At 32.6% G+C, this 144,179-nt stretch overlaps 5 protein-coding genes, 1 long non-coding RNA gene and 1 pseudogene across 25 annotated transcripts; 4 read left to right on the top strand and 3 right to left on the bottom strand.

The window, feature by feature from the left end:
- The first annotated feature begins 3,430 nt into the window (after positions 1-3,430).
- Positions 3,431-5,521, top strand: LOC127714189 (NADH-quinone oxidoreductase subunit N-like). 18 transcript variants are annotated; one of them, XR_007987615.1, is made up of 5 exons: positions 3,431-4,483; positions 4,556-4,627; positions 4,664-4,699; positions 4,880-4,987; positions 5,060-5,174. XR_007987615.1 is itself a non-coding variant. In XM_052220203.1 (4 exons), exons 1-4 carry the CDS (start codon positions 4,307-4,309, stop codon positions 5,519-5,521), a joined length of 927 nt encoding a protein of 308 aa, XP_052076163.1. In that variant the 5' UTR covers positions 3,431-4,306. The 18 variants fall into 18 exon arrangements, 5 of the variants coding, with proteins under 5 accessions (XP_052076163.1, XP_052076165.1, XP_052076164.1 ...); XR_007987612.1 differs by adding an exon at positions 5,204-5,311 and having other exon boundaries at positions 3,431-4,699; positions 5,060-5,131; XR_007987610.1 differs by lacking the exon at positions 4,556-4,627.
- Positions 5,522-5,779: 258 nt separating this feature from the next.
- LOC127714188 (uncharacterized) lies at positions 5,780-36,123 on the bottom strand. The gene is made up of 21 exons (XM_052220200.1): positions 35,863-36,123; positions 34,951-35,201; positions 33,232-33,340; positions 25,054-25,170; positions 24,137-24,198; positions 23,539-23,661; positions 21,941-22,054; positions 20,883-20,963; positions 20,291-20,393; positions 19,475-19,539; positions 18,648-18,712; positions 17,544-17,698; positions 17,129-17,160; positions 15,926-16,025; positions 15,633-15,769; positions 13,962-14,145; positions 12,628-12,767; positions 11,569-11,663; positions 10,918-10,996; positions 6,898-7,006; positions 5,780-6,025 (listed from the first exon to the last, which is right to left on the bottom strand). The coding sequence occupies exons 2-21, from the start codon at positions 35,170-35,172 to the stop codon at positions 5,943-5,945; spliced, it is 2,175 nt and encodes a 724-aa protein (XP_052076160.1). The 5' UTR covers positions 35,173-35,201; positions 35,863-36,123; the 3' UTR covers positions 5,780-5,942.
- A 12,897-nt stretch (positions 36,124-49,020) lies between these two features.
- On the top strand, positions 49,021-56,653 carry LOC127714102 (uncharacterized). The gene is made up of 2 exons (XM_052220063.1): positions 49,021-50,013; positions 52,965-56,653. Exons 1-2 carry the CDS (start codon positions 49,296-49,298, stop codon positions 54,392-54,394), a joined length of 2,148 nt encoding a protein of 715 aa, XP_052076023.1. The 5' UTR covers positions 49,021-49,295; the 3' UTR covers positions 54,395-56,653.
- Positions 56,654-75,302: 18,649 nt separating this feature from the next.
- LOC127713933 (uncharacterized) lies at positions 75,303-81,253 on the top strand. Its single transcript, XR_007987543.1, has 2 exons — positions 75,303-75,445; positions 76,205-81,253. It is a non-coding gene; the product is annotated as an uncharacterized LOC127713933 (long non-coding RNA).
- Positions 81,254-82,625: 1,372 nt separating this feature from the next.
- Positions 82,626-110,150, bottom strand: LOC127713932 (pirin-like). 3 transcript variants are annotated; one of them, XR_007987542.1, is made up of 10 exons: positions 110,012-110,150; positions 107,663-107,831; positions 100,565-100,657; positions 98,454-98,537; positions 97,401-97,607; positions 88,348-88,529; positions 87,261-87,390; positions 86,191-86,276; positions 85,278-85,344; positions 82,626-82,911 (listed from the first exon to the last, which is right to left on the bottom strand). XR_007987542.1 is itself a non-coding variant. In XM_052219888.1 (9 exons), the coding sequence occupies exons 2-9, from the start codon at positions 107,753-107,755 to the stop codon at positions 82,853-82,855; spliced, it is 819 nt and encodes a 272-aa protein (XP_052075848.1). In that variant the 5' UTR covers positions 107,756-107,831; positions 110,012-110,150; the 3' UTR covers positions 82,626-82,852. The 3 variants fall into 3 exon arrangements, 2 of the variants coding, with proteins under 2 accessions (XP_052075848.1, XP_052075849.1); XM_052219888.1 differs by lacking the exon at positions 88,348-88,529; XM_052219889.1 differs by lacking the exons at positions 88,348-88,529; positions 110,012-110,150 and having other exon boundaries at positions 107,663-107,863.
- Positions 110,151-123,893: 13,743 nt separating this feature from the next.
- LOC127715213 (uncharacterized) lies at positions 123,894-127,441 on the top strand (annotated as a pseudogene).
- A 9,347-nt stretch (positions 127,442-136,788) lies between these two features.
- On the bottom strand, positions 136,789-141,892 carry LOC127715355 (putative nuclease HARBI1). Its single transcript, XM_052221386.1, has 3 exons — positions 141,522-141,892; positions 137,760-138,049; positions 136,789-137,008 (listed from the first exon to the last, which is right to left on the bottom strand). Exons 1-3 carry the CDS (start codon positions 141,847-141,849, stop codon positions 136,814-136,816), a joined length of 813 nt encoding a protein of 270 aa, XP_052077346.1. The 5' UTR covers positions 141,850-141,892; the 3' UTR covers positions 136,789-136,813.
- Positions 141,893-144,179: the final 2,287 nt, after the last annotated feature.

Here is a 144,179-nt window from a genome sequence, read left to right as displayed (position 1 = left end):
GCCAAAAATACCGGTTGAGAGGTACACAAATTTCCAGCAGCCGTTAGGCGAGGGAAATTTGTTTACCTCAAAACCGGTATTTTTGGCAAATACCCCTTGTAAGCATGATGTAATTGTTTAATTCCACCGAATGTTCTTTGTATCCATCTCAACGAAAAGTCTAGAGGACTTCGGACGTCACGTTATTTTAGACATGGTATTTCCCATCTGCCATGGTATTTGCTAGCAAAAAAATACCCCGGCACATGGAATTCCCTAATGACAAATACACCGACAGAGAAAAGAAAATCTCAATATATAGAAAATTTGTGAAAAATACCATTTCTCTCATCCAATCAAAATACAGCATTCTTGAAAAGGATAATTATAGACCCGTTAGTATTTTACCTGCTATATCTAAAATTTTTGAAACAGCCATAGAAAATCAACTTACTAAATACTTTGATGATATTTTTGACCATTTCCTTGCGGCTTTTCGATCAGGCTATGGCTGTCAGTCAACATTACTTAAAATTTTGGAAGATTGGAAAAAGGCACTGGATAATAATAAATACTTAGCAGCAATTTTGATGGATCTCAGTAAAGCTATGACTGTCTTCCACATGATCTACTTCTTTGTAAATTGGAAAAATTTGGCCTTAGTCCATCTGCTCTTGAGTTGCTAAAAAGTTATCTTACAACAAGAACACAGTGTGTAAAAATAGGTCAGAGTATCAGTCAAATGCAAGATATCTATAAAGGTGTTCCTCAGAGATCAATACTTGGCCCTGTATTATTTAATGTATTTATAAATGACATCTTTCTTTTTGTCAAACACTGTGAATTATATAACTATGCTGATGATAACACCCTCTCTAAATCAGGTACTACTTTGGAATCAGTAATTAAACCCTTAGAGGAAGATAGTAACTCCCTAATATCATGGTTCCCCTTCAACAAAATGCAGGCAAACACAGAAAAAATCCAGGCAATTGCCATAGGAAAAAAAACACACACACAAAATATGGTCTTCAACCTAAATGGATTCAACATAAAATGTGACGAGGAGGTGAAACTTCTTGGTGTAACAATAGACTTTAAACTGGATTTCAACACTCACATCTCAAACATCTGTAAAAAAGCTGCACGACAACTAAACGTACTAAAAAGAATCGGCACTCATCTCACCAGACTTTCTAAACTTACAGTATACCACTCATTTATCTTGTCAAACCTCAGCTTTTGTCCTCTTACATGGCATTTCTGCAGTGAACAAAACACAAAGAAAATAGAAAAAATAAAAGAAAGAGCACTCAGACTTATTTATGACGACTACAAAAATTCTTACGATACTCCTTGAACAGTCTAAGCTACCAGCACTAAAAATCAGAAGAATGAGAACCATGGCATTAGAGACTTACAAAATAATTAATAAATTCCTACACAATTTAATAAACATTAAAGAAAATTCATATAATTTTAGGTACAAAGGCATAGCGGATATACCACGGGCAAAAACAACAAGGTATGGTAAGAAAAGCTTTACTTATGAGGCAGCAAGACTCTGGAACTCCTTGCCAAATGAGGCAATGACCTTATCAACTTTTGGCCAGTTCAAAATTTTTATCTCAACCTGGTGTTTTTTTCAGAAAATAGTACCTGCAGTTCTTGTAAATAATTTAACTCCTAGCTGCTCCATGACTTAACTTTGAAGCCTGCTGTTTGTTTTTTATTTTCATTTTTTGCAATTTTTTATTTTTATTTATTATTTCTTTGTTTTGCTTATGCATTACCTGTGCTGTAGCTGCTTGCAGTCTTTTGCTTGTGCTTTATAGTGTTTAATTTTGCATGTGCTACTTGGATCTAGATACTGTGTGCTCTTATGTGCGCCACATTTTTGCGCCTGTCCCAAGTCAGGAGCCTCTGGCCTTTGTTAGTCTTGTTTTTTTTAAATTTTAGTTCCTTTATATGTTTTGGAGTTTAGTGTGACGTCCATTTTCACTGAACCAGTACACAATTTTATTTAGGGGCCAGCTGAGGACCACCTCCGGGTGTGGGATTTTCTCGCTGCATTGAAGACCCATTGGTGGCCTTCGGCTGTTATCTGCTCTTTGGTCGGGTTGTTGTCTCTTTGACATATTCCCCATTTCCATTCTCAATTTTATTTGTTATTTAATATCAGTTGGTTAAAGAGCTCTTAAGAGCTCATGTTCCTAGTTATTATGTATATATGCAACCCAACTTTAAATAAAGATTACTTTACTTTACGTCAAAAACTTGTTAAACTATCATGTTCATGTGCCTGTCATATGTCCGGAACCATGCTTGTCAGTGGTTGTCGCTTGTATTTTCTCAATGTGTGTTGCCAGCTTGGGAATTTGATTTTGAAGGCAGATCTTTGATGATCTTTGATAGTCACTGTTGAATTTATTCACAATTTTTATTTAGATTCAGATGCTTTACATCTTAAAATAGTGTAAAATTTACTGTACAAGACTATTTGTTGACCTCAAGATGTCTTTTCACCATGCTGTATTCGAGGTAAAAAATAAGGAATATGAATGGTAAATGGTAAAGAGTTAAAGAGTGCACCTGCCCCTTGCGGGATTCGAACTCACAATCTCAGTGTTGACAGGCTAGTGATACAGTAGTTTGACAACTAAGACCTCTCGGCCACCGAGCACACAGTTGATCAGAAGATATGTGGCTAACTACGGTCACTCTGCTTCTGTCCATCCACAATCTGACCACATCTCATCCGTGGTTGTTTTTTTATTAAGCTCATTATTTTTGTCATTTTTGTCATTTGGTTTTGATGGTAGATCTTTGATAGTGTTTTTGTTAAATTAATTCATTGATTGTTGGTTGCTTAATGTCCAGTGGCAAATATTTCATGCATATTCAGGGCAATAAATTCATTCACAACTTTTTCCATTTGGGAGCAATTTAGAGCTTGTCATGTTGTATAGAAACCTGACTGGTGTTTCCGACTGTATGTTGACCGGTAGATGTCTGGTTTTGTGTTGTTGGACTGTTGTCTCATTGATGTACAGCCCATATCTCCATTCATTCCCATGAAATTTGATGTACAGGAAGCTGAATGTAACCCAAACAAACAAACATATAAACATAACATTTTAATAAAAAAAAATATCTTAAGTATAGAAATGATAACGAGATAAACAATATCACTGATTATTATAAAACATAACAAGGATAAGAACTATTACTGATATTATTACAGTTTGTTACAGTACAAATGTATCTCTAACACAATTTTATTATATAATTGCCTTACATGAAGATAATAGAAAAAGGGAATTACAAATGTACTAGACTCCATGGTTATTTCAAAAATTCAGCCAAAATCAGGTAAAAACTCATAAAATATGTATGGTAGGTCATAGTCCTGACCTTGTTGGTCAAGGTTTACAGCATATTGAAGTATTTAAAAATAAAATGTAATCTTAAAAGTTACTGTTGAATAAATTCAATCATAGGTTAATAATTGGTTGATAATAAATGGTTTCAAATTTAAATTCCACAAGTTAGTTATAAAAAAAGAAGAAAAATTAGGATCACCACCATTATAAAGGGCCACAACTCATACAACATATTATGCAGTATATAATTATCATATATATATTATACAGATTTATAATGCCTCTTATATTCATTATTAAACATTTGGAAAATTATAAAATTAAATTCTCAAAACAAATTTTGTCTGTATGGAAAACATTTCAAATGTCAACAAGTTAAATCCATTGAAAACATCATCATAGAAATGTATAAAGTCAAACAATAAAAAAAAATCGGTGAAAACTTTATAAATATAATTACTGTCATGACTAAATTCATAAATTTTGCCCTGTTTTTATTACTGCAAATAATGGGGACAGGATATGTTCACAAAAATAAAAAAACTCACATTTTTTCTTGTAACATTTCCTGAAACTGCAATAATTAATCTTGTATTTTATCCATTTCATAACATTGACATATTAATAATAATTACAACGAAGATCTGCCATCAATTGTTAAAGAAGAAACAGAGGATCAGCCAACATAGACCAGAAAGTGCAGTAAAAGTTACTCCCCAGAGAGTAAGAGATTCATCTACTAGTAACAATCACTCAGACATAGAATCAGAAAGAAACATTTGAATGGTAATGGCACATCAATTTGATATCCTATTTTGAAACATGCTAAAATCTTGGTTTAATATCAACATTATCATGAACAACTGAAAATTATGGTGGCCAATGTTGTTTGAAGCAAAAACAATTAAAATTTAGCCATGATAATCCTAGAATAATCCACTATTATGCTAGAATATTCCATCATTTTTGTATTCGTGGTTATCCTAAAATATTCCATCATTTTTGTATTCGTGGTTATCCTAGAATATTCCGCCATTTTTGTATTCGTGGTTATCCTAAAATATTCCTTTATTTTTGTATTCGTGGTTATCCTAAAATATTCCTTTATTTTTGTATTCGTGGTTATCCTAAAATTTTCCTTTATTTTTATATTCGTTGTTATCCTAAATTATTCCTTTATTTTTGTATTCGAGGTTATCCTAAAATATTCCTTTATTTTTGTATTCATGGTTATCCTAAAATATTCCTTTATTTTTGTATTCGTGGTTATCCTAAAATATTCCTTTATTTTTGTATTTGAGGTTATCCTAAAATATTCCTTTATTTTTGTATTCGTGGTTATCCTAGGATATTCCTTTATTTTTGTATTCATGGTTATCCTAAAATATTCCTTTATTTTTGTATTCGTGGTTATCCTAGGATATTCCTTTATTTTTGTATTCATGGTTATCCTAAAATATTCCTTTATTTTTGTATTCGTGGTTATCCTAAAATATTCCTTTATTTTTGTATTCGAGGTTATCCTAAAATATTCCATCATTTTTGTATTCGTGATTATCCTAAAATATTCTATCATTTTTGTATTCGTGGTTATCCTAAAATATTCCTTTATTTTTGTATTCGTGGTTATCCTAAAATTTTCCTTTATTTTTATGTTCGTTGTTATCCTAAATTATTCCTTTATTTTTGTATTCGAGGTTATCCTAAAATATTCCTTTATTTTTGTATTCATGGTTATCCTAAAATATTCCTTTATTTTTGTATTCGTGGTTATCCTAAAATATTCCTTTATTTTTGTATTTGAGGTTATCCTAAAATATTCCTTTATTTTTGTATTCGAGGTTATCCTAGGATATTCCTTTATTTTTGTATTCGTGGTTATCCTAGGATATTCCTTTATTTTTGTATTCATGGTTATCCTAAAATATTCCTTTATTTTTGTATTCGTGGTTATCCTAAAATATTCCTTTATTTTTGTATTCATGGTTAATATCCTAAAATATTCCTTTATTTTTGTATTCGTGGTTATCCTAGGATATTCCTTTATTTTTGTATTCGTGGTTATCCTAAAATATTCCTTTATTTTTGTATTAGTGGTTATCCTAAAATATTCCTTTATTTTTGTATTAGTGGTTATCCTAAGATATTCCACCATTTAATATTCATGGACAGTTTATTTTCATATTCATATAAAATATTCCAGAATATTCTATTAGATACATAATCATGTTTATTCTAGGATATTCAGTTCATACATAATTCATGGATACTCAAGGTGCAATTTAACATTAATGGATATTTGCCAATATTCATGAATATTTACCTTAAATATTCATGAATATTCTTCAACTATGTTAGAATATTCATGACTAATTCATGTTCATGAAAGCATCATAATGATTCTTCCCAGAAATCTAAGCACATACATGTGCCAATACCAGAACAACACAAGAAACAATATGATGGAGTAGGAATTCTCTTCGTTGATCTGATGGGTGTGTTTCACGACCTTGACTGGCTATACAGCCCTCGCACAGTCGGTTACTCTTCGTTGATATTGGAATAATGAGGTCTTTGACACTATCTTTGAATACAAGTACCAGGACTTGGCATGAAAAAGTACATACACAATAATATCAGGTAAATGAAGAGCAGCATAGTGCCTGAAAAACACAAAAAGCATTATTTATAAACTTATTTATCATTTACTAGCACTGGGTCAATGGTAACCACTGCTGGTGGACTGTTAGTTTGAGAGAGTATCATCAGGTCAGTAGTCAGTGTCTCAGTACTGACATGATTAATAACTTATTATTCTAAAATTCACCGTTGACAAATTAAGAAGCTATTAAGAAACTGAATACCAACTCCCTAAGACAAAATTGGTGTTAGATGAATTTGGCTATTCTTTTTAGGTCCATTTTCGTTATATTGCTCCCAAAATTTTCAACATAATTATATATCTCTGGCTTTTAAATGTTTGGATTTGAGCATTCCTGATGAAGGTAAATCGAGGAAAGCAATGTGGACGCAAAAAATTAATAAATCGTTATTTTCATTATACTAGCTGAATGTGCAGATAATTTTTCAACCATAACAATCTGTGGAATGAATAACAGAACAATTTATTTTTTGGAAATATGGTAAGTTTAAAATTGGGTCTCCAACCTCCCTGCCTTGTACATCGTTTTTGAAGGATAGGGTATTGATGATTGGTATTGTTTGTAGATTTTGTAGTATAGATGGACCATGAATTTAAATATACAAGTTTCCAATAGGCTTGTATGCAGAATTATGCAATCAATGCAAGTATCCACAAAAATACATTTTTTCTCAACCTATTGATTCTTGAAAAAATATAAAGCTAAAAATAAAATGAGACATTTCTTATTTTCCTACACTTTTATGTCATGGTGTTGTTATACTGTTGCTGACCTGGATGAGTAAAATTCAATCAAAGTGATACAGAAATTATTCCATGGAGAAGTCATGATAGGCTTCTGCATACTATGTTATAACATATATAAACACATACCTTGAAAGTAATCACTTTTACCATCTTGAAATGTATAGTTGATCACAATAACAGCAAAAAATACTGCCCATAAGTGGACTTGGTTAAATACCATGTACAATTCAAATGGCTAAAAAATAATTACAACATGTTTCACTTACTAGATCCTTGTGACACATCTGACATTTTTGTTCTCACAAAATCTCTTTAAAACATTTAGACATAAAACGATTTTCAAACTAAAAATCTTTCTTCAGTTTATATTACCATAGTGGACAAAATTTATATAAGTATATACTAAAGAAAAAAAATATTTTTTGATATAGTCATGAAGGCAAATTTTTATCAGGATAGTATGATGGTAAATTTCTATGGAATGAAAAAAAATGTTGATTCCTTTCTGTTTAATATATTTGTTTTTTTCCCCTATATTCATTTTTTTTTAATATCAATAAGAGTTTAATCTGCATGAATAGATACAAATGTTGCATCAAACCCTCTGTTGTACTAAATATTAAAAGAAAAGTGTACTTCCCTCAATAGCAGATAATCTTAATTCAGATAAGTTGATTTTCTTTTCTGTAATAATTACAGATATATTTAACTTCCATGGTCTTCCAATATGAAAAATTTATTATTGCGAAGGAAATAAAACATTTCCCCAGTTTGACTTACTTAACCTGTGTCGATTAAAATTTTTCGACAATGAACTGTCCAATTGAAAGAATACAATAGGTATTGTTCTCAGTGGAGTATATTCACTGGGACCTTTAGATTTCTTTTGAGAGAAATCCATCATTAATTGATTCATTTACCTGAACAAAAAAATTATCTCCTAAGTACTTCTATACTACACACTTGTTTTTTGTCTGTGATAATGTCCTCAATACAAAAATTACATACTTACATATATAATATCTACAAGAACCAGCGATAGAACTTCTATAGTACATACTTGTATTTATACTTACATATATAATATCTACAAGAACCAGTAAATGAACTTCTATAGTACACACTTGTATTTAAACTTGCATATATAATATCTACAAGAACCAGCAATAGAACTTCTATAGTACACACATGTATTTATACTTACATATATAATATCTACAAGAACCAGCAATAGAACTTCTATAGTATACACTTGTATTTATACTTACATATATATTATCTACAAGACCTAGTAAAGGAACTTCTACAGTACACACTGGTATTTATACTTACATATATAATATCTACAAGAACCAGTAAATGAACTTCTATAGTACACACTTGTATTTATACTTACATATATATTATCTACAAGACCTAGTAAAGGAACTTCTACAGTACACACTGGTATTTATACTTACATATATAATATCTACAAGAACCAGTAAAGGAACTTCTATAGTACACACTTGTATTTATACTTACATATATAATATCTACAAGACCCAGTAAAGGAACTTCTATAGTACACACGTGTATTTATACTTACATATATAATATCTACAAGAACCAGCAATAGAACTTCTATAGTATACACTTGTATTTATACTTACATATATAATATCTACAAGAACCAGCAAAGGAACTTCTATAGTACATACTTGTATTTATACTTACATATATAATATCTACAAGAACCAGTAAAGGAACTTCTATAGTATACACTTGTATTTATACTTACATATATAATATCTACAAGACCCAGTAAAGGAACTTCTATAGTACATACTTGTATTTATACTTACATATATAATATCTGCAAGAACCAGTAAAGGAACTTCTATAGTACACACTTGTATCTATACTTACATATATAATATCTGCAAGAACCAGTAAAGGAACTTCTATAGTACACACTTGTATTTATACTTACATATATAATATCTACAAGAACCAGTAAATGAACTTCTATAGTACACACTTGTATTTATACTAACATATATAATATCTACAAGAACCAGTAAAGGAACTTCTATAGTATACACTTGTTTTATACTTACATATATAATATCTACAAGACCCAGTAAAGGAACTTCTATAGTACATACTTGTATTTATACTTACATATATAATATCTGCAAGAACCAGTAAAGGAACTTCTATAGTACACACTTGTATTTATACTTACATATATATTATCTACAAGACCTAGTAAAGGAACTTCTACAGTACACACTGGTATTTATACTTACATATATAATATCTACAAGAACCAGTAAATGAACTTCTATAGTACACACTTGTATTTATACTTACATATATATTATCTACAAGACCTAGTAAAGGAACTTCTACAGTACACACTGGTATTTATACTTACATATATAATATCTACAAGAACCAGTAAAGGAACTTCTATAGTACACACTTGTATTTATACTTACATATATAATATCTACAAGACCCAGTAAAGGAACTTCTATAGTACACACGTGTATTTATACTTACATATATAATATCTACAAGAACCAGCAATAGAACTTCTATAGTATACACTTGTATTTATACTTACATATATAATATCTACAAGAACCAGCAAAGGAACTTCTATAGTACATACTTGTATTTATACTTACATATATAATATCTACAAGAACCAGTAAAGGAACTTCTATAGTATACACTTGTATTTATACTTACATATATAATATCTACAAGACACAGTAAAGGAACTTCTATAGTACATACTTGTATTTATACTTACATATATAATATCTGCAAGAACCAGTAAAGGAACTTCTATAGTACACACTTGTATCTATACTTACATATATAATATCTGCAAGAACCAGTAAAGGAACTTCTATAGTACACACTTGTATTTATACTTACATATATAATATCTACAAGAACCAGTAAATGAACTTCTATAGTACACACTTGTATTTATACTAACATATATAATATCTACAAGAACCAGTAAAGGAACTTCTATAGTATACACTTGTTTTATACTTACATATATAATATCTACAAGACCCAGTAAAGGAACTTCTATAGTACATACTTGTATTTATACTTACATATATAATATCTGCAAGAACCAGTAAAGGAACTTCTATAGTACACACTTGTATTTATACTTACATATATAATATCTGCAAGAACCAGTAAAGGAACTTCTATAGTACACACTTGTATTTATACTTACATATATAATATCTACAAGAACCAGTAAATGAACTTCTATAGTACACACTTGTATTTATACTTACATATATAATATCTACAAGAACCAGTAAATGAACTTCTATAGTACACACTTGTATTTATACTTACATATATAATATCTACAAGAACCAGCAATAGAACTTCTATAGTACACACTTGTATTTATACTTACATATATAATATCTACAAGAACCAGTAAATGAACTTCTATAGTACACACTTGTATTTATACTTACATATATAATATCTACAAGAACCAGTAAATGAACTTCTATAGTACACACTTGTATTTATACTTACATATATAATATCTACAAGAACCAGTAAATGAACTTCTATAGTACACACTTGTATTTATACTTACATATATAATATCTACAAGAACCAGCAATAGAACTTCTATAGTACACACTTGTATTTATACTTACATATATAATATCTACAAGAACCAGTAAATGAACTTCTATAGTACACACTTGTATTTATACTTACATATATAATATCTACAAGAACCAGTAAATGAACTTCTATAGTACACACTTGTATTTATACTTACATATATAATATCTACAAGAACCAGTAAATGAACTTCTATAGTACACATTTGTATTTATACTTACATATATAATATCTACAAGAACCAGCAATAGAACTTCTATAGTACACACGTGTATTTATACTTACATATATAATATCTACAAGAACCAGCAATAGAACTTCTATAGTATACACTTGTATTTATACTTACATATATATTATCTACAAGAACCAGTAAATGAACTTCTATAGTACACACTTGTATTTATACTTACATATATAATATCTACAAGAACCAGTAAAGGAACTTCTACAGTACACACTTGTATTTATACTTACATATATAATATCTACAAGAACCAGTAAAGGAACTTCTATAGTACACACTTGTATAGCTACACTTGTTCCAATTTCTATCCTGGAAAAAATATTTGATGGAATTTTGAAAAAAAAACACATTATTGAATTTCAATAACAGCTTCCCTCTTTGTCAGATTTTGGAAAGATAAGACTTAGTGCTAGTAATTGATTGCTATTATATTCATTTGTAACTAATAATAATTATGCAATCTGTAATCTGGCAAAACATTGTCAGTAAAATGTAAATGTATGAATTTTAAGAAATTGTAAATGTATGAATTTTAAGAAAATTATATGTGGGGCGGAAGGACCTTTTTCAGGAGGTCAGGGTGGGCCTTTATTTTTTGTGGGATTTAGTGATTACCATTTATTGGGACTTGTGAATCCATGATTCTGTTTTTTAAGGATCTGGAAAAGAATGCTTTATTTGGGGGGGATTAGAGATTCAGCGTTTATTTTACCCAGGAATTCTGGATGACATCCCCTCTCATAAATATTCATAATAACAAATGTTTCATTACAATTACTGAATTTTGAGACCTTTGAATCCATAGTCTAATAAACAGTGAAAAGATTGGCCAAATCAATGAAACCCCAGAAAATATGTTTATAAACTGATTGAAAACATACCCTAAGTTAATATTATTCTGTAAAGCAAACTGTATACCATTGACTATCTCAGGCAAGGCAGGAATCAGTGATAAAAATGTCACACTCACAAAATACTGAAATATAACGAATTATATTATATGAGGAAACAGTGTAACAATTAAAATCATATACAATGTATGGTTTTGTTGTTTTAGTAATCAGCCCTCCATTTTTCCTGGAAAGAAAAAAATGTGTGTCTTAACACAAGAATTGGGTGTTTATGGCAGATCTTTCATAGTTGGTTAAAATTCTTTCCTTTTTTGTGTTATTGGCTGTCTCTTTGAGTATACCCAAGATTGAAAGATTGTTGGTTGCTTGACATCCAGTGGCATATATTTCATGCTTTACACCTAACATCTCCTTCTATTCCTATATATATTTTACTTAAATAAACAAATGCAGGTACATGAAGTACAAACCGTGTATAAATTGATGAACTATAGTGCTCATAAAAAATAATTTTCAATGAATTATGTTCCAGAATATTAATTTACAGATTTTTTTTTTTTTGCTGGAATGAGGTCTTTGCAATTGTCCTTTATTACGTGCACTTTCACAGAAATGTATGACCTCAGCATAATAGAGAATGTCACGCTAAATAGGCAAGAAACAGGCTGATTACATCCACTTCATTTGAAATTTAGTGAATAGTTGTCTCATTAGCAATCATACCACATCTCCTTATTTGTATATTGATAGAAGTTCCTCTCTTATTATTTTCAGATCTGTATACCATTTTGGTATACTATATATATAAAAATGATTTTCTTTAATTTTTGCAGAAGTTGAGAAAAACCCTGTATTTGCAGTTTTTTATTTCACGTTTTAAAACTTCAATATAAGAGAGATATTTTTTAATGAAAGTTTCTTAATAAATTGTTGTTGATGAAAAACTACCATGGAAAGAGCTACAAAGACACAGTCACAAAAAATGTCCATGCTTACATCATTTAATAATGATGGTCACCTTGTATTTTCTTTCTGTGGAAGTTTATTTTTATAGACAATGACATTTTATCAGTTTTTTGTGTTTGTTACCGTAGACATTCCTGTAGAGTTAAGAAAATCCTGTATGTTTTCTGTGACAATATCTGCACACACTCCAATTAAAGTGGCTGCTGACAACAATATAACCATACTTTTAACTATACCCCATTGTGGAGAACCATGGCTGTGACCTGAAATATAAAACTACATCTCAGAAACAAACTTATCCTCACCACCTTTAATTCTTTTCCTTATTATTTTTATTACATTACAATAAGTAAAGAAGTTGTTCAGTGCCATAGCTTTACTTTCCATCAATCTACTCATAATAAAATTGAGTATGGAAATGGGGAATGTGTCAAAGAGACAACAACCCGACCAAAGAGCAGAAAACACATCCACACTTATGATAAACTGAAACGAAACAAGAATGTGTCCATGGGCATATATGTCCCGCTTGTAACTTTGCAAGTTATTTTATTAATTCAAACCTAATGAGGTTTTGTTTTCTTTGAAACTTGATAAAGGGGAACACAGGAACAGTACAAGTGACACCACCAAAATTCGAACTTGGTCTGTGTTTGGTGGTAATAAGCATTGAGTATAAGTTTCAGAACATTTAGTTATGGAAAAGTAAAGCAAGGGTGCAAAAACCAATTTCAGGATGTACGGACAGATGGATAGATGGACGGATGTACATAGGTACAGATGGACAAGGGTAAACCTTAATGCCCCCTTAGCCTAACGACATATACATATCATCTACCACTGAATTTCAAGAAACAGTTGAACAGCTTTTGAGTTTTAAATTTGCCTATCCTAAAAGGATCTGAATAAATTAAATACTTTTCAGTTTAAGTTTTTCATTGCAAGAACACACTATAATCTAAATTGATTTTTCACATGTTTTATTCTTACAATACTGTAAGTTAACTACTTTTATATATTTTATGAGGTTTTCAAATGGAAGTCTTTCTAAATACCTGCCACTATGAAATAAATAAAAAGAATGAAAGAAAGAAAGAAAGAAAGAAAGAAAGAAAGAAAGAAAGAAAGAAAGAAAGAAAGAAAGACAATCTAAAAGGAACTACTATGTACTCTTTGAAGTTATTATTAATCCTGTTTAATATATCACTATCAAACTCTATAATAAATATTCACACTTTCCTACTAGTCGGTTATTGATATTCCAAAAATATATGACACCTATTTCTGTTTTGTTGTTGTTGTTGAGTTGTTGTCTATTTTACATATTCTATATGCTACTTTACTTAAAATACATAAGGCTGCATTGACACAGATTTCAAGGCATATATTAAATTAATATTTATAGATTGTATTTCATCAGAACAAAAATCATGGTATATATTATTCAAATACCATACCCTGATGATTAACATTATCTCGTTTAAGCTGTTCTGCTGTGAAATCTATGGTCAGGTGTGATGTATGGGTCTTCAGTGTAAATATCAGTCCTATGATATAAGCTACTGGTAACATCAGACAGATGGCATATACCAAAGGTTTGATGTGCTTGTTATATAATGTCATTTCTCTATCTACTCCAAACTGAAATGTATTAAAACTAATATCAGCAATATGATAGTAACAAAAAAATAAAAGAAGAATGTGTATGAAATTTTCCAAGTTATAAAGAAGCATAATTCTAGAAAGGAAGTGACTCAATGCCCAAATTCGAACTCTGTCTGCTAGTTTTGGTTCTTAGCATTGTGTATGAGTTTCATAAAATTTGGATGAGAAAACTTAAGTTAGAGTGCGGAAACGAAAAATTTGTAATTTTCCAAGTTATAAAGGGGCACAACTCTAGAACGGTAAGTAACTTACTGCCCAAATTTCGAACTCTGTCTGCCACTTTTGGTTCTTAACATTGTATACGAGTTTCAAAATATTTGCATGAGGCATACTTAAGTTAGAGGGCGCAAAGAAAATGAGATGAACAGAAGGACGGACTGAAAGATGGAAAGACAGATGGAAGGACGGACGTAAAGACGAATGGAAAGACGGACGGAAAGACAGATGAACGGTCAAGGGTTACACTTAATGCCCCCATTGCCTATGGCGAGGGCATAAAAATATTCATGTTATTGTTATTGTTGAATAAGTTTGCATCTATCATGTCTATGGCATTGAAATACAAATCTGATTTTTTTATTTCCTCAATATTTTGAAAATTTGATCCATTTCCTCTATTTTTTCTGATTGATCATTATACATTGTGAAAAGAAAACATCAGATGACCTCAAGGTGTCTATTTTATTTTTTGTCTTTGAATTATTGTCTCATTGTGTATACCAACACCTCCTTTTTGAAATTAGATCTGTAAAACCAACATGTAAAATAATTCTGTCAATAAAGTAGAACTTATTTAATGATTCTGAACCATTACCAAGTAAAGTTCAAATGTGCACAATGTGGAAGATGGAAACATCTTTACAGTTTCATTTCAGATATTTAAAATTAAGGGCTTGATGTAGAAGTCAAGATTAGTTCAAAGTAATTCAGGGATAGAAAAGATGGATATATGGATGGTTGTTTACCATTCAGTGGCAAATTAAATGCATATTCAAGACAAGAACATGATAATGTAGTATGAGTATTAACCCTGCTTTGTACTAGACCAACAATCTAAGCTTTTTTATGAGCTAGTTCACAAGGTAACAGTTCGCTGGAAGACATGTCATCCTACCTGGACACAATATTCTGACCCCGAGCCAACAGTCTTTGCCATTAATCCTAAATGCTGTGTACTTAGGGAAGAAGCAGCAAATACACATCTTCAGTCTTCAGTTTAACCCAACCGGGGTTCAAATACATGACCTCCCACACTCAAAGTGAACAAGCTTTCCCAAGACCACTGAGGTGGTTGGATAGAAAAGAGAAATCATAGACACTTTTGAGAAATTTGAAATATCTAAAAACAGTGATTTTGATTTGACTGAAACACTTTCAATCAACATGGAGTAAAACAGGAAACAATAAAGATGGTCATAGTTTGAAACAAGAAGGTCAATACTTAATTTAATCAGTTTACTTACAATGGAGTTGGTACACTGTTCACAATTTAAACCATAAGTTGTATTCATCAATGTGTCATTAGTACTATACATATTCTCACATTTCTGACAATTCATGTCACCCAACACTTGAGAAAATATTGTTGGCGCAAATATTCCTGGAAAGAAAAAAATTAATGTACATTTATATGGTTTTTAACCTTATCATTTAAAATATCAAAAGTGTGACTTAAAGTGTGGAAATAAACAAATAATTCATATGATAAAAAATGTACCTATATAACAGATTTTATATATTTATCATAATTACCTACCTCCAACACAAACAAACATTAACAAACATGAAACACTAGCTGACTTTGGATTAAAACTCTGTGCTGTATACTTCAGACCACCAACTATCATACAAATGCCCTGAAAAATAATCACTAAATAGTCATGTTACTTTCAAAATCTGACATCTAAAAAAATATCTTCTGTTAAAGTTTCATAGCATTCTGTTTAAATCTGGTAATACTGTTATCTGTGTTGTTCAGTCACAAGTTGAATATTTTTCAGTATTTGATTTCTCCGATAAGTTATTCTTTTATTACACTGACGAGTTGAAATTAATTAGTAATGCAAGGAAGCATACCTTTTTCTACGGATTTACATATTATTTTGAGACATCATTGTCAATGTCTTGTCAATATACAATTATGGCCCGCTAAGGAGGTGAATATCCAAAATTGTCAACCCAAATAAGGGTTATTCCATGAGGGCTTTAGCCCAGAGGGGAATAACCCTTACTCAGGTTGACAATTTTGGATATTAGACGACTCAATGGGCCATAACTGTTTTATTATACCGAACAAACAATTAAGTGTAAAATATTGCCTTACGGGAGAGAAAAAAAGATTGTCTAAAAACTTAAGTTAGAAAATTAATTTGATTATAAGAATTTCTAGTATGTACAACAAAGGTAGACTCTTTCTGTAAAATATTGATGGCCCTGAAAAGGACCGTTTACGAGAGATATCCTCGGAACTAGATGATTTTCCTAGCCTTGTTTTATCTTGTTTCCTCATTACTTGATGGACTTCTTACCTGGCTGTTGCCATTTTGTTTACAGGCATCAATGATGTCATTTTTAATGGGAGATAACTCGTGCAAAAACCAAGGGGCTGAAAAGGTTATTCACTGGGAAATAATAAGGTTGTTCAATGGAGGCTTCAATTTGTCTGGGTTATTCACCCGTCCTGCCAATTTTTGGAAAAAGATTGATATTAAACTATGACACCTGATTCCTTCCGTATTAGCCAATCAAATAATTACTATATAATGTAAGGTATAATAACATCAATTGTTGTATGATGTCAGAGAGCGAAATTAATGGATTTATTCTACATTTGAAATTACAGGTTTTTATTTCACTGCAAAATCACAGTATTTCATTGCAACCAATGTAATAACTACTAAAGAAAGACTTGGCTAATTGTAATATTTTTGATTGTTTTGATGATAAACTGTATACTTACAGGAATGAGAAGAGTACAACCAATTATTGTACCTAAAATAGACAAAAATAACTGAAATGGGAAGATAAAATGGGCAGAAAAAACATACCGGTAATAAAACATAGGAAATAACATTATTGTACTTGATAGAGTTCCTGCAGTTTCCTGGGGATTTTGTCATAATTCTTTTTCTCCTTTAAATGGCCATTTTAGGTCTAGAACATTCATTTTGTCATGTTGACATCACATGTGAACTTTCTGCACTTAAGTTTGTAGATTAAAGCAACTGGTTCGTTTATCAATGACAATAACATTATTATGAATAAGTTGCGATTTTAGGGGCCAAATAATAGCTCCTCCTTTCCCACAAACTTTGCAATACACTAATATTTAAGTTTGAATTGATCCTCACTTGTTAAAGAGAATTAATCCTTACCAGTTAAAGAGGCTTTGACAATTTCATTAAAACATAACTGAGTCCCTGCTTGCTTTCCTTTATTAAGAGCTACCACAAAGATGATGATTTCAACAATAGAACCAAAGGTAGCATTTATAACAGCACCCACTGCTACTGAAGTCTGGGCTGATATACTGAAAATATATATTAAATACATACTCAATTATTCATGCAGTTTTTTTAAGATACAATTTTGCAATCTTTGTAGATTGCATAAAATTAAAAAAAATGTATCAGTACATTTGAAAAATTAACTACTTTACACCTACATTGTCATTTTTTTAAATGATTGACGAATTGCAGATCAACTGCTTATGGTCAAGTTATTCATTCATGTAAACAAACTTTATAGGAATTTTGCATACAACTTCAACATGTTAAATAAATAATGCATTTATCTCTTTTATTTTCTGCAATAAAATTATATGAAAACTTAATTGTTAATTTCTGTGTCATTTGGTCTCTTGTGGAGAGTTGTCTCATTGGCAATCATACCACATCTTCTTTTTTATATTTCAAAAGTGATGAACATCATACATAATGCATGTAAAATTGGTTTTAAAGTCAAGTTACAGTAAATGGGCTATGCAACAAATGCATTATTTTTTTTATCAATTTTCAGTTTTAGTTCAACGAGCCAAAGTTGTATGCAAAATTTTACTAAAATCTGTGACATAGCCAATTTACTGTTGCTTGACCTTAATCTAATCTACACAATGTTCCATTTGATTGATATACAATAATAATAGGGTAATGACATTATGCTTATTTTGACATTGTGTGGTATTTTTTTCAAAAAGAACACCACTTTAACTGATGACCTTAAAATAAAAGTTTGATTTTAGAAGACAACAGTTGCTTTTAGAGAGGATAATAAAGCAATACTATATCATTCTTTTTCTTTAACTCAAAATTAAATCATAAATGCAGTTTTATTCAAATTAAAAGAATTTCTAAAGATAGACGCATGCAATAAACATACATGTTATAAAGACTTTTCGAACTGCATAATATACTTTATATTGTACCTTATAATGGACATTCCAATGTAATAAGTGAGTGGTATTATAGCCAATATTGTACCTTATAATGGACATTCCAATGTAATAAGTGAGTGGTATTATAGCCAATGCTCCAAGAACACACTTCTACAAAATAAAATAATTCTAGAATATTGTGATCCAGATTGTTCAAGTTTACAAACCAAACAGAAATGAACATTTTGTAAAAATAATTGAAGCTGACTGCAAAATCTCAAATACTTTTTCATGCAAAAAATGGTAACGTTTTAATGGAAATTAACATTTAATATTCTCTGTTGATAAATTTAAGAAACTAAGGTTCTATCTCCCTCAGACTTAGCTGACCTTAGATGGATATGGCTATTTTTTATGTCCCTTTTCATATTCATCCTTGGATTTTAAATTTTTATGCCCCACCTAGGGGCATTATGTTTTTTCGGTCTGTGCATCTGTTCGTTCATCCGTTCGTCCATCTGTCTGTCCCGCTTCAGGTTAAAGTTTTTGGTCAAGATAGTTTTTGATGAAGTTGAAGTCTAATCAACTTGAAACTTAGTACACATGTTCCCTATGATATGATCTTTCTAATTTTAATGCCAACTTAGAATTTTGACCCCAATTTCAAGGTCCACTGAACATAGAAAATGATAGTGTGAGTGGGGCATCTGTGTACTATGGACAAATTCTTGTTTTGTTTGAGTTTCCTGGTGAAGGTAAATTCAGAAAAACACTTTGGCTGCACCCATTCCAATTTATGAGGTCATTAAAATTTGTAGCTAGTATAGAAATACATTTTCGTATAGCTTGTATGTTTTGAAATAAGAAAATGGAAACAGTTCTAAGTTTTCTACATGAAATCTATAATTCATCCTTACACAACTGATAACTTACAATTGGTGGAGTAACTATATCTGTATATCCAAACACTATAGACAGTATCACAAACACAAGAAGGTCTGGCATGTGTTGAGGAAAATGCAATAAATGTACAAAGTTTAAAATACATATGCAGAAAAAAAGCTAGTACTAAATTTGTAAATTCTTGATAAAAAACTTCATAAAGCATTCTGCTGAACCCTGTGTCTCACCTAGGATTGCTGCTGTCAGAGTAAAAATTGACTGTAAAAGTAAATTTATGTATCAGCAAATTTTTCTTCAGATGCTATTTCTTGACCTTGAAGATTAGCTTCTCATAAACGTTTAAACAATCCATGAAAGTTAACAAATTACTCCTGTCAGAAAAATTTGATCTGGATACTGTCTTTTAATCATAAAAAAGCTTCTGTTCTGTTCATTCATAGAATTCCATGTAGTTATTGATGATGGAAAAAATTTAACCTTAGACATGCAGTATGTAAAAGTTAACTGTAAAAAAAAAACTAAGTCTGTTTATCAGTAAAATACTGAAATATGAAAAAAAATATTTTCAAATATTGCTCTTTTGACTGTCTAAGTACTGTCATAAGAAAGCTCCTGTCCAAATTTCATAAAATTTCACATACTGAACCTAAATTTTGACACCACCAAATATGGAATGTTGGATTGCTATGTCTCGCTTCAGCGACATATATGTTGCAGGCTCGACAAAAAAACCCTGTCATCATTTATCTTCATAAATATTTTTGCAGCTGCAATGAAAAGCCGACTACATTCATTTGCGGTTGAGTATATACTGTATTTGTAATAGTATTGATTGATTAAGGATACTGACTAAGATTATGTTCATTCCATCTACACTGTATTTGTAATAGTATACATTGACACTCTTAGGAATAAACAATATAATCTCACTCTGTTTTATTTTACTCTCCTGCAAAGAGACAAGAAGAACCATCAATGCCATCATATAAAGTATTAACATGTATAAAAAAAATCCTGTTACATATCATTCATTTTTGGCAGGTGCTTTACACTCTTATCTTAATTGACTATATATATATATATATAGCTAGGATTGCTAGTTTTCTCCAGGAACTACAGCTTCCTCCAACAATAAAATCTGGTCACCACAATATAGCCAGGAGTGTTGAAAGTGGCGTTAAACAACAATCACCAATCAATCAATCTATATATTTTTTTTTCACTGGGAAATTCAGGACAGGGGTCAGTAATGCATGAGTCATTTTATTTGTTCCATCAATTAAAATGATTATTCATTTTGCCACTTTTCATTGGCAATTTGAGATTTTGTCTACTTCCTTGGAGTTTTCCCTGTTCTCATAAAGCTGGATATAGGGTACCTGGTACTTAAAAAGTATTTTATTCAGTGTAAGATGCATGAACCTAAAGGTAGCATTACCTGGCTATATTCATTAACATCATCAATGTGTATTTGTTCTGGAGGAAGAAATATGAGGCTTGTTATACTCTTCAAATTTATCTGGAAAATAAAATGTATAATGGTTTCAAAGTAATTAATTTAAGTTACAGCATAAACCATTTCTGTGTTTATTAATTTCAAGGTCCTAATGATTTTACAAATGTGTTTACATCATGAAATTAACTGACTACAAACTTGTGCAATTAGAAAATTGTAAAACCTTTCAGCACTTAATATGTAACAGGTAAATGAGTTTTTTGTTTCAGCAAATAAATCTTTGATAGGTTTTGAGTTTCATTATTTTCATCACTTTTCAAAAGAATGGATCAGAATATAAGTACCATCTAGCCTAGTGGTCATAAAAATTTAGAGAACGATAATAGTACTCAGACTAAGAATTCAAACAATTAAAATACATGATTTGGTGTTTCGAGCACACATTTTGTCCTCTGAGTATTGAGTAAAGTTTTATGACCAAGATCCCAGGACCTCAGTCCCACCTATTCTATCTTCAATATTTGATTACCATAAGTTGGCATAACATGTGAACTTCTGTATCATTTAACAACCATTCAATGGCCTTTAGATATTCATCTTCTTGACCTGATGTTTCATTATAAGAAACTAAAACTTTCTTTTCATTTCAATAACATGTTATCACTGTTGTCTCTATAGGTAATCACAGTTCTGAGTTCTGAAATTTATTATAATGGAAATTTATAAATTTCAATAAGCTATAAATATTAGTTTTTTAAAATAAAATAATACAATTATATACTGTTAATTCAGAAATTATTGCGTGCATTTATTATTGCAATATTTCAAAAATGGACAAGAATGCAAGTTTAATTATTGCGATTTTAGAAAAATCTACATACAGATCTATGGTTTAGTTATCAAAATGTGAGTTCTTATTATTACGATACTCACCGGGTCGTATTATTGGCATTTATAAAAACCTCACAATAAGTTCTGAACTTACAGTATCTGATGAGTTCTGAACTTACAGTATCTGATGAGCTTGTGAAACTATTTACCTTAGCAATTGGAATAGATATGACAAAGAGCCATGATATCACCATGACAACTGTATGCAATAGGACTAATATAGGAACACCTAAAATCAACCATACATAGCTCTGAACTTTGCTCTGAAATACAATATTTATCATATCAATTAAAATCGCTTTTTCTAATTGGACCATTGAAGAAAATTTTTAGTTAACTTTTATACATGCAGGTATCTATTAAAATTTACAAGTCTACAAGACATGTAAGAAAAGATATTGTTGATAATGTTATAACAAAACAAAGTGAGAGGTGTAGAAATAGATATAGTTCCCTACATTTTCTACTAAATTTCCATTAAAAAGTCCATGGTCAATATGTATTAAAAAGAATAACTAATACAAGAATTCAAATATTGAAAAAAAAATATCCAACTTGTGAATGAACAACACTGATAATTAACTGATGAGATACACAATTAAGAATTAATGTGTTATTTGGTCACTTATTGAATAATTTTCTATATTTGAATTTTCTGATTAGTTGTTCTATAATTAATTTCTCTGTTTTACAAATAGTTCCTCTTCATGGCTAACAAACATATTTATTTCTATGAGCTACTTTCCTTGCCCATTAAAATTGTATCCTCATATAGTAAAACAGATGGAAACTGAAAAGATGTATTTCATTAATTAATTCTTAGTCACAATTCCAACTTAATAAATGAAACGATAATTACCTCACTGATAACCAATACAATATATATTTAAACAAGTAAAACTGTGAGCTACTGCTCACCGATGATACCCCCGCCGAAATAATTCATTTAACAGGAAGTTGTTGAGTGATGAATCTGAAAACGCATCGCACGATATAGCTGACTTATATAAACCCTGAAACCAAATTTCAGAAATCCCTGTCAAGTAGTTCCTGAGAAAAATGTGACGAAAATTTTCAACTTGGCTATCATGTGTAAAATAATACAAGTGTTCAGTAAACAGGAAATTGTTGAGTGATGAATCTGAAAATGCATCACACGGTGTAACTTACTTATATAAACCCTGAAACCAAATTTCAGAAATCCTTGTCAATTAGTTCCTGAGAAAAATGCGACGAAAATATTCATGGGACGGACGGACGGACTGACGGATGGATGGATGGACTGACGGAAGGACAGACAGACAGAGGTAAAACAGTATACCCCCACTTTTTTAAAGCGGGGGTATAAAAACAGCAACAACAAAAATGTTCACATGTTTATATCATACTGAATTTAAGTTATTCAATACTGTTTTTTATGTTGCCAAAATGAGCAAATCTTACTGAAGTTATAACATTAGCCTTACTTTTGTACTTGCAATTTCAAATTGAATTTTTACAATCTTGTGGAATACAATGAGAAATAGGGCTATACCTTTTTTTGTCAATGGGAAACCATATTACAATGAATCATGTGAATGAATAAAAAAAGCAAGAGAAGCAAGATTCAGCATTTTTTGTGGCAAAATGAATTTGAAAACACTTACATTCATCTTTCTTTTTCCTTAAAACACATTCAAAATTGAGGCAAAACATTGCATATAGCTGACAACAGTATTCTAAAAACAATTCTAAGATCAATACTTACCCAAAATGAGACACATGTTTCTGTGACCTTACGTTTCTCTAGTAAAGGTTTATGTTCTTCACTTCCACTGACGTTTGAGGAAGAACTTGTGTGATATGAATATGTCAATCCATTAGGTGAGGTCTGTAAAATATAGTCATTCTGCTCAAGAGGAATTTCATTCTAATACAAAACATGTTTTCTTGTTTTTTGTCACATTAAAATCGGGGTGTATTTATTTCCATGGTGCACATTCATTCCTATTAATATTCTTTTTAATTTGGTAGGAGTGGTCAACCCTATTTTAATTTTTTATTTTTTTTAACTGATTCAGTGTATTTGTGCATAATAATGGAACACAATCATGAATGGAAATTAAAAAAAAATGGAAATAAGACCTTCTATAATAGTAATTGTATTGTTGGATGATTATCTTTGTATCTTTTTTTTTATATGATATTTATATTATATCAAAATTAAAGTATAATGGGGGAAAGGGCAGGACACAATGCTATATATATATATATAATATTATCAAAATCTCATTGCATAACAGAAGTTTGACATCTTATAATAGGGCTGTAACTATCAAGAAAGAATCCTATGCTATAATACTTACAATGTATACAAATTTCCTAAATGGCCAGAGATAATAACTTGACATCTTTAAACAAAACAATCCTGTATAAAAGAAACAGTATTTGACATTGCCTTACACGTGTATGTATTTCAATATTGCAATCATTTTAAGAATTTTAAAAAGTCCAGCAATAAGCAATTTGTTACGAAGTAAAATATAAAAATTTGCTCTAATTCTGTATGCATTTAAATAAGCTCTGATAAATTTTGATAAACAACATGTTAATTATGACACACATAGGTGAATCATGAGAAAGATGGTATCTTGATCTACAACATATTTAAACCCTGTGTCTAGCCATAGATTGCTGATGTCAGTGTAAAAGTGTAGTATTAATCGCCAAAAAATAAGTCCATTTATCGGTAAAATACAAAATGATTACTCATAAGATCTACATCATACAACAATAGGTGTTGTGAACCAGTATCAACTTAGTTGCACTAATTTTAAAAATGAAATAAATACATATAGTTCCTTGAATTTTCTACTTTATTTATATGAAATGTCAATGTAAAAAAAAAAATAATCCAAGAATTCAAATATAAAAAATATACAACTTGTGACTTAACAACATTGATAATTCACCAATGTGCTTAAAACAGGTAAACTGTATGAAGGCATAATTCTAAAAATAACATGATTATACAAGCATTATCAAAAATCCAAAGAGTAGTTTTTGAATAAAACAAAAACAAATTTCTCATTCTTAATAAATACACATCAGCTGTTTTGGAGATACAGTAATGATGAAATAAAACTTTAAGTATGTGTCTGTTAAAAATGCTTATTTTGAGTCCAACTCTAGACGGTGATCTGTGCACAATTGAAAAATTATAAAACAAGTATAAATTATTACTTAAACACTGTACATATTTACAGGTCTCAATGGTTCTTACCGTAATGTCTGCCAACAATGGAAAGATACATGACCAGCCCCAGAACTAGATATATTACAGCCTGCCACCATCCAAATAACACCACATACAGTATATTAAATACCACAGATCTAGGTGCTACAAATATATATATATATATATATAAACATATATCATATCAATCAAAATTCATATTTTTATTCACTGTTACAAGTACAAGAGATATACCACAACTTGCTGGGGAACCTTGGGTCTTATGCTAGGAGTCCATAGCCAACATATATTAAACAAGAATGTGTCCATAGTACATGGATGCCCCACTCGCACTATCATTTTCTATGTTCAGTGGACCATGAAATTGGGGTCAAAACTCTAATTTGGCATTAAAATTAGAAAGATCATATCATAGGGAACATGTGTACTAAGTTTCAAGTTGATTGGACTTCAACTTCATCAAAAACTACCTTGACCAAAAACTATAACCTGAAAGGGACATACAGACAGACGGACAGACACACAGACCGAAAAACATAATGCCCCTCTACTATCGTAGGTGGGGCATAAAAATTCTGTTATATCAATGTGGACTAGTTAAAGAGCACTTTTTTTCTATGCAGTATGTGTACAATGAAAGGTCACATATTTCGGCATTCTAGATTGAAATGCTCTAGTCTCATATGAGCATTTCAATCTAGAATTTAGAAAGACAAAGCAGTATTTTAACACAGGTATGATTTGCAGATATTTAAATTCAGCAGAATTACATAACACTTACTATAAATTCAGAAATTAAAGCATGCATTTATTATTGCAAATCTTTGACCTCTGGCAAAAATGTGAAATCTATTTAATGCGATTGCAAAAATATTATGAAGAAAAGTCACTACTGGAATGTGAGTTTTTATTACAGATAACCTGATACCGTCTCATTTTTTGCATTATTTCAAAACATTGCAATAATTTCTGAATTTACAGTATATAGATGTGGGGTATACACCAATGAGACAGCAACCCAAAGACACAAAAAAATGACAACTAGAGTCAACATATCCTTTATAACAAAAAAACAGGTGTCTAGACAATCTCTCTAGCTCTAAATGGTCATAAGTCTAAAATTGTTGTGAACAATTATAACAGAAACTTTCAAAAGATCTGTCAATGTCTGTCATCAAATTAAAACTAAATTCTCCAAATAAAAAAAAATTAAAATATGCATTTCAACTATAAGGCTGTCATATGATATTCTAAAGTAGATTTTGTTGATGGAAAAATTGGGTTATTACAAACCGATGTGAAAATGACAGAATTTTTTTAATTCTTAGTTGTATGAATAATCCAGGAACAAGTTTTCAGCTAGGCATACACAGTCTGTATTTTGATATTTGTGTTTGACTAGTTTTCTCACTGATGTATATACCCAAGTCTCCTTTTATTAAATTTGTGCTTCTTTTTGGGCAATATTTTAGCAGTATAGTTGATATGTATCAAAAGTTCAAAACTTAAAGGGAAAGTCCGCGATTTTTTACTTATCATCTAAATACCTTCATCTTAACATAAAAAACACATTCACAAAGTTTTAAATTTATATTCTTTCTAATAACGGAGAAAATCAAGTATTTGTAACTTTTTTGGTTGACATACGTCACTGGGTTGTGACGTTTTAACCCGATTTGTTGAATCATGGGAAAAAATAAAATCTGTTAAAGTCTTAATTGCTTATCAGAATTTTACGTAATTAAAAGCGCACAGATGACCGTTGGTCGTAGTTAATAACCACAATATAAGAATGAAAGAAAATGAATATGTGTGTACCGTTTTGTATTGATTGAATAAAACTTCCTATATAATGTTATCTAAATATAAATATTTTCGAATAAATTTCATAAATTATTGAGATTTTTTCATAAAATATCTATAGAACATTTTTACTGATATTGAACTGAAAATATTTTAAGTTTTATTTACCGTTATAACTTTGATTACCATTTCAATGCAAAATATTTGTGAACAGAGTGTGTATATTATTTTGTAAAGTCATTGTTTATTTCTCGATTTGATGAGAATTCGTTTGAACTTTACCTTGCAGCAATTTAGCCTCAGGCGTACACAGGTGTGAATTCAAGCGTACACAGGTGTGAATATTGTCATTTTGAATGGATTAACAGAAAGAGTACAGCGTGTTTAATATACCCAGATGAAATACCCGATGACAATAGAGAAACAATAAATAAATTGTATAAATAAATTGAAAATTAACATTCAACTTTTTAATTCCGGAAGTGTTACAATATTAAAATGGAACAATTTTCGGTTACGTTCTATGCAATTATCATAAAGTTAAGATATGAAGTTAAAAGAATAGTACTTTTAATCTTAAAAATTAAATGTTTCATTTCCCAATTAATAATCATTGCACATCTGTTTAATTTACTTTACCGGAATTCTTTAACTTGTATTTAAATCTGTAGATGTTTAAATGCTAACAATCGTAAAACTATCGCAATTTTAAAGTTTTTAATTGAAAAAATACAACAGTACAACATGCATGATTTTTTTTTAATTTTCTTATTAACATTTCATTCTTACATAATTAAATTCATTTGACAATCACTTAGATAAATTATTTGTGAAAAGAATACCAATTATCGTTTATTTCATTAATGAATATACATACATTATAAATCTAAGCTAATACATTAATTTGTTTGAGGATTTTTTTTAGGATAGCCGTCATTAATCCAAATTAGTAATACAGTTGTTGTAATTAAAGGCATATCTTAGTAATGTATTACTGATATTGACGATTTTAGAACAGTTCGTCCCAACCTCGTTGTTCTTGAAACAATCTTTACTAGTATACTTGTAAGTTTCCTGACGTATATGCGCCATTGAGGATGAGCTCCAGAGATAGCAGACTAGTAGCGTATTTGTTTGTTGGGGCAGGAGAGGCCATGCAACCACTTGTACAGATAAACAAGCTTATGTTGTCAACACTATCAGAAAGAGTTCCCATCGTCGGGTGGGGTATATGAAGGTTCCAAGAATCAACTATTGACATGTCTGACTCTGAACAGTTAGTAAACGGACTTAACAATGATCTATAGACATCGATCGCTTGTTCTTGATATTTGAAACTGCATGCATATATACGTTTATGAGAGTGATTATTTATCTTGTGTCTGACGACAACTAAATGCCTGCATGGTTATATCTTGCCATACGTTTGTATTGGTTTGGTGAGTGTTCACTCAAAATCGTAATTCAAAAATTGTGTTTGTGAGATGTAGATTCACTTCAATACCGAATTTCGTCTATATATTTCACAAGTGTATACCACGGAAAAGATCTGAAGGTATATTACTCCCATTTCGTTTGGGTGTGAACCATCGATGTTTACAGCAATACTTAATGAATAAGATGATGATGGTAGAAAGAACTATGAGCGTCATGTGGCAAATATTACATGCATGTCGGACCATGAGTTGTCAATCTGTATGAAAAGATTTCCAATACAACCATATTGAGTAGGAATTTTTACATGCTATACTCTCGTACTAGTATTACAGGGTTCTTGTGTCGTTTAACTCGGACACACATCTTTTACTTTAAGATGTATGAAAGGTTCTAAATATATATATATATATATATATATCTTAAATGTAACAATAATCAAACGCCTATAGGCAATCACTAAAATGGTATGAAGTTTTTATACAGATTTATTCTTATTTACACAATCATTAACAAAATAAATAAATTTAACAAAGTAACACCGTGACACTACGATATAACAAATGGGATACTAATTATTTTTAACCATGCTATGCAGAAACTTTACACATCAAGCAGGAACATATATATTAATATACTGTTCCCAGCATCAAGTTAGTGCACGTGAATACCAATTAGGTACACGATGTGTGATTTTATATAACTAAAAATATCAAAGCGAGCAATAACTTTGTCAAGCAAACATTTTTTTTCACTATGCCTCTCTTTATCTTCGCTCCTTTACAATAACTATTTCGCTTTTCGTCGATCATTCTCTATATTGTTCTCTATTCGGTTATTTTTTTTCACTATGCCACTCTATATCCGCTCCTTTTTCCCCTGTCGTCCTAATCCTTATAAAGATAGAGATATTAGACATAGAAGGGGCTCTCTTATCTTCAATGAATTAATATTGATAGTGACTATAAGTGCTGCATTACTTTATATATCTGCATGTTTGCCAATAGACAAAAGCTTGTATTTGCGTGAAGAATTTTTTTTCTTCAAAAATATGGTCTTGAATCATGACAAAACAATATTCATTTCACAAAAATGTTCAAAGGTCATGTTTATAATTTTTTTTAAACTTATTATCAGCAAAACTAGTGGATAATATTATTATCAGAACATCATTCATTAAAAGGTGGAATTATAATTTCAAACACACACAAGATAAACAACGTTAGACACAAATATATGGTTCAATAAATGTTACCTGTGCACACATGACAGGATGTCACTGGAATACCCAGGGACGTGTATCTAATATACGTCCTTGGAATACCTAACGGAATGTGTCGCTCTGACACGACATCTATCAATAATTCTGACATACCTATTATCAATTCGGGAGGAAGCCAAAACATATATATAATAAGATAACGTAAATATAATTTAAAAAGAAAAAAAAACTATAAATTTTTCACCGAACATACCAGATAGAGTCACACATTTAACTGTAAAGCTAAGTGTCTTTATAAGTGACCGTTCCGAATTGATCCCGTATCAATTTGATATAATTTAAAGATTAGCTAAAAAAAAAAACACTTTTAATAAAAAAAATTTAGATGTCCGATATTTCGATTTTTACATATCTATAACCTGGGAATATTATACTATATCAACATATTATGTCCCAGCTAAAACCTCTTCCTAACATTGCTCCTTGTCAATAGCCGTTAAATATCATAATTAAAAAAAAGTTATTTTATATCGTATAACTTTATTAATTGAAAAATTATCTTGTCTAAATACGGAACTATTCTTTATACAAATCAATGCACTTTATATAAAAGAGGCATACTAATGAATCTTCTGTAAATCAGTGATTGTTACAAGAACACTGCATTTGTCTTTCTTATAATTGAAACTGTTCTTCATCATCAAATCTATATTTTTTTTATTCAATGAGATCTTATCATATAAGGATTTGATAACTATAGCTATCAGAACTGCTAGGTTATTTTGTTATTAAACTAGAGGCTCTCAAGAGCCTGTGTCGCTCACCTGACTCTACTTTGGTTTTAGAAATCATGTAAAGATAGATAAAAATCATAACAGATACCCAAATAATGATTGAGGCCAAATTTTGATTAATATTGGTCCCGTTATTTAATAAAATATCCTGGTGGCCATCTTGAACAGTAAATCGACAACAAAGTAACAACACTTGGTCAGCACTTCATAAGGAACATTCATGCCATGTTTGGTTTCATTCCATTCAGTGGTACTCTAAAAGAAGACATTTGTATGTATTTCCCATAGGGTCCTATGTTAAACTAAGCCCCCCCCCTAGCGGCCATCTTGGATGATGGATCGACTGCAAAGTAACAACACTTGGTCAGCAACTCATAAGGAACATTCATGCAATGTTTGGTTCAATTCCATTCAGTGGTTCTCTAAAAGAAGACAATTGTATGTATTTCCCATAGGGTCCTATGTTAAACTAAGTCCCCCGCTGTCGGCCATCTTGGATGATGGATCGGCTACAAAGTAACAACACTTGGTCAGCATCTCATAAGGAAGATTCATGCCATGTTTGGTTTCATTCCATTCAGTGGTTCTCTAAAAGAAGACAATTGTATGTATTTCCCATAGGGTCCTTTGTTAAACTAAGTCCCCTGCTGTCGGCCATCTTGGATGATGGACCGACTGCAAAGTAACAACACTTGGTCAGTACCTCATAAAGAGCATTCATGCCATGTTTGGTTTCATTCCATTCAGTGGTTCGCTAAAAGAAGACATTTGTATGTATTTCCCATAGGTCCTTTGTTAAACTAAGTCCCCTGCTGTCGGCCATCTTTGATGATGGACCGACTGCAAAGTAACAACACTTGGTCAGCACCTCATAAGGAACATTCATGCCATGTTTGGTTTCTTTCCATTCAGTGGTTCTCTAAAAGAAGACATTTGTATGTATTTCCCATAGGGTCCTATGTTAAACTAAGTCCCCCGCTGGCGGCCATCTTGGATGATGGATCGGCTACAAAGTAACAACACTTGGTCAGAACCTCATAAGGGACATTCATGCCATGTTTGGTTTCATTCCATTCAGTGGTTCTCTAAAAGAAGACATTTGTATGTATTTCCCATAGGGTCCTATGTTAAACTGAGTCCCCTGCTGGCGGCCATCTTGGATGATGGGCCGACTGCAAAGTAACAACACTTGGTCAGCATCTCATAAGGAACATTCATGCTATGTTTGGTTCCATTCCATTCAGTGGTTCTCTAAAAGAAGACATTTTTATGTATTTCCCATAGGGTCCTATGTTAAACTAAGTCCCCCGCTGGCGGCCATCTTGGATGATGGATCGGCTACAAAGTAACAACACTTGGTCAGCACCTCATAAGGAACATTCATGCCATGTTTGGTTTCATTCCATTCAGTGGTTCTCTAAAAGAAGACATTTGTATGTATTTCCCATAGGGTCCTATGTTAAACTAAGTTCCCCGATGGCGGCCATCTTGGATGATGGATCGGCTACAAAGTAACAACACATGGTCAGCACCTCATAAGGAACATTCATGCCATGTTTGGTTTTATTCCATTCAGTGGTTCTCTAAAAGAAGTCAGTTGTATGCATTTCCCATAGGGTCCTATGTTAAACTAAGTCCCCCGCTGGCAGCCATCTTGGATGATGGATCGGCTACAAAGTAACAACACTTGGTGAGCACCTCATAAGGAACATTCATGCCATGTTTGGTTTCATTCCATTCAGTGGTTCTCTAAAAGAAGTCATTTGTATGCATTTCCCATAGGGTCCTATGTTAAACTAAGTCCCCCACTGGCGGCCATCTTGGATGATGGATCGGCTACAAAGTAACAACACTTGGTCAGCACCTCATAAGGAACATTCATGCCATGTTTGGTTTCATTCCATTCAGTGGTTCTCTAGAAGAAGTTCAAAATGTAAAAAGTTAACGCCGACGACGGACGACGACGGACGACGCCGGACGACGGACGACGACGGACGACGCCTGACGACGCCGGACGACGGACGCCAAGTGATGAGAAAAGCTCACTTGGCCCTTCGGGCCAGGTGAGCTAAAAAGGATAATTACCATCGAATCTCCCTCGAAACAATATTGTTCAAAATGGTCTTCACACACCAACTTGTGCTTGCTATAGATGCAACTATTTGCTGTTAGTTTAAGGTTGAACAACCATGTCTGATACAATTCTTTCTTTTTTTGTGGGATTGGGAAAACTATGTAGACTTTTGTCATAACCTTGTCTGACAGAACAACCGTACGCTTGACAAGACATTTGACACTGAATAACCGTCTACGGTAATCCCCAATTGATGATGGGAGTTTTTAACGCACGGTCGGTAAATCCCCGATTCTTTTTGTTCTTTGTGGTTTATAGATATCACGTGACTTTTTAGATCGAACATGCCGACAAGATGGCGATATGTCGAGAACTGATAGTGAATTTCAAAAATCGATTTTGATCTCTTTACATAGAGAATAAAAGTTTTTTATTTATGAACATGTGGTTTTTTATGCTTAAAGAACAACATATCAATTTTTCATTTTTTTGCGGAGTTTCCCTTTAAGATTTTGAGTCAACTGTGGATTATCATGGAATATGGTTTCCTTGACATGAATCTTATGGTAAATTGTCAGCCTCTAAGATGTGTATGCATACCAAGTTTATGGCTGTATTAAACATGTTTATATTGCTGGCTGATAATTTTGTCGGTCCTGTAAATCTGTTCATTTAGCATTATGTTAACAAAATGAACTGACTTACTAGATAACTGAAATTACTGAAATTGTTTCTATGAATGCTCACACAGATGGAGGGGCAAACAAAAGTTTTTCTAAACTTAAGGTGAACTAAAAATGATGTACAAGAAGTCTTTGGCTTTTATATCATATAACTGTCAGGAAAGACTATTGAAAAATTGTCTATGAAATACAGACCTTGTTCTAGTTTAATCTTGTTGACATCAGCATAGAGATTCTGTACAGTTTCAGATCTATTATGTAAAGGTCTCTGAGTAACATGCCCTTTCCATTTCTTAAATCCAAACTAAAATGTACAATACAATTTACCAGAAAATGAAAGAAATGACTAGATATCTTGTTCTCATGGTAAAATGTACCATGAATTTGTTAAAATTGTTTATATTTTTCAACAAGTTTTAATGCTATATGATTATCCTGGTTAATTAATTTTAAAAGGGCTGTTCAAAACTCAAATATGTTTGTTTTTTTCTACATTGGCTAGAGGTATAGGGGGTGTGTTGAGATCTCAAAAAACATGTTTAATCCCACCGCATTTTTGCGCCTGTCCCAAGTCAGGAGCCTCTGGCCTTTGTTAGTCTTGTATCATTTTTATTTTTAGTTTCTTGTGTATAATTTGGAGTTTAGTATGACGTCCATTATCACGGAACTAGTATACATATTTGTTTAGGGGCCAGCTGAAGGACGACTCTGGGTGTGGGAGTTTCTCGCTGCATTGAAGACCCATTGTGGCCTTCGGCTGTTGTCTGCTCTATGGTCGGGTTGTTGTCTCTTTGACACATTCTCCATTTCCATTCTCAATTTTATCAATCTTAGATTTTAGGCAAGTTTGTTGGCTAACCCCATAATTTTTTATATTTTCATAAACATTTATAGAATTTTCAGATAAGGGTATCTGATCACCATCAACATCTAAGTACTATGAACTGACGCTTTGAACAAGTGCTAACCAAAAGTCCTTATTTCCATAGTGTATCAAATTATCAATACAATATAACTTAATACAAATAATCAAATTATTAGATCATCATTGAGTTTTAGTTATTTTTTAATTAAAAATTTGTCACCTTTTACAAAAGATGACTACGACTGGATTCAGTATTCTCAAAATATGGCTGAAATTTTTATGCACGATTTTTTTTTAATATCAGTGAATATTAATATTGTCAATAAAGCTTTAATATGGGTTTTTGTATTTGAATCGTCTCATTACTAATTAATTTATGCTTTTCTTTTAATAAAACAATAAGTTTGATGATCGAGATACATTTTGTGGCTCCAACATAGTTGAATCAAACCTGCCAGCTTTGGTGGTTTGGCAGGCTACCTTGCTTCCTGTGGTCTCATTTAAAGGGCCCTGTGACTTTTAACACATATTTATTGTTAACCATAAACCTGTCAAATTTGCTTAAAAGTGACGTGACCTAAGGCTGTACGTTTTTAAACTTGACTTTGTGTAACTCTTTTCAAATAGTCTACTTTCAATGATCAGGGCAAAATCATGTACTTCTCATTACAAATGTGAGAATCAAATGCACTAATTTTAAAGGCGTAATAGTTGATGTGTGTGAAAAACATTAATTTGGGCATCATGTATACGAAATATCATTCAAGCAGGGTTTTTAAATAACAGAAAATTACACTCATGACATCTGACAAAAATGTAAAGATGTTGGGAATGGTAACACTTAAAGTCGCACCAATGGTTTACTCTTACGGTATGCAACTGTATTTGATCCCCTATCTAGCTTAGTACAAATGTATATATATTTGTATAGACACATGGCTATTGTTGAAGATTGTAGTGTACGTTGACTATCTAGATATCTTTTGGTCATTTGTGTTGCATTCTCTTTAACGTTATAACTTATTATCTTCTTTTATTCATAAACTTACTCTATAATTATTACAGATTTTTGTTTCCTCCACATCCTTTTCTGACAAACTTGATGTGAAAGAACTTTGATTTTGTCGCTTTCTGATAATGGAGCTTTCACTTTTATGCCTCCTTAAACCATTAGTTCTGTCTTCTCCATTGGAGTCAATACTTATAAATGCAGACTCAGGCACATCTTGCTCAGAAAAATTCTTTGGTTTGTCAAATAAAGTATCTGACATTTTAAACTGTGGAGATTATGGTAAAAATGCTGTAAATTAAACAATCGATGAATTAGCTAACAGCTGGGACTATTATACTAACGTTAGTATAATAGTCCCAGCTAACAGTTATGACAGTTTAAAATCATTGTGTACCTTGAAAACAAAGTACTTTAGACTTATAAATTTATCTCAGTCATCAATTTCATTTTGTTTCAAAAGTTTCAAAATTTATTTATTTGAATTTTCATGTATTTGGATTATCATGATTATAGCAGCTGTAATCACAGTATTGTAGCTTCTGTGAATAAATTGAGCATGAATAGCAACATTGAATATCAGATGCATGTGTCAAATCCAAGGCATAATCCTTGGCACTTACATGACTTAACAGAATCTTAAGTCTTTATAGTAAAATAAGTTTTAGCTTTCAGGGTTAAATCATTTCCAGATCTAGATGCACTGGTATTTCTGTACTTAGAAGAAAGTTTGTTGTGTGGATGCCGCTATCATAGCCATGTCTGTAATTAGGTCATGATGAACCAGCAAATTTAATTGATCAGCCCGAGCTGAGACCACAAATGTACATGTATCTACTACAACCATGTACTATATTAAACCATGTCCATGACCACACATAGTAGTCCTGAACTATTGTATTAAAGTTACATATGAAGTGTGAGCATGTGGAATAGATAGAAAGATACACACCTAAACCACATAACTGTAAGTCAATTACAGGCAGCGTATACTTTACTGGCAGGAGCTTCAAGGATACACATACAGAGAAATTTCAGGACATTCTGGATCCTGAACTCACACTCACAGGTCAACCTATGGGTTTAGTGCAGTTCCTGTTTTTTTAAATCATTGTTAAAAAATGATTAACAATCTTTTTAACATTTTCAAACAAAAGCTTGTGTGGCAATTGTATAGCTTGCAAGAAACTCGTAAGCTTTTTATCTTTTTTTTTCTTTTTTATTTGTAGTAAAAAAGGGACATAACTCTAGTTTAATATTAAGATCTGAAACAAATTCTGAACTTACTTGTGAAATAAGTCCGGACACTGGGTGGATGGTGGTCTAGTGGTTAAGACCGATGGATACGCTGGAAATTTCAGTATCTTAGAAGGGTGATTTTCACCCTCCCACACACAATGGGTACTATGGGGGCCTCGGTTGGTTGAAGTGGCCCCCGAGTTGCCCAATGGTTCTCTCCGAGTACTTCGGCTTCCTCCACCATAATAACAGACTTCCCGGTGTTCTAGCACTCCCGTGGTGTTGGGTTGGGGATTTGTCTTTGATGGTGGGTTGTACATAGTCAAGTTAGTAACACATCTCCATTTATCCTGTTGGTGAGTGTTCATGGATACCAATGTACCCTCGCAGCATTTTTTGGGGGGAATCTATGTATCTCCGCTTTATTCTTCTAAGTCTTTTTTCTCCATTCGTTTTACTTTGTTCTTAAAATTTGTATTCGTTATATCATATATATACATAGTTTACTGGCACCATCCGGCACTGTGATGATTGTTTTCTGTTCTTTATTTTTTTCAGTGGTCCACTCGAGTCATTCCTAATCAGTTGTAAAACACCATCCTTTCATCCTTTCGGCTTTCTCGCATTGTAAGACATAAAGCTTTATTTAAAGTCGGTATATGCCATACAAGTACAAAAAAGCTCTGAAGAGCTTTTAAAACCGACAGAGCAACAATAAAACAAAACATACATATCAAGTCATGCATACATAAATTAAACATAGAAAGCAAGAGTTCATATTAATATATAAACATGCAACACAAAAAGAGGGACGAAAGATACCAGAGGGACAGTCAAACTCACAGATCGAAAACAAACTGACAACGCCATGGCCAAAAATAAAAAGACAAACAGACAAACAATAGTACAGATTACACAACACAGAAAACCAAACACTAAGCAACACGAACCCCACCAAAAACTGGGGGTGATCTCAGGTGCTCCGGAAGGGTAAGTAGATCCTGCTCCACATGTGACACCCGTCATATTGCTTATGTTATTACAAATCCGGTAAATAGTCTTCGGTAGGCCACATTCGTGAAAAGGGAAGGGTATTGTAGTTACGACATAAGGAACATATCCGATATCATCTGTGAAACGGTTATTCCATAACGGTCAACCAACTCGTGATGGCGTCCGTAAAATTTACGAAGGGATGATTTTAACTTCACCATTTGGAACTCTTGGTTTAATAGCTTCCTTGTGAGCAGCAATCCTCTATCAAGGAAATCATGATAGGAAATACAAGCCCGGGAATATCGTATCAATTGGGAGATATATACTCCGTATGCAGGCGCTGCTGGAATGTTGCTACATAGAAATGGAAAGTTCACAATTGGGAAGCTGAAATCGTCTCTTTTGTCGTAAAGTTTTGTTTTCAACCGACCCTCATTGTCAATTTCTAGATGTAAGTCAAGATATGAGGCAGACTTAACTGTATCTGTAGTATCCTTTATCTCTAGTTCGATGGGATAGATTCGTTCAACATGTTCAACATAGTCACCAAATTTTGTATTATTTAGTGAGAGAACATCATCTATATAGCGGAACGTAAAGTTCTTTAAAGCAACTTAAAAGTTAAACATACACTGAAGCATGCACTTATGAGATACAAACACAAAAGCAAAAATAAAATGGTTTGCACATAAAAAGCACATAGAGATTAGTTAAGTAACTAAAAGTAGAACAAAGCAGCAGAAGCACTATAAAGTAAAGATAACAAAATAATTTTGCCATGCTGAAAACAAAGCATTAAACTAAAAATAATGAACAGAATTACCTGGTTTTGCAGGCAAAACATTGGCATGATATGCCAGACCAAGAATTATTCAAGTTCTTGAATTGATTTAAAGATGATTGCTTACGTAGCTCATCTGGCAGCTCATTCCAAAGCTTAGCACCCGCATACCTTAAAGATTGTAGGCTGTACGCAGTTGTTCTTGCATGCGGTAGGTCGGCTGTATTCTGGTATCTAAAAGAGTAAGTGTTTTCCTTTAAGTGTATTAAATCATGGAGATAAACAGGACAATCTTTATTAATAATTTTGAGAACTTCAATAGCCAATGATCGCATTCTTCTTAATTTTAAAGATGGTAATTTTGATTTGCAGAGTAGATCTTCATAACTTGCTGAATAGTCTTCATAGATAAATCTTAGTGCTCTTTCTTGAATTATCTCTATCTTTTTTGTATTAACCTCCCCACAAAAGTGCCAAACTAGTGGGCAGTAATTAAAGTTGGACATTATGAAAGAATAATAAATTGTTAATTTTCCAAGTTTAGTCAGGTGTTTTCCAGTTCTTTTTAATACATTTAGCTGTTTAGATGCTTTTTTTACATATTATAGAGACATGTTCATTGAAATTTAGTTTAAAATCTATTGTTTTACCTAGAAGTCTAACGTTATCTTCACATTCTATTTCATTACCTTCTAATTTAAATTTTAAGTTTTTGTCTTTACTTTTTCTTTTTACCTACAGCTATCGCTTGAAATTTTTCTGGAGTAGCTTTCATTTTATTTATTGAGAACCAATTAATCAAAATTTTGCTTTCGTCTTCTAGAGTATTAATTAATTTATCTAAATCTTTTTCTGCGTATGAAAGGGTGTTGTCATCTGCTTAATTATAGAGTTCACTTTTATGAATAAAATAGAAAATGTCATTTAAAAAAATATTAAATAATGTCGACCCCAATATAGACCCTTGTGGCACCCCTTTAAACATTGATTGCCAGTAGCTTGAATTAGTACCTACTTTAACACACTGTTTTCTAAAAGATCAGTTTAGACAAGAATGGCTTGCAAATGTAAATCAATCATCAAAAGGTCTATGTTATAAATTATTCAAAACAGAACTTAAATTTGAAAATTATATTTCAATTTTATCGTTAAATAATGCATTGATACTATGTTAATTTAGATGTGACAATCACCGTTTGCCAGTGGAGACAGGGAGGTGGCAAAATGTTCAAAGACCCGAGAGACCATGCCACCTTTGTGAATCTACTGACATCGGCGATGAATTCCATTATGTAATGTCTTGTCCTTTTTAAAAAAAAGAACGATATAAATATTTACCACACTATTGTTGTACAAATGTTAATATTCTTAAATTTAAAAATGTATTCACGACAGTCAATATTGTCTTACTAGAAAAATTGTGTAGATTTATAAACTATATATGAGTGAAAGTCTGTCCTCCAGGTTTAATTACATTTATTTATGTATATTTCACACATGCTTAATATGTTGTATTTTGTTTATATTTTCATGTCTGTAACTATGTTATTTAGTTAATGAGAATAAAGATCTATCTACCTATTAGTTAAATAACTTTCAAAAAGTTTAAGAGAAGGGGCGGAGACACCATAGGATTTTAATTTTAGTAGGAGAAGGTCATGGGGTAGGCAATCAAAAGCCTTGGACAAATCCATTAATATAGCTGCTACATATTTATTCTGATCTAAAGCCTTTTTCCAATCTTCAATTATTTTTTATAAGACGGTTTGGCATCCATATCTTTTTCGAAAAGCTGACAGAAAAATTTGGAAAAAAGAATTAAAATATTCCATATGTTGAGTTTCTATAGACCTCTCAAAATTTTTTGAAATCATGGGCAATATACTTGCAGGTCTATAGTTTCCTTTATCAGAGTGTTTGATATTTTATGCAGAGGTATTACTTGTGCTTCCTTTAATTTGTCTGGGAAAACAGCTGATTCAAATGATTTATTTATTAATTGAGAAATTGGATTGGATAATTCAGATTTAGATAGTTTTAATATTTTTGAAGAGATTCCATCTTTTCCTGTTGCCTTTTTAATATTAATTTTATTGATTTGTTTTTTTACAAACTCAGAATTTACTGGGCTAAAACACAGTTCTTCTCTTTCTGGTTTGTTTTCTTTAATTACTTTAATGCTTGGATGGTGTTCATCAATAATTGTATCTTTTGAGCCGATATCTTTGGCAACATTTATAAAAAAGTTATTAAATATTTCGGTAACTTCATTTTGATTATTGATTATTTTATTGTCTTCACATAAGATTAGATCTTTTGAAAAATGTGACCCTTTATTAGTTAAGAAGGGCTTGATTGTTGGCCAAAAATCCTTGCTGTTTGCAATTGGTCCTCCTACACATCTTTCCATGAAATAGTTTCTGATGGATTTCTTTTTAGTTTTAGTAACCAAGTACTAATTGTACAAAATGATACATTCATTAAATGTAAATAACGACTACCGTAAATGCATGTATGCTCATATATATCTATAACTCTATATAAAGTAACTCTAATTTAATATCGTATTTCCCTATTTATTTAAAACCTGTAATAATTGACAAATTATTGTCAACATGTTTTTATCTTCATCTTCCATTTACTAAATAAAAAGGGATTTGTTATCAAGTTTTGAAATATTTTTATTCTTACTAAACACTTTGCTAAGAAAGAGATATCTAACCTTAGCCAAAGCTTTACATGTTAAAAGAAAACGCATCTCATCTTCTATTTCCTCATTACATAGTTTGCATATTCTATTTTCTAGTTTAATTTAAACTACAGACCTTTTTCTATATCAACTTTGTGAGCTACAATTTCAAATCTTTTTTTTAAAAACATCTTTGAATATATGGTTATTTCAATAAGTATGACTCAAAATTAAAGTTTGGTTTGAATAATCGATAAGTTCTATAGATATAAGAAGATGTGGTATGAGTGCCAATGAGACAACTCTCCATCCAAGTCAAAATTTATAAAAGTAAACCATTATAGGTCACAGTACGGTCTTCAACACGGAGCCTTGGCTCACACCGAAAAGTAAGCTATAAAGGGCCCCAAAAAATTACTAGTGTAAAACCATTCAAACGGGAAAACCAACGGCCTAATCTATATAAAAAACGAGAAACGAGAAACACTTATGAACCACATCAACAAACGACAACTACTGAACATCAGATTCCTGACTTAGGACAGGTGCAAACAAATGCAGCGGGTTTAAACGTTTTAATGGTACCAAACCTTCACCCTTTTTCTGAAACAATAGTGTAACATCACAACATAGAAAGACACACTATAAAATATCAACTGAAATAGCTTAACTCAATCAAAAAAAAATCTATGTTTATTTCCAGAGGTCTTATTTTGTCTTTTATCATTAAATAATTCTTTCTTCAATATGTTACAATATTTTGAATATAATTTCTTTTTCACCATATACTTAAATGTTGGTTTTAGATAAGAGTACTTGATACTCTTGTAAATTACGCAATTTCTTCCCAGCTTTTGACAATTTGTATTTGGGAGAGAGTATGCATTTGTTAATAAATATTGTTTGTAATATGAATTCTTTTCCAATATTTGATCATGTTTGTTAAAATTTCTAACATTAGAGGATAACGACCTAATTCCCCAAATATGGCCAAATTTGTTGCGTGCTTATTCACTCCTCAGAATGCAAATCTGCAGAATTTGAGATGCACTTTCTCATTTTTAGATCTTTACAAAGTCTATAGAAATAATTTAGCTCTGTGTCATTGTTCAACTTCTTTGAATTAAAGCAATCCCATATTTCTGAACCATATAATAATACGCGTCTCACTGTGTGACCAAAAATGTGCATTAGAGTGGAGATATTAGGTTTATAATTAGTAAAATATTTAGTATATTTAAAGAAAGCTTTTAAACCTTTTTTATATAACACATATTTGGCTTCTGAAAAGCTACCAGATGCACTGAAAGTTATGCCAAGATAAGTATATATAATGTTGGGTATTTTGGATGTATTTGTCTTTATATGAAAGCTGGGCATCTTTAATAGGACCAGATGTATTAAAATCTATAGATTTCGTTTTTTTTTTTAAATTAACTTCTAAACCCTAATTTTCACAATAGATTTCCAGCTTATTTAATGCATTCTGTAAGCCTTTTTTAGATTCAGAAAGCAGTACAAGATCATCAGCATTAAGAAGACAATTTAATGAAATATTTAATAGCAATATATACTCGGTCACAGGTTTCATCTATAATAAAGATTTAAAATCATTTATAAATATTTAAATATTTTATAAAGAGACTTGGGCTCAGAAGTTACCTCCTCGTCTTACTCCAGTGCATGATTTGTAGTCATTTGTTTCGTGTTTTTATACATAGTATGTTATTAGAATACATACTTTTGATTATATTATAAAAATGTGTTCCTACCCCAATTTTATTAAGTTTATAAAACAGTCCTGTATGATTAACAGTATCGAAGGCTCTTCTAAAGTCAACAAAACATGTATAAAACACATGTATAACACAAGTAATAAACCAGAAAATGATAAACATATAAAAAAAAACATAACGCCAAACAAACATACAAGACCAAATAATATTGCAGGTAAATACTGAAGGAACTTATATCGACATAGCCTCAGATATGCTTACAATCATCTTTATCATATATATGTCTCTGATCAAAAACATGCACGTGGTAATTGATCAGATTCAGAACTTAACAGATTTAGTACCGAATCGAATAAAGTTTATTTACGTTCTGAATCTGTCTGAAAGTATTCTCCTCTCTACAGATTAGTTTGGAACATCAAAATTTACGCTGTTCAACTATATTGAAATCGATTTCACAAATGTTCATTTAGGCGACTAAATATTTGTGGACATTTCTTTGTCATAAACTTCATATATTCTGTATAATACTTTTGAAAGAATTGATTCACCATATATGATTAGTAAAACAACCCTAGTGAGTTCGAAATTAAGATCTATTCCCAAACTATCATGGGTGATTCATGGCTAAAACACTGAATACTTTGCTAAAATGTTTTCTTTATCATGTTAGCTACTTCAAAAAATGAAAACAACATGTTATAAATGTCATGCGTCCGAAACGCGTAACTGGAAGCTGAGCAAAATTCTACCATATCAAATGGGTGTAATGTATTTGAAAAACAATATTATTTTATCTTGATTACTGAATTGGGAAACTGTTACAATATATTTTTTGAAAAATAAAAGAATACCACCAACCTTCATATGTTTCGCAGTGAACGATCTAGCCTAAAATTAAATCATCAATTCAAAGTCTCTTCCCTATTTTGGACTAAAAAAATATGTGTGAATCTTATAATGATGTATTTCCCATTTGGTAATAACAGTAAAAATTGAAATTAAAGGTTTTAAGCGCAATATAATAAATATTTGACTGAGACATTTAAAGTTATAAAGGAATCGAATTTACGTACACGAAGAGTAACTCTTTGTTTGTTTTTTTTTTTTTAAAAGACAAGCAACTTAGATAAATAAAACACCCCCTTTACTAGAGATAGACCACTTCACTACAACCAATGTTGTTTTAGAAATATATCCCTATATTTCTATTGGAGATAGACCATGGATTTTTTAACTGTGTAATATTCCCACTTCTGAACTGCTGGATTTGCTAAGAATTGCTCATAGATTGAGTTCAAAGTTTAAACCATACAAACAATTTAAGAATAGTACTACTATAAGATAATTTTGATAACAATTGTTTGAAAGCAAAAATATCTGAAAAATAGTGGAGATACAACACTATAAACATACTTTTTCTCTGAACTATATATATATATATATATATATATATATATATATATATATATATATAACTAGATCAATAAGCTATTATAATCCAATGGGAGTGTGAAGATAGAACAGTGTAGTTCTGACAAAGTCGCGATCGTAGAGTGTAGAAATCTCGTATATTATTATAGTTGTATATGGAGATAGACTATTGTACTTGGCCGGCCCGTAGCCAGGAATATTCAAGGGGGGTTACATCGACTCGCGACAAACAAAATCTCAGTTCAAACAGAACGTTGAATTTAAAAGTGCTTATTTGTTTTGAAAGGGGGTTCGTACGAACCCCTCGAACCCCCTGGCTACGGGCTTGCTTGGATATCAAACATATAACTATCTCCATTTTTATCAAAAGTGGACATATAACACTATAAGATTCACACGACGAGATGTCCTCGAGTGACTTTATTCAAATTTAACTAAAGCCCATACAGACCACACAAGCCTGAATGTAGCTGAGACAACTTTTAAACTTAGATATGAACAAATTCATAACTAATTTTGAATGCATGAATGATCTCAACATATTTGCTATTAAATTCGGAACGAAACTTTATAATTTGCCGTAAAATCTGACAGAAGCTGCATCGGAGTATTACAATCTAATTAAAATATATAGTTCTCTGATCTCGTATGAAATCAGAGAACTATATTTTAATTAGATTGCGGAGTATTATTGTTTATTTTTGTGTTTTTGTATATTATAGCATGTAGATCATTTCATTTTCGAGTGTTTTTTTGTATTATAATTACTTTTATGATTTTTTTTGTTCGTCCACTGATCGAGATTAGACATTAAAAGGGGCAGGGTTTAGAGCTATTTATATATTCTGGGAGCTTTGGGAAATATAAACATCGTGTTAGCATATGATTTTCAATGGTTAAGAAAATAGACATGCAAACGTAAAGGTTCAGAATTAGGAGCTCACTATTCTTCAGATTGTTTTTCTGTCGCGTAAAATCAGTTGGGGCCCCTCCACTATCGCCAAGTTTAACCACTCTCTTCATTTGCAATAGTATCAGGATTCGCCACTGGTTCAGATAATGCAGCGACGTGAATATTACCGTTGTTCAGTAGATAGACCCATAATCGGGAGCGTCTGAATTCTACTTTTGTAACGTCCGATCCGATGGGGTCATATATCAAATTTCATCCCCTTTATTCAGATAGTACCACTCACTTAGCACGAAAGAGAGCCCTTGCGACATCTTTTTTTTAATCTTAGGAGTCTTGTTGCAAGACCAAGCTTCGTACCCTGCTTACCACACTTATCCTTTGTGACAGAACTCATAAATTTGTTAAATGTGGTATCGTCCTGAATATGAACTAAATAGTTTGGTTCTTAAAAAAAGTTACGTCTATTATTTGAGTTCAGCCATACACTATCAGAAATATCGTCTAAACTCAAATTAATTGCAACCGAAATAATTTTTTTCTCATTTTAGTTCTACGATATCATCAGATTCAAATCTCTCATTGATAAAACTTGGGATCATCCGAGTAAACGGTATGTAAATACTTTCATATAGACCCTGGAAGGTAAAGAGCTTGATATATTGTGCATACCACCTGTTTATGTTAAATGCCGTGTGTTTCACTCTTGCATGACATATCTAAGTCTTGGTATTTTATGATCTTAGACTTGCTTACTTTTGACCAGAAACAATTTTATGAAAGAGCCGCCAGCTTCTTTTTTCACTGAGCCTACTAACATATATGGATTGTAATTATGACATTAACAGTAATTGATCCTACTATGTAAGTTTCAGTTTTGTTGCCCAAGTTTGACCACAACACAGACTAGACTGGGTACATTTATGAGGGAACCCCATCATTCCCCAAAGGCCCATGTGAGCTTCTGTCGTCCTTAAACTTTTCTTAAAAAATCTTCTCATCCGAAACTGCTCAATGGATTGAAATCAAAGTTTGTCTAAATTATCTGTAGAATGTCAACTATTAATTTTGTGATTTTCGTCATAGTTGATAAACCAACATATGGCCGCCATTTCTAAAAAATAAAACATAGGGGTCTATCAACAGTTTTGGCTAATATCACTAATAAAATTAATAATATAATTAGAGAAAAACTGATAGGTAAAAATGGTCAGCAAAACAATTCTATCCACGCTGAATCTTTTGGAAAAATATGTCCACTTGTTTGTAGTAATTGACCCTGAAATGTTAATATTTAACTTGTTAGGCATTTCCTTGCCACTGTTTCAAAAATTATAGGAGCTACTTTAAAAATGTCTTAATTTTTCCTTTTTTTATATAAATATATACCATGTCAGAGTAAATGACAGTAATTAATGCATTCTTTTAATCACCCAAATTAGGTGCCTGTCCTAAGTCAGGAGCCTGTAGTACAGTGGTTGTCGTTAGTTTTTTGTCTGTCCTGTGTGTATTTCGTAAATTGTTTTGTTATAAATTAGGCCGTAAGTTTTCAGAGGCGGATCCAGAAATTTTTCAAGGGGGTGTTACAAAAACAGGTACTTGCTTCTATCCATGGGAAGATCGACATGTAATTACATATGGATAGTCGACCTTCCCATGGATAGAAACAATTGCCTGTGGTCACCAATACGAACTTTCAAAACTTTTTCAAACTGTCGGGTACCCTGAGTTCAATATTTGAAAGTTGACATTCGCAACTGAATGGCTTACACACGAGCTGACAATTTTAAGAATGACAAAGATTTTTGTAAAGTCTAACTCTTGCGTTTCTTAATGCTTTGAATTGATGACTTTTGAAATATTTCTTTAATATTTGACTAGAAATACATACAACCCCATATTTACTTCGAACGAAAGGCAACAAGGCAACTTGGCCTAAGAGAACAATCATTTTATATTTCGGGGGGGGGGGGGGGGGGGTTAGGATATTTTGCGGATTGAATGTTCATTTTTATCGGTTACTATGCATGATTATTCTGTTTAATTTCTTTTTAATTTTCAGTTCTTATACCAGGTCAGGTAATTTGTTTTTAAAAATCCTCCTGCCCACGTCCCGACCCCGGCCCCGAAAATCAAACAGTCGTCTACTAAACGAGCTATAAGTATCAAGATAGTGGGTATGGATTTAGGGGTATTCGTCTCCGAGAGGATAAGAGCCATGTCATAGTAGGTTCATAAGGAGTTGTTGGTACTTCAGATTGGGGCTGATTTGTGTTTTTTTTTTCTGAAGAAAAGGGGATAAAAATTTCAATACACGTTGAGGTTTAAATTTGTAGGAAATTAATAAAGGTTTGGAAAATGATTTAGATGTTATTAATAACCAGAACGAGTGGCATATCGTTTGGATTTTAGAATCACACAGTAGCAAACTAGTAATATTCGAGACAATTTAGAAATAACTTGTTTGTTTTTATAAATTTTGATGCTGTTTTTATTGTGTTTGTTTGATATGTATGTATATATGTTTATTGTGTTAATACATGTTGGTCACAAACTGTAAAGTTTTTATACGACAATAAAATATTTGATTTGATTCGATTTGATTTGTTTAAACTTTTAAATCTAAATAAACTTACTTAAAACGAGAGGAAAAAAAACCTTTTAAAATTGAGAATTGTGTTTCATTTTATATATTTATCACACCTCCACATTAGTAATTATTACGAATTAACGATCGGTAATTAAATATTCACAGCATTAACATGTCTTTTCGCCTTACGGTAGATCTATTGAATATCAGAATTAAATGATCCTTTTTGTTATTTTAATGGGGTGTAAAAGCGTTGACCGAAGCACATTTTGTATGAAGCGCGGAAGCGTGAAGTTGCATGAGAAGTCAAAAGCACGTGCTGTCGTGAATGTTGAATTATATTGAGAAATACAATTTGATGTTCGAATGCCTCCCAATTGCTTTCAGCCAATCAAAAGTACGGATTCTTATGAAACATACATATATATGTAATGTAATTATTTGGATATGAAATAACAGGTTTATTATTAGTGATAAACAAATTGGGAAATTAATCAAAATCTAAATTAAATTCTATAAACTGCACCATTTTTGCCAACCTCAGGGTGTGTCATGTATACCCGGTGACAACCTCTGTATCCGCCTCTGGTTTTCTCGTTTGAATTGTTTAAATTTTTTCATGTCGGGACCTTTTATAGCCGACTTAGACTTGCTACAATTCCCTTTCTTTTATTTCGTTCTTACTAATTTACATGTTTACTAAAAACTGCCAGTATACTGATTGCCCTTGCAGATGTCAGTATAATGGTAATCTCTTAGTTATAGCAGTAAAATTGTTAAAGGGGCAAAATTGAAAAAAATAAAAATAAATAAGGAAGGGACATGTAACAAGTCTATAGCGGACTATACGGTATGGTTTTTTTCTCTCTCATATTTGAAGGACGTACGGTGAACGATAATTGCTTATATCAGAAGTCCATAACTAGAGCCCTAGTAATGGACTTCTGCTTATATCCACTTCATCTGAATTCTGGTGGATAGTGGATAGTCTCATTGGCAATCATACCACATCTCCTTATTTTTATATTGGCTGTTTTTTTTTTTTAACTATAGGATCTATATAAACATGTAAATTGTAAAACCGATAAGCAACACAAAGAGTAACTATAGTATGTTCATATAAAAGTCCTTATAGGCTTAATTATTAGAAAACTGGCAATTCTTTTCACCAAGTGAGTGATACAGTGACATGAATGAATGGGGTTCCTGAAGAAATTTGGATCTCTGATTTTGTCTAACTAGGCTGATAAACAGTACATTGAGTGGGATTTATCTCGTGCCCTTTTAACTCCCAACTGAGAATGACCCAGTTTTAAAAATCGGTATAGGAACAATATTGTCAATATCAATTATGAATTAATGGGTTGTTCAGTAAACTCTGAAAATGAAAAAAAAAGTTGAAAAAAATAAGACCTTTCTACAGTGTTAAAGTCTAAAAGTTAGTCAGTGACCTCTTTCATTTTTCCTTTTTTTTTTTGCCAAAAAATTGGACAGTTTCACCCCCTCCCCCCGCTCCGACGCCCCGGCATTAACTGGTAAATTGATTTTTTTTTTCAATATTCACTGTTTTTTAAGTCCATTTTTTCAACAGTAGTAGTGGTACATTGTTGTGAAGCTATTGAGAGTTGATTTTGTGATTTCAAATTTATTTATAACAAAAATAGTACGGAAATTAGTGTTTTTGTATCCCCGAAACCGACTTTTATATTTTAATATATTTTTTAGGTTATTTCCCTTTGGCGAACGGGAAAAGACTTGCAAATTTTTTTTACCCATCACACAGTTTGAATGCAGCAATGTTTCACAAAAGTAAATTCATAATTAAGGAAGTAATTATTTGCGTTTTTGATCATCTGATATAAAGGAATTGAAAGGAACTAGTGACAAAATCAATACTCCGCTGATCATGTAACTTGTACTTTCGGTTTCGTTTTTACTGTGGATTTTTTAATTCCAAATATAGAAAACGCTATTCCTTACATCGTAGCTGGTAGACTGGTAGTAGTGAAAATGGTAGAAGCATTCAACAAGTTAATAGGGAACTACGCTCAAAGCTTGGCCTTGATGATTAATGGTCATGAACTATCTAAGCAAGTCAAGGAAATTATTCGCGACAAAATGGTAGAGATGACCAATAAACTTGGTGAAATAAGTCAAGGGGAAGTTGATGTTGTACATACAGGTTTGCAATACAGCCATTTTCACATGATCAGACTTTTAGCAAGTGAACATGCAGACGTTAAGTTCTTCCCGTGTGTCGAGTTTGATCTTGTACTTGTTTATAATAGGTACAAAATATGCGACTGTACTAAAGAGAAACTGAACGAGATGATCAAGTCGTGTGAGTGTTTTGCTTTAATGCTTCCAACAGACCATCCAGGCTATGTCAATTTAAAAATTTCAGAATATGGGCGAACGATGATTGATAGGCCGAACTGTGATGTTGACAAAAATATAGACCCTGATGGGTACCTGCCAAACTACATCTTTAGGGCTAACTGGTTTCCAGAATTTGCAAAATCAACAGAAGAACTATACAATATGTTGAAGATGAAATACTCTGAACCTTCAGATAATTATGAAAATGACAAAGATAGCATTGGGATATCCCATGATTTTGCTCATACCTTTCCATGTCGGGAATGGCCAGTAGCTGCAAAGAATTGGATATCCAGACCAAGACCAACCAATTGGCCAACTGAGGACACTATTCAAGAAATAACAAAAGGTAAGTCTTCTTCAGAGGTGATAGCAACAGAATATTGGGAGTGAGTACTGCATTTAACATGATTATGGAAATTAAAAGTCTAAATTTTTAATAAATGAAGAGTTTCACTTGAAAATGTGCATCTTGACATTTGAATGAAAGTGTCCTTGCACTATTTTTGTTTATATATAAATGAAAATGAAAACAAAATCCAAAACAAACCACATATATACATTGCAAAATTATTTGGGTTTTTTCTTGATACAAGAGAGAAAAAGACTTCTAAATAGTGAGCAACAACATGAACAAATATAAACTCCAAAGAGATATGGTAGGTTTGTCAGTGAAACTTTCAAAAATATTTGTTGGTCATATATCAGTTTGACATGTTTCAACAGTCAAAAATAAATGAAAAAAAATAAGAAGTGGTATGATTGCCAATGAGACAACTCTGCACCAGTGACCAAATGACATTTATTAAATATAAGTTAAGATACCCTGTAAGTTTACCCTTCTTCTCTACTGATGAGTACTGCCAGAAGTCAGAAATACCCATATAATAAGGTATTCAAAGTATATATCATGTATATAGAAAAATATCTCCTACAAAAGTACCAATACACATAAAAGATAATGGAACCCCTGTCAAAGAGCATAATAAATACATAATAGAAGATATATTTATCTTTTACTATTAACCCCTTCAAAAGCTATTTAAAAGTCCCTTTCTATCATTTACTACTTTCAAGTGCAATGTACAAATGATGTATTATCCAAACCAATTCATCACAGTATACCTTACCATTTGTTAAGATGTATTACATAAGTACTGCTAATGATGATTAATTCTACAGTCAAATATACACATACATGATGTGTCTTCAATAACTTTCGTATTGCAAACATATTACATAATGGATATCCTCCCCCCCTTTCTCTCTCTCTCTCTCTCTCTCTCTCTCTCTCTCTCTCTCCCTCTCTCTCTCTCTCTCTCTCTCTAAAAAAAACCCAAAGAAAAATAAAAAAAACATTGTTGTTAAAAAAGCACTATCATGCAAGTAAAATGTTTCAGAAATGGACTGCCACATGAGAGCAATACGTTTTTGGAGTCATGATAGTGCAGACTGTAACCTTATGAAACATTGTCAGCGTGATGTTCTAGCTCAAAGCAGGGCCCATATTCATGTCACAGCACCATGTTCTAGTCCGGATTAACATGTAATATGTGCCACTGGATGATAACCACCAATCCATTCTTATCTTTTAAACGTTTGTTTTTCTTGAATTCGAAAGAAGAGATTTTAACAGTTCTATCCTGTCGTATTTTCTTTATATTACTGAACTATTTTCATTTAGCTACTTCATAACGTATAGACTGATGAATATTACCAGTTGTGCGTTACTTTTTACGCTCTTTATCCATTAACAACCAGATTTATCATTCCTTCAACTTGTTAAAACGTATCAGAGGCGGATCCAGGGGGAAAGCGGTTTCCTTGAAGGACCGAACATATGGGAATTGTGTACATTTGTTTTCTGATTTTTGACAAGTCTACCATCCTTACTATCCTCTAAAAGAGGGACGAAAGATACCAGAGGGACAGTCAAACTCATAGATCGAAAACAAACTGACAACGCCATGGCCAAAAATAAAAAGACAAACAGACAAATAATAGTACAGATGACACAACATAGAAAACTAAAGATTAGGCAACACGAACCCCACCAAAAACTGGGGGTGATCTCAGGTGCTCCGGAAGGGTAAGCAGATCCTGCTCCACATGTGGCACCCGTCGTGTTGCTTATGTTATTACAAATCCGGTCTAAAAGGGAAACTTTGTCGGTGGGCCTCTTCACCCAGTTTATATATTTAAATCGGCCTGGAGTCATTAATGATATCAGCTGTTAAACTTGTATTGTTAATAACTGTAACTACAATGGATGATTAACATTTCTAAAGGTTAAAAAGAATTTTTAAATTACTTGAACGAAAATATCAAACCGTACAATCGGCTATAAAAGACCCCGACATCCAAAATGCAAAACAATTCAAACAAGAAAAATAACGGCCTAATTATAAACAATACAATTTACGAAACACAAATATATCAGACATGAACAAATTACAACCACTAGCTGAACTACTGGCTGCTGGCTTGGGACAGACACATAAAGAATGTGGCGGGGTTAAACATGTTTGTGAGCGTTCAACCTCATGTCTAGTTTATGTCTTCTGAGTTTCCTGTGTCACCGTCGGTCTTTTGAATTCGTTCTTTATTTCTGTTCATGAAGTAGTTAAGCATCTGTTCTCGTGCGCTCCAGTTGAATTAAAAAGTTATCACTGTTTTATATTATTTTATAAAATATATAAAGTAAAGTTGTCCAAGCTTAGATTTGTCATTTTCCCTCTTATACATAAACTACATGACAACAAACACAATTATGACATAATATATAATTAAAAAAATCACATTTAATTATGACAATAATGTGTATACATGTTTAATAGTATTTACAAAAATCAATGAAAATAGGAAACACATGACGCTGAAGGCGGATCTGTACGCTAGAACCGTTTGGTTTTGTTTTATATATGTTCTTACGTTAATATAATAATCTTGAGTTGTTTTGATCATCATTACCAAATAGCAAAACTTAAAGGGGAACATCATTTTCGTCAATCTAAAAATAAAATTCTTCTTTGCTTTTGGTACACAGGATACTCGAAAAAATAATGGTTGGCTTACTTATTCGTAGGGTGATCCATATTTTATTTACAGTTTGTGTTTTTTGTGAACATCAATCTTGTTAGATCAAAGAAACTTCACCGTAGTACTCTTTGGATTTAGAACAGGTGCCTTTAATTCTGTTATAGAGGTTGGAGAGTTCTGAATAGATTTATCTATTTTACAATATAGTTGTAGAATACTGTAATTCTTACATAAAATACATAAAAGAAACTTACTTTGTAGGTGGATGTGTGCTCGTTCCAACAGGATACCCACTTAGTGTAGACAAGGAGAGAGAATGGCGTGTGTCCTTTAATATCCACGAACGCCGTCTTGCAAAGTCTTGGAACAACATCCAGAAAACTTGTTATTGCATGGTTCTAATGATGCTTAAAACACACCTGTCGACCAGATCAATTTTGACATCATACCATGTGAAGAATATGATGTTTTGGTTTTGTGAGAAGCAGTATGGCCCTGACGAGTTTGATGGAGCATCTCTAGGCGATCGAGTTTTACAACTTCTTTACTCCATATTAAAGGCACTAGAAAATGGATACATACCACATTTTTTTATTCCAGAAAATAATCTAATCAGCAACAGTGCTGAATCTGATACGAAAAAGGCATGCTCAGAACTGTCCTTTATTGTTGCAAGACCATTTGAAACTGTCTCCAAGCTTTGCCACAAGTTGGACTTTTTTGATGTACGATATCCGGATACCGGCTTTGACGGAGAAGCAGAAATTCACTACATGCTCATTTTATACGCGACATTTGTACAGAACCTTTACAGAATCGGATTTGAACACTCGAAGAAAACCCCTAGTCTGTCAGGAACTTGTTTCCAACATATTACACAAATGAATAAAAATGGAAGCGAACTATTACATACTACATCAAACGGTTATAATGCTAAGAATATGGTTGATCTTCTGAGACCGATTTGTCAAGGCTTTTGTCAGTCCGGAGATCTAGACAAAGCCCTGTCTTTCTATCTCTTGATGTATAACTTTGAACGTGACTTAGTTTTGAAGGACTACCCTGAAATAACCACCAACATAGCTTGTATATACACTTGCTTGTATGACTTATCAAAAGAAAAAGCCGACAAAAAAATCTATGAAAAGAAGGCGATGGAGTTTTTTCAAATCGGAACAAAAATCATGGACGATTCGCCAACACTCCATGTTGGTTACGGAAACTTCCTACTGAGCACGAAAACGTCATTCCTCAAGGCTATTGACCATTTCCGTAAATCAATATCAATAGAGAAACCAAGGGAAGAAGACAACTCCTTGATCCAGTTAGATATACCCGGATGTGAGGAATTTAAACCCACCAGGAGTCGCATACCTGGAAGGCTTGCTGCGTACTTTATGCTGGTAACATGCCTAGCGGACATGGGCGAAATTCAAGAAGCTAGAAGAAATGTAAATAAAATGGAAGAGCTTACGAACGAACTAGACTATGAAATAAGACCAAAGGTTTTACAGATGTGCGCAATGGCATACAAAAAAGCAGGACTAGAGGAGAAGGCATACCTGTGTTTGATGGAAGCATTTAAACTGTTTAAGCAATCCAAGAAGTTAGTAGTGGCAGAGAAGAAGAGGAAAGCATTGGCAGATGCAGCTTACCGAAAAAAGGCACTGGAACTTACGAGATTTGAATAAAAACCATGCAGTATATCGGAGATTTAGAATTGGCATGAAAATGGCTGTATAAAATGGTGTATAGTATTTTATATATACTCTTCCATTTGCGCCAATATATTATGTACCAAGTTGTCATTTTTGTAAAACTATCATTTGCACAGACTTTTCGTTCAATTTTATTTTGACACCCGCATTCTTCGCCCGGTGACACAAGTTTATCTTCAACACTTACCAATCTCCATACTTCAACACCATTAAGCACCACCATTCCTATTTGGCATACAGCTGCAGATGAGGACATCAGATTGGGCTGGATTCTTAATATATTTTTTCTCTCGCTTATAACAGATTCTAATGGTTCAAAATATATTATAACGTCTTTTATCTGTATTTAGTCTAGCGTTATGTATAAGATAAGATAAGATAAGATAAGTTTTATTTTCCAAATTAGGTCCCCAGGGGGGCATATACACATAACATATATAATTGATACAACATACAGTATTTTACATGACATTCATATAATAAATTTCAACTATTGAAACAATACAAGCTATTATACATGTATGTTAAATAAAAAAGTATTTAAGAGTTGCTACTCCAGAGATGTGGCAAACTCATATTTTTTTTTTTCTCACTTGATTTTATAATATTTTGCTGGAAATGTATAAATATAAATGATTGTTTAGCTGCAACAGACAACAAGGGACGATGCTCTAGGATTATGTGCTTAAAAGCTCTAACAATCCTCCTCGTATCTGATGCAGAAAAACAAACACAAATGTAAAAAAAAGTTCATGTGTATCACAGCAAATAAAATATACTGCAGTAATAGGTATTGAGAATAGTGTAGGTTTCCCTACTGCAACAAACACCAAGGGGCGGTACTCAAGGAGCTGTGTTGTTTACACAGTCCTCCTCGTGTCTGAAGCAGACAAGAATGCCACATAATTAACAATTTTTCGAAATAAATTTACCAGCAGCAGTGAGAATTGACTTATCTTCTGTGTTCATAAGCCATATCAGTTTATCTCTTGCGTTAAGAGTTAAAAAGTTGGGGCAACTTTTAGTTATCTCTTGAAATAGATGAATGCGGTCATCATTAAATTTAACACATTGGAATAGAAAATGATATTCATTCTCCACATCTCCGGAGTTACAACGAGCACAAGTTCTGTCATTTAGGAGAGTATCCTGATACCTTCCGGACTCAATTCTTAAGTGGTGTGATGAAATTCTGAGCTTTGTTAAGCTTCGTATAAGACTGGCATTTCGACATGTAAATAAGACAGTGATATAAGCTAAGCCGAAGATCGTTTGCTTCTTTCTTTTATTCAATTATGTTTACTAATTAAATATTGATAACTTGTTAAAAAACTCTGTACAAATTAGAATTAAAACAATTTACAGCTTGTACACAACATATAGATTATGGATTTGCATATACATGTAAAGATGCAGGTAAGGAAATAAAATTGCATACACTTTGTAAAAAAGAGATAGGAAAAATTGAAGCTGTTTCCGATGTCTTACTTTAAATAGTTATAAGATACATGTTTATTTGATTTCAATATTATTACAAAAGTATAGAAAATGTGGCGTTGCAATATATACATGAAAACTTGCTTGAGTGATAAGATAAGATAAGATAAGATATTTTATTTTCCAAATTAGGTCCCCAGGGGGTGGGGGCATACACATATAACAAATATACTCTTCTCAACATACAGTATTTTACATGACATTCATATAATACAGGCTATGAAATAGGTCCTGTACGGAAAATATGGCTCTAATTTAATTTTGTTTATTTCTAGAAGAATTAAAAAATAACTGTCAATGATAGATTGATATATAGGTAATGTGTATTATTTCAATAAGATAGATGCATTTACAAGTCTCATTTCCAGGAAGATTTTATGGTCCCACCCTATCATCAGGGTTCATTGACTTTAAAACATTTGCATATTTTACAAGCTAAAAGTTTGTGTTTAGGAAGGTTTAAAGGGAACTATTTATGATAAGTCAGTGGTATTTGGTAAACAATATTATAAGCTTTGGTATTTATCATTTTCATATTTTCATGGCATTGCACCTTCAGTCATGATAAATTGACTTGGAATGTTTTGCATAGTTCACATGTTTTAATTATTGCCATTTTAATTTCAACATTTGCATTTTGCTATCAAAATACAAAAAGCGAGACATATCTCTGTCTCAAAAGTTTATTACTAGTAATTTTATTTATGTCATTAAAGCTGTGATATTTTTTTAGTACTTGTATATATATATTTATTGATTCACAATTTGTTTGTATATATTATGTATCCGTTTCGTATTTTACTGACAAAAGGACTTAGTTTTTTTGCGGTTGACAAGTAGATACCGTCAGTGGTTATAGTTTGTTAAAAAACAATTCTAACCTGCATGCATTTTATAAAACTTTGACAGAATATTTTGTATAATTAAGAGTAAACCTCTGAAGCAAAATTTAGAAAAATATATTTTCTCTTTCAATTTTCAAGATTTTACTGATAGATGGAGATAGCTTTTTCTGCAGTTAACATTTACAGGCAATCATGGATTACACTTTTTAGCATAAATACATTTGTAAACCTTCATGGATTATTATGAAACTTGGACAGACGCTTATCAAGATCAAGAATAAGCACCTAAAGAAAAATTTGATTTAAAAAAAAAATCTGTATTTTACTGATAAAAAGACTCACTTTTTACAGTTAACATTACACTTTTACATTGCCAGCATCAATTGCAGGCGAGACACATAGTTCCGCAGAACCATTTACGAATTTTTAACTCGTCTGAGACATAACCGAATGAAACTTTTAACCGAACTTGTACTTACCGCGAGTAACATGCGGAACATGATCCTGCTAATCCTCCAAGAGTACATGATATCAACCCTGTTTTTTTAGGGGTTCGTGTTGGTCAGTCTTTAGTTTTCTATGTCGTGTTTTGTGGACTTGTTTGATTCGTTTTTTTTACAATGCCAATGGTATATTCAGTTTTTCATCGACTAATATGTTTTGAATGTCTACATGGTATCTTCTACTCTTTTTGTGAATAAAGTAAACGGATTATCAAAAATCGGATATTAGTGCGAAATTCTCTGAATGACAAAAATATTAGGATATGCTAAAAACTACCACTGACGGGTTCTCAACTTTAGATAGGCATATGAAAATGTGTTGGGGTTAAATTGCTTTGGTTTTTATCCCCTCTCAATGTCGATCAATGGACAAACAAAAGATAGATATTTTGACAAACAAAGAAAATCACTTAGTTCTATGATATTTTTATTAAAGATAACAAAAAACGTACACAAATACAATTTGTATTATTTATTTTTCATTATGATTGATTGTTGACGTTAGATTGATTCTGTTATTTTTTTTTTTAAACATCGTTGGTCAAATAGCTAAAGAATTTATACGTTGTGAGATTTAAAATATTTTAATAAGGGCATTCCAGATTAGGTAAATGTAAAACGCTTTGGACGGACCAAACTATATTAATGTAACTGATATAATTTTCTCACACATTTAAATATTCAAGGTTACCGATGATAATTTAAAATAGTACAGTTTTTGGTTTATACGCTCGTTTTCGTGGGCCATTTTTATTTATAGAATTATTTAATTGAAAGTAATTCAGAATTTCGTTGTTACAACAAAATACTCACCTATTTATTTAAAAACTGAGCTAACGCAAAATATTAAAAAAAATATATAACGGCGATTCAGGTATTTTGCCACCATATTCCTCCCCAAATAATTTTTTTTCTGTCTCAAAACCCGCACACTTCTCTTTTATCATCTTTTTTTTTTTATGTTTTTCCTGGGACTATTATACTAAGTTAGTATAATAGTCCCAGGTTTTTCACACCTGAAACGGCGAACCCTTGAGGCCAAACAACACTCTAGTGGTATCAAAAGATTAAAATTACATAATGCTAATCTTTTAAGTGATCGTGAATTTAACCACGCCTTTACCAGGTAGTGTCAGTATAATACACATTGTATTTACACAGTACTAGCGGGAAATGTTTGCTAGAATGAAGCAAGGATTTGTATAGTAAGACAAATCCTTGACTGAAGTAAAAGGTGAGAATACAAACGTGCATTTTTATTACACAATCAGTTATAAAATGTTTGTTCAACATATCTGTCGGAAAAAAAATTCATAAAAATATTCTATTGTATGATTTACTTTTATTACAATAATCATATCAGAAATCCCTAAAATATACGTACATTTTGATTTAAAAAGTTGCACGGCTGATCACTTTACTCAATTATTAGTTGGTTAATAGATACGCACAATAGTCGTCGATGCGCTTTAAATCGCGTTATTAGATGATTAACGAACAAGACTTAACATGAGATTAAATCCACTCCCGGCATGCAGTTAGACTTAACTACGTCACAGAAGTCAGGAAGTTCGAATAAATAAAATTAATAATTCCTAATTTTCTTCTTTATTAGTGTTCATATCCAGATAAAACTTGGTGAATATGTTTTTTATGGTATTATGAACATAATAAGATGATAAGTAAAAAATCGCGAATTTTCCCTTTAATGTTTGTTTAATTCCAGTAATTTTTGGGGAAAGACGGCTTCAAGCCGTCAATTCCCTATTTGGTTGGCCAGACTTCCAAGCCTCTCACGTCAATCATTTTGTTTTTATAGTTGGAAAACACCTCAAAATATCATACTGAATTGATGAGATCGAGATACACAAATGAACAGATTGACTTTAAAACACTTTTTTACACATTTCCCTTCTGTTTCTCGTGAAATTATCGTATCTCGAGCTCTCCCTTACACTATTTACATTTCTTTTACAATCCGGAAAAATCAGTATTACGAAATATTCTAAATATATCCAACCTAGTATCGTCATGGTTGGAATTCTACACTACGTAGAAGCAGGGATATCCTTTACTCATAAAATCATTCACAGAAATTGGTACGATTTTAAAATCGGTATTTGTTTTATTAAACATAATTCTGTTTGCTGTAGATGATTCAAACATCAATGCTTTAATTTGTGGGTCAACTTTCGCGGTAAACGATGGGGATACATGAGATTGGGGAGAGAAACGGCATTTTTCTTTTTTCTGTAACTGTATTGCTAATCTTCCTCCAACACAGTAGCACCTCTATTGATGAGTAATTATCCACCAAAATAAAAGTTCATGTATCTGAACACTTAAAATGTGACATTTAGTATATGATAAGTAGTCTTCCATTAAAACAAAATTTTGTGTACCAACATAATCATTGAAAATGGTAAAAAATTATAAAATTTTCAAATGGTGCTTTTTGTAGTTTAAACATATTTATTCATGAAATTTACAAATATATCAAAATACACAAGGATAACAAAATGTTGGATCTGGAAACAAGATGCACACAGCTTATATCAATCTGATTGATTTTTGTAAGTACATGTATCCCTGTGATGAGAGTTGTAACTGGGAACTTAATCAAGGGGAAAATTTAAAACTGAATAGACTTTTCAGTCCTCACTTTCCTGAGAAAGTTGTAATCAATTAAAAATTTTAAGAGGACCGTCACAAAACATTGAGAATGGCCCTAGCCTGCAGTTCAGTGGTACACAATAAAAAAATTAAAAGTATATTGTAGTAGTTATTAAATGATAGAATTCAATTGAATTTTCTAAAAACAATCCACTAAAGCACCTGTCACTGTAAAGAAATCCTATCTTGGTTCTCTTACTGTATAAAAAAAAAAATGTAGGTCTGTCAAAAATTTGATGGGTCTGGCAAAACTTGCTACCCTGTAGGCCCCAATGTCTGACAGAAAAAAAACTGTTTGCATCTCTGAAACAAGGACATCATCTGTGTATCATGGACACATTCCCCATTTATTTTTCTTCGTGTTGGAAGATATTGATTTGATATTTGGTATATAGTTTTATCATGACCAGTTACAGATCAAATTTGAAATTTGAATTTTGTTCGGTTCGGATGATTTGTTTACAGCATTTGGGTCCTCGGACTTGGAAAATTCACGCAAATAATCAGTTTTCCGCACTATTTTTGTTATAAGTGCTTTTGTAGTTTTGTCTGTTTTTCAGATACTATAAACAAAAGATTATGTGTATGGAATGAATGTAAGGTGTATATTACCGTCTTACCGGTTTCATTTGACCTTGACCTTTTTGGGGATTCATTGGATAATGTTTTAAATATTTCCTGTTTGGGCTAAATGTATGATACTATAAGCCATAGGGCCATTATATTCATGATAATTGGTATATATCATGGAATGGTTGTTAATAGGAAGACATGTCTCTCTGGTAAGTTTTCATGGTTTTGTCCATTTATCAAATACTGTAAGCCAACTATATTAGTTGTAAGGAATGATTGCAAGATGTACATGTCTGTCTGGTAGGGTTCATCAGACCTTGACCTCATTTTCATGGTTCATTAATTTAGTCCATGTTCAATTTTGTGCAATCAGGTCTGTTTCTCTTGCCCTTTGGCTGATAGTATCTGAGTATATGCAAAAGGCCAACTTTATTTGATGTACAATGTAAAGGTATGAAATTTAATTTAATCAAGTAAAGCAGCAGAGACATATCAGCATGTGCACTCTTGTTGTAATTTAAGTTGCATTTTATTAAGTTAGTTATTTGTGAGTATAAATTAAGTTGCCTTCACAAAGACTTTTAATTATCTGACCTCGTCCACCATAATAAAATTCAAAATATTTCACGGTGGCTAGCTTAACTTTACTAATGCATTTGTTTCTCTCGAAATATTGAGATATTTTATCTAAAACAAGACCCTTTAATTAAATTTACTACTTCACTGTTTTATTACTTGCACATTTTATGTTCTTTAATGTTTTGTCATATAGAAGTTTTGAAAACCTACTTGAATTATGTTACCCAATGCGTAATTGGGTATCTTACATTGATTATATATGTGCATAGTTGACAACTTGTTTTCCATGCACTGTAGGGGGCTATTTCTTTCAGTTCTATGCATGCAAACAGTCTTTGTTTGTTTTAGTCTCCTTAGAGCAGACTGTATATATATAGGAAATACCTTGTTGCCTCTCAGTGGAGAATATTTTGAGGTTTTGTTTCTTTCACATGATTTATTAAACCATATAACTAATTTATTAACTTTATAAATACTTTTTGAACTTTAGTATTTCTTTTGAATTCAAAGATATAGGGCATTGTAAAGATTATTAGATAAAGCTAAAATTGACAGTACAAGTGCTTTATTTCCAACCTGAATATACATTTACAATGCTGTTTTCTGTGAACTAATAGAGAGTATTTATAAAATTAAAACTATTCATATATATATACTGATATACTGAATGTTTTCGTTCAACATATCTATATATAAATGATGCATTTGTTATCTGTAGTAAAAAGTCAAGTAACATCAACTGTTATATCTAAAAGCTGTCATAGTTAGTGAGTTTAAATCATCAATGTACCTTTGGTATCTTTGGCCTCTCTTTAAGACAATTTTTGAATCAACCCTTGTTTTTTATACAATATTTTAACTGCTTCCAATTTCCCATGTTGTGAAATACTTACCAGTTTATATAGCCAATACTGAGTATTAATTTTTACATGAAAAAAATATATGCTACCAAATTTGTGAACTTGTCTTGCCCAGCATAATAATTATCTTTCTACTTTAATCAAATGTTTGATTTAGAAGGTGCCGATCTCTTCCATTGGTCCAAATTGACTCCATGATGAATTCTTGACTAAGGAAATGAAATTACATGTACATTAAACAACAATTAATTTCAATATTGTCAACCTTTCTACATGTTCTAGCTGTTCTTTTGCTCATTCTTTGTATGAAGACTATCAAAAGATACCCCCAAAAATAGAAACAATGGCCGTCTTTTCCCTCAGAGCTCTCAAGCTCTTTGATTCAATATGTGTTATTCCTTTGTGGTTACAGTTTTGTCTAATAGTATCTCTTTTCCTGACACGAAGTGTTTTCATTTTTAACTTTCACTTTCGATCGAGTATTTATTAGGGTTAGATAATTGATACAGTTTGTTTATAAATTGGGACTTTGCTAGGATAGGAAAAGAGAACTGCCAATCCACCAATTATGATATCGTTACGACGATTATGATTAATCATCGGCTTTTAACATGGTACCTTAACGATGTTCAATACAATCAAAATAACATACAAAAGAACTGAGGAAATTGAATTAACCCCAATAGGAGCGAGACCTGGTTGGTCCAAGCCAACACTACGACCAGGGACACCCATGGAGCAAATACTGCTTATCCTTTCGGACGATGCACAGTGGGGTATCCTAAAGTCACCAGGTAAATGTAAGAAAATAAAACAATTTAAAAAAAATTCTAAGGTCATTATGGTTACAGGCTCTTTTAACCCTTATACTGTTCAAGGCCGATTGACGTTACCTTTAACTGCCAAAAGGTTTGAATGTTTCATTTTGTCATTTCGGGACCCTTTATAACTTACTGTACGGTATGGGTTTTGCTCATTGTTGAATGCCATACGGTGTTCTACGAATGCTCACATCTACGTTTTGGCGTATTGTGGGTAATTGTCTCATTGGCAATCAGGCCATATCTTCTTATTTTTATATTGTTGGTAAGTTCAATAAGGCAAATTAAGTTGACCATAGATGGATTTGTCTTTTATGTTTTGGTCATATAGGTATTCGCATGTTTTGCTTCTTATACATCCTCGGCTTTTAAAGATTTGGTTTTGCGCATTCCTGATGAAGGTTAATCCAGAAAAGCGCTGCGGACGCATAACATTTATCAAGTTTTTTTTCATTTGTATCCGTTTTTCAAAATGTTTAACGTTACTGCATCAAAAGTAATTAAAACATGCATATTTACGAATTATGATTTAAAAGAACACACTATTCGAGTTACGTAGTATTGAAAACGACAATTTAAACATATATTCTGGAAGTTGTCACTCCTTTGTACAGTTATGCACCAGCGAAGGTGCAGCCACAGTCAAAACGAAGTTATGGATACCGTTACCTGTCAAAGAGTTTAAGTCCTTAGGGGTTGACCAATTGATACTATGTGGGTGGGGATGGGGGCAGTATGATTCCGGAACTGAATAATCACTGAAATTAAATAACTTTGCCCAGGACGTGGTGCAAATAAATATTTTGTCCAACAAAATGCAGGACAATGCAGGAAATATAAGTAAATGAAAGTAAGTCGTATTAGCAAAAAATGAAAACGAATATTCAATCCAGAACAAAATATCCTCTCCCTTTTCCCAAGAAGATCAAATAGGCGCCCATAGGCATAGTATTCAATATGAGGTTGGTTAGGCACTCGCCCATGACCAGTTTTGCAGAGCACCCAGTCTGGTTAAAAAAGGTCATATCATGAAATCGTTTCGATTTGTGTATGTCTCGGACTATTCAAGAAACGTCCCGAGGAAGAGAACATTATGCAAAATATATAAAACGTATTAATTGAACAGAGTCGAAGATGCATTAATAAAAAGTTTAGCTATTCTGTTGTCTTTTAAAGATGTCCACAGAGAGCATAACTACATGTATAGTTATATTATAGCAAAATTCTGTTGGATTTAGCTATTCTGTTGTCTTTTAAAGATGTCCACAGAGAGCATAACTACATGTATAGTTATATTATACCGATAAGACATTAACCTAGACTGTATGTACGATGCTCACCGGCAAATGATCCATCTAGAGTCCGTTCATTGAACTTTAAGGCAACGAAAAGAAAGGACTAATCGTACGCACGAAATTACCGGACTTGGACTATATGTCAAGCCTACATTTAAGCAACTTCAAAACCCACTCAAATATAATATTTATTACCAGCTTACAAGTAACTTTTCATACAAAATTCCTGTTGTGATCAGATCAAAACAGACTATTTTTTAAATATCTCCTTTATGTTATACTTTGTACCTATATCTAGAAGATACCATTGAATCGTTGTCTAAAATGTCTTATTCATTTCCTCGATCAATCCAAGTCTTTTATCACTCGCACAGATTAATTGTTTTTTAATCCGCAGTGTCAATAGTTTACCTGAAGAAATTGACAATAAGTTCTCCCGCAGAACCCACAAGGTTGCAGGTCAGATTTGACCATGTTGGAAACACACGAGTCCACTTCCTGCTTATGTTTGAATCGTGCTGCACATTTTTGCATGTAGTGTTTAACGCACTGCTGTTAACTAGTATCTATTCGTAGTTTTCATTTGGTCATAGTGTTGTCTGAGGAGAAAGACAAGCATAAAAATTACTGTTAGCACGCATGATCTCTTCGTATATTGAAATAGATGACCGTCTCGGCAAGTACCCCTTTCCTGTTGCACAGGCTTGTGATGAAATAACGTTGTTCCTAAGGCAAAAATTAATATACTTGTGGCTATGTTTGGATAATAAGACAAAACATAGATCTCCAATATGGACAGTGGTTCGGATATTATACATGAACTATTACCAACATTTTTGAATGAGATTTCAAACGCCCGCGGAAAATGGAACGCTACAGATATAAAGAAACGCAAACAACAAACTGTATAAGAACTTCTTGCTTTAATATTAATATAACTCCAAATTGGAAAAACTATAACCAACACTTTTTGTAGTCCTAAAGAAGTTGTAAAGAGAACCGAAACAAAATGAAACATATCAAATAGTTGTGCGCTATAATAATGCATGGAACAAAAAGGGTAGTCGAGTGTTACAAAGGTTTGGATTTCCTCAAAGCCGTTGAAATTGCTTCGATAGATGATTGGATCTAATTGATCTGTCTGATTAGATACATTATTAGTTCTTTCTATCGGATGATACAATAACGCAAATACTGTTCTAATCCGTAAATGCACAAGGCCGTTAAAATATCAGATATAGCAAGTGCTTGCAAAATAATGGAGAAAGGCTTCTTCATGTTTTTATCAAAAAGCGCAACAAACACAATGATATTCATTATAATAGTAAGGAAAGACATTGCTGGTCCAACTACAATATTCACCACACATGGAAATCGTGCAGACAAAATGAAAAACATCTTGCTGGTACAATGATAGTTTGAGTATGGGAACTTTGTCTGCAGGCATAAGATAAACGATCTTGATAAAGTATTTATGTTTTATCTTTAATTTCAAATACAACGAACAGATGCTATTTAAGTAATTAATATTGATTGTCCTACGCTGATGAACTCTCAATGTAACACAGTTATTAGCAATCATCTATTATAGTATCTTGCAAATGAAGGTCATCTAATTGTACATTGGTTTTTTTATATTTATTTCTTAAAGATTCATTTTCTTTAACACAATATTTGTATTCCTCATTCTTATGTGCACATTATTAATTTTATTTATTCATTTATTTATTTATTTATTTATTTATATTTATTGATTTATATTTTGATTGATTGATTGATTGAGTGATTGATTTATTTATTTCAAAATAGTATCGGCTATCGTTGTTACATTTCATTTCATGATTATTTATCTAGCATTGTTATTTTTTCGCTCACCTCAACCGATCAGTTTTGGACAGTTCTACAGTTTTCTGAGTACAGCCTATTGCTAAAAGCTATAATTCCAAATATCAATGTTGTAAACAATAAAAAGTTATTACAACAGTTTTATCCAACAGTCATGACAGAACTTGAAAAAAATTATGATATAAGTTGCTGACTTCTTTTCTTTATTAGCATATGCACTGTCCTCAATATCTCTCCTGAAAACTCTTAATTGTATTATATGTCTCTGATAATATACATGGGATCATGCCACATTAGGTTTTGTCCTAGATGAACATTGAAGTTTAATAAGTTACAGATTTGGTTACAGTTTTTGTTAAAGATAGATTGTGGTAACTTAACTTGAAACTTTACAACTACTTGTATCTAAATATCAATATCGAGAAAAAAACATCAAGATATCTATATCTGCTTGAACTAGAGATTTAAGAAACCACATACAATTATACAGCTTCCTCCGCCTCATTTCTAGACGTATACCTCGAATTTGACTACAGCGGTCATCTCAATACCAGAATCTATGACAAACGAGACGATTTCATTTTGAAATTATAAATTTTCTTCACCTTAGCAGCACTATACCAAATTCACCCGCGTATGGAGTATACATTTTTCAAATCCTACGATATTCAAGAGCTTTCAGTTGCTACTCAGACTTTGTGAAGCATCATCGGTGTATGATCAAAACATTAATGAGCCAGGGTTTCGTCAAGAAATTCTCGTCCTTTTTTCTAAAAACGTTCACCGACAAGTACCAATACCCAATTGATAGATATTCAGTGAATACTTCACAATTAATACTAGACGATATTGAGATTCTAGGTGTTGAAGTGGCGCGACATGGCTAAAATGGAACATATGGGATAAAATGCGAGTTTTTTCTATTATCCTGAAAACTGTTTTAGATAAGAGAAAATCTGACGGAGCAAAAATTATGTTATTTACATCAAAATCTTCAGATGTCTTCTTGTAGGAGATATTTCCTTTTTTTCATTTTTGTCCATTATCTTGACAATTATAATAGATAGATATAAACTTTATCAGCATTAATGATTAGCAAGACAATATCTACAAATAAGTCAATATAGCTGAATCAATCGATGCCTTATTGGATAGAGTGTCCTTTAATGACGATTTTTATCATTTATTTTTGTGTTTTTGCAGTTTATCTAGCAAACTATAATATATATATATATATAAATAAAAACTTTAGATAGCAAAAATGAAAAGTAAGATAAGATCTACAAATAAATAAACATGGTCGAAATTGTCAGTCGACTCCTTATTGGAGTTATGGCTCTTTAATGACGATGTTTACCAATTTTGCATTTTTGCCTATTATCTTGAAAACTTAAACAGATAGGTAGAAACTTTCAACAACAATAATGAAGTCATATTACTTAAATTTCTGTTGGGCAAAACTATTGCAGATGGAGAGAAACTGTAAACAGAAAAACTACCAGCAACACAAGTTCAACAAAAAAAGAAGAGATTTTAGTTATATTCTAGTTTTGAAAGATGTCCATTGATAAAGATGCATATATATATATATATATATATATATAGAAGTCTATAAAAAGGACCAACCAGCAAATTTACTATGTACCGGATCGTCTAGAATAGACGATACTGTGCAGATAAGGAAAAAATTATATAAGTCTAGAGATTTGCACAACGATACTAATATAAGATGGTATTATACGAAGATGTTGTTAATAAATCGTGTTGACAAATATTTCGGCTTAACAAATAGCCTTCTTCGGTGTCAATTATTTTAACAATACTGATAATATGTATAAAAATAGCTCAATAATACAGGTAAGTTTTGGTCTATTGATTTAATCCAAAATCCTGAACATCATAATATAAAACAAAACTCAATACTCAAATATACGTGACTGTGTATATTTACAACCCAAAATGAGTGAAAAATAAAACTTAATATTTTTTATTGATGCCGTTTGGATGATGTACATTTAGTTCCTTTATCCAAAAGCTTTCCCGAACCTGTCGCTGGGCATCACTCCAGTGAATGTTCTGTTCAATCACTAGGATCTTCATGCGGTTAAAGTCATCAAGTGTGTGACCAGACTGTCTGAAATGCTGAGAAACTGGGAGAAGTGGCTTCTTAGAGATATCACTCCTATGGCCATTGAGGCGTTTGTGGAAAGGCTGCTTTGACTCACCAACATATTGGAGGCCACAAACCGAACATTCTAGAATGTAAATAACATTCATACTTTTGCAGTTAACATTGCAAAATATCTTATAGTTATTTTCGGTTGCCTTACTGTGAAAAGTTGATGAGTGATGCATCTGTAGGCAGCATTTGCAGCGTTTTTCATCACACGAACGACATTCTCCAGAAGTACTTCTATTATCAGACACTTCAGCCCGCACTAGCAGGTTACGCAGACTATTGGGTTGCCTAAAAGCTATCATGGGAGGCTCGGGAAAAATCTTGGATAGTTTGGAATTCTTTTCAACTGTTTTCCAATGCTCACGAATGACACCGAAGCTGTTTTTGAGAGATGGGTGGTAAGTAAGAACACATGGAGTCCTTTTATTTTTCTTTTTATATTTGTATTCTAACAGTTTACTCCTTGGAATAGTTTCCGCTTTCTGAAAGCCTTTTTGGATAGTTTTGTGTTTGTAGCCCCTTCTCTTCAAGCGGGTTTCGAGTTGACGTAGTTGTTTTTTAGTTGTTTCTGAGTTGGAACATATTCGCTTGACTCTGAGTGCCTGACTGTACGGGATGCTCTTAGTACAATGATCAGGATGGCAACTTTTAGGGGACAGATATTGGTGAGTGTCAGTAGGCTTAGAATATAGATCAGTGGATATGATGCCATCTGTGAGCGAGCTGGAGGTATCGAGGAAGGTGATTTTGGATTTAGATTTCTCATGAGTAAATTTGATACTTGGGTGAATGTTGTTGGCATGAGTGATGAATGTATCTAAATCCTCGTCACTTTTATTCCATTTCATATCCACATCATCTATAAATCTAAACCAGGAAAGCGGTTTTTCGATGGAAGATTCAAGGAGTTGTTTTTCTAATTTGCCCATAAATATGTTGGCATATGATGGAGCCATTTTGGTGCCCATAGCAGTTCCATTAACTTACAGATAATGGTCTCCATCAAAAGTGAAGTTGTTGTTTTTGAGTACCAGCGTGAGCATTTTGACCAGGCATTCAGTAGGTGGATATTTCACTGGTCGGGAATTCCAAACTTCTTTACATGCATCAATGCCATCTGCATGTGGAATATTCGTGTAGAGGGAGGTGACGTCCATAGAGACAAGTGTCGTGTCGGAGGGGAGTGGATTTAAGGCCTGCAATTTTCTAAGATAATCGGTAGTATCTTTGATGTGAGATGGTAAGTCCTCAACATGTTGACGAAGATGGAAGTCAACGAATTCCGATATTTTTTCCGTCGGATGACCGTTCGCTGAAACTATAGGTCTTCCTGGGTTGTTGGCCTTATGAATTTTAGGTAAAAGATAAAATCTGCCCGGTTTTGGATTTTCTGGTTTCAAATATTCTAGAGTCTTTTCATCGATGAAACCATCGTTGTGCATTTCTACCAAACTATCAGTTATTTCTCTGCTAAAAGATGTTGTAGGATCAGAGTCTAGTTTTTGGTAGAACCTTGCATCGCCAAGTTGTCGTTCAGCCTCTTGAATATAGGCAGATTTATCCATGACAACCACTGCACTGCCTTTGTCTGCAGGTTTAATGACGATATTGTCGTTAGATCGTAAGTTTTTCAGTGCAGTTCGTTCTTCATTGGTAAGATTGTCAAAAGGTTTATTGTTATTTCTAGTATTTCTAATAATGTCCGACTTAAAATTGTCAATAAATGATTCCAAGGTGGCATTTTTGCTCGGTTTAGGGATCCAAGTACTCTTTTTTATAAATTTGTAGTTGTTTTCGTCTTCTGAAATTTCTGAGTCGCTATCCGAGCCTCTGTTGTTGTTCTCCTTCGACGCGAAATATTCCTTAATGCGTAGACTTCTGGCAAAATTGTCAAGGTCTTCCGACAATTTAGTTTCATTGACAGGGGCAGGTAAAGGACAGAAATTTAAGCCTCTCGAGAGAAGAGATGTTTCAGCTTCCGTTAACTGGTGTTTGGAAAGATTGACCACAATGTTGGAGGGCGAATCAGTCTCTAGTGACCTACGTTTAAAGCGCCTTACTCGTTTTCTCTTTTTTTCAGATGGTAAAGAAGGATTGATATGATCGATGCCATCCCTACGGAATTTTCTTTTCTGCCTTTCACTCAAATTTTGAGATTGTATGGTTGTTATGTCTTTAAGGCGAGCACTGATAGCATCACAATTGTCAGATGTGAGATCTTTTTTGCAGCTATTTGAAAGGGTGTTAAATTCGCCAGTAAGAGTTTTCAGATATTCTTCGCAGTGTTGTTTGAGGAGGACCATTAACCGCTTGGAACAATGGTAGAGGGTTTGATCCCATTTGCGAAGTAATGTGTTGGATAAATTGCCAGGTGTTTGTGGCATGAGCTTGATTTGTAGTCCGTTAGGAATACTTTCATTATACACATAATGGGTTAAATTAGATAAGTGGTGTTCAGTTCTAATTTGTTTTTGTTTAATAGCTCTAAGCTGTTTAAAATAATCATTGATGTTCATGATATAAGAGCTGAAAACTTAAATTCACTGGGACAAGCGAATATGTTCCAACTCAGAAACAACTAAAAAACAACTACGTCAACTCGAAACCCGCTTGAAGAGAAGGGGCTACAAACACAAAACTATCCAAAAAGGCTTTCAGAAAGCGGAAACTATTCCAAGGAGTAAACTGTTAGAATACAAATATAAAAAGAAAAATAAAAGGACTCCATGTGTTCTTACTTACCACCCATCTCTCAAAAACAGCTTCGGTGTCATTCGTGAGCATTGGAAAACAGTTGAAAAGAATTCCAAACTATCCAAGATTTTTCCCGAGCCTCCCATGATAGCTTTTAGGCAACCCAATAGTCTGCGTAACCTGCTAGTGCGGGCTGAAGTGTCTGATAATAGAAGTACTTCTGGAGAATGTCGTTCGTGTGATGAAAAACGCTGCAAATGCTGCCTACAGATGCATCACTCATCAACTTTTCACAGTAAGGCAACCGAAAATAACTATAAGATATTTTGCAATGTTAACTGCAAAAGTATGAATGTTATTTACATTCTAGAATGTTCGGTTTGTGGCCTCCAATATGTTGGTGAGTCAAAGCAGCCTTTCCACAAACGCCTCAATGGCCATAGGAGTGATATCTCTAAGAAGCCACTTCTCCCAGTTTCTCAACATTTCAGACAGTCTGGTCACACACTTGATGACTTTAACCGCATGAAGATCCTAGTGATTGAACAGAACATTCACTGGAGTGATGCCCAGCGACAGGTTCGGGAAAGCTTTTGGATAAAGGAACTAAATGTACATCATCCAAACGGCATCAATAAAAAATATTAAGTTTTATTTTTCACTCATTTTGGGTTGTAAATATACACAGTCACGTATATTTGAGTATTGAGTTTTGTTTTATATTATGATGTTCAGGATTTTGGATTAAATCAATAGACCAAAACTTACCTGTATTATTGAGCTATTTTTATACATATTATCAGTATTGTTAAAATAATTGACACCGAAGAAGGCTATTTGTTAAGCCGAAATATTTGTCAACACGATTTATTAACAACATCTTCGTATAATACCATCTTATATTAGTATCGTTGTGCAAATCTCTAGACTTATATATATATATATATATATATATATATATAATTCATAGCCCAATTGCTTTCGATGTTAAATTCTGCAACTTCAAGCATTCATAGCTATATTGTCTTAAGTTTAAATAAACTGATAGTCACTTCATGTCAAAACTATACCTTCCCCATGATTTGTGCTGAAAAAAATCATCATAGCTTTAATTGCATATTAGAGCGCACTGGTTCCTGGAAGTTTGGGTACTTCTGATCTGAGCGACAGGGCAAATATGCCCTATCTTAATTTCATATATTTTGTTTTATTATTCAAATGAAACTTAACAAGGGTTCTGCAGTGATCCCAAGTCCTTAAGCTTTCATTTGATAGCAAAATTATCCAAATATTTTACTTAATGATAAAGTTACAGCTATGCGTAGGAACTATTTTGTTTAAAATTCGTACTACTTTCTTTTCTTCTTTCTGACCGGGCCGAAATAGTGGTTCTATACTTTAACCGTTAATCGTTGGAAAATTATCAGCATTTATCAAGTTGAAATAAGACTTCTAACCATGATACACTTGTTGATTATGAACTTTTTTAATATTTGATCCTTGTTACATTTAATGCGTTTTAGTAATTTTGATACTTTATTTCATTGGTGACCAGGACACTCAAATAGGTCGTCTTTATTTATTATAATTCAGTATTACAGCGCATTGAAGATGAAAAAACCAACTGTGTATATCCATTTCTTTTCAAACTGTTTTCTTCCAGTTGATGGGGCCAACATATCTATTTTGAGTTAAAAATTCCCTTTCCGATTATTTCCTGCTAATTGATTAGGATAACCGCTTAAATAAAAGAAACGGGACCTTTTTGTGATGGAAAGTTTTACTGAAGGTAATTCCTAATCAAAATAAAAATTATCGATGCATGTTTGTTGACCACATGAAAACAATAAATGCAATGTAATTATTTGAAATTTTTATTTTTGTTGTTGAGTATAAATAGACTCACCATATTACAATGACTACAGATCGCAGTACGACCTTCAGTGTTGAGTAAAACCCACATCGTTTGGAAAGCTTTAAAAGACCCACGACCCATCAACTCATCAAAGATACCAGATAAAATCTGTACTTAAGGAACGTGTTTCATCTATCATTTGTGTCTATATCTAAGACTCATCGGTAGCAATAGAATCAACAGTAGAAGGCCAAATGAATTACAAAAGTAAAGACCATTGAAAACCAAAATTTCCAAAAGGAACAACTAATGACTTGATTGAACTAAATAAAACTTACCATTAATAATTATTTAAATTTTTTGATAGACAATGTGCTGACACTTGCCTTTTGAAGTGACAGTCGCTATGCGTCACTGTCAAGCGATGTAACTTTAAGGGACTTAGTTAACATCTAGGTGACGAGGATATGTGTCGAGAAGACACTATATCCCATCCCAGACTGTGACAGTTTTGTGTCCATCGACCCATTAGAGAGGAAACTCTTATTTGACAGACCTTTTTAGAAAGTCACGTTAGTCCTATAATGAATTTGCATTCTTTTCATCTTTTCATAGCAAAAGTTCTTGAAGACTTCACGGGAAAGACCTATTATTTGTAAAATACAAAAGTGAATAAAAGTCTAATATTTTTCTTCAGATGCTTTTTCCTGATCTTGAAGAAGCTTCTGTTCCAGTAGTTTTAAAAAAATCCGTGGATTTACAACAATATTATTGGAAAAAAAATATATTCAAAACATAGTTTAATGCATTTTCTCTTTTCATAAAAAAAATCTTCTGTCAAAGTTTCATAAAATTTAAAAAAAAAGTATTGGTGTCTTAAAATCATAATTTAACCCCAGACGTAGATGTGAGCAACCATAAGTCATCGTACAGCCCTCAACAATGAGAACAATCCATTTCGAAAAGCAAGTCATGTCAGCACACGATTCCTGAATATAGTGCTGGTGATACACTCGTGGACGAAACGTCAGCCAACAGTGGAATCGACCCGTTGGTTATATTATTTGTTTGTTTTAGGCCGATACGTACCGATTATCAGGTTGTCTGCATATTGATATTTTACAAGAATATGATGAAGATCTGATAATCGGTTTTATCGGATTGTATTTGTGAAGTATGCATGATAGAAACAAGTGTTTTTTCATTGTTTCACCAGCAAACCAGAAGATGACGTGATAAGTACGGGTCATATCATCAACGTCGGGTTCATTCATTATGACGTCGGTGATATGTCTGGGTCAAAGCTATTTAGGCCGGGTTAACGTATTTTAGGTCACAAAGCAATGATATTCAAATTTATGAAGAGCTAAGCATAGTGATAGAGACAGTGGGAACACCGATAAGATAACCTCGCGAACGTTAGATTTCATTTAAGTGACGTCAAAACGTAACAAAAAGGTAAATATTGTGTTCCCACAGATTTCAATCATTCGCTTGAAAACGTATACATGGACCCCTATTTTTAAAATGACATTTGGTTGAATAATGAAGGGAGAATATTTGTACCATTATTTGATGAAAAAATCACCTATAATTTATGTTGTGATTAGATTATTCAGCAAAAAATGTCGGTTATTTCACAAATCATGAACATTTAATAAATATCAATTGTAAAAAGTATTCTAAATGTTTTTACAAAAACCACGTATGTTTATCTTATGAAACAAAAAAATGGATGCATTTCTGCCTAAAGGATAGAAATGTAAAAAACGCAATCTCGATTAAATATTAAAATTTGCGACCCAATTTATTCCTAAATGTAGCAGTTGAAAGTAAATGTTTTAATACATATCTGAATTAATCAGGTAAAATAGTTTGTAGGTAAATATTCGTCAAAAAATCACCGTGGGATCAAAACTGTGTGCCCGTGAGGTGACTGCAACAGTTTATTTTTTTAAATGTATTTTGCTTCGTTAAACAGTTTAAATCAATTTGTATATTTCAAAAAGGAAATAAAGCAAGTTGTAACATTCTTGATTTTAAATTAATAATAGATAGTTGCACATAAACGATATAGCTTTGATATTCAGTATCGAAGATTTGGTTTTGTTGAATAATAATTCAACTTCACGTTTCAATGCAGTGCGCAACTTTTTATTGAATGCAAAGTACCAAATCATTGCCCCATTACCGACAATGCCATTGCTAGCAATTATCATCTCAAATGGCGCATTAAAAAACTTTTTATGAAAAAACTGCTGTTGTCTAGTAGGAGCGAGCTATCTACTAGCGACTTCGCTAACTCTTCCAAAAATTTGTATCAAAATAAAAAAAAAAAATATCCGGTACTTTATAATATACTTTTGAGGACAAATTTGTGCTATCATGGAACGTTATTCATAATGCTTTCCAGGAGAGAAAAGATATGCATAGGACACCAAACACAGATGGCCAGCTATTTTTATTTTTATGTCGTGTTCCGTTCACAAATTGCTGCCCCAGTTTAACTTGATTTAATACATTATAACCTATTTGTGAGTGGTAACAATTGTGTTTATTCTTTATTTTTAATAAAACATGACTCATGAAAGTTTTATGCATGGGTAGTATTCTTTTGTTATATAATACCTGGTAATGTCTTTGCTAGACATATCTAAATATATCTAAAAAGGTTATATTGTATTCTACCTATTTTAACAAAGTTGTATAAGGAAATATGAGTTTCAATGACATTCTTGTAATTGAAAGGTAGACCGACTCATGTTTTTTAATCTGAAAACGAAGAAAAATTTATTTGACATGTGGGTAAGTATATTACTATATATATTTATTCATTTAACTTTACATGTTTATGCATTTTACTTTTAAATTCGTGCGATAAACATATTTGTTTATGTGTTTTGTGTTGTTTCAATTCACGCCATTTCGTGAGGAAATAGTGCGGATAACTTGGGAAAAGGAGTGATGCAGTAGACATTTTCTTATTATATAGTTGTTCATGCATCTTCTTAATGGATTTCCACGCTTCATACAAAATGTACTTCGGTCAACTCATTTACACCCCAATACATTTACAAAAAAGACAGAAGATACCAAAAGGACAATAATTAATATGAATTAATCTTAACAGAAATATCAATTAAAACAGAAAGGCTTAAAATAGGAATGTCAACTTACATTTAAGAATTGATTGCTTCTTTTTGTAAATGTATTGGGGTGTAAAAGCGTAGACCGAAGTACATTTTGTATGAAGCGTGGAAGCGCTTCATTCTAAAAATATGCACACAGCCAACGCTTTTACGACCCTATAAAATTACTAAAAGAAGCATTCAATACTTATAATTACGTTGTTTTGCTAGGATCATGAAAACACGATTTCTATCAAGTTTTTCTTTTTTTTTTGACTGTGCACTTTATTGTGGAAGCTCGTGTCATCATGACTGTTACATTTCATTTTGAAATAAATGTTGATTTCAGAATGACGCGAGATTGCTATTAGCAAATCAAAATAACGTATTATAATGAAACATACATGTAATGTAATTATTCCTTCGGATTTTTCAGATGTGAAAACGTCCAAATAAAGATTTTAGGATACAAAATACATCTTAGAATCATCCATACGTTAACGGCAGTATGTATCCGTCTGTCAACAAACTTATAAAAATACAAAATTCAATAAATAGCTCTACACGACAGAATGTAAACAAGAAACTCCTTGATTTACACGAAAGTAAGAAACTAGAGTCCAAGCGATCTGCAGAAGAAATAGAGGAGATAAGAACTTCTGTTAAAGAAATGGTTACACTGATCACCTCAGAGTTTAAAAGATATGGGGATAATGAGTTTTATGATGTAAAATGCATACATAGTGTTGGCAGTATGGCAGAAGGAACTCGTATAGGTAACCCGAAAGAATTTGACTTTATCGTTGAATTAAAAAAGTTTTCTACAGCTAACATGGCTAAGGCTTTAGAAATTATATCTATCGACACAATTGACGATTGTTCAACTCCTTTTGGAGCAGTACAACATCCTTTTCAACATGCCCATATAAAGGTTATAGATACAGAATTGAAGGAAACGTTTGAAGACTATATTCTAAAGGACGAATATCTTAATAAGACACTATTTAGTCCTACTACAAGACAAGCTGTATTGAAATATGCTATTGGAAATCTTGGAAAGAATGTCCTAACTTAAAACTATGGAACATTAGAAATAACCGACATTCCTCCTGGAAAAAATGGACCTGCTGGTTCATTTGTTTTGTTATGGAAATCAAATATCTTAAAGAAAGAAAAATTATTTATCACCATAGATACAGTAATGGCTATTGCAGTTTCGCAAGACATGCTTAAGGATAAAGAATCAAGCGTCAATGACTGTTTCAAACATCTGAAAAATGAGTCCTGCTTTCTTCTACCCGCGGGATCCTTCCAAAATAATCGTTGTTTCAAGTATGCGTTTACTCTAACAGAGGTCGAGCGCATGAAATCCCTATCAGATCATCACAAAATATGTTACAGACTTATGAAGGACTTTGTAGGACGAGATGGGAGCGTTTCGAAAGCTTTTCCATCATATGTTCTAAACGGTCATATTGAGACATTCTGTAAAATGTGAAGAGAAAACAGATTTTTTTGCATGCATTGTCGACATTATTACAGAAATGTGTAAAACGTGTTCTCATGGTGACTTCTTACATTTAGCCGAGAACACATTATTATTGAAACAAAATTTCGTATCAGAAGCACCCTGCGATCGAGATGTTTACCCTGGTTTGATTGATGATCTGATAACATTACAGATTCTCGAAGAACTTTTTCCGAGTGAATGAGAAGATACATATAGCTTGACTTGTTCTTGTGTGACATTATGGTCATGTAGGGTACTTTAGCCTGATGACACGAGAAGAAACAGTTTAGTTATATTTTGTGTTAACTATAGTTATTTGAAGGCTGTCATGATTCTTTATTTTTATTTACTTCAAAATATGTTAATATTTCATTTTCAAGAGCTACGGAGATGACCATTCGATGTTCTGGGGAGGAAGATTTTTAAATTCAATAGCATGACTTTTAAGAACTTAAAATAAATGACATTGTTCAAAACAGAATGAACATGAATAGTTTACCCAACAACGTTCAGTATAATGATGATGGTATCCCCTTTTTAAAAATAAGAAGATGTGGTATGATTGCCAATGAGACAACTATCCACAAGAGTTCAAATGACGCGGATTCTAGCATTTAAAGGCTAACGGGCGGCCTTAAATAATGAGATAAACCCATTTTTTGTAATCAACTATGAAAGGTCACGACTTAAAAATTTGAAACAATCCAAACGAGAAAATAAACGGCCTAATTTATCACAATTAAATCATGAAAAACAAATTTGACTGACTTGAAACAACGACAACCAATGAATAACAGGATTTTGACTTGGGAAAGGCATGTATCGATAGTGTGTGTGTGGAAGGGGGATGGGGGTCAACATTTGTGTGAACGCTCAACCTTCCCCTTAAATCGAACAGTGGTGCAATAATAATGACATTAGATAGCCCTCTCACAAACCGAAAAAAACCCTTAGCTGTAAAATATAACGGCATACACAACAATCACGGTCATATAGCTCCTCATATATTTATAAATCCACCGGCAATGCAATTATATGGTTTTAATGTCTTATGAATCTGAAACGCGCTTCAGACCAATCATGTTTTAATTTTTTTCTAGGTTTTTTGTGAAGTCCGTCTGATTTTCAAAACTAAAAATGAGAGTAAAGAAGAAAGGGATGCTTCGTTTTAAGTAATCAACACAAAACTTTTATTATATAAATAGCAACTTAATGTAAATTAAACCAGTAATAACTAGAAACCTTTTTATTATTAAAATCAAACTTAAGCTAAAACATTTGCAGATGCTCGTCGGTACAAACAAATTCCATACAGATCTAGAAAAGCCTTCATAATATATATATCTAAGCTATCGTTATTTAAAAAAAAAACAGAAGTAAAATACATAGAGACATAAATTCAAACGGTTTCTATTTATATTTCCAACACAAGGGGGGTAAAAGTCTAATATAATGCTTTGGTATGATTCAGTACACCTACACCTACTAAGTTTTACAGTGTGTTACAAGCAAGGTATAAATGACCACAACTACAGATAGTGTAAGAAATGTTACAAATAATCCAAGGCGTAAGCCTTATTTAGGAAATCTGCAAGTTGGCAATAGTAAAACAGGTATAAATAGTTATTGCCTCTTCTTTGCACCGTACAAAAGATACCATAGACCCGTATGAGGCTGTCAGCATCAGTAGTAAGGTACACGATATGTTCCATTGTCCTTCTAATGTATTTGGTTTATTAGTTTTACGACGGATCAAGTACGGTTAGTACGTATATTAACCGTACTTGTGATTTGGAGGTAGCACAAGATGTGTATCAAACAATCTAACCTAAAGGTAACGTAGTTTTCAAGTTTGACCGGCTCACCTTTAGATTTTGAATATAAATTGTCGATGCTATTACTTAATAAATAAATAAGAAATATAGCTGAGAACAATTAAAACAGGAATAATGAACTATTGTCCTAAACACAGCATTGCATAATGACACTGATACTATATATGTAAACATGTCGAAATTCGGCAGTTTTTCATTAGTTATGATATTTTTCTGTATCGAAGTAGAAGTAGCAATCGTTTTCTTGTCAGAAAAATGACAAAGCTTGGAAATCATTTCGATTAGGAAATCTTCCATCAAACGCCACAATATATACCGAGTGTTGTTAGCAACAATCGATCTTTTTTCAATTCATAATAAAAAGTTAAGTGTAGAGACATAACTTTGAACAGTGTGGCTGATTAAAATATAAATTTTTAGAACTATTGTGGATTCATTATTATTCGTTGGATACCAATTTTCGTGGAGTTCGTGAGTACTGGTGAACCACGAAATTAAATGTTCAACGAATAACAAATTTTCTATAGGCTTGTATGCAGACCTCGCCAAAACCACGAAATTAAATATCCACGAACATGTAAGTTTTCCTTTATCCACGAAAATTGGTACCCACGAAAAAAATGAATCCACAGTATATCATTCTCAACAGTTCAGCCATTTCAATAGTTAACCAGTCATCTTTCTGTTTCACTTAAAATGATTTATGCCTTGCCAGAGACCTAACGTTTTGTAAAAGCTGGTTACCCAAAAATTTAAGAATTAAGCGCCTGCTTAAATTTTCTTTCTTCTCTAAAACTGCACCATAAGATAAGTGTCGCTGCTGAAATAGCCTTTCATCCTTGAAGTCTATTTGGTGGTGAACTTTATAAGTGGGAAACATGTCGATGTTTGAAGTACTGAAGACGTCCCTTTCGAAGTAATTGCTTCCATGTTCTAGCTGTTCATCGTCTAGTAGATCTGTCAGTAGACTCACATCATGCAGTCATCACGGCTGTTGGTATCAGGTTATTGAATATCAGCAACTGACTCTGGTTGTACTTCACACAAGATGGCATTTGGTGAACATGGTGAAACGATGATAGTTCTAATGGGTACGTTGCTGATGTGTTCTGGTACTAGTCGATTATCTTTGTATTTGTAGAAGACTAAAGATGGAGCAATGTCTAAATTGGTTGGTATGACAACTGTTGAAGTATGTTGAAGTACGCAACAAACAGGATGGTGCAGTATCTTATGATCCATGTAACTTGGAAGTACTACATTTTTGTTGGGTTTAATGTATATTGTCTTGTATTTCGCACATTTCATGATCGCCAGTTTGTCACTTCTTTTATGTAATTCTTTCTCTTGGAGTGAAAAACAAAGGAAAGAGATGTACCATGGTGTGAACAAGTCTGCAACTTGGAGAAATCTGGGACCAAAGCGGCTTTTGACATCACCCGTAGCTTCAACATCAACTGTTTTGGGTCTTATACATCTTTTCCTTTCAAGTTCATGTATTTTGCTTTGAGCTTTGACCGATGAAGTGAACTCCGGAAACGCGCTGACATGATTAATTGTATGTTTATAAATTTATAAATTATTAGGAAACCAATGTTTCAACTCCCTCACGCAAAGTTGACCTCAAATGGATTTGGCTATTATTTTAGTCATTGGTCATATACCTCTTCATATACAGTCTTCCATGTTGATCTGCCGGTAGCTGTATGTTTGTAAAGAATGGTTTAGACGAACGGAGTAGGCAAAGGCTAGATGACCGTGCAGTGCAAATACCAGACGTTCATACACACTTTGATATCATCTATATGGGTGTGCAAGTTTTTATATGTTTTAGTTTAGAGATGAGTAACGTGAAGCGTGACAAGGATTGTTTCAGATGGAAGATGTTCAAGAATCACATTTTCTTTAGATAATGTGGTTTATCTTTGATGTAGGATGGTACATTTTCTACATGTGGTCTTTAATGAAAGTCAATACATTCTGATATTTTCTCCGTAGGGTGGCCATTCACAGAAACTATTGGTCTACCAAGATTATTGACCGGTGTGTATTTTGGACAGAAGATAGAAACGTCCCGGCTTTGATTTTTTTCAGCTTTTATGTAATCGAATATATCTTCGTTTATATGACCCTGTTCACATATGATTTTCAAGAATTGGTGACCTTTTAATTGAATTAAGGAGATGAGTCAGAGTATAGATTCTTCTAAAATCTTTCATCAGAAAGTTGGTATCTGCCTCATGAATATGTTAACATTTGTTCATGATGACAACATAGCTCATAGCTGCCTTTATCTGCTGGTTTAATTAATATGTCGACTGTTTTTAAGCAGCTTTACAGCTTCATTTTCTCTAGACGCTTAATTATTGAAGGTTTTGAAAGTTCCAGTGGACGTATGTGAAACGTCGGATATAATTTTGTCAATTCTATGATCTGAAGAGGCACATCTACTGGGTTTTGGAATCCATGATCTTCCCCCTCCCTAAATATTAGACTTTTGTTCTTTCGTCGGAGCCGAGACTACATACGTCCCCCTGAGTGTAAATGTTATCGTCATTAGAAAAGTATTGTTTTCATTCCTATAGCTATAGTAAATTTGTTAAGTTTTGTGTCATCTTCCAAAAGTAAATATTAATACTGTGTACCTACTACAGTGTAAATGTGGTAAACAGTATGTTGGTCAGTCAGAACAGCCATTTAACAAACGTATGAATGGCCATCGTAGTTGCTATGACTGTAGGCCAAACTTTCCTCTCAGTCTACATCTGAGATCGCCTGACTACACTTAGACAGATCTAAATCGACTGACTATAACAGTCATTCACTGCAAAAACCTTTTCTTCCACAGAGGAGAAAATCACTCGGTAAAAATTTTGGATAAGAAAGTTGAAAACGTTGGCATTACATGGGATATATGAAATGGTGTAGTTCAAATTGTGCAGTGCGAACAACAGAAGCTGAGTGTGTTGTTTAATTTCGTATGTATGCATATGCAGTCCCGTCTATTGTAAATACTTAATTTGAATAATATTTCAGATGTTAGAATTATACAAGTAGCATTTCTACATGCGTTGTTTGTTTTTTTAATGTGTAAAACGTTGAAGATTCCTAAGAATCAAAATAGATTAAAACGCAATTTTACAGCAGACTGTTCATATCTGATAATGTTTATTAATATTGGTATTTGTTTTTGTTTCTTTTATTTTGGTGTTGTTGTACACCTTTTAGACGTATATATAATCTATTTATAGTGTACAGTATCGCTTTTCCTAACGTCTACGCCCTCGTAGAGAAGATCGAGCCTCATATCTAAACGTTCTATATGTATATATATCATTTGAATTATTGCGTATTGTAACATATTTAAGGGATACAATGTACTCATTGATCAGGTTAAATCAATTTTGTATGACTGTTGATTTTGAGAGCAATGAACTAATAACAGAAGAAGCTGTAAATGAATTAAATAAACAGGACCTAGAGATAAATAGAAAAAAAAACTCAACTGCATGTAAAAGCTAGAATATCTCCTAGTTGGTTCTTCATTGCAAAAAAAGTATCAGTCAAAATTGACAGAAAGGGCTCAAATCCAAAATGTGTTATTAAAAAACCCCACAAAAAGTACTATTTTGCTCAAATTAAACATATATAAAATAATACATTGTAATTGTTTGATTATCGATTAATTACATATTCAGAGTCCCATTCGAATGTCTTTTCAAAACCGTTCCTTCCTGCTTTATAATCTGATATAACCTCTTCCATTCATTTCTTCTTCATCATTTATTACAAAAGGGCCTGTAAAATATATGTTTAATTTTTGTTAAAGTATATTTCTACATGCTGATTAAATCCTGGCCTAAACAAAAGAATATTACATATAAACACAAACATTTCAATAATGCGGTTTATCGGTTTTATTAAGTATATGATATGGAATTTGTACCACTAATGATCATTTCGTCACTTGAAAGACCTTGATATTCTAAGAACATGCATTTCCACATTTTCTACATAAGGAAATGCCTGTACCAAGTCAGGAATACGACAATTGTTTTCCATTCGTTTGATGTGTTTTAGCCTTTGATTTTGCCATTTGATGAGGGACTTTCCGTTTTGAAATTTCCTTGGAGTTCGGTATTTTTGTTATTTTACTTTTTCCAAACTCCTATTCAAATAGTATGGTCCTTACAGAGAAATGACATTAAGTACTCCACTAATATAAAACTAATATTATCACAATTTATGTCATGGTAATTGATACCTTAATGTTATGAATGTATTTGTAAAGTGGTTATATATGTTACTCTACTGATTAGTAAATGAGAACTACATTCTAAATACCGAGGAGAAATTAAAAAAGAGAAGGTCACCAGCTTTATTTTTATTAAAATTTCCAAACTGATAAAAAACGAATTAAATGTTTGAAAATAAGAGAATATTTATTATAACTACATGAACAATGTTTTTTTTATAATAATGCTCTGTTTGTACAATGATATAACTTCTTGAATTGATGCCATCAATTATATAATGATGAATTATAATTACAAGCTGATCTTTGATCTGATATGATAATCTCATTGTTAAAGACAATAGATAAATCTTTGTTTGTTAAAGAAAAGATTTACCTATATACATGGGATTTCTTCTTATGTAACGTATATATAAACATGTCATACTTTTAAAGAGCGTCAACATTGAGTAGAACATTAATCTTTGTATGTAACATTTTAGTTTGTAACAGTTTCATGTTGCTAACACCAGTCCCTTCTATTCATATTAATTATTTTTGAAAAGCAATAAAAATTTGATATCATTCAGAAATGATAAACTGACTTAAAGCATTTTAACAATGTTCATATGTTAGACTATTTCAAATGAACAAAACCGTTTTGAGTGTAAATCACATAACAGAAACTGCTTGATAACGGAATGAGGTATTGACTGTTCACTTGGAAACTCAACATAAACCTTCACGACACTTGCAAAAGAGAAAATCCTGAAAAATAATAGATCTGTTTATTTTTCATTTGATCTGCATTCACTGTACTGGATACCAAAATTACACAAGGGACCCTACAAACAACTTTATATTGCTGGGACTGCCAAGTGTTTCGCGAAACAGCATACCAAACATCAATTTTATTTCTCAGATATATTGAGAAACCACCTACTCTAGAGGGTTGTGAATCAGATGTGGATACTAAACAATTCCAAGGATCTGTTAGAGTACATACAATATATATGTAGTTTTCTTCTGGCAAAAGTATAAAAACAGTAGTCCGATCTTCAGTTATATTCATTATTCTAAACTTAAAGTTAGATTGAAAGAATATGTATTTGTCTAATTGAAAAGAATGGCCAACATAGATACCTTGTTTCAGGAAGGGAATATACTTTCTAAACAATTCTGATTCAAACAAAGATTTCAATGAAACTGACATCATCAAGACAAACAATTGACATTCCTATAAGCTATGGGACCCAACTGTGCTCTTCTTATGCCGACTTGTTCCTTTATTCATAGGAAGCAGACTTCAAAGAGAGGCGAAGGATACTGGAGGGACATTCAAACTCATAAGTCGAAAAATAAACTGACAACGCCATGGCTAAAAAAGAAAAAAGACAAACAGACAAACAAAAGTACACAAAACAACATAGAAATCCAAAGACTGGGCAACACGAACCCAACCAAAAACTGGGGGTGATCTCAGGTGCTCCGGAACGATGCGCAGATCCTGCTCCACATGTGGCACCCGTCGTGTTGCTCATGTAAGTACAAAACCGGTGATATGTCTAATTCGGTAGGTCACATTCGGGGGAACATGAGCTTCTCGATACGAATGGAAAGGAGTAAGCATTATCTTTTAACTTCACGCTTTGCTATATACACGATGTCCTCTCACTCAACAATTCAAAGTTTGGTGACTTCGTACTTTATTTAGCCTTTTAAACTTTTGCATTCGAGCGTCAATGATGAGTCTTTTGTAGACTAAACACGTGACAACGATAGCTTTCTGTGAAGTGTTTTGTTGACTTGGGCATTTTGCGTCTTCCCTTTTTTTTGCCATTGCGTTATCAGTATAACTTCGACTAATGTGTTTGCAATGTTCCTTTGGTATGTTTGTTTTTTTAGAGTTACATATTAAAACTATACCAACCAAACTGTTTAATCGTTTTCCCATGAGGTTTACCACCTATCAACAAAAAGCGGCACTCCTGCTGGCTCTTAAAAAGATAATGATCATATAAAGTAATTGATATCCTCTAAATGGGTATTGCTTTGCTGAAAATAGGTATATCATTTGCAATAAAAATGTATTCTCAATGTTTTTGATCCCGGTTTTCCCTGTCATTCTTTGAGAGGCTATAATATCGTTTCTCCACTTGCCTCCAAAACAGTTAATAATAAAGTTTTAAAAAGCTGCCTACAAAATATTCGTGTGAGTATTATATTGATGTATCTCCCATTTTTCTGAATATTTGGAAATTGAATACAAGGTTGAAAGCTTAATATCATACAGATTTGACTGCAATACATGTATAGGATGTAAGTAGTGATAATATTGATGGAATTAAAGTGCAACTCTCTGTTCACTTGTGTTTTAAATTAAAAAGCAACAATACTGAATAAAAAACCTCCTTTTTCTGGAGATATATCACTTCAATACAAAAATTATGTTTCAATAGGAGGTATGACATGGATCTTGTAATTTTGTAACTCCCCAACAATTAAGCGATGCACGAATTCAAGAGAATAACTGATTAATGACACTTTTAAGCGGCATTATCTGTCAAATTCATGATCATCGACTTGACTTAAATTCTGATATTTGATTTATAACATACTAAAACATAAATCCAAATTACAAAACGTCCAAAAGAAAGTATATTTTAAGACAAAAGTATTAAATTCTGATTTACAAGATGATTTCCTTGTGCTTTTTCTTGTAACCTTTCCGAATACCGTAAATATGTTTTTCTGATTATTTCTGTAATCACCTTACGATTATCAGTTTACCGTTCTGACATCGTATAAGATCACGACTTGGATAAATAAAATAACATTCCTACCGTATTATCTACTGCAATTCTTTGTCCAATTTGATCTAAAATAAGTGTGCAATGAGCACCGTATTGTTTTGCAGCTTCACCATCACCTAGATTATAAAAACAAGTATTTGAATATTACTGTACCAAGTCAGGAATATGACAGTTGTTTTCCATTCGTTTGGTGTATTTAAGGTTTTGATTTTGCCGTTTGATAAAGGATTTTCCGTTTTGAATTTTCCTTGGGGCTCGGTATTTTTGTTATTTTACTTTTTACTATTATAAAAGTGTTTATTTCAATACTATTTTATCAATGTGCATATATGATGGGTACTGCATGAAGAGCGATATACATAGTACTCATGGCCGATAAAGAGAGGCGAAAGATACCAAAGGGACATTCAAACTCATAAGTCGAAAATAAACAGACAACGTCATGGCTAAAAAAGAAAAAGACAAACAGACAAACAGTAGTACACAAAACACAACATAGAAAACTAAAGACTGAGCAACACGAACCCCACCAAAAACTGGGGTGATCTCAGGTGCTCCAGAAGGATAAGCAGATTCTACTCCACATGTGGCACCTGTCGTGTTGCTCATGTTAGTACAAACCCGGTAATAATTCTTCATTCGGTAGGTCACATTCGGGGAAAAGGGGACGGGATTGAAGTTACGACATTTTGAACATATCCACTATCATCTGTAAAACGGATATTCCAAAGCGATCAACCAACTCGTGATGGTGTCCGTAAAATTTACGAAGGGATGATTTCAATTTCACCACTTGGAACTCTTGATTTAATAACTTCCTTGTGAGCAGCAACCCTCTATCAAGGAAATCATGATAGGAAATACAAACCCTGGACTATCGTTTCAACTGGGAAACATTAGTTTATATTGCAGTCACGATAATCAAACGTTAGGGCGATCTCATTGCTCTCGTGTTTATTGCTGTTTCTCAGATGGCGTTCTGTATTACTGCGAAAGGTAATGATTATAAGTGCATTATTCAGTTGGTGTATATTCACATACTGTGCATACAAAATTTTTTATAAACCTTTAAAAATCAGCCAGTATTCATTTTGACTCACCAAAAGTTGCCTGTCCTGATAAAATATATATGAATGCATTCCATCCTTCTGGTATAGTTTGGTTAAGTACAGCTTGTTTGTCTAGCTTGAAGTCCAAGAACATTATAGGCGTGTCGGTGAAATGCGTGGCCTAAAATATGAAATATGTATCTTCATTCCAAGTTAGTAATATGATTGAAATGCATACCCTTTGTCTAAATTTAGTTTTTTTTTAAATATGTCAACGCTCCATTCTTGTATGCCCTTTCAGAATCACTGCACTAATACATCAATTTCCACCTTAAAAGATTTAAGGTACTGTAAGGGGAAACTAAACGAAAATTATCTATCATAGTAGTGTATGGTTATATGTTTTTACGAACTTCGTAATTATAATTCGAAATAAAATAATTTATAATATACCAATAAGATTTAAAATTCGTAGGAATAGTTATCAAAGGTACCAGGATTATAATTTAATACGCCAGACGCGCGTTTCGTCTATATAAGACTCATCAGTGACGCTATATCCTCTCTTTAAAATGATGATATCTCATTTTAGCATTTTATTCTTTTCAACTTTTGGGGGCCTCGGTGGTGGAGTGATCTAAGTAGCTCATCTTCTTTATCACTAGCCGGTCAACACTGATGGTGTGATATCGAACCCCGCACGTGACTGGTGCGTTCGACTCCAATCTAAATTGACTAGGATCGTCAGATTTCCTGTCGAAGGTCGGTGGTTCTCTCCCGGCAATCTGGCTTTCTTCAAAAACAAAAAACTGACCATCACGATATAAACATTAGTGCTGAAAGTGGCGTTAAAACATGCAGTCTATCAATCAGTCAATTTTTTTCAATTTTCAGAATTTAAAAAAGTCTTAATAAAATGCTTCCATGTTATAAGATAAATGTTACAGCTTCATGATGATATCAAATAATGCTTGCCTCTCACAGATTGTAAGACTATAGAAGTACAGAAACCAAATTAAACTAGTCACCTATATATATATATAAACACAACCATGGACAAATCAACTGAAAAGATCAGTACTAGCTTAAAGTACTAGTATTAAAAAACAAAGATCAAATCATTTCTGTAATGAATTACCATTGGTGATAGCAAGTGATATTCAACTCAACCATGGTCCTCATCAGAGAAATACAACCGTGAACCCTTGTGGTCTTTGCGACAGGCAAGTGACTTGGTGATGTGAGGGAGTCTTTTGTGACGCATACAGTATTTGGCACCACCGATCATGCATTGAGCTCTGCACGCATTATTATGAATTGCTACAAAGATTCAATGTACAATGTATGTACCATCAAAAATAATTGAAAAGAGAAATAACCTACCATGACTAAATAAAACACTAAAACGTATGCTAAAAAGAAAGGCAGAGAATTTATAAATATGCAAAGCGTACTGGAAATTACAAAGAATACAGGTACTTTCAGAAAGAATGTAAACGTTAATTCAGAAAGGCTGAGTGGAACTACACCAACAATACCATAAACGTCTGTCTTGAGCAGAAAAAACTCAAAACCATTTTGGAACTACATGAAAGCCAAAAACAAGACAACATTGGAATTGCCTCACTTTAATCAAATGGAGGCTGAATAAACGATAGCAAAGAAAAGGCTGAGATCTTGAGATCCTCTGGTATCTTTCGTCCCTCTTTAACAAACGATAGTTAAGAAAAGGCTGAGATCTTGAATATTGAAATCAGTATTTACTCAACCAAGAACAAGCAAAACCCAAAGCAATTTATCAAAGAAAGCTCATAATTCCTTTCCATTGCTTAAAATAACCATTGATGGATTGATAAACTAATGAAAAACATCAACATCTCGAAAGCAGTCGGACCAGATAGTATCCCGAATATAATACTTAAAAACTGTGCAACGGAACTTTCACCATGCATAGCAAAGATATTCCAGAAATCAGTAGATACCGGTACTTTACTCACTGATTGGCTAATCACAAACGTTGCTTCAGTGTACAGGAAAGGGGATGTTTATGCAGCCGAAAACAGACCGGTATTCTGAACCTCAAAACACTGGAACACATCATTTCCAAACATATGCTTAAACATCTGTAGAAACATAACATACTAACAAACTCAAACCACGGCTACCGATCTGGAAACTCTAGCAGTATATCTCAATCTATATTTTGCTGCACCAAGTCAGAGTGCTTGGTGACAATATCTAATATACTTGATAATTAACCAAGTCTTCATATCAAAATGCTGACGTACTGTTTGCTCGGGTAAACCGCTAACCATGCATCGAGTATGCAGAGTATTTGAATGCTGTTCACCAGGTAGATTTTCCTGCACCAAGAATGCAGAGTATTAGAATGCAGTGTCCCAAGAAGAATTGTTTTATTAAACTTGGTGCGAGAAATGCACCTTGCTGTATTACTTATTATTTATTAATGTATTTTATTTCATGTTATTTATTTTATGAACCACTGTATTTGTTGTATTGCATATTACGGAAGCAGAAAATAATACAATTTATGAACTTCCATTATTGTTTTTAATGTTACTTCCTCCACCAGAGGCCTACATAAGTAACGCCGGGTCTCCTGACTCGAAAACCCCGGAACGTTACAATAACCAACTAGACATGGCAATATTACACTTTTGTTTAAAGCTTTCGACACAGTACCACACGATGAATTACTAAATAAGCTGAACATTCATAGGATAGACGGAAATACCAACACGTAGCTTTCAAACTTCATCAAATGTCGATCCACGAGAGCAGTGTTAGAAGGCGAACCCTCAACAGACGTACATGTGTATTCAGGCGTCCCAAAAGGAAGGTACTTGGAACAATATTATTTTTATGCCATATAAATGATCTTACCGACTACGTCAAATCTCAAGTAAGACTATTTGCAGATGATTGCGTGATGTATCGGCAAATAAAATCCCCGAAAGACCATCAAATTCTACAAGAAGACCTAGCAAAACTAGAAATCTAAGCTAACAAATGGGTCATGCAATTCAATGCTTAGAAATGCTATATAATAAACATAAAACAAACGTCGAGCCATATCTATCAACTGGACAATCATATTTTGAAACAAGTAAAAACGACCCCATACTTGGGACTAAACATTTCAGAACACATCAAAATTAGAACAGTCACACCAACAAAATAACCAGTAAAGCAAGCTGTATTCTAGGTTTTGTCAGCAGAAACCCACGCAAATACCACCAATATTGCCAAAAACTAGCATATATATCCATGGTTAGACCAGTCTTGTAATACGGATTTGAAATCAGGGATCCGTACACTTCTGGAGAAGCAGGATGCGTCACAAATATGCTCTCAGAACTTAAACTGCAACCTCTACAAGACAAAAGGAAGCAACAACGTCTAGTCATGTTCTACAAAGTGGTTGAAGACCGATTACGTAAAACCAGTCAGAAGAAATAAGAGACAGACCAAAGCAAAAACATTTGATTACTGCATCAGCTCAAACATTGTGGAAAGACTAGAAACAAAAAACTCAAAGGCTTATAAAATTATCCAGTGCAATTTCGACACAAAGAAACACTTTTGAAGAACCATGACTGATTGGAACCACCTTGACGATATCACTACGTGCATAAAGACATTAAAGGATTTCATAGACGCCTTCCAACAGCTATTCCTTCCAGTGCGAAGAAAAACGCGAACGGTTCCTACACTGTGTAACAATACAGATACGCGCTTGTCGAGTCTTCAGTTATGTCAATTTTAATAACAAGAAATGGACTTCCGTCATGAATCTTTATCTTATTTATCACACTTCCGACAGAGACAGACAAAGATTATCGCTCCGTTGGTCACGATCGATCCCGAGCATCGTTTCTATCCGTTTAAGAGATACAATTCCTTGACATAACCGAAATTGACAAAGAGGTTCAAAAGTGCTTCAAAATTTTATGCAATACCTAACATGTTCGGGCAATATACAACTTTCGTTAGAACATTCCGTCGAGTATATGATCTTAAATGCAAAGCGAACAAAGCAAATTACGATGAAAAATGTATGCAAATATAAAAATAAAAAGATGTGGTATGATTGCCAACGAGACAACTCTCCACAAGAGACCAAATGGCACAGAAATTAGCAACTATAGGTCACCGTAAAGCATAGAATATATTTAAGAGGAACTGTACAAAATTGGGAACGGAGCAACTTAAAAATGTTGTTACTATCCAATCATATACCTGTAACATTGACCTTATCTTTTTCCTCTAACAGGTGCCTTGCTTTCAAAGAGTAATCATAAGTACTCTTAACTTATCCCCCTTCACACGAAACACTCTTAGTATAAGGCAGTAAAAGTATGAACATCAAGGTAAAATTAATAGTTCATCATTCATCAATAATTTATTTATTTATTATATGCTGAATATTCCATCACTACATATACGAATTTAGACACGATTTAGCCTAGTTATTCGTTTAAAAGATACAAAATATAAAATATTCAGTATTTAAGAATTCCAATAGTCAAGCCTTTTACAGCATATATATCTTTTTTTCATAAGATTATAATGACAAACTCCTGCCAACCATTAAACGTTTCTTGTTCAAAATCTATCTATCTTTATCATAAAATCTAAAACATTTCAACTGTCAGACAGTCCAGCGTTAATAATATATGCTATACGCATAAAACTTAAAATTTAAATCACCTGACTTCTCTTCATAACCTTGGATACGAGTTTACAGTTCAAACACTTTCCACCTTTTACATATGATAGAATAAATTTCACTATTCAAATCTAGCGTAAATATATATGCAAGACTCTAAAGTGCGATGGTCACGCTAAAGTGCGATGGTCTACGCTGAAGTGCGATGGTGTCTCACGCTAAAGTGCGATGGTTGTTTGTTTGCTAAAGTACGGTGGTATATCAAGCTAAAGTGCGATGGACCAATAGGGTAAGGCTCGAGGGCTTATAAAATGTTAAAGAACATAAGATGTAAAAATAGTCCTTTTGCAAAACTAGTATTCTAAGGTATACCATATAGGCATTATAATCTACTGGTAGGCTGAAGTGATTGTTTCTAAATTTAGAAGACCGACCACGTAATAATTGCTAAAAAGGTAATTTAGGTGTCACAAAATACTATATTTCTTGTAAATGAATTTTTAACAATTCGGACGTATTAAATATTGTGATAATTGGCGTAGCTTGCCATTCACACAGTCTATCACTCAATGGGAACACCTTCCCTTACAGTCGTCATTGTTAATTACAAATACAAAACTCGATTATTGTCGGAAATGTAACATTTATTTGTTTAAGCTTTAATTTAAATGAGAAAAAAAGGCGATGTTCGCCGAGTTTTCTCCTTTTTCGTAGCGACTACACATACATGTTATATTTTCTTATAATATACAAACTAATATTTTAGCCGACAATTTATAATTTACGCATGTTAACATGTACCTTTATTTTACCGATGTTACTTTTTTAAGCAACTATATTTTAACAGGGACCGCAAAGTAAACGGCAACATAAAAAATGATTTAAATGTATCCGTTCGCTTCCAATAAAAGCACGATAAGGATATTTATGCGAATACTATTTTGTATCTAAATAGTAAAATTGTCGACTGCAGGATACAAGTTCTTCTTCCTGCTACCGAAAAAAACCACATTTGCTTCAGACGTCAAAGCACTGTTAGGTTTAAATTAATTATTAATAAGTTAATGACATGTGGTTTAACAGTTGTTAATCAAATATAAGTAATTTATCTTCCGGCGTGTTCATTTTTAGTTTGTATAAACGACTGTTAACGTCATAATCAAACTACGTTTCTTATGTCTATACTTTCGCGGACCATCGGACTTTAGCGTATGGAGGCATCGAACTTTAGCATATACCATTGCACTTTGGCGTGACCATCGCACTTTAGCGTCCCCATCGCACTTTAGATATATATCAATATATGCATATCGTAATTCTTAAAATCTGATGTATTTCTAGACACCTCCTCTCCACTAGACTTAAGGATGTATTCTTCTGATGTTTCAGTCTCGTTGAAATCTCGTTCGGGAATTTTTTCCAAATCGTGTGATACAAGTGGAAAATATAAATGAATTTAAAAAATATTATAATCAAACTAAACTATGTGAATAAATTGTGTACTTACAATAAGTAGTTTTTGAGTAATAAAATTTTCAATTTTCATAAGCAATCCGGTCAGTGTCATCAGCCAAAATGTTGAGAAAATGGCACTACAAAAGTCTAAAAGTCTGAAAAGACCAGTTTTTGTCTTAATTTGCATGAACTTTTACTCGACATTCTCCAAAAGTATGACTTGTGTCTTAATTTTTCTTGACAAATTCTCATTTATATTAAATTTGTATGAAATTTACTCGACATATTCTCGACATTCTGAATATGGTCTTAAAATTTCTTGACAAATTCTTGACATTTGAATACTGTCTTGAAATTTCTCGACATATTCTCGACATTCTTATTTTTCTCAGTATGGCTTGACATATTCTGAACATTTTGAATCGTGTCTTAAATTTACTTGACAGTTCTGAGTTTTACAAATCATGACCAATATTCATGATATAACTTTAATCTTTATTTCTCTTTATATGATATACTGTTGTTTCAAGTTACACTTTTTTACAACAAAAATAAAAGTTGGGCATGTAAAATAATTGAAAATTTGGGTATATAAATATTTTTACAAATGCAAATATGGCTATGAAATCTAAAGTATAAAATAATTCAAATGTGGGTGTGTTGATATAAAACAATTTCAATGTGGGTTTTTAAATAATTACAAATTTTGATTCCTAAATCTTATAAATTAAATGATTCAAACCAATCATACTGTAGACATATTTCATTCTACATTCATAATATTCAATGTTGATATGGTAAATAATTATTATACCAAAATGTGGTTTATATAAATGGCAAATTATAATGATATACAAATCATTCATTTAACAGAAGAAAAATTTGTGTAATGTCATCTGTTGGAATATATTAAGTATTACACATGGACAGGATGTCCCCATAAAATTAAGGTATTCCACACCCCAGAGTTCACGCAACTGTCAAATAGAAGTTATTGCTTTACCTGTAATCAGCCATACAACCTATCAGTTGACCGACCATGCCACTACAATTTAAAAAGTTTGTTGATAGATGAAAATGAAAATCATCATTTTGATGAAAAAAAATTGAATTGAAATGGATTTTCTTCATCAAAATTATGAAGTTAATTATTTAAACATAAAAACAAATTGAATAATTCCCAAAGATTAAAAGAAAATTATTATCTACTCCAGGAATAATAAAAATAAATGTATTTATAATGGGTCCCATCAATGATTTCTATAGAAATCATCGGTCTTATGAAATGGTTCTCAAACAGACATGCATAATATAGATCTAAACATTTTTTTCTTTTCAGGAAGGAGTTATCACAAATATTTATTTTTGATATAAATTATAAAATTCAACACTCAAATTTGAATAAAAAATGTTTTTGGGTTGTTCTAAAAAATGAATAAGGTTTTTGAATCAAGATGGGAACAAATTCCTTGACCTAAATGAAAGCCCCCCCCCCCCTCCCTCTTTTTTTAGCCACACAAACCCAAAAGATGAATTGTGGGGTCCAAAAGAGATACAAGACACCTATTCTAGTAAAGCAAATTTGACTGGCAGTTTTGCGAACGGCAAAAATCTAAATGCTGTTTGTCAATACCTTCGACTTATATTCCAAGTGAAAACAATTACTTAAATGTTTAATAAAAATAAATCAAAATTAAACTACATGGGGGATTATTCAGGGTATTCCAACTTAGTTGCACCAAAAGGGTATCTTACTATACCAAATTAATCCTTGATTCTTCAAAGTTTAGTTTAGCCATAATAAAAAGGAGTATATAATAGCAATAGAATGTCATAAACAGTGCAGAATAAGTCTGTTCACATTTCAGGCGAAATTTATACTGTTGAGATAGTGTCAAGACATATTTAAGACTGTCAAGAATGTGTCGAGGCATATTCATACATTATTTAGAATGTCAAGAATATGTCGAGACATATTCAGACATTATTAAGAATGTCAACAATATGTCAAGACAGATCGAGACAAATTTAAGACAATCAAGAATTGGTCGAGACTAATCCAGACTCTTATCAGATGATACAGGAAGTGTCGAGAAATTTTAAGACAATGTTCATACTGTCAATACACTTGTCAAGAAAAATCAAGAACCTTATTAGACAAATTCATACTATGTCAAGAATTTTTAAAAATTATTCAAACAAATTAAGAATGTCGAGTAAAAATTCATGCAAATTCAGACAAAAACTGGTCTTTTCAGACTTTTTAACTTTTGTAGTGTGGGTGAAGTGTACAAAGAAATGATTTTACCAAAAATATGTACATCCCATATCAATTTTTCTTAGATATGTATTTTTTTCAATCATTCATAACAAAGAAATTGATATAATATGCTTTTTGTTCTAAAAAAAGAGAAAAATCCTAAATTTACAAAATTTACAGCTCGGTCAATTTGACACGAAAAAGCAACAAAATTTTATAAAACTTTCTTATATTAACACCTACCTATAGTTTTTTTAAGTTAAATTTATTCAGATTGGTCCACTTCATCTTTAGTGAAAGTACGAAAAAAAGTTTAATTGTGAAATTTTGTTCATGATAATAGCCCACAAATGGGTGAACATTAATGAAAAACTCATAAAAATGGGGTACTTTCAAATGGACGTAGCAAAAAAAGAAGTGCACCACCAAATGATTTTTTCTTCATCAATTAATTTCTAACAGTCATATAAACCCAAAAATCAGGTTAAGAAATTTTTGGCTCCTCAGATGTGTACATCCTTAATTTACTCTGACATTTCAATTAGACGTTTGTGGTAAAGCTGGTAAGATAGTCCTCTGTTAACTATCTCAATACGGACCTGTTTCATGGCATGTATTAAACGAAAGGAAATGATATGTCGTGCAGTCAATAATTAAATGGTAAAGTTTGTCTTCACTATCAAGTAATTCCTGGATAAGTACCGGCGACTTATTACTATAAATCAGAACAATATTTCAGCTCTTGAATAAAGGGATTTCTTATGTTACCTTTCTTTGAATGCCAAATTTTATTACCATTTTTAATTATACAAAAATGAATGAACAAAGAAATGGTAATATGTGTATATAGAGAGTCACGTCACAGTATATATATATTCATATAGAGTGTAGTATTTTGCTGTATTCGAAAATAAGAACAAAACGATGATCGATGACATAATCCAGAGCCAGGTTCGATATTAAAAAAAGTTCCGAACAAGACGATCTAAAGCAGAACCTAAATTATCCTCAGTATTGGTCAATGGCAGACCTGGCCAAATATCTGGCCTGGTCTGGATCAGACTTTTCCTGAGAACTTATAAAAAAGACATGTCCACATATCTGATCTGGAGCAGTCATGTCAATAGGTATGAAGCAGTCATAAAACAGCAAACCTAGGTCTGGTCTACAATCGATTAGATTAACTTGGTTGTCTGCACAAGATGTATCAAATTACCTCTAAATGCAGTCAAAAAGTCTGCTCAAAGTTAACATTTGTACAGGTTAGAATCGCACCAATCTATAGATAAGTGACGGAACTGACATTCTTAGCTTACTATTAAATAAATAATATCAAATAGATCGGGCTTGAATTTGAGAAAAACATTCAACAAAACTATTTTACCAACACGAGGATGGACGAACGCACGCATGTAAGGACGGACGGTCGGACGATGATAAACCAGTTAAATCATTTTCTGCGACAAAAGCGTTTACGGTGTTTGTATAAAGTAAAATATTTAATCTATCATATTCGAGATTATTGATATTTGATGACACCTAAATACTAGTATAATATTTAAAGTCAATCCTATTGATATATTATTAAGTTCTCTTATTTTAAAATTAAAAACAAAAATTGAGGGGAAATATAAGCATATTCAATAGTATTTGCACTATATTATTGGTATGATCAACATGGAAGTAAATAGCTGTGACATATATGGATCTAATCACTTCAAATTAAGTAAACATAAAAACGTAATCTTTCAGTACTGAAGAACATGACAAAATATATAAGATTAACCTCATGTCCCAATGATTTTCCAGCAATGATCTTCACTTGCACACCATCAGGTTTTTCATTCGACAGAAAAGGTCTGTTTTTCATGACATCATGATTAGGTTCGATCATCATTTTACCAGGTAGGTCTACCCACAACTGTAGTCCATGAACTTCATTTTGGTCGTCTGGCACGTCACAATGTTTAATGCCTTTTCCTGCTAACATGTACTGTTAAAATAAGCACAGTATTTATTGCTCTTAAACTGAAAGCACCGCTAGTTCACAAAATAATACATTTCGCCTCCTTATAAATCAACAGCAAAAAGTCCATGATTTGGTTAGGAAAACTAGTAGATGCTTATACGGAGGTTTGAAAATAAAAATAAGTATGATCAAACACTATTTTTCTCGAATTATCAAGCTACGGATACCTCCAAACGTTGATAAGAGTAAAACTGGAAATAGGTAGCTGGCAGTACTGAAAAGTGCCCAAACGTCAGTCCGTAACAAGTTAAATTAAGTTGCAGCTCAAGAATAAAGTCATTTAATAGTACTGGATAAATGTGTGAGAAAAATTTAAGTTCCACCAACATTTTTAAAAATTCAAATTATCGGAAAACAGGGAAGAATTTGAAAAGCGCTCATTTGTTTAAACATGTCATTGTCAAGCTTCCGATACAACTCGAATTTATTCTGTTTAGTAATACTTGGGAAAAGTGTGACGCATATTGTGTTGGACGAATAAAGATTGAAACATTCAAAGTATCGGCAAACAGGAAATGCGCTTCTTTCTGATCCGAATAAGGATTTCACATTACAACTTATCACTGGCAACCTACAGAAAATACATGAAGTCATAATTTTCAGGAGTACAGTGTGCGTAAAAAAAAGGTGTAACTGTTCTTCATCTTGACGAGCAGTGGAATATCTTTAGGTAACCTGAATGTGCACAGGGTTATAGCTATATTTACTTTTGATGAAACACAAAAGTTGCGAGACTAAAAATTATCATATATATTACTGATGAATATATTGCCATTTAAAGAAAACTTTTTTTGTATTTCGTAAGTGTACCTGGACATCACCAGGATGTACTATTGTTGTCCCTTGCTTCGAGCAATCTTCGTGTCTCAATTTTCCATCTAAAACATAAGTTACCTGCAAGGCATAAGACCATTTAATGGTTTTATATTTACATTTTAGCTCACTGCAAAACACTGTATGTAATTCAACCGAACAATTCATAATTACTCAAACAGTAATGATAGAAAAAATTTGATTGAAATGGATATTTACAGATATCAAACCGTTTTTCTCCTTTTTGGTTATATTTTTTAGGGGACCATATTCTTCATTGTTTCAGCAAAAAATAACATGGATTGATTTTTTTTGTTTTGCTTCAGGAAAGCATAATATGTACTTAATGTTTCTTCGGCCGTTCATTTAATCAATCTTGACACCCCTCGGTGTGTGATACGACACGAAGACCCATAGCATATTCATGATTTGACTTATGTACCTTCAGAAAATATTTTTTTCTGCAAAGATTTGTAGGAGATTGTATCCTATCTTATAAAACTCAGTAATTAAAGTAGGAGTTTTAATCGCGGAAAAACAGATTATTTTATTTTTAATAATTTTAAACGAACGATTCAATATTCAAGATTTATGCACATCCTCAGACACATACAAGTGTACAAGAGGAATTCAAATTTGAGAATTACAATAAAATAGCATTATAACCCCTTCCCAACAGCCCCATTTAAATATGTGGTCATTTGATAGTGTAAAAGGTGTATATACAAAAAATATAAAATCGGCTTGAAGAAAAGCACAAAATCGTAATGTACATGTAACACACAAAAAAAGGACATCCAAAGGTCGATTTTCAATACAATGTGAATCAACAAGATTGTATACTTTTGTTTTTAAAAAATCCTACAAACAAATTTGAAATTATTAAGTTTATCCAACAGTATGTCTCTTTATTTGGCACATTTAACGTTTCTGATTCGAGAGTCACTGTTGAGTCTTTTGTAGACGAAACGTGCCTCTGGTGTACAAAATTTTCATTCCGGTATCTTTGATGAGTTTATTTATTGTAGAGATAGGTTAACAAAACTTCACGTTATTGGTTTTGAGACTTAAACTGTGTGTTAACGACATTTTCTTGTATTTAAATCCAGTAAACGGGGGAAGGACACACGATGAATTACTGTCATTGCATTTAAATCCGGGTAAATAATGAACATAAAGTTCAAGGCTTAAGGTTTGTTAGTACATTGTGTTTTTGATCCAATGTTGTTTTTGTGCATTTGAACCCGTAAAGTGTAATAGAAGCCAACAATGATATGAAAACTATTAAGTACAAGTTACACCACAAAACTTTATGTTTAACGAGTACAATATAATAATAATAATGAAGTGATCAATCCACAGCGGTACAATTTCAAATAATTATACACACATGTATGAATTAACAGTATACCAGTATCAGTAGAATTAAAACATCTTATCAGTCTCAAGGTGATGATCACAATTATGAAGTGAAAGTAAACACAATTATTGATATTGGACATGCTGCAGTTTTATGAACTGACTGATCTTAACCAATGTAAATGAGTTAAATGCAGATGACATAAACTAAAGATGTAAATCTGTAGAACTATAGTTTGTTTTCACAACTCTTATTAATTCAGAATTTCCTTGTTTCAAAAATGGATTTTACACTCCAAGACGCAGTATCACAAAGAGCTTTTCGGAGTGCGCTAAATTATCGAAAAACAAAATCTAATATGGTACACTGAAATACAAGCCACATATATGAAAAAGAGAAGGTTCTTGAAGGGTTAAAATTGGCCCTAATATTTCGATTTAAAATCAATCAGGCCAGAAAATACAAGTTTTAGTTACAAAGAGTTACTTAGCATTTTGGCTTCTGAAATAGACCCATTTAAGAACCAAAGTGTTTTTTATTTTATGATAAAGCCAAGTGTTGGTAAAAGTGAATCTAGTCCTTTAACTGCATTGAAACGGGCTATCAAACATTTACCAGTTTACAATTTGGAAAGGTGAATTGAAAAAAATGTTGATATAACCAAATGCCTAAAATGAATTTTATCAAAGAATTGCTTATATGTAGCACTAAATAAATATTTGCACAAATTTATTTGTATTTTACATACTGTTTCAACTCCTCTTTTTGGGCGATCAGGAAACCCAGCAGGCGCTGTGGCTTTGAATTCAATCATAAGTCGAAATGGATCAAAGGAACGACGCTGTAAGAAATATATACGTTTATTTATGACAAATGTAAAATATCTTTAATCGTACATTCATTAACTTTAAGGTAAATATTTAGTTTCCCCAAAACTGTAACAAGTACGTTCGGGATTTGAGTTTAAGATCATATCTAACTGTTCATGTTATACGTTCTGCAGAAATTAAATATATGTATATTGTATTAGATGGGTCTTAAAAAAGATTGAAATTTTTAAATTTCAAAATTGAATATATCTTACTAGTTTCAATTATCATGTTCATAAGCAAGTCTAGACACACAATAGTTTTTGAATTACAAGTCAAAACATGCAAATCTTAATAATGTCAATTAAGAATTATAGTAGTATTTTGATACCTGTCCTGATGTGTGGTGTATTATTTTGGGTATTATACATGTTATATTTCTTTTTTTGATAGATTTTCAGCGGTCACCCTTTTCGTGAATAATAAAGCTGGTTTCAAGGAAAATTCTTTACATATTTATTTGCATTGATAGAGGTTGTGTCAATTTACCATGTTATGTCAATAATACTTCTAAAATTTAAATTGTTGTAAAGATTACCACCAGCAATGCAAGAATATAAGATAACAATTTTGCGTATTTATTTTTGTTTCTCGTTTCAATAAACTTAATTACTTTTACAATATCTCCTGCTACTACAAAACCTATTGACATCACAAAGTTTTAACATCAAGTACTTCTACTTAGGTACTGTTAAACTTTTGTAATTATGATTTTTGTAACATGAAAGTACGTTACTATAAAAAGAACGACCATGCAATGACAGGAAAGGCATAAAAGAGATGTTTCAAATAAAGAGATGCTGTGAATTCGTTTATTTTCGTGGGTACCAATTTTCGTGGATGTCAGAAAACTTGCATTTTTGTGGATATTTGATTTCGTGGTTTTGTCAAAGTCTGCATATATAAATTTGAATTATAATTCATTGAACATTTGAATTCGTGGTTGCCCTGTACCCTCGAAATCCACGAAAATTGGTATCTAACGAATAATAGTGAATCCACAGTGGTTGATATAGTTCTTAAAGACAGAAGAGTATGGTTTTCCGGAACGTTGTGTCTTGCTTGCGATTGCTGCTGTCAATGTTTTAAAAATAGTAATGTTTACTTCCAAAATCCTACAAGGTAAAAGTGCATTGTTTACTGCCAAAATCTTAGTCCATTTGAAAGGAAATAAAATTTCAATGATTTTTCCTGATTATGAAAAAAAATAATTCTTATCTTTTCATGAAGATTTAACAAAGTTATTGATGTAAACCAAAAAATCAACCCAAGACTGGATGTAAATATTATTGCAAAAAAGAAATCTACATCTATCAGTAAAATTCTAAAAATGAAAAGTATGTTTTGTTTCAGAATTGTGCTTTAGGTATAGTATATCATGATCATACAACGCTTTTTTTAAAGTTTCATAAACCATTTGAAGGCTTGACAAATTTACCCCGAATTGTTTGTAAACGCTTACTTCAAAAACTGTCTCTTCTCTGTAATAACATATTCGGGACCAACTTTAATGAACAAGATGCGCATTTCGACATTATATGCCTTTTCAATGATACTCGAGGACAAAATATTTGATTATGTAAAATCTTATACAAATGTTGAAAAGCGGATCAAACCTATTAGAACCTAAAGTAAAACCAAATCCGGAAAATAAATCAGAGCTTTCCACGAGGGAAATATATTCCTTATTCTAAAATAATTAAAAAAAAACTGTTAAAACGAAAACTATGTTTCATAATTTTGCTCAGGATTCTGACTTAAACCAAAAAAGATGCTGTTGTCCATCTTTCGTAAAATTCTAGGAAGTCTGACAAAGAAATTGATGTCTAAATAATTTAATCTTACACTGTAAATACATTTTATCAGTAAAAAAACCAAATTTATATTTTTAGGAAAAGGAGGTCAACTGAAAAACTGATTTTCAAAATATTGCTATGGATACCGTCTTATGATCACAAAGAAGCTTCTTTTTAAGGTTAGTAAAATTGCATTTATGCTCGACAAAGTTATTGATTTCTGAAAAACTTTTGTTTCAATATCGAATTTCCTAGTCATTTAACTGATGGAAGAAATCTGATTATTGAAGGCTGCAGCTAAAAATTATAAATAACATTTTGTAAAGCCCGAGCACGATGTACCAAAACTAAACACATAATCTGAGTGGATCTAACTTGTTCGGTCTTACATTCAGAAGCGCATATAAACTCAATGACAATAAGCATAATGGATATAAGCCCTTTAAAGAAGCATGAGGTTGTGGATGCTTTATCATATCGTCACGACAAACATGTTGTTGTTGCAGCAGACAAAACCTCTATCAATATTGTTTCATATGCAAACATCGCCATATTCAAAATCCAACTAAGGAAGTCGGAAGTTACAGTAACATATACCCTTACATCATTCACGAAAGAGACGATTTTAGAAATGCACATATCAGTCCTTCTTTCGTTTAATATTAACATAAAATGGAGGATGAAAATATCCAGTCTTTATGGGTTTATGACTAGTCATAAAACCAGGTTCAATCCACCATTTTCTTCATAAGAAAATGCCTGTACCAAGTCAGGAATATGACAGTTGTTATCCATTCGTTTGATGTGTTTGAGCTTTTGATTTTGCCATTTGATTTGGGACTTTCCGTATTGAATTTTCCTCGGAGATCAGTATTTTTGTGATTTTACTTTTTTGATCATTGTTGAAGGCCGTAGGGTTACCTACAGCTATAGTTGTTAACTTCTATGTCATTTCGTCCATGGTGGAAAGTTGTCTCATTGGCTATCATATCACATCTTCTTATTTTTATATTTATACTGGACACCAAAATTTAGCAAGAATCCTTGTAAAGAAGGATTATTACCGGTTTGTCATGATGATCGACTTTTATAAGTTTTTACCACCGTTCTTTCATCAGTAAAACCTGGCCTTTTAAAATATTGTGATGAGTTATATTCAACCAGAGTTGTTGTCAATCATATGTTTTTTTTTATATTCTAAAGATCATAAATTGCAATGTTGAAGTAATATCAAAACTGTTTGAATTTTTCTAAGCTTCACGCTATTATTCCCTATGCTCAAATAAACAGAGATTTTTTTACAAACATGGCTATTAAATTTACTTCTTGTTTGGGTCATAATAAATCATTACTATACGACGAACCGTACTGATTCCGGACAAAAATTAAACAGAAGATATCAACAAAATGCTAGATCTTTTGGTCGACAACATATGTGTTGAGGTTGGTAGATTGATATTTCAACAGACACTCGATATCCCAATGGGTACCAATAATTTACCAATAGTTGTGCTGGTATGATTCAGAATTCAAACAAAATCTTTACAAAGACAGAAAGAAAACACATCTTGCAAAGTTCTCCAATTTCAATTTCAGATATATCGCAGATATACTGTCCTCAATACCACAGATGTCAGTAGGTGATGGCTTCTAATTTATCCCAAATAATATAAGAATGCTTTTGCAGTCTTAAATCTTCAGATACTAGCATAATTGTCAAATATTTAATTTTTAATTTTACCGATTGTAAGTGTGGATTTTCATGGCGTGTGATGCATGCATAGCAGGGGATACTGATCATGTCGATGCACCCGGTCTCGCTTGCAATTCCCTCAGTTTTTGTTTTTTACCTTGATTTGTCGTCTGAATCGGTTTATTAGATTTGAACATCGGTAAAGTACTGTTGTCTTAATAACAGCTATTATTAGATTGCATAATAATATTGTGAGGATAAGTATGTTGTCAGCTGCAAATGAGTTAAAATAATTAAACCTCAAAGTCTGTGTAATTGAAATATATATTTGTACACTATTTGCAGACGTTTCTGACGACTAGTCATCTATTTTAGTACTTAATCATTTGTGACAGTATACGCAATATATTTATTCATCGATAATGTTCAAAATAGCTTATCCCGATTTAGCAGTTCTAGATGGTTTTTTCTTTTTATGTTCTTGGTTTCCGAATCGTAATTGCACTAAATGCTGAGCAACACGAACCCCACCAAAAACTGGGGGTGATCGCAGGTGCTCCGGAAGGGTAAGCAGATCCTGCTCCACATGTGACACCCGTCGTGTTACTCATGTAAGTACAAACCCGGTAATAAGTCTAATTCGGAAGATCACATTCGGGAAAAGGGGACGGGACTGTAGTTACGACATTTGGAACATATCCGCTATCATCTGTGAAAAGGATATTCCATAACGGTCAACCAACTCGTGATGGCGTCCGTAAAGGTTACGAAGGGACGATTTCAACTCCACAACTTGGAACTCTTGGTTTAATAGCTTCCTTGTGAGCAGGAACCCTCTATCAAGGAAATCATGATAGGAAATACAAGCCCTGCAGTATCGTATCAACTAGGAGATATATACTCCGTATGCAGGCGCTGCTGGAATGTTGCTTCATTAAAATGGAAAGTATACAATTGAGAAGCTGAAATCATCTCTTTTGTCATAAAGTTTTGTTTTCAACCGACCCTCATTGTCAATTTCTAGATGTAAGTCAAGATATGAGGTTATATAGATACAATGCATAGGCGTTGATTCTTGAAAAAGAAACCATGAGCCCGGAGGGCGAATGGTTTGTTTTTCATGAATCAACCTTATCCATTGTATCTATAACTTAAACTATTGTGTTAATGTCTTTTCAAAATTAAAGCCTTTTCTTAATTAGAAGGTATTGTAAGTGAGTGTAAATAACCATGTGATCATGTTCATCGATGCATTAATAAATCTAAGATCACAATTAATTGGTTAGAAAAATACAAATATAACACAACACGCCTGTCTTTAAATTATCAGGCATCTGAATATTATCTGTGTTTACAAAATAAGACATATTCGAACTTATTTCTAATAAAATTGAGAAAAGAAATTGGGAATGAGTTAAACAGACAACAACCCGACCAAAGAGCATATATAAAGTATATATAATAAGTATATTACAGAAATTTCTAGCAAGAAGCCTAATTCTAGGCACATCACGATTTACTCGCACTATAGGAATGCGAATACATTTCTAATATTATGTAGTAAAACAGATGAAATCATACTATATTTATAAAACAAAAATGGACAAATAGAATGTAATAATTTTCGTTTCAAACATGTGAAATAGCAGATAATAATCCAAAAAATAAACGGTAAAACTCGCTATTCCTTAAGAAAAAACAGGATAACTTAAGAATTGGGACAACAAAGAGAATACAGGGATTCGAACCTAAACCGACAAGTCCCTACCTGTAACACATTGATCTTAACCATGCTAACCTTACGGCTACCAACTAATACTATACGACTGCCTTTTATGTATATATAAAGGTACAAGCCATGTGTGTCCGTTGTACCGATGTATGTCATATGTTCATTTATATATATATAAAATAGACATTTTAATTGTAACCCATTGGTAGTCGAGAGGTTTCGTCGATGTGTTGATGTCAGTCACAAACATAACCGATTTCAAGGAAGGGTTCAATTCCCAGTGAAGGCATATAAAAATTACAAAAATTAAAGGTAAGTTTTTAAATTAATTCCATTAGTGAACAGAAATCAGTAAATTGGCCAATTCAAACTTAATGATATTAGACACACAAAGAAAACAATTGAATATAATTTGGTGAGTCCATTTCAGCGGAAGATTTAGGAAGCGTTGATTCTAGAAAAAGAATCTACGGGAAATGAATAGGCTGACGTCACCACAATGGTTTAAGCAAACTTAACCGTATCTGTTGTATCCTTTATCTCAAGTTGAATACGCGAGGAGATTTATGATCAAAAGTAAACTAAAAAAGTATAGCCAAATCACCTGAGGAAGTTTGAACGTTTGTTTCTTAAAATTTATAAATCAATCAATGAAGAAGTTACGAAAGGTGTGTTATAAACCATGTCAGTACGAAGAAAAACATAATTTCAAATATGGTACCCTGCTTCTACACGCATATAAATGATGCTAAAGAAAATGAATATTTTAATTTCAACAAACAATCGAACGTGTGTTTCTTATTGATATAAAGACCACTAAAAGCTCAGAATAACAATGTTATGATCAAATCGATTCATTCTATGGTAACCAGTCCTTTTCTACACTTCTATTTACATTGTCTCCTTCTGCCACATTTTCCCTACATTTTTCTTGATCTTTACATCAATTTACCTCAAACTCCTCCTGACTTTGTCTCCTCCTACTAGTACTCCATCATTCTTATCTCACTTTTATTCTACATCGCTTGCCCTAAAACTTATTCTACTCTATTGCCTGTGGTCCATACATTTGAAATCATTCAGCATCACCTTAATACGCAATAAGCATAATTTACTTCTACCTCCTTATTTTTATTCTTTAATTCTGAGTTCATTACATCCTCTCCTTCTCCTGGTATACTCTTAATATTTTCTTCACGTCTCTGAAAACTTTTTCTGAACTTAGTCACTACTCTTTAATTCTTGTTTCACTACCCCCTAGGCAGCATCTGACGTTGTCCAATATTCATTGATTTTTGGCTTAATCTAACTTAGCTACTTCTGACAATGGCCACTACTCTTTAATTAATAAAGCACTACAACTTTGCTCCTTCAGACCTTACCCATTATTCCTTAAGTCATTCAAGCTCCCTGTTCTCCTTCCTACGTTGACCACTGCAACTTTATGTTTACCTGACCACTCGTACGCCTATACTGATCTAGGCTAATACACCTTGATATTGACATCACTATTTTCTATGACCTTGATTACTGTTCCTTTGTTCTTACCTCATTACCACCTGTTACACGTTTGATCCTGGAAAATACTGCATAATTCTGATACCACTTTTCAAAACATTTTTTCTTTCTTTTGTCAATCTCAAGACTCTCGTCTCAGTACATCGCATTCTCCTTTTGACCTTGGTCAATACGCCTTAAATCTTACCTCATTTCTCACGTGTTGTTCTTCTCTTTACATCGTCTCTTTTATCCCTACCTCTTTCCTCCCTATGATTCCTCTGACTTTGTTTCCGAATCTGTCATTCTGTTCTTTTCCTTCTATAGATTGCTCTACACTTCTGGAGAGCATGTTGTTGACTGCAATGTCTATTGTCCGAAGTCAGTTTTGACCTAGATTCGTTGATGTAACTTTTCCACTTTTTCAACTGTCTTAAAATTTGAAACTTTGAATAAAAATTATGCAAAATAATCATTAATACCGTGTCGTACCAGACAACTCAAATAAAAGTTATACTAATATATTTTTAAAACAACACTTCAGTGAATAAAACTAGTTTAAATGAGGTTATGGATACAAATAAACATTGTTTTTGCTAATGTACGATGAAGTATAGGATTGATTGATCAATTATTGGTAGCTTAATATTAATTAACAATATGGGAACAAAGAGTCGCCCTCCAGTCATATTGCAGCCCGGACATATTAAGTTTTTGTCGGCGGAAACTTCCAAATAAAACATGTTTCATGTAATTGTATAATGGTGTACGGAATTTGAAGCAACTTGAAATGGTGAACGTTCATGATCTGTGTATCTTGCTTGGGAAAGAATAATGTTGTAATCAGGAATAATGTCAATCAATAATCTGGCGCATTTGATTTGATGAAAATTTAGTTAATTTCTTTTTGATTTAGAAAAAATCGTAAACGTAAAAAATGGCAACAATGAAAGAACGAAATTATAGTGATTTGGAAGGGAAATATAGTTCTACATGACGACTCTGCGTTCATTGCTTTTAATGAAATAAAAATGAAGAAAAAACACAACTGTCATTTTTTGCATTTTTTAACCAATAACCGATAGTTAATAAGGGTACCCAGTCCACAGAAATGTAAAAATCGGGAATAGGACACATTTGATAAAATTACATATCAGACAACTAATGTTTTCTAAAGATCTAAGATCGCGGAAACATGTCGCTAGTGAGTTCGGACACGGGCACATCGTATTGGTCAATGAGTTCGTGACTGTGACCGTAACACTTATGTAGTGTCGATGTCAGTTTTTCTACCTCATACCTGCTGCAGTTTTTGTGTTAGAAGCACTACGTCGCATATGAAGTCCATATAAAGTAACTGAGATATGTTAACGCCATGCGATGGGACAGAAGATTAGTTACTCCTTAGAAATGGGAAGTTAGGACATCATCAATACATCTTTAAAAGAAATCAAAGAACTTTGCTTCATATGAATATAAAAACGACTCGACCTGTAGGGCTGCACAATTAGTTCCCATCCGAATATCGACTTCATGTTGAAATATCAATCCGCCAAAATTAAAAAAAAGTATGTTGTCAATCAAACAGTCTTTCATTTTGATGATTGTGTATTTTGTTGTTGGAATCATGATTCTTCAAAAAGTAAGATTTGTCATGACATCAGACAAGAGTTTATATTCAAGGTCCATTTTTATAGAAAAAAATCTGTTTCATGTGACGATATAGTTGATCTCTCCCATTTATGTAATTTATATTAAAAACAAATCATTGACTTATAACTGTATAACTATCTCGACCCCCGCACTTTTATTCTTTCATATTATGATAATAGGCATAGATTTCTAGTCTTAGTAAGTGTTATCATACTAAAGGCTTATGGATTTATCTACTTGAAAATGAATGAATATGTAACTATTTCGGGTCAGAAATTTGCCGCCCCAAGTCTGAGTCGGTGATGTTAATGTTTTCTGTATGGACTGCGCCCTGATATTCCACGGCCCCAGTCAATATTAAAAAAGAACACCAGACGTCACCGAAATCGCGGACTTATTGTTTATATTTGAAGTGGTATGCAAAAGGTGATTAGTCTTCCGATCAAAGTTGAGTCCCATTTCTCACCTATTTAATTTTTTATGTTCGTACATGCCTTAGGTATGCGTAATTCACAGGTTCGTTTGTTATTCATATTTGAAATGTGTGTATATACAACAAAAGGAATTTCTAATACGATATACTGATGAGTAATTGTAAATCAAAACTGTAAAAAGAGATCAACTAGCAAATACAAAAGAACTTCTGCTTTATTGATCATAAATGAAATGTTAAACTAAGATATAATGTGATTCCGTTGATTTCCTCACCCATAGTTTTTGCATGTATCAAGTCTTAAGAAATTCTATACGAACATTAGTATACCACATTCATATCCTTTTAACATTTGCTCTTGTGTAGAGAGTAATACAACTGGATGCTATAAGATCTGTCCGTATCCGAAAAAAATGAGAATTGACGTGCACTAACACATCAATTAACTTTGCCAAATGATTTCGAAAGTATGTTCAGATTATTGACAAAGGGAAAAAGACACAGAACAATATAGTTTTATACTTGCCTTCAGAGTGTGTTGTGTAAACTCTCTTTTGTCAAATAACATTTATGTTTATGTACGATAAATATAACTCTAGTTACTTGAACATTTTAAATGCATTTGTCCGTGAACGACCTGGATTATACAGGTACAATGTGACGTAGCTATCTAAATATATGTGTACATGCCTAGTACAGACAAAAATGAGTTTTAATTACAAAAAAAAAAAACCCCCACTTCTCATGAATAAAAGGAAAACAAAAAACGTGTCAGGGTCATATTATACCAATAGGAATAGTTACGCCGTTAAATTTATATCGACCAGTTACTCCAACTGATTTCAAATGGAGAACATCATTTTGATCCAAGAGATAAAATATTGGCATACTAAAATATTACAGAAGAATGTTGATGATTGTTTAAATGCGCACATGATATGTAAAACAAAACATCAAGATATACACCTCCGGGTGCGGGAATTTCTCGCTGCATTGAAGACCTGTTGGTGACCTTCTGCTGTTGTCTGTTCTATGGTCGGGTTGTTGTCTCTTTGACACATTCCCCATTTCCATTCTCAATTTTATGTATGTAATATTTTTCTTAGTACGGTTACCATTCAAAAAGATACAATGCCTTCAAACGTTGTACAAGAGACGCTTTTTTATTTACACAAGACATATGATTGGCGTCAGAATCAAACCAATGAGAAACAAGCCAAATCAATCAATAATTTGTAAACAACGTTTCTTAAAAATGTGCTAAATCTGGTATGTAGATCAATGTGTGGGTCTAGCAAAGGCTTGGTATTTTGAATGATTTTAATAGTTATAAACAGTTTATTACAAGATATTGACCACATCAATGATAATTCAGGTCAGACGATTACATGTTGTATATGATTTTCAACAAAAAGAGAGAGCGAACATTTTGACTCCAAATCGGGTTTTTTTAAGCTGTATCCATTTACATATATTAAGGCCTTTCTTTTTTTCCGAGAAAAGGCATTTTGAAATTGTTCTGAAAAAATATGTTAAGCCTTCCACTTTTCCGTGGAAAGACATTTTGATTTTAATCTGATTATTCGGTCTTTTCCACCTTTCTATAGGAAGACCTCTAGAAATTGTTCTGTATTTCTGCGCTGAATTGTGGTTTCGCAAGTTGTCGATTATAAATTTGTACTGTGATATCGTATAAGTATTGCACTTTCAGAACCAGCTCCTCTTAATCGAATATTTTTTTTTATTGTAAGAGTTATTTCATCGAACACTATTATCCCTTCTTCTTCACAACTGTAAAAGAAATCGTTATTTCATTATGATATCGAAATTTCCCTTTGTTCATTTCAAATAAGTTAGAAATAGATTTGTAACTGGTAAATCGTACAAATAGGTGTGAAAAGAAAGACCGGTATGGACATTTTCAGTTCCAAGTTTGAACAGCCCTGTTCATTGATAATTTTCTATGTTTTCTATGTATTGTGTGCGATTTTGTCCCATGTACATTTACTCCATATCCTTACATTTTCTATTGAAACGAGAAAAGACGCGTTGACATTTCTTGGTTCAAACTTGACATTTATCAGATCCAAATTGAAAATTTTCAGTTCCAAGTTCACGTTTCTCAGTTCTAACTTTGAAGTTTAGATGTCTCACTTCCAAGTTGGAACTGAGAAATATCAACTTAGAACTAGATCTCAGCTAATATTATTAATTTCACTAAAATGTTAATAGCGTAGACTATTAAAAAAAATAAATCAATCAACACTATTCATATAAATTTTCTCATGGTAGGAACTCTTATGTCAACCTGATTAAATTAATGATGTTATTTTGTCAACAAATTTACGTTTAACACACTGCAGTGTGATATATAAAACAAATGCTATAAAATTCAGCATTGGTTATAAGAAGTAGCAGCTATTAGGTCAAAAAGTAAAGCAATAGTAGTTTACCGATATTCAAATCTCGTCAAACGATTAAGAAGAGACAAAAATCAAAGTAACAATAAAAAAACCTAACAGAATCGCATAAACTCCAAAAAGGGACCGAGACAGGATGCGTCGACAGGGAAAGCGTGTCCGTCTATACATGCACCCCCCACATCAATTGAGTCCACATTAAGTAAAATGCCACAATCGAAAATAGAACACTATCGGTAAAATAACAGAAGTCATTGAAGTAGATAGATTGTACATTATTTACGACATTTAGATCTAAGCATTTATAGGTTACACTTTGTAAATACAGCTGTTTCACAAACCACGCATCTTTTGGGGAGATATATAATATTCATAGATATTTTGTTTTGCCCAGATATGATCTCTATGTTTCATATCATAGAAACACAACTTAGAAATGTTACCAGTATACAAACACATTGATAGCGGCAACATTGAATTTTGATGAAGACCCAAAGTGAAGGCAGGCGTAGTACAGAGTTTTAATATAAGTTTAAACTCTTAGAAGTTCGAAGTATATAAATGTTGAAAATATGCCGCACATCCCTATATTTTAACCTTTGAAAAAAATAGTATTGCATATGAACTTCCCATTCTAGAACATATTTGTTTTTTCGAAACTTCATAGTAAAAGTGGCACAGTTTAAGACGTAAAATGGAAATTGCAGTGTCTATATTTACAGAAGTGCATCTTTAAAATGGAGAAAAATTATGTCTGCTATAAAATATAAGACCTGATAATTTAGTTTTATCCACCTGATTTATAGTGCTATTATACAGGAAGAGTTCAGGATCTGGATGAAATTTACATTTGTTAAAAAAATGCATCCCTACCGTATTTGAAGTGTAAATATTTCAAAGCTGTTTTAGAGGTGCATTCGTCTATTCTGCCGAGGCACAGCTGTAATTGCCGCTCAATACAATACAAATTATGTCATCGATTGCATATGAGAAACTTATCATCATATAAAGAACACTGAACGTTATTTTTTCAATATTTCTATAATTAAACTAATAGTTTTAATACTAAATAAAATAAATGAGAGTATATTACCCAGAGGTTTTCATATCTACAATTCGGACATAGTAAAGGTAACTGGAATATATCAGATAAAAAAATGAAAATGAAATAAGACATCTTGCCTTTACAACCAAAAAAAATATTTTCACGATACTTTACCTGAAATCGGTGTCATATGACTTTTCTGGATAAAAAGTAATCTAGTTAGCCTACAAATGTTCATTTTGTCTAATCCATTATAGGTGAATCATTAAAATTTATCAAAATGGTTAAGAGAATTACTGTCATGTCGAAATCCGCATTGTATTCATATGTTGGCTAATAGAAATTGACTCCACAAACCAAACAAAGCGATCATTCAATTTGACCATCTGTTCAAGTGTTTTGCATACCCAACTAGTATTGGAAATTGGTCTGAAATTAATACTATTGCGATTTCATCTTTTTCAATGAATATGACATTTTCCAAAAATTCAATGCGTTTGACTCGAGAAATGGATTAACACTATTTTTCTTTGAGTAACATTAAATTTTATTTGAAAATTAGCAAGGTAGGTTCTGATATAGTATAGAACCACTAACTTGGTTCAATAGCTTCTTTGTGAGCAACAATCCTCTACCAAGGAAATCGTGCTAGGAAACCCTAGCTCCTTGAATATCGTATCAACTGGGAGATATATACTCTATATGCAGGCGCTGCTGGAATGTAATTTGGTCAATAAGTAAAATATTTGGATTATTTTTGGTATAAAATGAAAGCCTGATGGAGGAAATAAAGAATTTAATGTGTAATCACTGGAGTACACAGAAAAGCAAAATAAAACATGCGTCAGGATGAGGTATCCGTGCACAAAATTTCTTATTGTAGTATTTTCACAAAATGAACAAAATAAATCAATATACAGTGAATACCTCAATTATCTACAAATAGAATTTAAAATAGTGTTGGTATCTATACATAAATCACCCCTAGTTTTTGGTGGGGTTCGTGTTGCTTAGTCTTTAGTTTTTCTATGTTGTGTCTTGTTAACTATTATTTGTCTGTTTGTCTTTTTATTTTTTAGCCATGGCGTTGTCGGTTTGTTTTCGATCTATGAGTTTGACTGTCCCTCTGGTATCTTTCGCCCCTCTTTTATATATAGATCCATATGCCCACAACGGATTGAAATCTACTGATCGCATCAAACACTGTGTATGTAACTGACAAGTACTAATTAGAAAGCTTTCGTGACAAGCATAGGTAACACTGTCCGAGTGAAACTTCCTCTTTTAAAGATTGGATCTGGTGTAGTGGTTTAGAACCTCTGTCTTTACATGCTCGGTGCATGGTCGTCGAAGGATGTATAAAATGGTTGTAACTTGTTCTCTCGCGAGATGACTTAAAAATCAAATCTGTATGTACAGACAATTTTGAACGTGGAAATTACTATGATATTGTTTGGTTAAACCATACGGCCTTTATCTCTCTCTCTCTCTCTCTCTCTCTCTCTCTCTCTCTCTCTCTCTCTCTCTCCATATGTATATAACCCTAGATACATTGTTGTAACGCCGACGAGGAAAGAGGGAAGAAACAAACTTTTCTTACGCAAGTTTGCAGATCTAACATTGTTTGGATAAATTTGAGACGAAGTACTTATAAAGTATGGTGTTAGCCCTGTATACCCACAGGTTATCCGATGGAGAACGTCTGTCGTAAAGTTGTCAAATATTTAGACGTATATAATAAAATTAAAATTTGATGGGACGGCATGGTAAGTAAAATTATCGTCCTTTACGACAGACAAAAAACAGCTGATTTAAGTTTAAAAACTTAAAAAAAAAAAAAAAACAACCCCTCAAAACCTGAAAAAAAAACATTAAAAATTGAAACAAAACAAACCAGCCTAAAACTGTCAGCAAACATTTATAACAAATACATAAAATAATGAATATCGAAAATCGTTTTGTTAGAACAGTTTATTAAAGTTACTTCCGTGTACTATTAAATGAAAATAATTAAGGACTATTATGTAACTTAACAATAAAACAATCAGGAAATAATATTCAGACGAAGTAGCACGCTGCACAGGATCAATTTAACGTGTCGTGTCGAATACAACAGAATGCACAATTTAGAATTGATATATAATACACTGTATATTATAAATTATCCCTTTTCATAAGTCTCTGGTCATATAGGTTGTGCAAAATACATGAAGTTCGATATTCACATCAAAGAGATTCTAATTTTACATTTTACTCCCGGATATCGTAAAGACTTAGCTGTATATATTTTTTGCCTTCCAAAATGATCGAAAATGCAAAACGTTTGAAAAAGAATGGTAAAATCGGCTCAACGGCAAAGTCGCTGAACTAGAAGACATTTCATCCGGTTAAAAATTACTTGGCTTGAATTCCAGTCGAAAACCAGTAAGAGTCTGGCCTGGATAGCTACATGTAATCATCGATCTTGGATCGTTAGAATAAAATTCAAGAAAGAAAACCATTACAAAAAAGAACTATATATAAGTTTAAAGAAGAAAAGAAAAAAGTCCCCATCTTAGATTTGGATTGATGTACAACAAAGTACTATGGACTTTATAAAGATTGACAACCTTTCAGGTTTGTTGTAATATGCTTGTTCTACCATGATTTGTTGACATTGATAACGTGTTTGAAACGATTTGTACTGACAACAAGCGAAGTTTATGAACACTTCTCAATGTACCGCAGTGGAAATGTTTTAAAATTGACAGAAAGAAACAGTATGAAGGCTATGAAGGTAAAATGGCCTTTTCAGTTCTAAACATATTTACAAGTGTGTCTTTACAGAACACATCCTTAAGTAATAGTAAGTAAACTCATAATATAGATACCAGGCTTATAATTTTGTGCCCCAGACGCGCGGTTCGTGTACAAAAGGCACATCAGTGACGCTCGAATTAAGAAGAATAAAAAAAGGCCAAGTTACGAACTATATGGCTTTGAATACCCAAAATTCAATAGCGTGTCCAGCAAATAAGACAGAAATATAAAACATTTTAGAGCTTAAAGATCATAAAGAATATAACAGACATAATCGTCTAGGATCAAATTTGCCTCAGTTAGTTGCAACGTTAGTTAAAAATCCGTTCAGCAACAGCAGCGGTTTCTCTGACCCCCAAACATGGCATGCTTATTACTTTCAAGTGACATCGTCGTTTGAGAAAGGACCTCATAAGCCCAGGGTAATTGGAATCATACGGCATTACATTAGAAAGTTATAGGAGTCAGAAGTTGAAAATTTGCGAATAGAATGGGGTAAGTATAATGTACAAATATAAGTTTGTATTGTCTCTTATTATTTTTACACTTGTCGAAATCTTGTTTAGCACAAGACATGGTTTTATACAGAAACCTTTACATAATAATACTACCCAACAATTCGTACTAACTTGTAACAATTGACTGACTTTGACCCTTTTGTTATGATGTTGATACCGGAGAAATGTTTTATATTGGTGAATTCTAATACCATTCCAATGCCCTTGCCTTCCTTAAACTAGGAGATTTTTGTGTCTTTGTTGGTGTTATTTTAGCTTGCATGCTCTTTTGATACTTCTGGATTTCAAACTTATTGATTTCAAGAATATTTTTTAAAAGCAAATTTACATTGTAATTATATTGGTATCTTAGGACTGACTACCTCGCGGTATACACCACGCAAATATATAAAAAAAAATTAACGACCGCTATAGCACTGCAGACAATACTAGACACTCTATTCAATATTGTTCTTTTTAACGAAGGTTTCATAGCGTATTGGACTTTAAATTTTGAATTCAGCGCATTTACTTTTTTTAAATCAAACTTGTCGGATATAAAAGTAAACACTACACCAAATAACTCGCAAGACCCCCCCCCCCCCCCCCCCCCGAAAAAAAAAGAAAAAAAAAGGTGAACTAACCATTCATACATCATTTTCATGCTATATTGTCATTACACAAAATAAATAATCTAACTAGAGTAGTTTTGTAGTCCCTGTTGAATGAATAATATGGTACACACCAATTGTGCACAGTTCCAAATACGTATAACAAGAAGGTTATCCTTCAAGGTTTTGAGAAACTGATACTAGGAGTAATGTTGAGATGGGAACATTCCCAAACTGCCATTGAGTAGATGGCCTTTTCAAATATTTTACCCTTCATTACTTCAACGGTTTGCGGAACGCATAAATTGATCTTTGTCTATTTATTCATATCATACTTACCCACATACAGTGCATGGTGGAATCCGTAGGTTTGTTGATCTAAACTTTAAAAAGAAATTAAATATTTCTTTGTTTTTTTTTCTAAAAGTAGAAAAACATTTCTACCCTCTTTCAAAAGTTCAAGATTTTTGTTTCTTAAATGCAACAGTTTCCATTCACAAAAATATTAATACATTTTCACCTTAAATATACTAATAAGATGAATTGTTACCCTTATGATGTTTATCTGAATGAGTTAGTTATCTTTATATAAAGCCGGGTTTCACATCAACGTTATCTCGCAGGAGCTTGTATACCAACTAAACATGTGCATGCAAGTCTTTAAATAAAAAAAATATCGAATTATGTTATTTGCTTTGTATTATATTGTTGGAGCTTGGAGTTAAGTCTAATCCAGAAAACTATCCGTATATTCACTCACTGTACAAAGATAGATAATTCAAGCAATTTTTTTTGTAGAGACCTTTGTTCATGTGAGTTTGTTGGTTCTTTTAAGTCTTCGACTGAGATCCACTATTTGTTTGCTTCTAAATATTTTTGTTTTCTACTAATGTTCTAAATGTAAACATTTTTAACCTGTGAAGTGTCCAAGAACAAGAGATTAAAAGTAGCTGCAGGCTTAAACGTGATGTAATTTCCGGTAGGGAAGCAAATCTCTACACAAAACCCTCTAAAAAACCGAAATATGCCCAAAAATAAAACCAAACAAAAATGTTTTCAAAGTTTTTAGTTATTCCTTGCCAGAAATTCTATAGTCAATTTTCACATTTTTTGCGCCCATTGTCTGGTACCTAATATTTATAATTTTTTTCTTTAAAAGCATTATGTTAATCAAAAAAAGTTTCGGTTACAGAAATTCATAGGCTGTATTCTTTTCCAGTTACATGTTTAGAGTTAATCATTCAACACTTCCTCATGTAATAAACTTAGGACATAAAGGTAAAATCAATAAAAAATTCGATAAGGTAACACACCTGCTAGTTAGATTCAGGTCCTCAATCTGAATTTCAGTACATATTGTTCATGTCAAAAGATATTTTTGAAGTATAGTTTAGGAAAGATTATATTATAAGACGAACATTTAAACGGTTTGTTAATTTTGAAATAAGGATATTTTCGGTGGAATATGGTGAATTCATTTTAAATGCAAACATTGAAATGAACAGTTGTAGTTTGTCATAAGTTAACATAGGCATGCAAGAAAACGATATTTTGCAAGCATTGCGTATCACAGCCTAATAGAAAAAAGGGATATGGAGCATCGACCCATAACACAAAATCAATACATGCAGAGCAAAAAAAAAAAAACCTACAAAAACACAGAAAGCAAAGGAACTGCGCTTTTATTGCTGTTCTTCATCTCAAAGTCATAGTTAGGTCTTCAAAACGGAACAAACACTCTCACCTCATTGCAAGTTTAAGACGACCCTCAGGACCGGTTTGAACGAAATTCTTTGCAAACTGACGATCACGACAGAACTGTGAATTGAAGAACAAAGACACGGAGTTATATCAATAAAATAAATCTGACAAAAACCTTTATGAACCATTGAATTGTATATCAATGCATATATATTTAAACAAATAATATAAGTTTATTTTCACATAAAAAAACCTGAACACACCGCTGCGTATTGTTGTCAATGTCAGATGATTTACTTCTCCTTTTGCTTAAGTTCGTGCTATATTTTAGCAATTAAAATTATGTCAAATTTGAAACTAAACTGAACAATTTGTACGGTATGTAACTTTTAAGGGCAAGACAAATATTTAAAAACATCTTGTAAAATATCAGCTGCAACTCTAATATGAAGTTTTTTATTTAAGGAAACTATTGAATTGTCAACAATAAAATAATGCATGATAGCCATTTCAGGATGATAACAGTTTATTTTCTTTGCATAGAATGATCCCTTTTTAATAGACGCATAGACAATTTCAATCCTATTTTTTTCAAATTCAGATTGCTACTCAATATTATTTAAAGTAATATCTTTAAAGCATATTTAAGTAAATGTAGATCACCTGAATAAGCCAAATGATTCTTTCAGAAATAAATATTTTTCATTGGTCTAGCTGTACGATATCTACTGAAAAGCTTGTTTTCTGTAAAATACAATGTGTAACTAAATATACTGAGTAACAAAAGTTCAGCATTAAATATATTTGATTTTATATTCCTGTTTCAAAAAGAAAATATACTTAACAAAGAAAATTATTGCAACAAAGAAAAATAAAAGAAAAATATTAAGGTGCAAGTTTAACTCGAATATTACAAAGATTTTATACACTTTGGAAATAATAAAAATATATTTTTACTAAACTTTTTTACTCAGTATAGATCGGTTTGCTGTATTTTCCCCCTGTCCCCTATATTAATATTATTCAGATTATGGTCAGTGTTGCATCAATGTGCTTTTCAAATTGAAAGGGATGAAATCTACGCTGAAAAGAGTATTTTCAACTATTTACTTATAAAAAGTTGTTAATTTATCCGATTGTGACAGATCGTAACAGACAAGCCTCTTTTGTAATCTTTTTACGGTTGTTACGTTACGGATATGCTCTAATTGTCGTTACCACTATTCCGTCCTCTTTTCCTCGAATGAGACAACACCGAACGAGACTTATCACCTAATTTGCACTGCTTACCTTTCTGGAGCACCTGACATCACATCCGTTATGGATGGGATTTTGGGTTAATTTTTTTTGTCTTTTCGTCGTTTTTTCATTTTTTGACATGCCATTGTTAGTTTGTCTTTGACTTATGAGTTTGAATATTCCTTTGGTTTCGCCCGTCTTACTTAAATATAATTGATTTTTCACGAAATTGTTGTGAAAAAAATAAGATATTATGATAAAAAGGAGTTTCAATATGTTTTTACCCAACAAAAGTGTAATATCATTCAATATACTAGTAGAACATTAATTTCTTATATTTGTGGTTTGTGCTTTCTGCAATAAACACAGGAAAAACAATGGGTTCGGAAAGACGTTCATGTCAATTTTTAACTTGAATAAGCATCGTCAAGTACATTGAAAATTAAAAGCTTTTTCTGTTATTAGCCTACACATTACAGGAACATCTTTCTAAAAGCACACTTGCCTAAGTGCATGTAGAGAAAACAAACTACTGTTAGTATGTATCTAATTCGAGGTTCTCGGTTTTCATTTCCCCCCGCTATGGTTTCCAGCTGCAGAAAATGTAAAAGAGACGAATTCCAATGTGATCTCGTTTATGCAATGGTGCAACAATTTTAAGAATAAGACTGATTCCAAATTGCTGTTTCATTTCAATTGTTAAATGTAAAATATCATAACGGCAAAACCTGCAATAAAATATTTCATTGTATTATAAAAACACTTATGCTATACTCATTCAGTGTTATATAGTCAACATGCAGACAATTGAAGTAAAAACACAAATTGAAAATACAGGCAACAAAATTGGAATAGAGTTGAAATATATCAAATTCAAGTAAATTTAAATTAAGGTACCTTTAATTTCTCAGATCTCATATAAAATAATAGTAAGTAAATATTGGTCAATGAGTCATTATGTAGTAGGATAAATCTAATTGCAGTATAAACAATGCAACTTGATTTTCGTTGTGATCTTGACTATTATAAAATTGTAGAAGTAAAACTCAACCACGCAGTACTAAATTGTCGAAAAAGAAACTTTATAAGATGCCCGTAAAAAGTAACAATTCATTCAAAAAAATCTGTCTGTACCAAAAATAAACTAGAATTATTCCCCTTTGTATAGTTTTTGCAAATGTTATTTAGGACTACCTGATTTAATAATGTGTAAATAGTTCTTGTTTTCTATATATTATTTAAAAGTTTTCCCTGTTAATGAAATTTTAAGGGCTGACAATACATTTTTTAATCAAACACTTAGTCCAATTTATAAAAAAAAGACTTTCATAATATCTTTGTACTTAGTATTTACAAAGGTCAAGTTTCGTGGCTTCGGACAAAGATCTATGATCAGTCATATGAAGTAACAGCAATATCAAGAATTGGTGTTATTTTTTTCATTTTTAACAAACTTTTATTATATAACACCCGATTTATAATAACCCAAAGCAGCACAAGGACGAACAATTAGGGGCCCCTGCTAGTACATAAGTTTCCATTTCCCATGGTAAATACAAATGGTAGAACATTTTATTTTTTGAGACACTTTGTAATTACATTAAGTATAATCTAGCTCACCATTTTGATTGGTATTATTTCAAAAAAAAAAAACAATGGTAGAAATACTAAAAAAAAAAAAAACCCAAAGAATCCGTTTTTCGGTTTGCATCTCTTAGAAAGTATATTGACTTCGTCTTCCAATTTGTTTTCAAATTAGTTTCAACATTGATAAAACAAACTTATGTACAAAAGTAAAGTACATGTAGCATATTTTTTCTTACCAGTTATTAATATAAAAGCAACCAAAGTTATTCACAATGTAAAAAATGTATTTATGTTATGGAGGAGCCTTAATTGGCAATTGACGGGTCATATATTTGAATTTACTTTTTTTTTTATATAATCAACAAATATGAAATAGAAACAATTTTAATCATTCATACTAATATTTTGTGAATCGTTGAATAACATGAATATGACCTAAATTACATTCAAGTTGTAACTTAAAATTCACTTGTATAAGTGATCTACATAGATAACTACTTTCAATCGAGAAAGGGCCATATCCCCTAAATTTCTTTCACTTACGCTGTCCAAAATCTAACAATTTGAAAATTAAAGAGTTTAGACAATATAATTCTTTAAAGATTTTACAGTAATTTTACACCTAAATGTATCTCTAAAATCAAGATGTCATTTAGTGCTATACATTGTTGTAGAAGATGGTCTTGATACAATATCGGATATTCCACATGTTTTGGTAACATTTTACAATTATTACGGTTTTCTAATTAAACTTTAAGCTCCCTTCCTCCTCAGAGAGGTGGATTTCGGGGGCGGGCCCCCCGGCCAACCCCAAAACATAATGCACCATAAGCCTATTTTGCGGGCTGAAAAATATTTGTTTACTTGAACATAATTGTTTGATATCATTCCTTTATAGTATCGTTGATGAGTTGTTTCCCCTAACATTTGCGTATAGGACGCATTATGACAAAACACTCTTGGTAAAGGTTGTTTCTAATATACGGAATATGAATGGAATGAGCCTTAATACAAAAACGAAATATATTTTTGATTTATAAGACAGAAACAACATGATATAAGATTTTGATGCTTTTTTTTAATGCAAATAATGAGGATTTAAGTATACATTTGGTATATCTGCAAAATTGTTACGGTAGTTAAAAAAGGGAATTTAAAACTTATTTTCCACTACGTTGCTGCAAAGAATGATATGCTCTTTCTTGCATGGAAATTGCACGTTCTTTGTAACCGAATGACCGATCTCAGTGTTTTTGTGCACATTTGTGCGTGGAGAGGGGGAACTAACTATTGTAAAGTCTTTCAAAACAACAAAAACAAATCATACCACATCTTCTTTTTTATAAGGATATTACGTAGTTGTACGTTTTTTTATTGTGTTGTGCCGTTGGCTATAGTTACTCCCCTAGATGCTCATTTTAGCATTGTATACTCAACTAAATGCACTTGATTGTTTGTCTACGTTGTCTTGTTTGTCTTGTTTAGACTTTGAGTATGGTATAACACTAAGAGATCGAATGTGGACATCTAGTCAGAGTGCTTTTGTACTGTGTTACTGGGTTATTTGCCTAAAATTAATATTCCTTAATCAGCATTTTTAATAGTAACTTCTAAAAATAAATTGACAGCCAATCACCTCAAGACAATGCAACATTTCTTTATAGACGTTACGCACGGAACTGGTCACACTCAAGAAAAAATACCGTGTCATAAGCAACAATTGGTCACTATATTGTCGTTGCTACTGGAAAACATATAAATTTTACATCAAAATAAAGCTGAATGTCTTGGGAATTTATTTTAAGTCTTCAATGACATTTTAATACAAGTGTATGTGAATAAACCGAACACGATTTTAAAAAATAACGTCATTTTTCTCCTGTCCCGCGTTACAAATAGATGCCGATATTTGGGCAAAATGTGCTGAAGATTGGTGATTTTTTCACCAAAAGTCACCATTTTCGGGCAGCGCAACGTTCAACGTCATAGCATTGTGACGTCAAAAAATTTGAACACAACCAGTACTAGAAGCGAAGCAATGGGCCCCTGAATGAGATATTAAAAAGAGTCCCACAAGCAGGGAAATATTTTAGCCGAACTTACGGACTTGATTTTTATGAACAGAATACTGGTAAGTTAATCAATATTGGTATCATTATTTTGTACAAAGACTCGCCTTTTAAATCATTTATTTTTTTTCTTTGTTGTTACGTCGGTTTACACAGGTCGGAATTTTTCTCATGTCCAAGAATTTGTCACAAGTACAGTTTTCACACATTTTCCGGCACTAATCCGTCGAATGAGATTAAATTAATTTGTTTTATTGAATATTTCCTTAATTCTATTTACCGCTTTAAAAAGTACAAACCTTTCTTCGCATTTTGAGCCTTGAAACATGACAATGCGCCCAGGTTTGCACAAATTACAAACAAAACCGCATGTCCAATAAAATGTCACATACATGGAACTCCGTTTTTGAAAGTTGCACGTAACGCTACAGACGTTTTTTGTTGTTGATAATTGTCAAAATGATTAATGTATGCATTGTATGGCCTTTCGAGGGCCCCTGATTTGAATAAATAAATTAGTCTATTCAGAAGCGAGAAACAAATTCGCTCCTAATAATTTGAAGATTACATTATCTGTGAAAATCAATCGGATATTATTAAACTATTCAAGATTATCTGCAAGTGTTTGTATTTGTATTTATTTTTTGTCATCGTAAATCTGTCCTAATCGTATCTAAAATAAATTATATAATAAAACTTTCATAATTATTTCAGTGAAAAAAAAAGATGTCATCTAAGGAAAGACTTGAACGGTACAAACAAGAAAAGCTTCAAAAGCGACGAGAACAAAGGCTTGAATCTTATTACAGAAATAGAAATCTAAAGGAAAACGAGTATGCTTTATCAGATGAGGCAGTACGCCAAAGACAACATAGAGAGAAACAAGAGAAAGAACAAATGAGACGGGTCAAAGAAACGGAGAGAAAACGGAAATATAGAAAGAGAAAACGTGAAGAAAATATCAATGATTAAAGGCAAAACGAGGATTTAAATATGCGAAATACTTTCGAGAATAGAACAGAAAAACATCGGGCATTGAAGAAACTGAAACTGGCCCTACCAAAGAGCCCAGACAGGCGGGTGACAACCATGGTCGCATACTTGCAAAATTCGAACTCGCCGACTGTGAGAAAACTGCAATCTTCTGAAGTGATTTCTTCGCCAGAGGAAATAGAAGAACACAAAACATCAAAAGCCTTGACGGAAGATTTAAAAACAGTTATTGACAACTGTAAGAGGAAAAGATCGGATGACTCTTTGAAAACGATGAATGTTATTATTTCATCAGTAAGTGGTGAAAAAATCAGTGACAATAAATGCAGAAAGAAACTGGCTAGGAAATTGGGATTACCAGTAAGAAGAGTTAGACGTGGTCATGCAATTAGAACAAGAATACTTAAATCTGAAAAATCAAGCTGGACTTACACAAATAGAAAAACTAGATCAGATGCAATAACACCTGACACGAAGAAACGTATTTATGAGTTCTGGTGTAAGCCTGGTATTTCTCGTCCGACTGGTAACAAGGCAGATATCAAAAGGGTCCGCATTGGTCCGAAAACTTATTCAAGCCACATGACACACATACTAGAAAAAACACAGATCGATGTGTATTTGGACTTTATCGGAGAAAACCCCTCTATTAAAATAGCTCAAAGAATGTTCGAAAGGTGCAAACCCTACTTTGTGCGACCCGTCCGACCTAAGGATAGACAAACATGTTGTTGCAAGTACCATGTAGAATTTAAAACTGTCTTTAAATCGTGTATGGAATTCCGAAAGAAACTTTTGATAGAAAATGAACCGAATGAATGCTATTCTACTCCTGTGTACGATTCAATATCTGATGTCGTTAATGCAACATTATGCGAAAAAAGTTGATGGTTCACACAATTTACAGTGCCTTAAAAGAAACTGTTCCGATTGTGGAGTTAAAATCTTGAATTTTCTGCCTTGTGAACTTGATGTATCTGACACTGCGGAATTTGTAAAGTGGGAAAAGTTTGAAAATGTAAGCGTTAATGTTAAAGGGAACAAAACCATAAAGAAACTAATGCTCGTGAAAAAAGAAAGTCAAGTTGGTGAATTGTTTTCATATTTCAGAAAACTAATTGAAACTTTTCCAGTGCATCAGCACAGAGCTACATGGCAAAATGAACAATTTCAAAATCTTGTTAGAAATCTCCCAGAAAAGCAATGTGTTTGTGTGCATGACTTTAGTGAAAATTACAGGTGTTCCGAGCTTACTGAGATTCGAAGTGCTTACTTTCAAAAAACCGAAGTGTCGGTCCATGTTACTATTCTACATAGACATGCATTGCTAGAATACGATGGTGTTGATAGTTCAGAAGACTTTCCTGAAATTATCACGGAACAATTTTTCGTTATAAGCCCAGACTTAGTTCATGATCAATACTTTGTTCACCAAGTCCGAAATTATATAGTGGAATATTTAAAGTCGATTTCATATTCAGTAGAAACAATGCACGAGTTTACTAACGGGTGTGCAGCCCAGTATAAGAGCAGACACTGTTTCGGAGATATTAGTCAAACAAGCGACGACTTTGGATATCAACATTTCACAAGAAATTTCTTCGAAACTTCCCATGCAAAAGGTATTTATAATAATTTAGTTTATTATCCTCGAACTTACTACTATGATTGCCTTTAAATACAGTTGAATGTCAGTCCGTCTGTCAGTCTCTACGCTAGATATCTTGGACACAGATTTAATGATTTTTCTCACATTTTCGAGTACAATGGAATACATATTATTTAGCTTTTGATTGAATATTTATGAGTTATTTGTGTAAAATGTAAATATTTTAAAAGCGGTCGGGTATTCACATTATCGGTAAACTGTTTTCTTTCAATCCGTCACATTATGGGTTAATGTTTGAAAACATTATTCTAGAAAGTTTTTTTTTTTACATGTTTTTTTTATTATATCGAATTTAAAATAAATGTATTTTGATAAAACATGTGCGTCGGACTAAATTACACCTGACACAAAAATAAATACGTTGTATCAAGGAACAGGACTTTTATTTCTGTTCTTCATCTTGGCAGTCGCTGTAGGGTATTCAATGTATCTCTTATATTTCTCGTGACTTTCGGTATTGTTACTATTATAAAAATCATAAACCTTGAACGCGGTAAAATGGTAAGGTCCAATGTCATGCAGTTGACATAAAAAAACTTATCTGTGCATTTCAGGACCACAAGACGCTGCTGGAGGAATTATTAAGAGACAAGCCGACTGTGCCATTTTACGCGGACAGACTCAGATAAGGACAGCAAAAGATCTCTATGAATACGCGAATTCATTTCTAACACAACCGAGGTCACATTGTAAGAGAAGAATATTCCGATATGCGGAAACGATTCACCGTGACAACAGACTGTCTTTTAAGCCGGTGCCTAGCATACGATCTCTTCACCAAGTAAGAGCTAGTCGTGATTCTGCTAAAGGATTGACAAATATCAGTGAATTGTCTTGTTTCTGTGTAAACTGTTGTCATCACATGTATAACCAGTGTTCTAATTCGATAAAAACTGGTGGTTATACTGAATGGGAAATGAAGCGAGAATACAGAGCGGATGCACAAGAAAATGAAGAAAATGAACAAGTGTCTTTGCAAGAATTAGTTTCGGTTGGTCAATTAGTTGCGTTATATACTGACGACGATGAGGAGGAGTACTACATGCTGAAAGTATAGAAAAGCATGGAAACGTTACGCATTGACACAACGGATTCTTGGGGATCTTTACTCCCTACGGGAACACCTGTGTTTCGTGGTCTATATTACAACAAAACGAACTCGCCTTTTCAATATCGTCTTGTGAACAGGAAAGCGGTTGTACCTGCTGCGTCAGTGGTCTATATTTGTTCGAAAGTAACCGCAGACAATGTCATTCGAATCACAGAAGAAACACATTTAAATGTTTTAGAATGTATTAATGAAATAAAATGCTAGAAATTTATTAATCAGTATTTATCCCTATAAAGAAACAGTAGTTATAGAAACCAATAATATATGAAAATATATACATGTACATGTAGGGAATGCTTTAAAGAGGTAAAAACGAATGGGGGGACAATCGTGACAAACATAAATTCATACGTTCGTTTAACAACAAGCGACTTGGATAAAACGTCAGTCAAAAAGTGTATTTCGACGTTATTTTAATGTAACGTCAGGTATCACCAGTATCGTGCGTAACGTCATACAAATTTAAAAGCAGTGTAAGGGAGGTAATCCAAACATAACATTGTACTTTTAAGTAATTTCTATTAACCAGGAAACCCTTGTTTTTTTTGCCCCTTATTCCTAAACGGTTTGAGCCATAACCCCCAAAGCCAATCCTAACCAACTCTTTGTGGTATGGAAACTTGTGGTCTAATTTCAGAGAGATCCATACACATTTCCACAAGTTATTGCCTGGAAACTAGAAAAATGCTTATTTGGGCCCTTTTTGGCCCCTAATTCCTAAACTGTTAGGACCAAACCCCCAAAATCAATCCCAACCTTCCTTTTGTGGTTATAAACCTTGTGTTTAAATTTCATAGATTTCTATTTACATATACTAGAGTTATTGTCCGGAAACGATATGTTTTCGGACGACGCGGACGACGACGACGAGACGACGACGTGATACCAATATACGACTCGTATAAAATGACAAAATCTGTTTACAAATATCATTATTGAGTCTGTAATACTAGTAGTCTGAATTATTGTTGTTGATTGAATAGCAATATGCAGACAGAAATCAATAGCACTAAACTCATTAATTACTATATTAATAATATATTAATTTCTTTGCCACATCTGTAAGTTATATTTTAATAGGTTCTGCTGCTTTCGCTTCGTAAGCAACAGCATAATAACACTTTCGATTTATCTATACTTTGTGCCGGCTTATAGGTGAACATATTTATGGCGATTACAGTTAAACTCCCTCGTAAATCCACATGTACTGTAACCTATGTGCAAACACAATGTCGATTTCGATGTGTTAAAATTGAAAGGAAAAAAAACCAAACAAACAAAAACCAGGACTGTTATTCTTATAATGCATAACAAAAAGAATTTATACATTAAAGCTTGAATAAAGTACCTTAGGATTTTGCCATATGGAAAATCTCTAAAATAAAAAATATAAAATAAAATTCTGCGAAATTCCATGAACATTCCCAAAACATCAATGATAATAATAATAATAATAATAATACTTTTGTAGCATTTATTCTAGCATCAACGCCATTTAATTAGAACATAGTCAAAATTAATAAAAATCACCAGACAATATAATATCCCCTTAAATATATCTATTAAACTTTAAAATAAAAGTCGTATTTGGGGTTTATTATTTTAAAAACTTTTTTTTTAACAGAAATACATTCATTTTTGGGAATTTTCTGTTCTATATTCTCTGCAATGCATCTATTTTTTTTCTATTTATTTTTATCATTGTAATATTCCTTTCCAGATTACCTCTACTTACCTGTATTTTAATCTAATTTAAATTGCTAAAACAACAAAACACCTTATACCAATATCTTTTGTTCTTTGTTTGTAGGAATAGAAGGAATATGTATTTATAAAATGTAGGAATAGCAGGAAGACACCGAATGAGCTTGGCGTACTAACGTCACATGACTGAAAACTTTAAAGCTTCAGGTTATTCCGCTATTTGAACGCTCCAAATTCGGATACTATCTAATTAAAATTGAGTTTTGAGGTAGGTGTTGTTTCATTTTGTATCCTTTGCATTACACTTACATTTATGGATTTTAGCAAGTCAAATGTGGCAGGTCCCTCCTTAGTTACGAAAATTCAACCGTGGAAACCAACGAAAAAAATGGTAAATTAAAATTCCAAATGTCTGGATTGAGAATTATAAGGATAAAACAGAATTTTTTTTAATGGTTATCTTAGAAAAAAAATTATGCAAGTAATGATAGGATAATGATGGAAAAATACATGCACTTTCTATAATACAATAAAATATTAGAAACCGGGTACATACTTGTTTCGAGCTTTAATTAATGCTTATATTGATGGGGTTAGCATCTCTGAAATGAAGTGAATGTAATGTAACGAAGAAAACTTTTCTTCAATGTTGCACTTTTGAGTAAATGTACGCACGTGCTTTATAAAACAATGCTACCGATGCCAATGCTTTGTCGTATGCGTGTGTGGAGAGGGCGGATTGATAATTTAGAGCTTTTCAAAGCTATAATAAAATGTTTAAAGATATTACGTAGTTTTTTCTTCACTGAAGAGACATTTATTGTCGAAATGCTCATCTGGTGCATTAAAATTGGTACCGTTTATATTATTAATGCTAGGATATGATCATACTTCAATTCAAGATCTGTATATGTCAAGTAAAAAAAGGACATAACCGATTCGTAATTTTTTTATTTCTTTCTCATATATTATGCAAGACATGTTAAACTAAAAACGCATTGCTAGCTCATATCCGAAAGAAAATATTGCATTCTATGTACCAATGGTGGCGTCTCTGTCGTTTCAGATGAAATGTCATTGTCAAATGAAACAATTCCGAAATAATAATAATAATAATAATAATAATAATAATAGCGACAAAATTGAAAACATAAAACATTATTTATATATAATCCTGAGATAAAAAAATTAAAAGGCGGGATACCCATGGCAATCTGTGTTTTATTGTAATTGAGTATGAATTGGACAGATTTCTTTTCTAATATAGTGTGAATATATTGTGAAATACTATCAACCCGAGTTTACGCAATAGAACAAAGCTTTTTAAAGTCACTCAGAACAGTACAATAAAATTTATTTATTAACGGAAATTTTACTTTCAAAATGTAATGATATCGAAGCTCTGTCTATACTAAGCGTTTAATTTCTTTTCACCAGCCACGGTATAGATTGGACGATAACCTTTTGAAATGAGATTCAAACAACAGCGATAAAGATCCCGTTTATAGGACATACAAAAACAGTATGTTATGTTGTATTTATTCAATATCAACTTATTTATTTATTCTGTAAAAATTATCTGTTGTGTGGTGGGTTACTAGATTGTATGTGGGAAATGTTAACTTCATTACTATACAAGCTGTAAGTTTCATCACTATAAAACCAAACTATACTGATATAATTTATTTCCAATATACAGTAGTCAAAACCAAAAGTGTCTACAGCTCTTGCCATAGTTTTCTACATAAGTTTTATTTTTTCAATTAGTTCAAATACACTCAGCTAGACTGATACAAACATAAAAAGTGAATTTCTCACATAAAACTTTGCTGTGTTCCTATGGAAATTTGTGACTTCCAAATTATTATTGTTTGTATTTGACTAATAAAAACTTGAAAGTGGCAATGTATAAATTTTGGTACCATTTTTTTTGGCTGTCCAAAATGTTAAACATCATTAAATGTTTGAGGTTTTCTTTGTTTTTAACTTCCTCTCTTGTTTTTTTTGCATAATTAAGATGAAGTTAAATAAAAAAAAAAAAACAAACTCAGGAAAAAAACCCAAACTCACGAAAGCATTAGTATGAACGAAGAGAGCAAACTTCTTGTTAATCCGTACAGATTGGAAGTACCTGTACATTTGTCCACCACCTGCTAATTTACATCTTAACTGGAATAATTAGCCAATAACATATACATTTTCCACAAAGTGTTCGAAATTTTGGATAGTCTTTGTTAAAGAGATCCAAAAAATTTTGTTTATCCTTGTAATGCAATCAATATATCAAAACCCTCTCTGATATTGTAAAAATCGTAAAAAAAGGTTTTCAAAAGGGGAATAAACTGGAATAAAGGTATTGTATTCAAGAGTAAAGAGTGTGCATAAAACTCATATACCCATATTTTGTACAAGTATTTAGAATACATGTACGGACCAAATAAAATGACAATTTGTTCTTCAGTAGTGTGTAATTGACATACATTTGATTGTATTCATCATATCGTGCTGACAATGTGTGGTATTATTTAGTATTGTACATGTATTTACATCACTAACAATTTATTTTTTTTCAGCAAATTAACCAATGAATTATTGATTCTTTTAAGGGGAAATCTAAAGTTCCCTCTGTATGAACACCACAGAGAACAGTAACTATTATATTCATTCAATAAAACAGTTCACTTTCCAAATAACTAGGGCTCTGTTGTTCATCTTGTCGTTATTTTAACGATTGATTAAATTTAACGAGTCGTTACATAACGAGTCGTTTATTTTCTGTTGTTCAACAATATTTAACGCGTCGATTAAATAATCAATGAATTAAAATTTAATCAACTGATTAATCAATGCGTTAAAATTTAGTCAACTGATTAATCAAGTGATTAAATAAAACCTACCCATCATTCATTGTTTATGAGCTTCCTGTCTGTAAAAAAATGGCTGAACCAGTTGAACAAACCCCAAGCAAACTGAAAGGGCTTAAGAAGACCAATTTTACTGTGGCAGAAGAAGACTTGATACAACAGCTTGTGGAAAAAAACTCCAACATCATAAATGGGAAATTAACAAACACAGTAACAAATAAGTTAAAAAAAGACATTTGGGATGAGATTACCATCAAGGTGAATTCTCTTGGAGTTGCTCTTCGTACTTCAACAGAAGTACGAAACAAATGGAGGAACACCACAAGAATGGCCAAGGCCGTTTTTTCAAAACACAGGAGTGGAATATTCAAAACGGGGGGAGGACCAGCTCCAAAGCAACCCAGCACAGCAGTGGAGAGGGTTATCCACCTGATGAAGGACACTACCAGCTTCAGAGGGATTCAGGGTGGACTTGAAACAGAGTCATTCCAGACAAGTAAGTAAATAATATTTAGCACATAAGAATATATCCCCAAATGTGTTTTCCTTAATTAGAACTTCTCAAAGGCTCTACCCTTTTTATTGCACCTTGTAAAAAGTGAACTTTAACAGTTTCAATCAACTACATGTTTTTATTTTACATAAACAAACAATTTTTGGTAAAATTTTGTTTTGAAGGTGTTTTTTTATTGTTATTGTTAATTTTAATGAAATTCGATGAAAATAACATACATATTCGTAGCCTTTTTAATTCCGGGATACATAGTTTCCCTTATTCAATTTTAGTAAAAGTTTCGTCTGCTTCGCCGTCACAAGAAGTAGGGGAATTCCTAGTCCAAATAATTATGACGTCTTGGAAGGCTATTTTAAATTTTTGCTTTGACGCCTTCCTGCGACGTCATAATGCTGAAGCCACCATTTTCGGTTGGACTTTGAGAGCATATTTTGCTCTCAACTTTGAGACCCAATTTAGCCATAAATTTTTCATTGATGGTTTAAATTTTTTGCATATATAAAAATTCTTACCTTTTATGTGTTTGTTTGTGCAAAAAATTTCCAATTAATTCCTACAGTAATAATAAAATAAGTTACAATTCCATCCGAAGCGGGAACTTGTCGACTGCTTTTTTTAAAACGTTTATCTGATTTCTTTTTAGATTATAAAATAATTTTTGCACCAAACTCGGTAAAATTTGACAGACCCGAATTTCCGGAACCTTTGTTTTATATTATCCGGAAATTCAGGTCCGTCAAATTTTACCGCGTTTGGTTCAAAAATATATTTTATACTCCCAAAATGAAGCATCTTGGGGATAAATCAGCTAAACGTTTTTATAAAGCAGTAAATTCCCTCTCAAAGTCAAACTGAAAATATGAGTTCGGCGTTATGACGTCGATGTAAGGCGTCAAAGAAAAAAATATAATAGCCTTTCAAGATGTCATAATTATTTGGACTAGGGAATTCCCAACTGATATCATTTGACTGAAAACAATTTATTTTGACCAATTTTCTATTACTTAAATGATTGCCAACGTGTTTCTTGTTGGTTTGAAGGTTCTTCTCTTGTTTTACTATTGCAAGATTGCATTTGTTTAAACTGATAACGGTTTTAAAGTGTTATGTTCAACATTTGTTCACAAGTGGCAGGTGCCCGCCAATTCGTCTTCAAACTGGTATCTGTTGTTAGATTAAAAGGAACCACAATAGATAATTTGGAGCGAAAACCAGTCATGATTTATAATACTAAAACACACACGGACTGGTTATCATAAATCCGGAATAAAGTTTATCTATTTGTTGTCGCAGTCTGAACCTAGACAGGAACACATAGTTTATAGCTGAGACCCTTAAGGTGTAACACCACTAATTCGACCCGGCCAGAAAGCACATACCAGAAAGTAGTACATATTTAACACAAAATAGTTCCTACGCATGAGTGTAACTTTCAAAATATGTAGAATATTTAGGTATTGTTGGTATCAAATGAAAGCTGAATGACTGGTGATCATTGTAGAACACTTTTTGACTTATAATTTTGAATATTAAAAAAACTGCACCAAATTTTATAAAGAGGGTACTTTTTGCCTGTATGTCAGATCTGAAGTACCTGTTTTGGTACATCCAAAGTTCCGGGAACCAGTTCTTTCTTATATGCCATTAAAGGTATGTTGATTTTTCCAGTACAAGACACCATAAAGTGTTGCTTTGACATGCAATGATTGTCACTTTATTTGAACTTGAAACAAAAGAGCTGTGTCTGCTTGAAATTGAGGAATTTAACATAGAAAGCAATGGGGCCATGAATTAGTGGTGTACTTCCTTAATAATATTAAAAGGGTTGAAATAGGGTCTTATTTAGTCTTGTGCATTTTTTTTTACTTGCATTTAAAGTACATTGTATCTGAATTTAATTAAATGATGATATGTTTCCATTGCCCCGCCCCCCCTCCCCTATAAACAGATAAATAAAATACCCAAATACAGTATCAACGTCTCAATTTTCTCTCATTTATTACAGATCCACCAACTATCACTGCCACGTTACAAAAGAAGATGCCAGCCAGGATCTCTATGAGTCGGCAGCATCTCTTATCAGTGACAGTCCACCCCCTCTCAGTACACAAAGTCCATCTCTTCTGACTGGATATGACCCAATCCTAACACAAACAGTTGTTCCAGAACAAACAAATATGACAGAAAAGCGGAAGTAAGTTTAAAATAAATATAAAAAAGAAGATGTGGTATAATTGCCAATGAGACAACTCTCCACAAGAGACCAAAATGACACAGAAATCAGTAACAACTATAGGTCACCGTAAGGCCTTCAACAAGAACTCTTTAAAAATGTGTTGTGTAAACAGGTTCCGCTAGTTTATTTGGTCAACACTTTTTTCTTGATACAATGTATAAAATTAAATTTGTCAATTCATGTTTACATTTCGAACAATGAACCTCAAAGTGAGATTTTGCTATCGGTTCTTCATGGCAATGCAGTCATTGATATCACTAAACGTGACAATCATTCAAACCTAAACCTAAACCTAAAAAGTATTGACAAATTCTGCTAAGGATAGAACTATATGGTATAGTGATTTATAGTGATATATTACCTTATGATAACTTTAAATGTATTCAAGTTTTAGTCATGTCAGCACCTAAGGAAGCATCGGGGGGGGGGGGGGGGGGGGGGGGGACTTCAATACTTTATTGATAGGGGTGCCGCTGGGGTTCTAGTGTTACCTCACCCTATTAATATAATTTGGATATTAAAAATGTAAAGTCCTTTTCCTATATTGTGTAGTTAATAATGTAACCTTTTCTCATATTGGTTGAGTTTCGTGTGGTCTGTTGGAAAAGTGGAATATTTCAGAGGGAGGCAGATTTAGGGGGAGGGCCCAGGGGGGGGGGCGTGTGCCCCCACCCTTTCCCCTTTTGTGGGAAAAATTTGGTTGATTATATAGAGAATCACTGAAGCATGACTGGAGTGGGCCCCCTCTTGTGAAAATTTCTGGATCCGCCAATGAAATAAGGGCTAAGATTCTGTATGTTATTTTAATTCAACTCACGGCGAGACTTTTTAGGATGTGAAAAATGACAGTCTCAGACAGGGCTTTTTAGTATACAAGTAATTGGAACTTTTTTTTACCTTTTCATATATTTCTGATAGTTTTCCCCTCCTATTCACATATTTCAAGCCGGAAAACGTGACATATTCCAGCGGCACGTCGTTCAATCACTTTGTATATAGCGGGAAGTGGCCCCTGAGTTGTAAGTAGCTATTTGGTGGAATTATGCCTGGGTATCGATCAATAAAAAGAGTTGTAAAATTATTCAATCTTTTAAAAAATGCATTATGTTTTTTTTATTTGTAGGATAGCGGGAACACCTTCGAAAAAGGTAACAGTGCAGGATATACATGACATACAGTATCGTGCACTGCAGGGTAAATTAGTGATACAAGAGAAGCAGAACATTCAAATGGACCTAGAAAAGAAAAAACTGGAACTCCAAATTGAGCTTTTACAGAAGTTAGTGGGTGGCAATTCAGAACCGGTCACACTCTCCCAGGCACTTACCTCTATGTTTTAAACATATTAAATTCATTGTTATATTGTTGATTTTTATTTTAGAAATTATTTTGAGGCCACCAAATTCATTTTGTGTACACACTCCTATTTTAAAGAAAATAGTAATTACAATTTAGCCACACCCAATGCACCTCCACCATTCAAAGAATCATAAGTGATGCATGAATCAAAAACTTATAAACAAATGACAAGTATTTCAACCAAAAACTCAATGATCTAAGGATGTAATAGTGCAACTACATGAACAGGAAGCTAGCTCCGAGGTTTCATTTTTGACTTCTTGCAAGGAATAAAATGTCTTTAGATCCTCGCTGCAATTATTCTACATGTACCTTCCCCAAATCAGGAGCCTGTAATTTTAATGGTTGTCAGTTGTTAATGTATTTCATATTTGTTTTTTGGATTATTTATTATATAATTCTGGCGATTGTTTTAACTTATCTGAATTGTTTTACAATTGTCGCACTGGAACCTATAATTGCTGATATTGAGGACATTTGGTTTTGGATAAATTGTTGTTTCGGGATACCCCATCGTCTCATTGGCAATCATGATGATGGAAGTTTTTAATAAACTTGACTGGCTATACAGCCCTTGCACTGTCGAACCTGGCTTGCGCCTTTTTGGGCATTTAAATAATTTAATTTTTACCATATGGTGATTGATATAATCAATTGGCAATCATATCACATATTTCTATTTTTATACTGAACTACAGTTGCATGGCTACTGGGTTTTTGATTTCATAGGCGACTAACTGCTCACCATTTACTATTATACCAATTTTGAAGCCGAAAATGCACACTTCCTCTCTCGACAGATTGTCAAAGTGATCATATAAAGATTTGTTGCTATTTTCAAATTTCCTCATTTTTTTAATGAATGACAATGTATGAAAATGTGAAAAAATAAAAACATGCAATTTATTAGGCAAAAAAAGTGGTAGCAAAATGGTCCCGTATGCCTTTTCCGTCCTGTGGACCATTATAGGGTGGCATCTGAGGTTGATTGTCAATTAATTGTTCTTCTGCAACGTCAGGTTCATTCCTCATGATGGCAATATTGTGCAGAATACCACAAGCAATGATGATTCGGCAAGCTTTATCTGGTTTCATTCGGATCTGGAATACAATTTAAAAACATTTATTTCTAATTTTAAAGTGTGACAGAAATACTATTTGTAAGTAGCATGATGCAACGTTGTTCATGAATAAGGCTGAGATTAAATAAATCTATTACGAAAAAAATTACTTTCAGTAACAGAAACACAATGTGACATGTGCATATTTGAAAACACTATAAATGAAAAAAGGACCAAATCAGGTATGAAGCTGAGCAAAAAGTCCAACTGACGATGTACTGCTTCATTCACGATTTATTATAGTTACAGTAATGACTAACTTGGGGCATCTACCCCAACAGGACTACCTGAATTTACCGAACCAACATTACCAATTTTCCAACTGGATCCCTGTTCTCCGTATAATTTTAGGGTTTTTTCAGTTTTCTCGATTTTTTTTACATATAAAAATAAGGAGATTTGGTATGATTGTTAATTTTATAACTAAAATGTATATATCCTACAAAGTTAAAATGAATTAAGTGGATGTAAGCAATTATAGCTAGGCAACCGTACGGCCGTCAGCAATAAAAAAAAAAAAACGTATAGTAGGCTATAAAAGGCCCTGACATAGAAGGGGACAATTATGAATACCTAAACCAAAATTTAGAGAAATAGAAAAAATGTACTAATGAAAGATTAAGTAGACAGCTCTCACAAGAAAAAAACAACATAACTTTTAAAATATAAGGGGAAACACTATGTCAAATATTCATATTACTACTATGATTATTTGTAAAGAATTATTTTACCTCTGATCCTAGAATGTGAAAGCGCTTCTTCCATATTCCAAATGTCCTTTCTATTGTTGACCTTGTTGAGCAATGTCTTCTGTTAAACCTTGCTTGACCTCTACCGGCAGCTGGTTGTCTGTATGGTGTCAGCAAAAACTGTCTGCAGGGATAGCCACTGTCTCCTAACAATACACCTTGTCCAATTCCTTGATATCCATTCTCAAGATGTTGTCCTATAGCTGAGGTTCTGAAAAAATGAGAATCATGTGCTGATCCTGACCACCTAGCACTGATGTTGGTGAATCTACCTTTAAACAAAATTATGATAATTAAAAAAGGGGAAAAATTAGGTTCCGTGATAATTCATTTGTCAATGCAAAGCAAGGCAGTGATTGTGAATAAAGTATGGTGACCCATGATAGCTGTTTATTTCTATGTCATTTAATCTCTTGTGGAGAGTTGTCTCATTAGCAATAATACCACATCTTCTTTTACATGCATGCATAGTTTGTCCATTATAGTTCCAGTCATTAAAATATTGGCCGAATTTGCAATGTGATGAAAACAAAATATGTATAGTAACAATTCAGATAAACAATACATGGCATAGAAGTTATGCTCCCTTTTTTTTAAATGTATTGAACAATGACTGGCTTGGGGATTGGTCACTATTTCCCAACCGGAAAGAATGGGGGAGGGGGGGGGGGGGGCGAAATATTTTGATGATTGGACAATTATTTTGTTTGGTGGTTTTTTTTTTGGGGGGGGGGGGGGGGTGATTTCTGTTTCCTCTGGCACAGAAACATTTAGAGGTATATCCAGAATTTCTGCAAACTTCGTGAGGCACACTATTTACGTTGACGTTTCAAAGTTTAAGAACACCCACCCACCCCTTATCTGCTTTAGGCAGAATTTGGTCAGGCTAAAATTATTTTAGCCTGACTAAATTCTACCTAAAGCACCTAAAGCAGATAAGGGGTGGATGGGCGGGCACATCTTTAAAACTATTTTGATCAATTAATTTATGTATTAAGCATAAACGATTATAGACACTTAGCAGTTCAATCGATTCATCATATTTGAAAGTGAAACGGTAAAAGCATTGATTTTACGGATCCAATAAAAAGTATATGACAAGATTGAGTTGTCTTTCTTTTTCCATCAATTTTCAAATTAGCTGAAAACCAGTTCAACAGAAAACCAGCCAATATTGTATATGGTCAAGGACGATTGAAGATGTCAAGAAAAAGGACGCACACAATGCATGTTATTATACCTTACATTATATAGTAATTAATTGATTGGCTAATACGGAATCACGTGTCATAGTTTAATTTCGATGTTTTTCGAAAAATTGGCAGGAGCGATGAATAACCCCATCAAATTGAAGCCTCCATCGAACAACCCTATTATTCCCCGGTGAATAACCTCGAACAATTGAAGCCTCCATCGAACAACCCTATTATTCCCCGGTGAATAACCCTTATCGTACCTCAATGATCACGAGTTAACTCCCTTTAAAGTATGACGTCACTTAACGTCAGATAAACAAAAACAAATATGGCAACGGCCAGGTTAGAAGTCCATCAAATGACGAAGAAACAAGACCAAACAAGACTTGGAAATTCATCTAGTGTCGACGATATCTCTTGTAAACGGCCCTTTTCAGGGCCATCTATAATATTTTACAGAAAGAGTCTACCTTTGTTGTACATACGTGAAATTTCACACAATAGGCACAAAATAGTTTGTTTTGACAATCTGTTACAATATTTTAGTGTTATTTGTCCGTTCGGTATAATAAAACAATTATGGCCCATTGAGTCGGTGGATATCCAAAATTGTCAACCCTAGTAAGGGTTATTCCCCTCGGTCTAAAGCCCTCGTGGAATAACCCTTTAACCCTCTTGCTGCCAAAGGGACATTTATGGCTTCTACACACAAATCTTGTTGATTGTGTAGAACGTCAAAGGTCCATGGTAACGTCACAATACTGAGGGGCACTGACAACGTCAAAAGACGGCGCCAAAAGGACGATTTTGGCGGGAATGAAGCAAACTGAATAAAATGCATTATTTGTATACTTAAAACGGATGTCAAAAAATGATACAGGATCATAAGCTTGTTAGTACTATAATGCCAACTTATCTAACGTGTTTACTAATTATCTAGTTCGTCATTTTCATGTAAAATGTTGCATACTTTCGAGAAATTTGTTAAACGTTTTTTTCATACATCTTTCAATCAGAATATCTCATATAATAATCGCATTCCTAATAAATAATCATAGAAAAGGTAACTGTTATACTTGTTTACGCGAAATATTAATATTCACAATACACGCTTTATTTAAGAGAACTGGAAAATTTCTTTAGGGCTCAAATGCCGCGATTGAATTCTCAGTGAAGATTTTTTGTTGTAAAAGTACACAAATGTTACCCGATATACTTGTATTGCCATACGATATTTCAATACATTTTATACCCGTTTCATCATTGAAGCACTAATCTAAAACTATTTATTTTCATTCGAAATGGGGATGTTAAATTAGTAGGTGACCCAATGATTTCTTTTCCTATTCTACATATCATCCTTTCCCAGTGACAACCTCAATTTTCAGCCATTCATCACAGAAATTTTACTTTGTAGGACCCACTGAGCAACAGATTTATTGTACATTAAATTTCAGATGTCCTTAATATTGCATGAAATACTTGCCACTGAACGTTGAGAATAGAACAATTTGTCAATCAACAGATTTTAAATGATATTTCGTATATGCCAATTACAGTGTGTACTTCATCATAGAAAATGAAAATGAATTATTATTGATTCAGGTTCACTTGTAGACAATAGAAATTAATTTTAGAGAATTTCTTCCCTCGCTTTTCTGTTTTTTTTTTTAAATTCGTATTTTCAAACATTTCTCTAAAATTTTGAGCAATAAGTGGGCAACAAAATAATAATAAACATGATTAAAAAATAAACAAAATGAATATGGATAATAACGTCTATAAATATTATTTTCTCGCCTACCGAAACAAGGCTTGGAATGAAAATTTTAATCTTGACACGTTTGATACTTATCAACAAGAAGTAGTTCATAGAATCGGCTGCTCGGAGTTTTTATTTATTTTTATTTGTACACTCATTGTTTTTATTTTTATTTTTATTGGGGGCCGTTGTTTTGTTTATATAATTATTTGAAAGATTTTTTTACGGTATTTATCAATTATAACAAGGTTTACTAAGCTAATCGGATAACAAGGATAAATATATTTCAGTATTTTAGAGGTGGTTAAGAATCAGTTATGCATTTCACTTGATAAAGATAAAACAAAAGCGCTTATAAAGCTAGTAGCAATGGGTATATTATTTTCATTTTTTTTAAAGACAAGAAAGATAAAAAAAACTATATTTCAAGGTTAAAAGTTGTATTTTTAAATACTATTGTATTAAAAACATCGTTTATAACAATCTTATAGCAATAGTTTTCAAAAAAATACTTTTACATCGCTTTTCATAATTACGGCTACATTGACGCGGGAAAAATTGTGGACGGCGGGAAAGCGCTGTTCTACAGAGAGGCACAAGTTTTGCAACGTCACAGATATGAAACGTCAAGATGATTTTGGCGCGACAAAGCAAGAAAAAAAAACTCGGCAGCAAGAGGGTTAAGTTACTCGGGTTGACAATTTTGGATATACACCTCCTCAGCGGGCCATAATTGTATATTGTAAACATAAAATAAGTACAGTAGAATATAGTGTTTTAAATCACCTTCATGGTCACAAATGGCTTGTACGTTGATGCTGTGGAACCCCTTTCTGTTAACAAATGCTGGTTCATCAATGCTAGGCCCAGTAATCCGTATGTGGGTCCCATCAATGCATCCAACCACGATTGGAAAACCAGCCTTTTCATAAAACCCAGCCCTTATTACGTTCTTCCTCTGGTTATCTGGCCACGATATGAACTCGTCCTTTTTGGCAACTAATGACTCCGTCACACGGTCGATCACCCGAGACACAGTTGATTTGTCAAATCCCATTGTGTCCCAAACAACTTGCAAGTGAGATCCACTGCCATAAAACCTCAAGGCAATCATAACCTGTTGCTCCACTGAAAGGGCTGTCTCCTTATTTGTCCCACACTCCAGATCCCCTCTCATTAAATCAGACAAGTACTCAATGGTCTCTCTGACAAATCTATACCTCTGCCTTAGCTCCTCATCAGAAAATTCCCTTTCAAGAGGGTCAAAACCGCGAAAATGTCGCTCTCTTCTTATAACAGGTGGTTGAAATAAAACATTGACAGCCATCTTAGATTGAGGTTAATCAACTGATTAAAATTTAATCAACCTCAATGAGGTCGATAAAATTTAACGACACTTTGACAATTTTAAACGACTCGTTAAATTTAACGACAAGTTGAACAACATGATAATTGACTGATTAAATTTAACGCAGTGATTAGTAAAATTTAACGACTCGTTTAATTTAACGACAAGCTGAACAACAGACCCCTGAGTACCACTAACAAATTCTCAGAGAATATTTTATTTCCGTTGGATTAATATATTTTTTTTCTGGCTGGTTTGCAGGTAAAAAAAAACCTTTCTAATGACATGCCAAGACGTATTTTCTAAGCAGTACATCTTATATCTTTAATAAGCATTCGTTGAACTCTTGTTTCTGTTTTAATCTTAGTTTTTAAATCTATTTCTCTTAATATCTCGTTTTTTTTGTTATTGATTGAGGTCAGTAAAAAAGCCTTCACCTATAACAGAGTATACAATTGTACATATTGTTTGTGGATGTTGCTATTGTTCTGATCAGATAGGTTTGAAAATATATGATAGGAGTGTGTGCATTTAGTTGTCATAAGGTTTCACTCTTTTGTGAAAAGGAAAGGATTATAAAACACTCGTACATGAATGCGTTAATAAGGACAAAACGGACCGAAATTGCTGCTATTGATTGTATTTCTAGATTTTGTTTTCCAAAAGATAGGGACACACAAAGTTTTTGATATATGAATAAACAAGATTTTCATCATTTATCGGACGCCATTTGATAAAAAAAAGTTACCGTACGACTTGTTAAATCAATCCTTGTATTTTTCGTTTTTGTTGGATTGTTGTCTAATAGAAAATTATAACACACCTCATTAATATAATACTTACGAGAAAGTCAAAGTTCTTTTAGACCAACCTTGCCCGAAGGCTTGGCAACATCGTGAAGGTTTTACTTATGGACTGAGCATTTATAACATCATCTGTTGGAAACTTGATATGAGACCTAATCTAGGCTGAATGATGTCTGACATATTTACTGAACACATTCAAATCGAAAACATTTCCAAGGTATGTTGTGATTTTCATTAACTTTCATTATTTTATACAGCAAATTTTGGAAGCTATTTGTTTGTGTTTAAAAACATTTTGCTTTCCAGCTGACATTGTTACTGTTTATCCGCAGGAATGCTGACCGCTCTAGAAGTAGAATTCTCTCATAGTTGTGACTTGTTATCTATTTCTTGCGTGAAGAGATAATTCTCGTATCACACTGCACGGAGTGTGATACAAAAAAGTATTACGAAAAGTGCGTTAATTTGATTGGCTTATCCAGCATCATGAGACGATATTACGACATTTCCATTGGCTATTCGGTAGATCATTAACTTTCAAAGGGTAAGACGATGTACATTTCGTCCATGGGCAGCTAGTGGACATATGTAATTTCTTTTATTATACTTTATGCACATTTCTTATATCATCTATTCATTTCATTGGACAATTGGCATTTGTTAATTTTCACCAGGGACAGTCTATACTAACGGGACTGGTCACTATTGATTTTATTTAATAACTACGCCTCCCGTGTAAAGCTAGCACCAAACAATTCATTAAGTTTTGTGTCTCTGATATACGAAGCTAGTAGTAGTAGTTATAAGCGTATTTCTAAGTACATTGTAATTTAATATTTAAAAAAAAAATCTGATTAATAGCCATTTACCATGACACAAAATATAAGATTTTAAAAGAGTGTTGAATTATTAAACTGAAACATCTCGTTTTGAAGAACACTCCAGTCGGCAGTCGTGCAAAAGGGGATACATATTGAACAAGATGACAGCCACTCGAGATATACTAACAAAAAAGGTCTGTTTTTTAAAATCTATCTGAGAAATCTTTTCAAAAACAGCATATTGCAATGACAAAATGTATAAAATTTCATAAAAGTGTTACATCATTAAACTTGAACATATAGTTATTAAGAACACTTCGCAAATGTGAAATTATTTGCTATGAAGTCACGTGACATCAGCGACGGCACAGTTCTGTCTGCACAGTTGTATATATATAGATTCTACCACTGCATCGAGTGTGATACGATATTTATCCACTCGAGACAGTTAAATTTTCAAATTTAAAAC

Source organism: Mytilus californianus, unplaced genomic scaffold, assembly GCF_021869535.1.
Source record: "Mytilus californianus isolate M0D057914Y unplaced genomic scaffold, xbMytCali1.0.p SCAF_9, whole genome shotgun sequence".
NCBI classification, from domain to species: Eukaryota; Metazoa; Mollusca; class Bivalvia; order Mytilida; family Mytilidae; genus Mytilus; species Mytilus californianus.
The sequence above is the reverse complement of the archived record's forward strand: the minus strand, read 5'-3'. Positions and strand labels throughout refer to the sequence as shown.

Coding starts and splice junctions, on each gene's coding strand:
- LOC127713932 (XM_052219888.1), bottom strand. CDS start 107,755: ATGCTCTCCAGAAGTGTAGAGCAATCTATAGAAGGAAAAGAACAGAAT. Junction 98,538..100,564: donor CAAAAAGAGGAGTTGAAACA/GTATGTAAAATA, acceptor TATGCCTTGCAG/GTAACTTATGTTTTAGATGG. Junction 85,345..86,190: donor GAATTGCAGTAGATAATACG/GTAGGAATGTTA, acceptor TATCTTTTTAAG/AGCCAGCAGGAGTGCCGCTT.
- LOC127715355 (XM_052221386.1), bottom strand. CDS start 141,849: ATGATTGCCTTGAGGTTTTATGGCAGTGGATCTCACTTGCAAGTTGTT. Junction 138,050..141,521: donor AGCCATTTGTGACCATGAAG/GTGATTTAAAAC, acceptor TTTTGTTTAAAG/GTAGATTCACCAACATCAGT. Junction 137,009..137,759: donor TTCACATTCTAGGATCAGAG/GTAAAATAATTC, acceptor ATTGTATTCCAG/ATCCGAATGAAACCAGATAA.
- LOC127714102 (XM_052220063.1), top strand. CDS start 49,296: ATGGTAGAAGCATTCAACAAGTTAATAGGGAACTACGCTCAAAGCTTG. Junction 50,014..52,964: donor TATTCAAGAAATAACAAAAG/GTAAGTCTTCTT, acceptor CTTACTTTGTAG/GTGGATGTGTGCTCGTTCCA.
- LOC127714189 (XM_052220201.1), top strand. CDS start 4,307: ATGCTAGAATATTCCATCATTTTTGTATTCGTGGTTATCCTAAAATAT. Junction 4,700..4,879: donor CCTTTATTTTTGTATTCGTG/GTTATCCTAGGA, acceptor TTTGTATTCGAG/GTTATCCTAAAATATTCCAT. Junction 4,988..5,059: donor CCTTTATTTTTGTATTCGTG/GTTATCCTAAAA, acceptor TTTGTATTCGAG/GTTATCCTAAAATATTCCTT.
- LOC127714188 (XM_052220200.1), bottom strand. CDS start 35,172: ATGTCAGATACTTTATTTGACAAACCAAAGAATTTTTCTGAGCAAGAT. Junction 20,964..21,940: donor TATCTATTCCAATTGCTAAG/GTAAATAGTTTC, acceptor TTTATTTTCCAG/ATAAATTTGAAGAGTATAAC. Junction 15,770..15,925: donor AATGTTTGTTTGTGTTGGAG/GTAGGTAATTAT, acceptor TTTTCTTTCCAG/GAATATTTGCGCCAACAATA.